The 144,179-nt window shown below is 44.5% G+C and overlaps 3 protein-coding genes across 6 annotated transcripts in view; all 3 read left to right on the top strand.

The window, feature by feature from the left end:
• The first annotated feature begins 24,525 nt into the window (after nucleotides 1–24,525).
• hcfc1b (host cell factor C1b) lies at nucleotides 24,526–89,707 on the top strand. Of its 4 annotated transcripts, none has more exons than XM_045206998.1 (29): nucleotides 24,526–24,690; nucleotides 26,203–26,402; nucleotides 28,146–28,294; nucleotides 28,519–28,679; nucleotides 35,314–35,522; nucleotides 43,606–43,690; nucleotides 43,895–44,001; nucleotides 49,381–49,560; nucleotides 49,861–50,178; nucleotides 50,366–50,418; nucleotides 57,227–57,403; nucleotides 57,644–57,868; nucleotides 58,286–58,345; nucleotides 58,703–58,813; nucleotides 62,638–62,839; nucleotides 63,119–63,252; nucleotides 67,782–67,920; nucleotides 68,242–68,378; nucleotides 69,018–70,383; nucleotides 70,937–71,088; nucleotides 73,010–73,195; nucleotides 76,200–76,395; nucleotides 77,978–78,159; nucleotides 81,071–81,448; nucleotides 81,797–81,934; nucleotides 84,741–84,926; nucleotides 86,294–86,600; nucleotides 87,451–87,514; nucleotides 87,983–89,707. In XM_045206998.1, the coding sequence occupies exons 2-29, from the start codon at nucleotides 26,225–26,227 to the stop codon at nucleotides 88,020–88,022; spliced, it is 5,820 nt and encodes a 1,939-aa protein (XP_045062933.1). In that variant the 5' UTR covers nucleotides 24,526–24,690; nucleotides 26,203–26,224; the 3' UTR covers nucleotides 88,023–89,707. The 4 variants fall into 4 exon arrangements, with proteins under 4 accessions (XP_045062933.1, XP_045062932.1, XP_045062930.1 ...); XM_045206997.1 differs by having other exon boundaries at nucleotides 50,366–50,517; nucleotides 81,086–81,448; XM_045206995.1 differs by having other exon boundaries at nucleotides 50,366–50,517.
• A 10,104-nt stretch (nucleotides 89,708–99,811) lies between these two features.
• On the top strand, nucleotides 99,812–113,437 carry cdk20 (cyclin-dependent kinase 20). Its single transcript, XM_041845020.2, has 8 exons — nucleotides 99,812–100,133; nucleotides 100,289–100,402; nucleotides 100,570–100,758; nucleotides 100,880–101,001; nucleotides 103,337–103,399; nucleotides 107,070–107,193; nucleotides 112,216–112,371; nucleotides 112,663–113,437. The coding sequence occupies exons 1-8, from the start codon at nucleotides 100,059–100,061 to the stop codon at nucleotides 112,849–112,851; spliced, it is 1,032 nt and encodes a 343-aa protein (XP_041700954.2). The 5' UTR covers nucleotides 99,812–100,058; the 3' UTR covers nucleotides 112,852–113,437.
• A 9,562-nt stretch (nucleotides 113,438–122,999) lies between these two features.
• Nucleotides 123,000–144,179, top strand: part of LOC123481788 — a 25,837-nt gene continuing 4,657 nt past the window's right edge. Inside the window, exons 1-6 of the mRNA XM_045206793.1 lie at nucleotides 123,000–123,268; nucleotides 123,844–124,369; nucleotides 131,389–131,631; nucleotides 131,723–131,854; nucleotides 138,166–138,309; nucleotides 140,875–141,032. Of these exons, the coding sequence (XP_045062728.1) occupies nucleotides 123,886–124,369; nucleotides 131,389–131,631; nucleotides 131,723–131,854; nucleotides 138,166–138,309; nucleotides 140,875–141,032 (1,161 nt within the window). The 5' untranslated portion in view covers nucleotides 123,000–123,268; nucleotides 123,844–123,885. The remainder of the gene's footprint in view (nucleotides 123,269–123,843; nucleotides 124,370–131,388; nucleotides 131,632–131,722; nucleotides 131,855–138,165; nucleotides 138,310–140,874; nucleotides 141,033–144,179) is intronic.

The following is a 144,179-nucleotide window of genomic DNA, read 5'->3' as shown; positions in this document are numbered from 1 at the left end:
TGTTGCACACATATCCAGATGATGCTATGTACCATTTTGCGCAATAACACCGTAGGGGTGATTGAGGCGTTACAGGGTCTGAGGATCAGGGCCATGCACAGACCTTCAAATGTTTTATTTTCATAATTCATATCTCGAAATTCATAACATACCAAATGCCTCTAGCAAACATTTTAACATTTTGAGCATAAACACTTCGGAGTCTGGATGGGCATGTGGTGGTCGGGGAGCGAGGGCCCCGCTGATGACTTTACCAGCCATTTAAGTCAGTGGCGAACATGGCAGAAGAAATGCCGCAAAAAAAAAAGTTTTGACTAATTCAACTCGCCATAGTTGGCTCTCTTGCCACTGCACTATGCACTGCCACTAGCTATAGCTAACGGTAGTATCGCGGTAGTAATGTGGTAGTAATGTGGTAGTAACGTGGTAGTAATGTGGTAGTAACGTGGTAGTAATGTGGTAGTAACGTGGTAGTCTACATTACTATTTTCCACAGCGGTAGTAACGTGGTAGTCTACATTACTATTTTCCACAGCGGTAGTAACGTGGTAGTAGTGTGGTAGTAACATGGTAGTCTACATTACTGTTTTCCACAGCGGTAGTAATGTGGTAGTAATGTGGTAGTAACGTGGTAGTCTACATTACTATTTTCCACAGCGGTAGTAACGCGGTAGTCTACATTACTATTTCCCACAGCGGTAGTAACGTGGTAGTCTACATTACTATTTTCCACAGCGGTAGTAACGTGGTAGTCTACATTACTATTTTCCACAGCGGTAGTGACGTGGTAGTCTACATTACTATTTTCCACAGCGGTAGTAACGTGGTAGTCTACATTACTATTTTCCACAGCGGTAGTAACGTGGTAGTCTACATTACTATTTTCCACAGCGGTAGTAACGTGGTAGTCTACATTACTATTTTCCACAGCGGTAGTATCGTGGTAGTCTACATTACTATTTTCCACAGCGGTAGTAACGTGGTAGTCTACATTACTATTTTCCACAGCGGTAGTAACGTGGTAGTCTACATTACTATTTTCCACAGCGTTGCTGGTCCCAACACTTCTCTCCTTCTAGTTCTCCTGATTTGTCACGTCGGTTTATCTGTGTTAACCTGATTGTAATGTTCATGCTATGCAACATTAGTTTCCACCTGAACGGTTACAGCCTGAATGGGTCTAGCAAGTTTCATGGCACATAACCTGTTATGGTGAAAGTAATGGCAATCTGCACTCGTTACTTCATCAAACTGGAGTGCCAAGGTGAAACAGTAGGTGGCGGTCTAGGTAGCTACAGGATGTTCACACAACTCTACTTTGCTCATGTTTTGGTTAATGTTGTACTTCATCTTCTGTTTTTTTCAGGATCTACGTGAAGGAGTGTGAGCTGGAGGGGTGAACCATAAGTAAAAATACACTGTACGCTACTGTAGGTTAGTCTCCCGAGTGGCGCAGTGGTCTAAGGCACTGCATCGCAGTGCTAACTGTGCCACTAGAGATCCTGGTTCGAATCCAGGCTCTGTCGCAGCCGGCCGCGACCGGGAGACTCATGGGCGGCGCACAATTGGCCCAGTGTCGTCCAGGGTAGGGGAGGGAATGGCCGGCAGGGATGTAGCTCAGTTGATAGAGCATGGCGTTTGCAACGCCAGGGTTGTGGGTTCGTTTCCCACGGGGGGCCAGTATATATTTAAAAAAATAGGTATTCACTAACTAAGTCGCTCTGGATAAGAGCGTCTGCTAAATGACTAAAATGTAAATGTTATCTTGACATTCTACCGTCTTGACATTCCACTGTAGGTTATCTTGACATTATACTGTAGGTTATCTTGACATTCTACTGTAGGTTATCTTTATATTTATTGCTGTGCTGTACTTGGCTAATAAAGTTTCCCTTTTCTCTGAGAGCAACAACACCATCTATTTCCTGTGCTTCACCGGCACATTCATGTCAGTGGGAAGATATACATGTTAGAAAGGTGCAAGTATTCCATAGAAATGTACTGTAATTGGCATAATACCTTTTACAGGCCTTTACATGTAGTATGTTTGACGCTGAAGGCTTCCGGGGCTGCCACTCCATCACCTCACCGGAGTCGGGGGCTGCCACTCCATCACCTCACCGGAGTCAGGGGCTGCCACTCCATCCCCCCACCGGAGTCAGGGGCTGCCACTCCATCCCCCCACCGGAGTCAGGGGCTGCCACTCCATCCCCCCACCGGAGTCAGGGGCTGCCACTCCATCCCCCCACCGGAGTCAGGGGCTGCCACTCCATCCCCCACCGGAGTCAGGGGCTGCCACTCCATCCCCCCACCGGAGTCAGGGGCTGCCACTCCATCCCCCCACCGGAGTCAGGGGCTGCCACTCCATTACCCCACCGGAGTCAGGGGCTGCCACTCCATCACCCCACCGGAGTCAGGGGCTGCCACTCCATCCCCCCACCGGAGTAACAATACCCCATAATGACAAAAAAAAAAAAAAACTTTTATATAAGTATTCAGACCCTTTGCTACGAGACTTGAAATTGAGCTCAGGTTAATCCTGTTTCCATTGATCATCCTTGAGATGTTTCTATAACTTGATTGGTGTCCACCTGTGGTAAATTCAATTGATTGGACATGATTTGGAAAGTCACACACCTGTCTATATAAGGTCCCACAGTTGACAGTGCATTTCTGAGCAAAAACCAAGCCATGAGGTCGAAGGAATTGCCCGTAGAGCTCCGAGACAGGATTGTGTCGAGGCACAGATCCGGGGAAGGGTACCAAAAAATGTCTGCAGCATTGAAGGTCCCCAAGAACACAGTTGCCTCCATCAGTCTTAAATGGAAGAAGTTTGGAACCACCAAGACTCTTCCTAGAGCTGAAATATTTACTACACAACAAACATAAGATAAAAAACAAAAGATTGATAAAAACCAAATGACTAAAAAGCTCCCTGAGGAAAAGCAAAGCTAAAAAGGTGTGTTTTTAAGATCTCTTTTAAATATGTCCACAGTTTCAGCCCCCCTCAGGTTCTCTGGCAGGCTATTCCAGAGGCTGGGGGTATAGTAACTAAAGGCTGCCTCTCCATGCCTCTTGGTCCTAGGCTTTGGGATAGTTAAAAGGCCAGTGCCAGAGGACCTGAGGGACCTACTGGGTACATAACTTAAAAGCATGTCTGACATGTATTGGGTGCACAATCGTGGATTGATTTAAAAACCAATAGAATAATCATTAAAATTAATTCTAAAACTCACAGCCAGCCAGTGCAGAGACCTTAAAACCGGTGTAATGTGTACTCTCTTTCCGGTCGTAGTCAGTACCCGTGCTGCAGCATTCTGGGTGTTTTCCAGTTGACCAATGGCTTTCTTGGGTAGACCAGACAGGACAGCATTACAGTAGTCAAGCCTGCTTGTAATAAAAGCATGGATGAGTCTCTCTGTATCAGCCTGAGAGAGAAACGGCCGCTCCTTGGCAATGTTCCTCAGGTGGTAAAAAGCTGTTTTGGTCACATTCTTAATGTGTGATTCGAAATTTAGTTCAGAATCTAAAATAACAACCAGGTTTTTTACCTGGTGTTTTATCTTTGTTGCCCGTGAATTAAAATGTGCGTCCAGATTCTCTCTCTGTGCTTTGGCTCCAATAATAAGTACCTTGTGTTGATTTAGCTGGAGGATAGTGTGAGCCATCCAAGTATTTAAATCACTAATACAGTCTAATAATCTATCCGTGGAGCTAAAATCCTCTGGTGACACAGAAGTTGTGTATCGTCTGCGTAGCAGAGCAGTGAAAATCAATGCTGTGCTTTCTGATAACGCTGCCAAGGCGTAATATATATATATATATATATATATATATATTGTGACGTCACGAGAGGCTACACAGCTTTCAGCGGGATTGCTCAAGTAGTGCAAGGAGACAAGGTTCAAACAAAACAAGGATTTTATTATAGGTCTTGGGAAATTAACGAAAATATAACAAAATTCTGTTCTCTTGTGGCTCTTTAAGGGTTAACAGTTCAGGGATGTCTCTTCCACATCCAAAATCATAATCCTCACTCGCTCAGATAACTTTTCCCCAGCCTTACTGTAGTCCACGTTGCAGCTAGTGGCCAACCCAGCAAAAAGTCCTTCCAAATGTCTCTCACGTATTTCCACAGGTGCATATATCCAAAGGTGAGTATTTCCCAAAGGTAAGTATCTCCAAATCCTTATATTCCTCATGGAAGTGGACGTGCAGCACTCTTGTCCTCCAGAGAGCCCAGGTTGGAGACTGTGTCTCTTCCCTTCCCAAACCTTCAGCTCATCAGCTCCTCATTTGTTTCAGCTGCGTGGGAAGATTGGCCATAGAGGGGTGGAGTTCCCGACCATACCAGCAGATGGAGCCATAGCTGTCTGGGTTTGCAGCCACCTCAGGGGGATGTAACGTCCCTCCAGGACACAGCCTCTCGTGACATCACAATATATATATATACAGTGGGGAGAACAAGTATTTGATACACTGCCGATTTTGCAGGTTTTCCTACTTACAAAGCATGTAGAGGTCTGTAATTTTTATCATAGGTACACTTCAACTGTGAGAGACTGAATCTAAAACAAAAATCAAGAAAATCACATTGTATGATTTTTAAGTAATTAATTTGCATTTTATTGCATGACATAAGTATTTGATACATCAGAAAAGCAGAACTTAATATTTGGTACAGAAACCTTTGTTTGCAATTACAGAGATCATACGTTTCCTGTAGGTTTTGACCAGGTTTGCACACACTGCAGCAGGGATTTTGGCCCACTCCTCCATACAGACCTTCTCCAGATCCTTCAGGTTTCGGGGCTGTCGCTGGGCAATACGGACTTTCAGCTCCCCTCCAAAGATTTTCTATTGGGTTCAGGTCTGGAGACTGGCTAGGCCACTCCAGGACCTTGAGATGCTTCTTACGGAGCCACTCCTTAGTTGCCCTGGCTGTGTGTTTCGGGTCGTTGTCATGCTGGAAGACCCAGCCACGACCCATCTTCAATGCTCTTACTGAGGGAAGGAGGTTGTTGGCCAAGATCTCGCGATACATGGCCCCATCCATCCTCCCCTCAATACGGTGCAGTCGTCCTGTCCCCTTTGCAGAAAAGCATCCCCAAAGAATGATGTTTCCACCTCCATGCTTCACGGTTGGGATGGTGTTCTTGGGGTTGTACTCATCCTTCTTCTTCCTCCAAACACGGCGAGTGGAGTTTAGACCAAAAAGCTCTATTTTTGTCTCATCAGACCACATGACCTTCTCTCATTCCTCCTCTGGATCATCCAGATGGTCATTGGCAAACTTCAGATGGGCCTGGACATGCGCTGGCTTGAGCAGGGGGACCTTGCGTGCGCTGCAGGATTTTTTATCCATGACGGCGTAGTGTGTTACTAATGGTTTTCTATGAGACTGTGGTCCCAGCTCTCTTCAGGTCATTGACCAGGTCCTGCCGTGTAGTTCTGGGCTGATCCCTCACCTTCCTCATGATCATTGATGCCCCACGAGGTGAGATCTTGCATGGAGCCCCAGACCGAGGGTGATTCTGTCATCTTGAACTTCTTACATTCAAAATTGAGCCAACAGTTGTTGCCTTCTCACCAAGCTGCTTGCCTATTGTCCTGTAGCCCATCCCAGCCTTGTGCAGGTCTACAATTTTATCCCCTGATGTCCTTACACAGCTCTCTGGTCTTGGCCATTGTGGAGAGGTTGGAGTCTGTTTGATTGAGTGTGTGGACAGGTGTCTTTTATACAGGTAACGAGTTCAAACAGGTGCAGTTAATACAGGCAATGAGTGGAGAACAGGAGGGCTTCTTAAAGAAAAACTAACAGGTCTATGAGAGCCGGAATTCTTACTGGTTGGTAGGTGATCAAATACTTATGTCATGCAATAAAATGCAAATTAATTACTTAAAAATCATACAATATGATTTTCTTGATTTTTGTTTTCGATTCCGTCTCTCACAGTTGAAGTGTACTTATGATAAAAATTACAGACCTCTACATGCTTTGTAAGTAGGAAAACCTGCAAAATCGGCAGTGTATCAAATACTTGTTCTCCCCACTGTATGTATATATATACACTGCTCAAAAAAATAAAGGGAACACTTAAACAACACATTGTAACTCCAAGTCAATCACACTTCTGTGAAATCAAACTGTCCACTTAGGAAGCAACACTGATTGCCAATAAATTTCACATGCTGTTGTGCAAATGGAATAGACAACAGGTGGAAATTATAGGCAATTAGCAAGACACCCCCAATAAAGGACTGGTTTTGCAGGTGGTGACCACAGACCACTTCTCAGTTCCTATGCTTCCTGGCTGATGTTTTGGTCACTTTTGAATGCTGGCAGTGCTTTCACTCTAGTGGTAGCATGAGACAGAGTCTACAACCCACAAAAGTGGCTCAGGTAGTGCAGCTCATCCAGGATGGCACATCAATGTGAGCTGTGGCAAGAAGGTTTGCTGTGTCTGTCAGAGTAGTGTCAAGAGAATGGAGGCGCTACCAGGAGACAGGCCAGTACATTAGGAGACGTGGAGGAGGCCGTAGGAGGGCAACAAACCAGCAGCAGGACTGCTACCTCCGCCTTTGTGCAAGGAGGAGCACTGCCAGAGCCCTGCAAAATGACCTCCAGCAGGCCACAAATGTGCATGTGTCTGCTCAAATGGTCAGAAACAGACTCCATGAGGGCCCGACGTCCACAGGTGGGGGTTGTGCTTACAGCCCAACACCGTGCAGGACGTTTGGCATTTTCCAGAGAATGCCAAGATTGGCAAATTCGCCACTGGCGCCCTGTGCTCTTCACAGATGAAAGCAGGTTCACACTGAGCACATGTGACAGACGTGACAGAGTCTGGAGACGCCGTGGAGAACGTTCTGCTGCCTGCAACATCCTCCAGCATGACCGGTTTGGCGGTGGGTCAGTCAAGGTGCGGGGTGGCATTTCTTTGGGGGGCCGCACAGCCCTCCATGTGCTCGCCAGAGGTAGCCTGACTGCCATTAGGTACCGAGATGAGATCCTCAGACCCCTTGTGAGACCATATGCTAGTGCGGTTGGCCCTGGGTTCCTCCTAATGCAAGACAATGCTAGACCTCATGTGGCTGGAGTGTGTCAGCAGTTCCTGCAAGAGGAAGGCATTGATGCTATGGACTGGCCCGCCCGTTCCCCAGACCTGAATCCAATTGAGCACATCTGGGACATCATGTCTCGCTCCATCCACCAACGCCACGTTGCACCACAGACTGTCCAGGAGTTGGCGGATGCTTTAGTCCAGGTCTGGGAGGAGATCCCTCAGGAGACCATCAGCCACCTCATCAGGAGCATGCCCAGGCGTTGTAGGGAGGTCATACAGGCACATGGAGGCCACACACACTACTGAGCCTCTTTTTGACTTGTTTTAAGGACATTACATCAAAGTTGGATCAGCCTGTAGTGTGGTTTTCCACTTTAATTTTGAGGGTGACTCCAAATCCAGACATCCATGGGTTGATAAATTTGATTTCCATTGATAATTTTTGTGTGACTTTGTTGTCAGCACATTAAACTATGTAAAGAAAAAGGTATTTAATAAGATTATTTCATTCATTCAGATCTAGGATGTGTTATTTTAGTGTTCCCTTTATTTTTTTGAGCAGTGTATATATATATATATATATGTATATATAAACTGAACAGTACCGGACCCAAAATCGAACCTTGTGGAACGCCACATGAGAAATGTATTTTCTCTGAGTTATGTTCACCAAGGGTGACAAAAAACTCTCGACCGGTTAAATAGGTCCTAAACCAATTTAGAACTGGACCGGAGAGGCCAACCCACCTCTCCAGTCTGTCCAGAAGGACATCATGGTCAACAGAGGCCAACCCACCTCTCCAGTCTGTCCAGAAGGACATCATGGTCAACAGAGGCCAACCACCTCTCCAGTCTGTCCAGAAGGACATCATGGTCAACAGAGGACAACCACCTCTCCAGTCTGTCCAGAAGGACATCATGGTCAACAGAGGCCAACCCACCTCTCCAGTCTGTCCAGAAGGACATCATGGTCAACAGAGGCCAACCCACCTCTCCAGTCTGTCCAGAAGGACATCATGGTCAACAGAGGCCAACCACCTCTCCAGTCTGTCCAGAAGGACATCATGGTCAACAGAGGACAACCCACCTCTCCATTCTGTCCAGAAGGACATCATGGTCAACAGAGGCCAACCCACCTCTCCAGTCTGTCCAGAAGGACATCATGGTCAACAGAGGCCAACCCACCTCTCCAGTCTGTCCAGAAGGACATCATGGTCAACAGAGGCCAACCCACCTCTCCAGTCTGTCCAGAAGGACATCATGGTCAACAGAGGCCAACCACCTCTCCAGTCTGTCCAGAAGGACATCATGGTCAACAGAGGCCAACCACCTCTCCAGTCTGTCCAGAAGGACATCATGGTCAACAGAGGCCAACCCACCTCTCCAGTCTGTCCAGAAGGACATCATGGTCAACAGAGGTCAACCCACCTCTCCAGTCTGTCCAGAAGGACATCATGGTCAACAGAGGCCAACCCACCTCTCCAGTCTGTCCAGAAGGACATCATGGTCAACAGAGGCCAACCACCTCTCCAGTCTGTCCAGAAGGACATCATGGTCAACAGAGGCCAACCCACCTCTCCAGTCTGTCCAGAAGGACATCATGGTCAACAGAGGCCAACCCACCTCTCCAGTCTGTCCAGAAGGACATCATGGTCAACAGAGGCCAACCCACCTCTCCAGTCTGTCCAGAAGGACATCATGGTCAACAGAGGCCAACCACCTCTCCAGTCTGTCCAGAAGGACATCATGGTCAACAGAGGTCAACCCACCTCTCCAGTCTGTCCAGAAGGACATCATGGTCAACAGAGGTCAACCCACCTCTCCAGTCTGTCCAGAAGGACATCATGGTCAACAGAGGCCAACCCACCTCTCCAGTCTGTCCAGAAGGACATCATGGTCAACAGAGGACAACCCACCTCTCCAGTCTGTCCAGAAGGACATCATGGTCAACAGAGGCCAACCACCTCTCCAGTCTGTCCAGAAGGACATCATGGTCAACAGAGGCCAACCACCTCTCCAGTCTGTCCAGAAGGACATCCTGGTCAACAGAGGCCAACCACCTCTCCAGTCTGTCCAGAAGGACATCATGGTCAACAGAGGCCAACCCACCTCTCCAGTCTGTCCAGAAGGACATCATGGTCAACAGAGGCCAACCACCTCTCCAGTCTGTCCAGAAGGACATCATGGTCAACAGAGGCCAACCCACCTCTCCAGTCTGTCCAGAAGGACATCATGGTCAACAGAGGACAACCACCTCTCCAGTCTGTCCAGAAGGACATCATGGTCAACAGAGGCCAACCACCTCTCCAGTCTGTCCAGAAGGACATCATGGTCAACAGTGTCGAATACAGCACTTAAATCTAAGAGTACACAAGGACAGAGAGCTGTTTGGCTCTAAGATCATTTACCACTTTAACTAAGGCTGTCTCTGTACTTTGGTGTGCACGAAAACCATATTGGAATTTTCAAAAATACAGTTGGCACTTAACAAATGTTTAAATACCAATTTCTCCAGAATTTTGCTTAAAAAAGGAAGGTTGGAGATTGGCTGAAAATTGCTAAGAGATGAAGAATCTAGATGACTTTTCTTCAGAAGGGGTTTCACCATAGCTGTTTTTAGTGCAGTGGGGAAAGTGCCTCTGAACAGGGAGTGATAAACAATAGCTTGCACTTCTTCAGATATGCAATTAAAAACTGTTTTGAAGAAGGTGGTGGGGATAGGATCTAGAAGGCAGGTAGAAGGCTTGAGTTGTGATATCCCTTTCCTGAGCATGGCAGTTTCAACCAGGGAAAATAAATCCATAGTGCCTTTGCGTGGTAGGCTAGGGGCACATATCATCAAACTTCTCATCAGGTCTCGCTTGACTGATACCCAGCCTAATGTTGGTTATCTTATCTCTGAAATATGCCACAAACTCATCACATTTAGATGTGGAGGAAAGTTCAGGGGGTAGGATTTATCAGGCCTTCAATGGTTGAGAAGAGCACTCTGATTATTCTGATTAATAATGATCAACTTAGAAAAATGAGCGTCTGGCATTTCTAATTGCCTAGTTATATCTGCGAAGTTGCTCTCTCAGAATATCATAATGGACCTGCAACTTTGACTTTCTCCACCTCCGCTCTGCCTTTCTGGAATTTCTCTTTAATTGATTACTTTCCTTTCTCATTTAAGCGGCTCTCCGTTTGGATGTGGCCTTTTTTAACTTTACTGGAGCACTTTACTATGGCATCAACGGTTGCCCTTCTTTTGCTATTGAAGTTATCAACTAAATCATAACAAGAGGAAGGCAGAATAGGTGACGGAGTATTGTTCATACACTCAATAAAATCTGTAGCAAATTCAGAGGTAAGACAGCGTTTCTTAATAATGCGTTCAGTATTACCCTGTGTTGCTATGGGCAACAAGGTAGTAAAAAATCCACAGTGGTGATCAGATAAAGCAACATCAACAATAGAGGATATGTCAATAGAAAGCCCCTTGGTAATAACCAGGTCCAGAGTATGGCCGTAGAGGATATGTCAACAGAAAGCCCCTTGGTAATAACCAGGTCCAGAGTTTGGCTGTGGTTATGGGTGGGCCCAGTAACATGTTGGATAAAGTCCATAGAGCTCAAAAGATTCATAAATTCAATGGCCTTGGAGTCAGTCTCTTTGTCAACATGAATATTAAAATCGCCCAACACAATGATTTTTTCTCAATGACTATTGTGGCTGTTGTGGCCTGCACGCAGCCGGCATCTCAGCAGCCCTCTTCTCATTGTGATAGGGAGTTCAATGGTGAGGCATATATCTGTACCTGGGGCAAAGACTTTCTGTTTTCCTGTGGCAAAAGTTCAAGATATCACCAGATTGCTTCCCGAGGCTGTGAGTGGCACCAGGGGGTAGATACTGTCATGGTTCATGTGGGGCGGCAGGTAGCTTAGTGGTTAAGAGCGTTGTGCCAGTAACCAAAAGGTTGCTGGTTCTAATCCCTGAGCCGACTAGGTGAAAAATCTGTCGATGTGCCCTTGAGCAAGGCACTTAACCCTAATTGCTCCTGTAAGTCGCTTTGGATAAGAGTGCCTGCTAAATGACTAAAATGTAAAAATGGGTCAAATGACATTATGAAGTTCATCCAAGGATGAACCAGACTTGTGGAGGTCTACAATTTTTTTTCTGAGGTCTTGGCTGATTTCTTTTGATTTTCCCATGATGTCAAGCAAAGATGCACTGAGTTTGAAGGTAGGCCTTGAAATACATCCACAGGTACACCTCCAATTGACTCAAATGATGTCAATTAGCCTATCAGAAGCTTCTAAAGCCATAATTTTCTGGAATTTTCCAAGCTGTTTAAAGGCACAGTCAACTTAGTGTATGTAAACTTCTGACCCACTGGAATTGTGATACAGTGAATTATAAGTGAAATAATCTGTCTGTTAACAATTGTTGGAAAAATTACTTGTGTCATGCACAAAGTAGATGTCCTAACCGACTTGCCAAAACTAAAGTTTGTTAACGAGAAATTTGTGGAGTGGTTGAAAAAAGAGTTTGAATGACTCCAACCTAAGTGTATGTAAACTTCCGACTTCAACTGTATGTAGACAGAGTTACTGTATGTATACAGAGTTACTGTATTTAGACAGTTACTGTATGTAGACAGTTACTGTACGTAGACGGAGAGACTTACTGTATTTAGACAGAGAGAGTTACTTTATGTAGACAGAGTTACTGTATAATGCAGAATGTATGCACACATGACTGTAAGTCGCTTTGGATAAAAGTGTCTGCTAAATGGCATATTATATTATATATTATTATAATATTTCATATTATAATTTTTTTATACATTTCCTAAAAAAATCTAGAAACCTGTTCTTGCTTTTTCATTATGGGGTATTGTGTGTAGATTGATGAGGGGGGGGAAAACAATTGAATCCATTTTAGAATAAGGCTGTAACGTATTCAAATGTGAGAAAAGACAAGGGGTCTGAAAACTTTCCGAATGCACTGTATGTAGACAGAGAGAGTTTTTGAGACAGTTCTGTCGACAGGGAGAGTTATTGAAACAGTTCTGTCGACAGGGAGAGTTTTTGAAACAGTTCTGTCTACAGGGAGAAAGGAGGACATGATAAGGCTTGAACCCCGATTATGTGTTAGTGTCTACCTGTGTGTGCGTGTGTGTGTGTGTGTGTGTGCGCGTGCGCGTGCGCGTGTGCGTGCGTGTGTGTGCGACCCTCCCTCGGGCCAGTGCTGCCCTCTGCTGGCCACAGCGTGTCGGTGTGTTGCTGGGATCATCCAGAGCTATCCAATTCCTCCACTCCTCTCTTCAGCTCATACTTGGAAACATCAAGAGGTAGGCTGCTCACTCACTGAGTCATTCTTAATATCAAGAATAGTTGACGGCCATATTAAGCCTGCATCTCAACTTGACGGCCATATTAAGAAATTCATGAAAAGAAATGAGCACATGGGGACAGATCTACAGCAGATGCTCTTACATTTGAACAATAAAAATTGGCACAATAAATACCTGAAGTTTGCATTGATCCTTGGTGAGGAGGCCCTCTCTATTGAGAAATCCCACTGGAACCATCCACCTTCTTCCTCCTTTTTCTAACGTCCTGCTAGACGAGCACCTGGAGCCGGGGGGGACTTTGGCCTGGCCCGGTTCTGCTGTAGCTCCATTATCTCCAGTAGCAGGTCTGCCGTCGGAACGGTGGTATACATGAAGACAGTGAGGGGGGACACAGGAATACCTACCTGAGGAATACCTCTAAACAGGAGAGTTGGGAGGAGCCGTCGGCACCTTCAGCTTTGGAGTGGTAGTAGGAGAGCCCACACTATACTACTATACTATACTATACTATACTACTATACTACTATACTACTATACTATACTACTCTAATGGACTATACTACTGTACTATACTACTCTAATGTACTATACTACTGGACTATACTACTATACTGTACTATACTACTGTACTATACTACTCTACTGGACTACTATACTGTACTATACTACTGGACTATACTACTGTACTATACTATACTACTATACTGGACTATACTACTGGACTATACTACTGGACTATACTACTGGACTATACTACTGTACTATACTACTATACTATACTACTCTACTGGACTATACTACTGGACTATACTACTGGACTATACTACTCTACTGGACTATACTACTGGACTATACTACTCTACTGGACTATACTACTGTACTATACTACTCTACTATACTATACTACTATACTGGACTATACTACTGCACTTTACTGGACTATACTACTGGACTATACTACTGGACTATACTACTATACTGGACTATACTACCGGACTATACTACTATACTGTACTATACTACTGTACTATACTACTCTACTGGACTACTATACTGTACTATACTACTGGACTATACTACTGTACTATACTATGCTACTATACTGGACTATACTACTGGACTATACTACTGGACTATGCTACTCTACTGGACTATACTACTGGACTATACTACTGGACTATACTATACTACTGTACTATACTACTGTACTATACTACTGTACTATTGTACTGTACTATACTAATGTGCTATAGTACTATACTGTACTATACTACTGTACTATACTACTCTACTGTACAATACTACTGTACTATACTACTATACTGTACTATACTACTGCACTATACTACTGGACTATACTGCTGCACTATACTACTATACTGTACTCTACTACTATACTGTACTGCTATGCTATACTATAGTATACTACTATAATGTACTATACTACTGCACAATACTAATGTACTATACTATACTACTCTACTGTACTATACTACTGTACTGTTATACTATAGTATACTACTATAATGTACTATACTACTGCACTATACTACTGTACTATACTACTCTACTGTACTATACTATACTATACTATACTAAAATGTAAATGTAAAAATATACTACTGTACTACTCTACTGTACTATACTAATGTACTATGCTGTATAACTGTACTCATACTACTGTACCATACTACTATATCAAATCAAATCAAGTTTTATTGGTCATATACACATATTTAGCAGATGTTATTGCCGGTGTAGCAAAATGCTTGTGTTTCTAGCTCCAACAGTGCAGTTATATCTAACAATTCACAACAATACACACATCTAAAAGTAAAATAATGGAATTAAGAAATATTTCAATTTTAGGACGAGCAATGTCGGAGTGGCATTGACTAAAATACAGTAGAATAGAATACAGTATATACATATGAGATGAGTAAAGCAAAAATATGTAAACATATTAAAGTGACTAGTGTTACATTATTAAAGTGGCCAGTGATTCCATGTCTATGTACAGTACCAGTCAAACGTTTGGACACACCTACTCATTCAAGGGTTTTTCTTTATTTTTTTACTATTTTCTACATTGTTGAATAATACTGAAGACATCAAAACTATGAAATGACACATGGAATCATGTAGTAACCAAAAAAGTGTGGAAGCCGCCTAGTGATGGCTGTTTAACAGTCTGATGGCCTTGAGGTAGAAGCTGTTTTTCAGTCTCTCGGTCGCAGCTTTGATGCACCGGTACTGACCTCGCCTTCTGGATGATAGTGGGGTGAACAGGCAGTGGCTTGGGTGGTTGACGTCATTGATGATCTTTTTGGCCTTCCTGTGACATCGGGTGCTGTAGGTGTCCTGGAGGGCGGGTAGTGTGCCCCCGGTAATGCGTTGGGCAGACCGCACCACCCTCTGGAGAGCCTTGCGGTTGCGGGCGGTGCAGTTGCCGTACCAGGCGGTGATACAGCCCGACAGGATTCTCTCTATTGTGATCTGTAAAAGTTTGTCAGGGTTTTAGGTGCCAAGCCAAATTTCTTCAGCCTCCTGAGGTTGAAGAGGCGCTGTTGTGCCTTCTTCACCACACTGTCTGCGTGGGTGGACCATTTCAGATCGTCAGTGATGTGTACGCCGAGGAACTTGAAGCTTTCCACTTCTCCACTGCGGTCCCGTCAATGTGGATAGGGGCGTGCTCCCTCTGCTGTTTCCTGAAGTCCACGATCAGTTCCTTTGTTTTGTTGACGTTGAGTGAGAGGTTCTTTTCCTGGCACCACACTCCCAGAGCCCTCATCTCCTCCTCCCTGTAGGCTGTCTCGTCATTGTTGGTAATCAAGCCTACTACTGTTGTGTCGACTGCAAACTTGATGATTGAGTTGGAGGCGTGCGTGGCCACGCAGTCATGGGTGAACAGGGAGTACAGGAGGGGGCTGACCACGCACCCTTGTGGGGCCCCTGTGTTGAGGATCAGCAACGTGGAGGTGTTGTTTCCTACCTTCACCACCTGGGAGCGGCCCGTCAGGAAGTCCAGGACCCAGTTGCACAGGGCGGGGTTCAGACCCAAAGCTTGGAGGGTACTCTGGTGTTGAATGCTGAGCTATAGTCAATGAACAGCATTCTTACATAGGTATTCCTCTTGTCCAGATGGGATAGGGCAGTGTGCAGTGTGATGGCGATTGCATCGTCTGTGGATCTATTGGGGCGGTAAGCAAATTGAAGTGGGTCTAGGGTGTCAGGTAAGGTAGAGGTGATATGTTCCTTAACTAGCCTCTCAAAGCTCTTCATGATGACAGAAGTGAGTGCTACGGGGTGATAGTCATTTAGTTCAGTTACCTTTGCTTTCTTGGGTACAGGAACAATGGTGGACATTTTGAAGCAAGTGGGGACAGCAGACTGGGATAGGGAGATATTGAATATGTCCGTAAACACACCAGCCAGCTGGTCTGCACATGCTCTGAGGACGCGGCTAGGGATGCCATCTGAGCCGGCAGCCTTGCGACGGTTAACACACTTAAATGTCTTACTCACGTCGGCCACGGAGAAGGGGAGCCCACAGTCCTTGGTAGCGTGTCGCGTCGGTGGCACTGTGTTATCCTCAAAGCGGGTGAAGAAGGTGTTTAGCTTGTCCGGAAGCAAGACGTCAGTGTCCCCGATGTGGTTTTCCCTTTGTAATCCGTGATTGTCTGTAGACCCTGCCACGTATGTCTCGTGTCTGAGCCGTTGAATTGCGACACCACTTTGTCTCTGTACTGACGTTCTGCCTGTTTGATTGCCTTACGGAGGGAATAACTGCACTGTTTGTATTCTGCCATAGTCCCAGTCACCTTGCCGTGGTTAAATGCGGTGGTTCGCGCTTTCAGATTTGCGCGAATGCTGCCATCTATCCACGGTCTCTGGTTAGGGTAGGTTTTAATAGTCACAGTGGGGACAACATCTCCTATACACTTCCTGATGAACTCAGTCACCGTATCTGTGTATTCGTTTATGTTATTCTCAGAGGCTACCCGGAACATATCCCAGTCCGTGTGATCAAAACAATCTTAAAGTATGGATTCCGATTGGTCAGACCAGCGTTGAATAGTCCTTAGCACGGGTACCTCCTGTTTGAATTTCTGCCTATAGGAAGGCAGGAGCAAAATGAAGTCGTGATCAGATTTGCCGAAGGGAGGGCGGGGGAGGGCCTTGTAGGCATTTTGTAAAGCTGAGTAGCAGTGGTCCAATGTTTTCTCAGAGCGAATGCTACAGTCAATGTGTTGGTAGCGTCTTCCTCAGATTTGTTTTGTTAAAATCCCCAGCTACAACAAATGCGGCCTCAGGATATGTGGTTTCCAGTTTGCATAAAATCCAGTGTAGTTATTTGAGGGCCGTCGTGGTATCTGCTTGAGGGGGGAATATACACGGCTGTGACTATAACCGAAGAGAATTCTCTTGGGAGGTAATATGGTCGGCATTTGATTGTGAGGTATTCTAGGTCGGGTGAACAAAAGGACTTGAGTTTCTGTATGTTATCACAATCACACCATGAGTAGTTAATCATGAAACATACACCACCGCCTTTCTTCTTCCCGGAGAGTTCTTTATTCCTGTCTGCGCGATGTACTGAGAACCCAGCTGGCTGAATGGACGGAGACAGTATATCCAGAGAGAGCCATGATTATGTGAAACAGAGTATGTTACAATCCTTGATGTCTCTCTGGAAGGAGATCCTCGCCCTGAGCTTGTCTACTTTATTATCCAGAGACTGAACATTAGCGAGTAATATATTCGGAATCGGTGGATGATGTGCGCGCCTCCTGAGTTGGACTAGAAGTCCCCTCCAAATACCTCTTCTCCACCGGCAGTGTTTTGGATCAGCCTCTGGAAGCAGTTCAATTGCCTTGGGGGGTACGAACAAAGGATCCAATTCGGTAAAGTCGTCTTCCTTGTCGTAATGCTGGTGAGTTACTGCCGCTCTGATATCCAAAAGTTATTTCCGGCTGTATGTAATAAATAAATAAAATTCTGTCCTAATAATGTAAGAAATAACACACATAGAAAAAAATATACTGCAAAGTTGCTTTGGAGCTAGAAGCAGAGCTGCCCTATCTGTCAGCGCCATTTTGTCCAGAAGCAAGACGTCTATACTATACTACTATACTATACTACTATACATACTACTGTGATATACTATACTATCATACTATGCTGTGCAATGCTATACTACACTACTATACTACTGTACTATACCGTACAATACTATACTACTGTACTATACCATACGAATGTGCTATACTATAATACTATACTGTGCAATACTATACTAATGTACTATAATACTGTACTATACTACTGTACTATACTCTACTATACTACTATACTCCGTTTATTAGGTACACCACCCCGTTCACGAAAATGGTTTGCTCCTACAGACAGTGAGTCACGTGGCCATGGCTTTCAATATAAAGCAGGCAGACAGGCATCGAGGCATTCAGTTACTGTTTGATTGAACATTAGAATGGCCAAAACGTTTTACCTGCAGGTGTCTCTGAAGGAGAATTTGATAAAGTGATGCTCCTTTCCCTGCATCTGTCAATTCCAAGCTGCACCCCTTGCTTCATAAACAATTTGACAACTTAGAATATTGTCACTCATCAGACTATTGTCCATTTAATCTTGTCTTTAGGCTAACTGTTATTTAGTGCTCAGCAATTAGTGGTTTTGTCACGGTTCTCTAAGACCGAACCCAGAAGCAGACCAGGACAAGGTGAGTTGAACGAATGAGAGTGTTTATTTACAGATAAAAGATGCAGAATAGTCCAGGAGACGGAGCGGGTGGCGGAGATGAGTAGGTGGTGGTGAAGTGGCAGATGAACTGATGGTACGGCAGGGGTTGGGTGAAGGTTCCGGGAGAATGACTGTAGACAGAACAAACGGAGGTAAGTACAAGGCAGGTCAACAAGGTGCAAAAAAACAACAAAACTAACGCTAGTACTCAGAGGCTGATACGCTGGCAAAACATACTGTTAATGGCTAACGATCCGGCAGGGAATGGATGTCAGGTCAGAGCTTATGAAGGGGTGATGATCAGGACCAGGTGTGCCGAAGCTGATGAGAAGCAGGTGCGGGTAATCGAGAGATCACCCGCCTAGCAACGTCGCCCGGCAACCGGACAGGGTGCGTTCAGGCACCTTCGGGAAACAGGAGATACAGAGCAGAAAAACGGCAACACAGGCAGGAACAGACTCAGGACGCAGGGTTCATGACAGGTTTTTGAGGTCGGTTAGATTTCGGTTAGATTATTAAAAAATTATCACGATTTTCCGTTTTTATTAGAATTATTATTTTTGGGACATTAAATGCACTATGCATTCTGTGGGTTGAATGCTGTAACAACACAGAATAAAACAGTTAATAAAAGTCCCATGATGGTAGTGACTGACCATTACTGCTGATCACTTATTAACCATCATTTATTCACATTACTTTAATAAAATATTTCAGCTGTGTATATTACAATTGTTTTATTTGATGACTTTATTATTTCATTCCAAGTCATCATCATTATTTCATTCCAAGTCATTCTGCCTATGCTGTCTGACAAAATCACTATTTTAGTAGTTCTTCAAAGCAAACAAGGCAGACTTTTATGACTGCTGAATACCAACTATCAATCACTTAGAAGATCATGTATTTCCAGGTAGAGATAAACCCTCGCGATGCAACAGCTGCTCTCTATATCGCCTCACGGTCGCGCGTTCTTCTGTCTCTTCCGTAGCAGGCGTAAAAGAAACACAGACCGGACAAGTCGATGCGCAATGGATTATGGTCATTGTAGTTAATTACTATGTAGAATATTGGCCTCTTGGAAACTACATCGCACAGTTCAGGCTGGCTCTGATTTATCTCTAGAGAAACTACAACTCCCAACTACATCGCAATGTGCGCATTGAGCCCACAGAAGAAGAAAAAAAACGAATGAAATGGAATTCAAATAATTGAACCAACGTCAGTCAATTAGTTGTTTAAAAACCAAAAAATAACCACAATTTCAGTTAATTGCTCAACACTACTCTTATTATGTGTGAAATTAGTTTAGGTATAGTTTGGATGGGCCGGCTGACTGGCATCGTTCGCTTCCTCTCCTCATCAACTTGGATAGAGTCAAGAATATGTTTTGCATTATTCTGAAGGCCTACTGCAACACGCAGCAGGTTTTCGTTTTCTCTTACAGTAAATGCGATTAGTAATAGAGTTTTAGTAAATAAAACGGTCCCGTCACAGATAATCTTTAAAAAAGTAAAACGTTAAAGAGAACGATATCTTCCCGAAAGCCACACAGTCAAATGATTTGCTATAAACATGAGTGCCCAACGCTGATAAATACAAACTCATCATTACACTGTTGTTCTAAATTAAATCAATCAACGTCCTACAGCGCATTGTCTTCGCGGGTTAAGTTGTGAATAGGTATTGGGGAAAAAACGGGGAAAAATAATTCAGTATTTTTGACACTGAAATACTGAATTCCTAGCGGACGATTCCTACCCCCCCAAAAAGCAAATGTCTTTCCCAGACTTTTCCCAATGGTTGTATTCTACATTGTTCATGTGTCAGAATTTTTAAATCCCAAACAGAAAACTATTTAGATCCTTTTCCCCCGACTGATTAGTTGCCTTACTTCCGACAAAAAAACAAACACTCGCATCTTTCATAGCGAGCTAGCAAGAGACGGAGAGAGAGGGGTACAGAATAGGCTGATCAGCCACCAGGCAGACAGAGTCAGAACCACGCACTAAGCCTATCTATCAGCAATCAAAAGACATGGCACAATGGGACATGCTTCACATCCCAGTGCAAACCAGGGTTGCGGTCAATTCCAGTCAATTCAAAAAGTAAACCAAATTCCAAATGGGATTTCAGTGTACTCCATAAATTGACTGGAATTGAAATGGATTGACGCCAACCCTGGTTGCACTGGGATGTGAAGCATGTCCCATTGTGCCATGACTCCTAGGTGTTCCAGGTGCTTCAAGACATCCCTCCTCCTCCTTCTCCACCTCCACCTTCCGTCTTCACCCCTCTCACCCGTTCTCTGTCCTCCCTCCCTCCTCCTCCTCCCATCTTCACCCCTCCTCCACCCTTCCTCACCCGTTCTCCCTCCCTCCTCCACCTCCACCTACTCCACCTTCACCCCTCCTCCACCCTGCCTCACCCGTTCTTTGTCCTCCCTCCCTCCTCCTCCTCCACCTTCCATCTTCACCCCTCCTCCACCCTGCCTCACCCGTTCTCTGTCCTCCCTCCCTCCTCCACCTTCCGTCTTCACCCCTCCTCCACCCTGCCTCACCCGTTCTCTGTCCTCCCTCCCTCCACCTCCTCCACCTTCCGTCTTCACCCCTCCTCCACCCTTCCTCACCCGTTCTCTGTCCTCCCTCCCTCCTCCTCCTCCTCCACCTTCCGTCTTCACCCCTCCTCCACCCTTCCTCACCCGTTCTCTGTCCTCCCTCCCTCCTCCTCCTCCACCTTCCATCTTCACCCCTCCTCCACCCTTCCTCACCCGTTCTCCCTCCCTCCTCCACCTTCCGTCTTCACCCCTCCTCCACCCTTCCTCACCCGTTCTTTGTCCTCCCTCCCTCCTCCTCCACCTTCCATCTTCACCCCTCCTCCACCCTTCCTCACCCGTTCTCTGTCCTCCCTCCCTCCTCCTCCTCCTCCACCTTCCGTCTTCACCCCTCCTCCACCCTGCCTCACCCGTTCTCTGTCCTCCCTCCCTCCTCCACCTTCCGTCTTCACCCCTCCTCCACCCTGCCTCACCCGTTCTCTGTCCTCCCTCCCTCCTCCTCCTCCACCTCCTCCACCTTCCGTCTTCACCCCTCCTCCACCCTGCCTCACCCGTTCTCTGTCCTCCCTCCCTCCTCCTCCTCCTCCACCTTCCGTCTTCACCCCTCCTCCACCCTGCCTCACCCGTTCTCTGTCCTCCCTCCCTCCTCCTCCTCCTCCTCCACCTTCCGTCTTCACCCCTCCTCCACCCTGCCTCACCCGTTATCTGTCCTCCCTCCCTCCTCCTCCTCCTCCTCCACCTTCCGTCTTCACCCCTCCTCCACCCTGCCTCACCCCTCCTCCTCATTCCTTGGTCCATGTAAATCAGATGAGAGCCAAGGTTACTTCCAGTACTGTGCTCCTCCCTCCCAGCTCCCCCATAATGACACGAGATCAGACCTCCATGCCGTGTGTTGGGGCCTCTGGGACCCAGACCTCCTTGCCTTATAATAATAATAATATAATAATATGCCATTTAGCAGACGCTTTTATCCAAAGCGACTTACAGTCATGTGTGCATACATTTTTACATATGGGTGGTCCCGGGGATCGAACCCACTACCCTGGCGTTACAAGCGCCATGCTCTACCAATTGAGCTACAGTCACTAGTCTGGGTCCTAGTGGTGGGGCATCTGGGACCCAGACCTCCTTGCCGTGTGGTGGGGCCTCTGGGACAGTTTTGGTTGGTCTTCACTAGCCAGTTGGCTACGCTCCAGTTCACTGTGCCATGCATCAGGTAAGAACAGATGTCTCAGAGCTCAGGGTCAGGGTGTACAGCTCAACTCCATGAGGGCTGCAGTCAGGATGATTTCAGTTTCATTCGTTCAGTGCCCCCCCCGGAGAGGACAAACGTCTTGGTTGTGTTCATTTGCCACAGAATAGAAGAAAAGCGGAGTGAAACAGGGAGAGACTGGACATGTCCAATAAGAAACACTCATTTTTCTCTGTTTCAAAACATTTTGTTATGATGTGCTTTTCAGAGATATGTCCAATAACCCTGGTATCCCAGGTATAAACCAGTCACCGATATATAAATGACCACAACTAACATTCCTCGAAACCTAGAGTTGTGCACCTCTGCTCTAAATCCAACCATGTTTCCACTGGTGAACAGATCGACTTTGTCCTACCTTACCAGTTACCTAACATAGTCACTCTCTCTGGAATAACCCTGCCAGGCTTGCCCTCTCTGGAATAACCCTGCCAGGCTTGCCCTCTCTGGAATAACCCTGCCAGGCTTGCCCTCTCTGGAATAACCCTGCCAGGTTTGCCCAGCCATGGAGTAGTTGTTAACGCGTGCAAAGAGCGTTTCCTCCACAAGATGGTGCTCTATGAGGAAGTCAGAATACAGACTGGCAAGCTGCTTTCATCTGATGATCTTTGTAAACTGCTCTTTAATTTCACAATTTGAACTTGTATATAACTGTAATAACGGTATTATTGTTCAATGGCATGATGAAAAAAAGAAAAAAATGTTTGCATTTAAGTAGTTGTTGGTTTTCATTGATCTTTCAGATGCTGAGATGAACCCACCAAGCAGAGGACCAGAGGAGAGCGATGAGCTTTACCTTTCATGAGAGGCCAGTGAGAAGCAGAGGACCAGAGGAGAGCGATGAGCTTAACTACCTTTCAGGAGAGGCCAGTGAGAAGCAGAGGACCAGAGGAGAGCGATGAGTTTGACTACCTTTCATGAGAGGCCAGTGAGAGTCAAGCCAACACATCCAGACAGACTTAAACTCATAGCTAACAACCTAGCCTGTGGGGGTTTGACAGAAATCATAATACTTATTCTATTGTTTTATGTGTGTAGAAATTGTCAAAAAATGTATTATAATAATTAAAAGTAAAACTAGCTTACCGGCCCGGTACACACTGCAATACATACGGACACACAGAGTTGTTTGTGTGTCATATACTGGCCAACAGTACATTTAGGCTGTTATGTAAGTCAGTTTGGGAAGAGCAAAGTAAATGTTTAGTAACAAACAAACAGGATAGGAGTATATTCCATTTAATTTAAAATACTGAAGCATGCAGTTGGGAATCAGTGAAATGTATTCAACACCAAATCCAGTCATTTCTTGCAAGGTTTCACACATCACTGGTTTTTTTTTCTTCAAATATTTTTAAAGGTATTTTCTGACTTTATTGAACAAATAGAGAGAGAGTGGATGACAGTAGCGAAAGATGTAGAGAAAAGTTGTGTCAAAGGGCAGTAGGCTGGATTTGAACCTATGTCGACTCCATAGACGTGGGCCGGGGGCAACGGCTTAGACCGCTAGACCAGGGTTTCCCAAACTCGGTCCTGGGGCCTGGGTCCGGCACGTTTAGTTTTTTGCCCTAGCACTACACAGCTGATTCAAATAACCAACTCATCGTCAAGCTTTGATTATTTGAATCAGCTGTGTAGTGCTAGGGCAAAAAACACAATGTGCATCCGGGGGGGCCAGGACTGAGTTTGGGGAAACCCTGCCCTAGGCCACAACACACCACTAGTTCTCAACACCAAATCATTGTTTACAATTTGTATAACATCCTTTTTTTAGTATTCACAATGTATCTTTTAGATAATTCAGAAAGTGTATGATTTGTATTTTTACAATGTATGTCAAGGTTTTTATGAAATATGACAGTTACACATAACCTAAGAGTTACATTTTTATAAAACTATCATTTATGATTAGAAAGTCTACTGAACATGTATAGCCTGCTCCAGTTAACGAAGTAGTTATTTTGCTATTAATGTGAATTTTTGTCTGTCATGAGTAATTTTGTTATCAAGAGTAATTAAATTGTTATACTTTATTTTAATTAAAACATGTCCCACAATGTACTTGATCATGTTTTGGGTACAGGCCTTCAGCTATCCTAGGGTCCTGACAACTGACACTCAGTGGAGTCATTTTCTACTATCAAACTAGGGCAGTAGTCACCTAATTATATGTCTGAGTGAGTGACACTTGGCTCATGCCATTTAGTGTCCTGCCTACCATCGCCACCTGTAATAAGATTTTCCCTCAATTTGCTGCATTGGTGTCAGCAGCAGTGGGATAATGGCTGTGTCACTGTTGCATTGTGATTTTTTTCACACAATAATATGGCTACATAGCCTACTTTACATTAGCATGCAGTTTGCCAGAATGACAATCCATGAGGCCATTGTCTGTCATTCGTTTATCCAGTTTCAGTGGTGTTATCAAACTTGTCTTTGAATGAGCAATATCTATATGAATTTTCATTTAGAAGCTTAACACCAACCATTCTGCAGCAGGAAATAAGTGAGAGTTGGTGACAGGGTCCACTGTGCTCGCCATCTCTCTCCACTATGGGTTTATGGAAAGTGGTGTTTGAGGCGGATGAGAAAATGGCGGCTTCCTGGGCGGCATGAGAACATGTAGCTTTTTCTCATTTTTAACTTAGAATTATCCCGGGTTCAAATTCTTAAATTGAGTCCCGCTCTCGAGACTTTTGATTAAAGTTACATCTTACGAGTAAGTATAATGTGCTAATGATAACGCGACTAACTTTTTTCGCGTTTTATTGTGACGGCTAACGGTATCTCCGCCATTTTTCTTGAGGGAAGCTAGCTAGCTAACTTGCTAGCAAGGCTAATACGAAAATAACTGTTATTGATATGAATGCTTCAATGAAAGACGTTAATAAAGTAAAACTTAATTTCATTAAATGATTATATCACGTTAGGATTTACTAAGGTTCTTCATTTATAACTACCTTTAGTTAATTGGTCAAGAAGGATATTAGTAAGTTAAACGTTAGCTGTAGCTTCTAAGCTGGAAGCTAACATTAGCGAGCTAAGAAGTTAGCTCTTGTTAGCACATTTGCTATTTAGCTTAGCCATTTAGCTATCTGGTTTGTATTGGAATGTCTTGTAAAATCAGGCAGTAACGTTATTTTGAATGTTGAAATTTGCAGCATCCGCTAACGTTAGCTAGCTCACTAGCAAATATGCTACACTAATGCGTTAGCTGAGCTAGCGCTTTTTTTCTTTTTCTTTTTTTACAACATCTACTGTAGCTATTTAAGTATGTCAAAATGGCGACACCCAGAACAGAAAGGCATGACATTTTTTTGTCTGTTAGCTAGCTTGCTACCATCACAGTGCAACAAAACAGAACACCAATAAACATTGCCTGGCTGTAAAGCTACAATTACATATGACAATTGGAGGTTTACTGAAGGAAACAAGTTGAGAAATATGCGGAATAACGTTCGATATTCATTTCTGCTCATGATGAAGCATGAAAATCAACTGCAATAGTATTTCTCCAGGGACAATAATGTCCAACCATAATATGGTTTGCAAATTTTAATCGGTATTCGCTACACTAATTACTCTAAAGGTATCTGAAACGATTTAGTTAGCAAGCCAGGTTCACCGCCTAATTTGTCTCTGCCATTTTTTTAGTCAGGCTGTTTTCTGGGTGGTTTGTTTAGTTTGTTAGCTACAAGATGGCGGCACCCATCGAATCGCACCGCCTTGCTTCAGTGGAAATATAACTGCAACCAAGAAAATTAATGCGTCAATTTTGAAGAGATGCACAAAAAAATTGTCTGCGAGTTCCACAATTTTGATGGCTGTGCATTCATGATGTTCCGGATCTACGTTTCATATTTTCTGCTAAGTGTCTAGCTAGCTAAAATTGCGGCTCCCATTGATTTTTTTTGGTGCTTCTTCTTGGCTAAATAAGCTTGAAAGCTAGCAACCACAGCCTGGACATATTTATATTCTCTATACAATTATCTACAAGTGGTCTTGACCTGGTAACAACGCATACAAATCTTAATTCTATATTTTCTGAGTGCCGTATTTTAGTAGGACGCGGTTTTTAATCCTGTTAGTTTAGCGTTAACGTTAGCCAGCTAGCTTGTTGTCAGTTAGCTGGCTAGTCCTAACAGAAGCTAACTAGTTAGCTTAGCATTGTTGTGCATTAGCAATTTAGCTATATTGGAAAGCATTTCAATTTGGATTTTTTCCCTCAAAGAGAGACTGAATCTACCGGCACCATGGCATCTGGGACCTCTGGCTCAGTTCTGCAGCCACGGTGGAAGCGGGTGTTGGGTTGGTCCGGCCCTGTCCCTCGGCCCCGACACGGACATCGTGCAGTTGCAATCAAAGAATTGATGGTCGTTTTCGGGGGAGGCAATGAAGGAATTGTGGATGAGCTGCACGTTTATAACACAGGTAACGTTAATATTTATTGTTCCGTGCTTTCTGCATACATTCAGTATTGTTCATCAACGATTGAGATGCTATGGTAGCTAGCTAACCTTTTTAGCAAGTGGATACGAACTTGCCCTTCGGCTAATTTGTGCTAGTTAACCATTTCTTGGACTGTAGCGCTAACTAGCAAAATTATTTCACCAAGTAGTTATTGCTTTATCCGCTTATGCATGGGTTGTTCAACACAGTAAATTAGTAATGTACCTCGGTGGTTGTGACAGTGGGTATGTGGTTGAAGTGTTGTGCAAGGCGCCAGTGTTGACGTATCGTGAAATTTAATGGGACCGGTAGCTAGTTAGATGGACTACCAGCTGAGCTGGGAACCTCTTTGGCAAAGCGGAACTCGCCCAGTGGAGATTGGAGGGAACATACAAAGAGAAATGGCGGGTTAATAGAAAACAACGACGTCATAATATCAACAAAGCTCGGGAATTGCATATTAAACTGGGATCTAAATCGATGATTAATCCATGTTCTGCGTTTTTAATAAGCATGTGTTTGTGAAAGGCCACACGGTGAAATGGGCATATCAAAGAGTTGGCCAACAACAAAGACGCAGCCCATTCACGAGCATCACTTTATTTAGTGGTGCAGCATCAGGAATGACTTTCCATATTGGCAAATCTGATAGTCTATTTCATTAATTGAAATCACTGGAATTCTAATAGGCTGTGGCTTTTGACAATTGTTAGTTAAGCAGGTTATTACCAGTGCTTGACTTGGACTAAAATAGGTGCTGTGCTGGTACTGTTTATATTTAGGTGCAGGAACTCTGCAATACTTTTGAGCTAGTATTCTATAAGGTGCCGTACTCAAGCAGTAGAACTAGTGTTGTCACGATACCAACATTTTACTAATGATAAGATAACACGGGCGGCAGGTAGCTTAGTGGTTAAGAGCGTTGTGCCAGTAACCGAAAGGTCGCTGGTTCTAATCCCCAGAGCCGACTAGGTGAAGAATCTGTCGATGTGCCCTTGAGCAAGGCACTTAACCCTAATTGCTCATGTAAGTCGCTCTGGATAAGAGCGTCTGCTAAATGACTAAAATGTAAATGTAATAACAGGCCAAGTATCACGATACCACAGGGAAGATTCAGTGGCTTATTGTCCTGTTCGCCCCCGTCCCCCGGACACATGTTCCCGTTTTCTAAACATTTATGCGCGTGCGCTACACAATAACCTGTCACTGATATTCGCAGTTGCTCATACAGAATTTGCAAAGGCCTACCTGTGATTTGTGCTGGAGGAATAGGCGGAAGGAATATACATGCACGAGAACAGGATAGGGAGAGAAGCAGGTGAGTGATGACTGGTAGGGGATGTGCTAGCGGATTACAGCTGCCACACGTGATAATGCGTATGAAAGTGAAGTGGACATTATTGGACTGGTGCATACAAGAGGCTAGTGGCTGTTGCTTCAATTCAACAGAGTTTATAAACAAAAAACGGACTTTATAAACATTTTATAACAGGCGCCGGCGGGTTCTTTAGATCGGTAGGGCCGAAAAATGTGGTGGTATCATATGAAACATTTACTATGGTATTCTAAAATGTTGGCGTCATGACATTTTTAGGTAGCGGTATACCGTGCAACACTAAGTAGAAGCTTTGATTAGCCGGTCTGCCCAGGTCCAAGCGCTGCTTATTACTAAAGTAACTTCAGTACCTAGCGGGGTTTATAATCCATGAATTCGATGTGTTTCAGCGACCAACCAGTGGTTCATTCCTGCTGTCCGTGGTGACATCCCGCCTGGCTGTGCTGCGTATGGGTTTGTGTGTGATGGCACCAGGCTGCTGGTGTTCGGGGGGATGGTGGAGTATGGTAAATACAGCAACGATCTGTATGAACTGCAGGTAAGTGCTCAAGCCCACAGAATAAATCACTCTGACCGTTATATAGTGGGATTTGGGGTGTAAACACTGTGTACTAATTTCCATCCTCAATTTAAACCATAACACATTTTCCTTGTCATTTCTATGTTTTGCGTAAGATATTCTTGAATAGGTGTAGGCTAATCAGAGATCTTAGCTCTGTAGCCGCAACTAAGCTTGTTAGTGAGTCGTCGTTTTCTCCCCAGGCCAGTCGCTGGGAGTGGAAGCGTCTGAAGCCCAAGTCTCCTAAGAACGGCCCTCCTCCCTGTCCCCGCCTGGGACACAGCTTCTCCCTGGTAGGGAACAAATGCTTCCTGTTCGGAGGACTGGCTAACGACAGTGAGGACCCCAAGAACAACATCCCCAGGTATGCTTCATCAATATATATTATCCACCAAGAACAACACCCCCAGGTATGCTTCAATATATATTATCCACCAAGAACAACACCCCCAGGTATGCTTCAATATATATTATCCACCAAGAACAACACCCCCGGGTATGCTTCATCAATATATATTATCCACCAAGAACAACGCCCCCAGGTATGGTTCAATATATATATTATCCACCAAGAACAACACCCCCGGGTATGCTTCATCAATATATATTATCCACCAAGAACAACACCCCCAGGTATGCTTCAATATATATTATCCACCAAGAACAACACCCCCGGGTATGCTTCATCAATATATATTATCCACCAAGAACAACGCCCCCAGGTATGCTTCATCAATATATATTATCCACCAAGAACAACGCCCCCAGGTATGCTTCATCAATATATATTATCTACCAAGAACAACACTCCCAGGTATGCTTCATCAATATATATTATCTACCAAGAACAACACCCCAGGTATGCTTCATCAATATATATTATCCACCAAGAACAACACCCCCAGGTATGCTTCATCAATATATATTATCCACCAAGAACAACACTCCCAGGTATGTAGGTACTGCGTAGCCAACAGTGCATTCGGAAAGTATTCAGACCCCTCAACTCTTTCCACATTTTGTTACTTCACAGACTTTTTAGAAAATTGTTTTCCCCCCCTCTTCAATATACACACAATACCCTATAATGACAAAGCAAAAACAGGTTTTTACAATGTATTTTTTTTTTTTAAAGACTCTTTACTGAGCACTTTGTTGAAGCACCTTTGGCAGCGATTACAGCCTTGAGTCTTCTTGGGTATGACGCTACAAGCTTGGCACACCTGTATTTCGGGAGTTTCTCCCATTCTTCTCTGCAGATCCTCTCAAACTATTTCAGGTTGGATGGGGAGCGTCACTGCACAGCTATTTTCAGGTCTCTCCAGAGATATTCGATCGGGATCAAGTCCGGGCTATGGCTGGGCCACTCAAGGACATTCAGAGACTTGTCCCGAAGGCACTCCTGCGTTGTCTTGGCTGTGTGCTTGGGGTCGTTGTCCTGATGGAAGGTGAACCTTTGCCCCAGTTTGAGGTCCTGAGCGCTCTGGAGCAGGTTTTCATCAAGGATCTCTCTGTACTTTGCTCTGTTCATCTTTCCCTCGACCCTGACTAGTCTCCCAGTCCCTGCCACTGAAAAACATCCCCACAGCATGCTTCACCGACGAGATGGTGCCAGGTTTCCTCCAGATGTGATGCTTGGCATTCAGGCCAAAGAGTTAAATCTTGGTTTCATCAGACCAGATAATCTTGTTTCTCATGGTCTGATTATCCTTTAGGTGCCTTTTACTGAGGAGTGGATTCCGTATGGCCAGTCTACCATAAAGGCCTGATTGGTGGAGTGCTGCAGAGATGGTTGGCCTTGTGGAAGGTTCTCCCATTTCCACAGAGTCTGGAGCTCTGTCAGAGTGACCATCGGGTTCTTGGTCACCTCCCTGACCAAGGCCCTTCTCCCCCGATTAGTCAGTTTGGCCGGGCGGCCAGCTCTAGGAAGAGTTTTGGTGGTTCCAAACTTCAACAATTTAAGAATGATGGAGGCCACTTAGTTCTTGGGGACCTTCAATGCTACAGACATTTTTTGGTACCCTTCCCCAGATCTGTGCCTCGACACAATCCTGTCCTGGAGCTCTACGGACAATTCCTTCGACCTCATGGCTTGGTTTTTGGTCTGAATGCATTGTCAACTGTGGGACCTTAGTAACAGACAGGTGTGTGCCTTTCCAAATCATGTCCAATCAATTGAATTTACCACAGGTGTACTCCAATCAAGTTGTAGAAACAGCTCAAGGATGATCAATGGAAACAGGATGCACCTGAGCTCAATTTCGAGTCTCATAGCAAAGGGTCTGAATACTTATGTAAATAACGTATTTCTGTTTTTTCTTCAACGAATTGGATGCAAAAGATTTACGGCTCTTCCCGGACCTGGCCCAAACCCCCATCATTCGCATGAAGAGGAGACGCCGATACAAGGGGTGCAGACCCGGGTGTTTAGTGAGAATTTGTTGGCGAGTGGATAATCCTCCTTTACCATCCGGCCTGCTGGCAAAAGTGCATTCACTGGAGAATAAACTGGATGAGCTCCGTTCCAGACTATCCTACCAACGGGACATTAATAACTGTAATATCTTATGTTTCACCGAGTTGTGGCTGAATGAGGACATGGATAATATGCAGTTGGCTGGGTTTTCCGTGCATCGGCAAGACAACAGTAACCTCCGGTAAGACGTGGTGGTCTGTGTCTAGGGCTGTTACGGTGACCGTATTACCGCCACACCGGCGGTCACGAGTCATGAAGGCAGTCAAATTCCACGTGACCGTTTAGTCATGGTAGTTAGGCTTCTCCAAGCTCTGATGCTGCTGATGGTCATTAGTAGCCTACCAAACTTGCTAACTGCCTGGTACTCAGCACTCTATTGTCCCGCTAATCACTCTGACGTCAATGCAAATCTAATCAAACACTTCACGAGAGCTCATGTTGCGCAACATTTCTATAGTCTATGCAATTGCGTGAGAAAAGAGTGATGGCCTCTACTAAAAAGAGGAGGATCCCATCAGCTTTCTATAGGCTAGGCCTACTATATTTATTTCTCTACTTTCCTAATATTAAGCACATTTTCACCATAAAAATGCACCTTTTATAATAAAAGCGTTACATGCATAATTGCTTTTGCGGTCACTTTTGATCATGGTGTCTTCCCACTAATGGAACATTCAAACGTGTATAGCCTACTACCATGTGTGCATTGCTGATCTTATAATGTGAAGAAATAGCCTAATAGTTTATCAACATTTTTAAGCTAAACGTTCTGATCTGTTGCGTCAGCCTCATTGCGTAAAAAATGTTTTTTGATGCTAGTGGTTGTATTAATTTGGGATCTATCGCATCCCACAACTGTCCCAGACTATGTTTGGAATATTTATTTCTCGCACAGAATAGAAGAGGTCATCTTTTGTACTATGGGGGATAGTAGATTGACATAGGCTAGTAAGCCTTCTCTTGTTGGCTGACAAAGTGGACAGTTCTTCCAATATCTTCGATATGCACCTCGGAATTGGATAAGGACGTGCGCAGTTGCGTCCCCGATGTGTCTATCTTCACTTGTAGCCTGTGAGAAAGACCCGATCGCGTGATGGAGAGGTGATTCGGAGCACTCGGGGAGAAGAGCACAACGGACACTGGCCGCAAAAGGCATGGATTTTCTTTAGGCGTTATCAAGTGCTTGTCAAATTGTGAATGAGAGACTGATGTAGTGTGTACAGCCTGCACAAAAAAACAAAGCAGAGCTCTTTCTTTCTTTCGCCTTTCAAGCGACTTTTTTCAAATCATCATTAGTCACATCATGCAGCCTTACAATGTATTAAAAATAAAAACGTATAGCCCGTATGTTGAACAACTTAAGTTACATTAATAACTCTAAATTAAGCAAATAGGAGTACCTATTTCTTTGGTAACCGCTCAACACAGAATAGCCGGCTGACTAAATGTCTTGACTGTCACAGCTCTGTGTGTCTGTTTGTCAACAACAGCCGGTGTGCAATCTCTAATATTAAGGAAGTCTCTAAGTTTTGCTACACACATAAGTTGTAGACCACACTATTTACCAAGAGAGTTTTCATGTATATTTTTCGTAGCCGTCTATTTACCACCACAAACCGATGCAGGCACTAAGACTGCACTCAATTAACTGTATACGGCCATAAGCAAACGAGTGCTCACCCAGAAGTGGCGCTCCTAGTGGCCGGGGACTTTAATGCAGGAGAGCTTAAATGCGGTTTTCCTCATTTCTACCAGCATGTTACATGTGCAACCAGAGGAAAAAAATCTCTAGACCATTTTACTTCACACACAGAGAGGTGTACAAAGCTCTCCCTCGCCCTCCATTTGGCAAATCTGACCATAATTCTATCCTCCTGATTCCTGCTTGCAAGCAAAAACTCAAGCAGGAAGCACCAGAGATTTGCTCAATACGGAAGTGGTCTGATGATGTGAATGCTAAGCTACAGGACTGTTTTGTTAGCACAGTCTGGACTATATTCCGGGATTCATCCGATGGCATTGAGGTGGATACCAGTCACCGGCTTCATCAATAAGTGCATCGACGATGTCGTCCCCACAGTGACCGTAGGTACATATCCCAACCAGAAGCCATGGATTACAGGTAGGGCTGTCCCCGACAAAAAAATAAATCTTGGCCGACCGAAAGTCGTCTGTTCTTTCGACCAATGGATTAGTAGATTTTTTGTTGTTGTGTTTTTCCAAATATGCGTTTTAATAAAATCAACTATATGTGCGAATCTTGTCTGATGCTTACTGTTTGATGTAATAAGACACAAATGACTTGAGGGGAGCCAGAGATCTAGATAACCAGAATTTAAAAAACGTAACCTGATCCTGCTGTCTTTCGCAGATTCTGCCGTTACTCTCCTAAAGTTACCGGTATGAGGAATCTGCAACCTTTCTCATGTGGAATGCCAATTTATCGTACTATTTCTACCGATCTGCGTGCCAGTTACGGTTTTTATATGCACGTTTTTGTGGAACAGTTTTTTATTTATAATAACGTCTTCATATCTCAATAAGTCATGTGGTGTATCAAAATTCGATCCAAATCTAAATGAAAATAATACAAACCTGAAAAGTAACTTCTGTTGCCATTGCCAACGATGTAAAAATAGCCTACATAAAGCCATCAAATAAAAAACATTGCAGCCTTGCAGGTAGAAAATATCCTGATTAAAAAAAAAAATACTATCCTATAAATCACATTGTCTACGCATGGCTTGTCTGCAACGAACTTGAAACATTGTATCAACTATTAACTTGGGTCAGGCACAAAACTTGCACTAGCGAACTTGAAACATTGTATAAACTATTTGGTCCGGCCTGAAGCTTGCGCTAGCCAACTTGCAACATTGTATAAAATATTCTGGGCCTTCAGCTGTGTGATCATGCTCTCCGTAGCCGATGTGAATAAGACCTTTTTAAACAGGTCAACATTCACAAGGCCGCAGGGCCAGATGGACATTTTCAACCTCTCCCTGACTGACTCTGTAATACCTATATGTTTCAAGCAGACCACCATAGTCCCTGTGCCCAAGAACGCCAAAGTAACCTGTCTAAATGACTATCGCCCCGTAGCACTCTATTCTGTAGCCATGAAATGCTTTGAAATGCTGGTCATGGCTCACATCAACACCATCATCCCAGACCCACTACAATTCGCATACCACCCCAACAGATCCACAGATGAGGAAATCTCTATTGCACGCCACACTGCCCTTTTCCACCTGGACTAAAAGAACACCTATGTGAGAATGCTGTTCGTTGTCTACAGCTCAGCGTTCAACACCATAGTGCCCACAAAGCTCATCACTAAGCTCAGGACCCTGGGACTAAACACCTCCCTCTGCAACTGGATCCTGGACTTCCTGACGGGCCGCCCCCAGGTCGTGAGGATAGGCAACAACACATCTGCCACGCTGATCCTCAACACGGGGGCCCCTCAGGGGTGCGTGCTCAGTCCCCTCCTGTACTCCCTGTTCACCCACAACTGATTGGCCAAGCACAACTCCAGCACCATCATTACGTTTGCTGACGACAACGGTGGTATGCCTGATCACCGACAGGGAGGAGGTCAGAGACCTGGCAGTGTGGTGCCAGGACAACAACCTCTCTCTCAACGTGAGCAAGGCGAGCTGATTGTGGACTACAGGAAAGTGAGGGGCGAGCCCCCATTCACATCGACGGGGCTGTAGTGTTCGAGAGCTTCAAGAGCTTCAAGTTTCCGTCCACATCACCAACAAATTACCATGATCCAAACCCACCAAGACCGTCTTGAAGAGGGCACGACAACACCTTTTCCCCCTCAGGAGACTGAAAAGATTTGGCATGGGTCCTCAGATCCTCAAAAAGTTCTACAGCTGCACCATCGAGAGCATCCTAACTGGTTGCATCATTGCTTGGTATGGACACTGCTCGGCATCCATTCACAAGGCGATAGAGGGTAGTGCGTACCGCCCAGTACATCCAGGACCTCTATACCAGGCGGTGTCAGAGGAAGGTGTGTTCTCTCTGCTACAGCACGGCAGGCGGTACCGGAGCGCCAAGTCTAAGTCCAAAATGCTCCTTAACAGCTTCTACCCCCAAGCCATAACACTCCTGAACAGCTAATCATGGCCACCCGGACTATTTACATTGTCCCCCTTTTCTATACCGCTGCTACTCTGTTTATTATCTATGCATAGTCACTTTACCCCTACCTACATGTACAAATTACCTCAATTACCTGTACCCCTGCACATTGACTTGGTACCGGTACCCCCTATGTATAGCCTCGTTATTGTTATTTTTGTTGTTGTTTATAATAATAATCTTACTTGTAGTTTATTTTTTTATTTAGTTAATTTTAAATATTTTTTAGCAGTTATTTTCATACTTTAAAAAAAGATTCTGCATTGTTGGTAAAGGGCTCGTAAGTAAACATTTCACCTGTTGTGATTTGATTTTGAATGTAAGGGACAGAATAAGACTAACATCATTACCCATAATGCTCTCCCAGATACCTGAATGATCTGTATACGTTGGAGCTGCGTGCCGGCTCCAGTGTGGTGGGCTGGGACATCCCCGTCACCTACGGGGTGCTGCCCCCGCCCAGAGAGAGCCACACTGCCGTGGTCTACACAGAGAAGACCTCCAAGAAGTCCCGTCTGGTCATCTATGGGGGTATGAGCGGCTGTCGACTGGGAGATTTGTGGGTCCTAGATATAGGTGAGTTATTGGTCGATTTCCTGCCGTCTAGAAGATCAAATCAAGTTCATTTGTCATATGCATAGGATACACGTGGTGTACGTGGTACAATTAAATGCTTACTTGCAGGTTGCATTCAGGGTTTTTTCTCTATCAAAAGGGAGCTTAGGTGGTAGGTGTGTCAATGGGCACACAGCTGGATTTTAGAGAACATTTCAGATGACCCCATCTTGGCGGTGTAGAGAACCTTTGGAATATTTAAGCCACTTTCCTGCAATTCTACACATTTCTCCATGGAGCTGAGAGATTGTTTCAGTTTTAAAGGTAATGTTTCAGTTTTAAAGGTAATTTCCTGCGATTTTTACAGTGCCTTCAGAAGGTATTCATATCCCTGGACTTATTCCCCATTGTGCTTTGTTAACGTCTGAATTCAAAATGAATTCAATTGATATTCACTTCTCAACCATACACACACAACATCCCATAATGACAAAGTGATAACATGTTTTTAGAAATGTTTGCACATTTTTTGAAAATGAAATACAGTCATATCTAATTTACGTAAGTGTTCACACCCTTGAGTCAGTACGTTGTAGAAGCACCTTTGGCGGCGATTGCGGCTTTGAGTCGTCTTGGGTATGTCTGTATCAGCTTTGCACATCTGGATTTGTGGATTTTCTCCCATTTTTAAACAGCCATTTTGTTTTTATCGGTGAACAAATCATAAAATTCCACGTCAATTCACAATGCAGAATAATGGTCCTGTTACGCATGTATGATTGCTAGGGCTAGGCAATAAAGTTAATAGAACTACACTATAATAATAATAATAATATGCCATTTAGCAGACGCTTCTTACAGTCATGTGCGCATACATTTTTACGTATGGGTGGTCCCGGGGATCGAACCCACTACCCTGGCGTTACAAGCGCCGTGCTCTACCAGCTGAGCTACAAAGAACCACTACAGTAACGTGTCGATAGTGACAATTAATAGCTTTTAAGACAATAAAAATAAAAAAAAAGTGCTGCATCTGTACCTAATTTAGACAGAATTCTGCTCTGGCATATAATGTTCTGTTGTTTCCCTGACAACAATAAGCATTGCCGATTTGATGTGCTGCTGTGTTTTTAATGGTAGTGTTGGTAAGTCAAGGAGAGAGGGGTCTGCACGCAGGAGCTCGAGATTATTTGATTGACAGTTCTGGTCGCCTAGTGATGGACGTTAGTCCCGCTTCAGAAGCAGGGTTCCTTTACAGACTAGTAAAATGCCGTTCAGATCTCCAGAGAAGGTTTGGTGTTGGCATTTTAAAAAGCCTTGGTGTAGCCAAACAGATAAATATGCCGTAGCCCAGGCGCTTTCAAGGGGCCCAATTATATTATTTGTATCGTGTTCTAGGTTTATGAAATGTTCATCTTTCCCTTTTCAAGACGATTTGATGCGTATCTAGATACATGGGCTCCTATACAATACAGGAACGATTCAGTTGGTAGAGCGTGGCGCTTGCAACGCCAGGGTTGTGGGTTCGTTTCCCACGGGGGGCCGGTATGAAAAATGTATGCACTCACTTAACTGTAAGTCGCTCTGGATAAGAGCGTCTGCTAAATGACTAAAATGTAAAATTAGAGAAAAAATGTGTTACATAAACACATTGATTTTCCATGCTATACTGAACAAAAATATAAACGCAACATGCAACAATTTCAAAGATTTTACTGAGTTAAAATTCATAGAAGGAAATCAGTCAATTGAAAGAAAAAAAAACGAATTAGGCCTTAATCTATGGATTTCACATGACTGGGCAGGGGCACAGCCATGGGTGGGCCTGGGAGGGCATAGGCCCACCCACTGGGGAGCCAGGTCCTGTGTAATGATCATGCTGTTTTAATCAGCTTCTTGATATGCCACACCTGTCAGGTGGATGGATCATCTTGGCAAAGGGGAAATGCTCAGTAACGGGGGATGTAAGCCAATTTTAGCATAAAATGTGAGAAATAATATTTTTGTGCGTATGGAACATTTTCTGGGATCTTTTATTTCAGCTCATGAAACATGGGACCAACTCTTTACATGTTGCATTTATATTTTTGTTCAGTATAAATAAAAATCGGCTGCTGATGGGCATCTTAGCTGGATCTGTCTGAGCTGACAAGTGTAAATGATGTACAGTGCCTTCAGAAAGTATTCACACCCCTTGACTTTTTTCCCACGTATTGTTGTTACAGCCTGAATTTAAAATGGATGAAATTGAGATATTTTTTTGTCACTGGCCTACACACAATAACCCATAACGTCAAAGTGGAATTATGTTTTTAGACATTTTTTACAAAATTAATTAAAAATGAAAAGCTGAAATGTCTTGAGTAAATAAGTATTCAACCCCTTTGTTATGGCAAGCCTAAATAAGAAGTTAATTACACTTTTGATTTTAGTATTGAGGGTGTTTTGATAGACAAAGATACAGGCTTCCTTCCTAACTCAGTTGCTGGAGAGGAAGGAAACAGCTCAGGGATTTCACCATGAGGCCAATGGTGACTTTAAAACAGTTAAACAGAGAATAATGGCTGTGATTGGAGGAAACTGAGGATGGATCATCAACATTGTAGTTACTTCGCAATACTAACCAAATTGACAGAGTGAAAAGAAGGAAGCCTGTACAGAATATAAATATGTGAAAACATGCATCCTGTTGCAACTAGCAAGTTTTTTCTTTTGGGGGGGGTAAAAATAAACGGAATTGAGCTAAGCACATGCAAAATCCTAGAGGGAAAACCTGGTTGTCTGTTTTCCAACAGACACTGGGAGACAAATTCACCTTTCAGCAGGACAATAACCTAAAACAGAAGGCCAAATGTACACTGGAGTTGATTTTCAACATTGCAGAACCAATTTTATTTGTAACATTTACCATTTTTATTTAGAAAATAAAGACCAATGGCATGGACTAAATTATTGGCCAAGATAACTACCAACAAATGCTTCTTGTAGCCATCGATGAACTTGCTGCACCTTTCTACTGGCAATTTGGCCCACTCTTCAGAAGCAAACTGCTCTAATTCTTCAATGTTTGTGGGGTGCCCTCCACCAACTGCTGTTTTAACTCTCAACATAGGTTATGGATTGGATTCAGATCTGGACTTCTCACTGGGCAGTCCATCATTTCCAGAACAGTCCAGCGTTTATTTAGTCCACAAGTTTTTTTATGTGTTTGGGGTTGTTGTCCTACTGGAAGACAACTGGAAGACCCACAACTTTCAAGAGACAGTTTTTGGACACTGGGTTGAACGTTGCACTCCAAAACACCTTGATAATCTGATTTCATGATGTCTTGCACATATTCAAGGCCACCAGAGGCAGCAAAGCAGCCCCACAGCATTATCGGTAGGGAGGGTGTTCATTTTCTTTGAACGCTTCAATTGGTCATTGGTAAACATAGGAAGAACCCACTGCTGAAGGAGACACAAGAAATCCTGATTGAACCTCTCAAAAACCTGCCTAAATCCTGGGGTTCTGTGCACCAATGAAAACAAAATTAGAGCTCTTTGGCAATACGTCAGCACGGTGTTCACTTACAACCAAAGGAAACAATCAATGAAAAGAACACCCTCCCTACAATCAAAGATGGGGGAGGTTTGATAAAGCTGTGGGGTTACTTTGCTGCCTCTGGGGGGTCTTGAACATGCACAAGGCATCATGAAACCAGCAGGTTATCAGGTGTTTTGCAGTCCAATGTTCATCCCAGTTTCCAAAAACTGGGTCTCCGTTGAAGGTTGTGGGTCTTCGAGCAGGACAATGAAACCAAACACATCAAAAAAATCACACTGGAATGGTTAAGACGAGATGCTGGACTGTTCTGGAATGTTCTGGAATGGCCAGCGACGAGTCCAGGTCTGAATCCCATCCAAAACCTATGGCGAGATCTGACAACAGCAGTTGGTGGAGGGCATCCCTCCGATATTGAAGAATGCGAGCGGTTTGCTGCTGAAAGTAGAAAGGTGAGCATTACTTGCTCTTTGGGGTTTTAGGCTGGGTTTCTGTATAAGTACTTTGTGACATCTGCTGATGTAAAAAGGGCTTTTATAAAATAAATTGATTGGGTAAGCCCCAAGAAGCGTTTGTCTGCCGTTATCGTGGCCAAAGGCTGTGCACCCATGTACTAGCTCGGGGGTGCCAATACTTTTGTCTATGCCATTTGTCTCTATTTTCTAAATTTAAAATTGTAAACTTAAGTTTAGAAAAAAATAAAATCCAATGTGTGGTGACCAAAAGTTGTTTTAAATTTCAATTTTTTTTTTTTAAGGAATTATTTAGGAAAAGTGCAAGGGTGCCAATATATTTAGCCTCCCCCTCCTCTCTCTCCCTCTCACTGCTCTTTCTATTCTCATTTAATGGTGCCGGATGAGATGGCTGCCGTTTTACGGCCGACTAACCAATTGTGCTATTGTGTGTTTTTTTCACGTTATTTGTAATTTATTCTGTAAATAATGTTTCTGCCACAGTCTCTTATGATCAAAAAGAGCATCTGGATATCAGGACAGCGATTACTCACCTTGTATTGGACAAAGATGTTTTTCTTCAACGAGTCAGACGCGAAGGATATTCTAAAGACACCCGACAAGGCCCAAATCCCTGTCATTCACATGAGAAAGAGACTGAGGTATCGTGAACGTAGGTCGGGCTGCCTTGTAAGGATCCGACGGCGAGTGGGTAATCTGCCTCTTCCATCTACCATCAGTCCTATTAGCCAACGTACAATCATTGGAAAACAAAATAGATGACCTACGATCACGGATATCCTACCAACGGGACATAAGAAAACTGTAATATCTTATGTTTCACCGAGTCGTGGCTGAACGACGACATGGATAACATACAGCTGGCGGGATATACGCTACATCGGCAGGATAGAACGGCTGACTCCGGTAAGATAAGGGGTGGCGGTCTGTGTATATTTGTAAACAACAGCTGGTGCACGAAATCTAATATTAAGGAAGTCTCGAGGTTTTGCTCGCGTGAGGTAGAGCATCTCATGATAAGCTGTAGACCACACTATTTACCAAGAGTTTTCATCTATATTTTTCGTAGCTGTCTATTTACCCCCACAAACCGATGCTGGCACTAAGACTGCACTCAATGAGCTGTATAAGGCCGTAAGCAAACAGGAAAACGCTCATCCAGAGGCAGTGCTCCTAGTGGCTGGGGACTTTAATGCAGGGACACTTAAATCAGTTTTACCTAATTTCTACGAGCATGTTAAATGTGCAACCAGAGGAGAGAGAGACTCTAGACCACCTTTACGCCACACACAGATACGCGTACAAAGCTCTCCCTCGCCCTCCATTTGGCAAATCTGACCATAATTCTATCCTCCTGATTCCTGCTTATAAGCAAAAACTAAAAAAGGAAGCACCAGTGACTCTGTTAATAAGGAAGTAGTCAGATGACGCAGATGCTAAGCTACAGGACTGTTTTGCAAGCACAGACTGGAATATGTTCCGGGATTCTTCCGATGGCATTGAGGAGTACACCACATCAGTCACTGGCTTCATCAATAAGTGCACTGATGATGTTGTCCCCACAGTGACCGTACATACATACCCCAAACAGAAGCCATGGATTACAGGCAACATCCGCACTGAGCTAAAGGGTAGAGCTGCCGCTTTCAAGGAGCGGGACTCTAACCCGGACGTTTATAAGAAATCCCGCTATGCCCTCCAACGAACCATCAAACAGTCAAAGAGTCAATACAGGACTAAGATTGAATCGTACTACACCGGCTCCGATGCTCGTCGGATGTGGCAGGGCTTGAAAACTATTACAGACTACAAAGGGAAGCACAGCCGCGAGCTGCCCAGTGATACGAGCCTACCAGACGAGCTAAATCACTTCTATGCTCGCTTCGAGGCAAGCAACACTGAAGCATGCATGAAAGCATCAGCTGTTCCGGATAACTGTGATCACGCTCTCCGTAGCTGATGTGAGTAAGACTTTTAAGCAGGTCAACATTCACAAGGCCGCAGGGCCAGACGGATTACCAGGACGCGTACTCCGAGCATGCGCTGACCAACTGGCAAGTGTCTTCACCGACATTTTCAACATGACTGAGTCTGTAATACCAACATGTTTCAAGCAGACCACCATAGTCCCTGTGCCCAAGAACACTAAGACAACCTGCCTAAATGACCCACGACCCGTAGCACTCATGTCTGTAGCCATGAAGTGCTTTGAAAGGCTGGTCATGGCTCACATCAACACCATTATCCCAGAAACCCTAGACCCACTCCAATTTGCATACCGCCCCAACAGATCCACAGATGATGCAATCTCTATTGCACTCCACACTGCCCTTTCCCACCTGGACAAGAGGAACACCTATGTGAGAATGCTATTCATTGACTACAGCTCAGCGTTCAACACCATAGTGCCCTCAAAGCTCATCACTAAGCTAAGGACCCTGGGACTGAACAACTCCCTCTGCAACTGGATCCTGGACTTCCTGATGGGCCGCCCCCAGGTGGCAAGGGTAGTTAACAACACATCTGCCAGGCTGATCCTCAACACGGGGGCCCCTCAGGGATGCATGCTCAGTCAGCCTATAGGGAGGAGGTCAGAGACCTGGCCGTTGTGGTGCCAGGATAACAACCTCTCCCTCAACGTGATCAAGACAAAGGAGATGATTGTGGACTACAGGGGGAAAAAATACAACTGGGCACGCCCTCATTCTCATCGACGGGGCTGTAGTAGAACAGGTTGAGAGCTTCAAGTTCCTTGGTGTCCACATCACCAACAAACTATCATGGTCCAAACACACCAAGACAGTTGTGAAGAGGGCACGACAAAGCCTATTCTCCCTCAGGAGACTGAAAAGATTTGGCATGGGGTCCTCAGATCCTCAAAGTTGTACAGCTGCACCATCGAGAGCATCCTGACTGGTTGCATCACTGCCTGGTATGGCAACTGCTCGGCATCCGACCGCAAGGCACTACAGAGGGTAGTGCGTACGGCCCAGTACATCACTGGGGCCAAGCTTCCTGCCATCCAAGACCTCTGTACCAGGCGGTGTCAGAGGAAGGCCCTAAAAATTGTCAAAGACTCCAGCCACCCTAGTCGTAGACTGTTCTCTCTGCTACCGCACGGCAAGCCATACCGGAGCGCCAAGTCTAGGTCCAAAAGGCTTCTTAACAGCTTCTACCCCCAAGCCATAAGACTCCTGAACAGCTAATCATGGCTACCCAGACTATTTGCATTGTCCCCCCCACCCCACCCCCTCTTTTACGCTGCTGCTACTCTCTGTTTATTATCTATGCATATTCACTTTAACTCTACCCACATGTACATATTACCTCAATTACCTCGACTAACCTGTGCCCCCGCACGTTGACTCTGTACCGGTACCCCCTGTATATAGCCTGTATATTGACTCTGTACCTGTACCCCCTGTATATAGCCTGTATATTGACTCTGTACCGGTACCCCCCTGTATATAGCCTGTATATTGACTCTGTACCGGTACCCCCTGTATATAGCCTGTATATTGACTCTGTACCGGTACCCCCTGTATATAGCCTGTATATTGACTCTGTACCGGTACCCCCTGTATATAGCCTGTATATTGACTCTGTACCGGTACCCCCTGTATATAGCCTGTATATTGACTCTGTACCGGTACACCCCTGTATATAGCCTTTATATTGACTCTGTACTGGTACCCCCTGTATATAGCCTGTATATTGACTCTGTGCAGGTACCCCCTGAATATAGCCTGTATATTGACTCTGTACCGGTACCCCCTGAATATAGCCTGTATATTGACTCTGTCTGTACCTCGACTAACCTGTGCCCCGCACGTTGACTCTGTACCGGTACCCCCCTGTATATAGTCTCCCTGCTGTTATTTTATTTTACTGCTGATTTTTTTATTTGTATTTTTTATTCATCCATTTTTTTACTTCAATGGTATTTTTCTTATTGTTTTAATGGAAATCCGATAGAAAATGGCTGTTTAAACGTTAAGATTCCCTCCCCCCCATTTATCATATCCCTACTACTTAGTAAAGTGGACTTTAGAGCAGGACCTTGAGTAGTCCTTGTGTTTCCTCTGCAGACACCTTGACGTGGAATAAGCCGTCTATCAACGGTACAGCTCCTCTTCCCCGCAGTCTCCATTCTGCCACAACCATCACCAACAAGTGAGTTAACCCAATTACTTTAACTTGAGCAACACATTCCTCTTTCAGGTAGAGGGACTTTTTCTGTTGTGACTTTAGCTTTTCATACCCTGAACCGTCAAGTAACTGGATGTGTGTACGTTACTTCTGAGCTGGTGGCCTGGTGCATGGTTTGTCTGTCAGTATCTCACCTGTCTCCCTCCTCAACCGTCTGTCCTGTAACAGGATGTACGTGTTCGGAGGCTGGGTTCCCCTGGTAATGGATGACGTCAAAGTAGCGACACACGAGAAGGAGTGGAAGTGCACTAACACACTGGCCTGTCTCAACCTAGGTATGTCACTCTGATCAACTCACTGGTCTGTCTGTATGTCAGTCTGACCAACTCACTGGTCTGTCTGTATGTCAGTCTGACCAACTCACTGGTCTGTCTCAACCTAGGTATGTCAGTCTGACCAACTCACTGGTCTGTCTGTATGTCAGTCTGACCAACTCACTGGTCTGTCTCAACCTAGGTATGTCAGTCTGACCAACTCACTGGTCTGTCTGTATGTCACTCTGACCAACTCACTGGTCTGTCTGTATGTCAGTCTGACCAACTCACGGGCCTGTCTGTATGTCAGTCTGACCAACTCACTGGTCTGTCTGTATGTCAGTCTGACCAACTCACTGGTCTGTCTGTATGTCAGTCTGACCAACTCACTGGTCTGTCTGTATGTCAGTCTGACCAACTCACGGGTCTGTCTGTATGTCAGTCTGACCAACTCACTGGTCTGTCTGTATGTCAGTCTGACCAACTCACTGGTCTGTCTGTATGTCAGTCTGACCAACTCACGGGCCTGTCTGTATGTCAGTCTGACCAACTCACTGGTCTGTCTGTATGTCAGTCTGACCAACTCACTGGTCTGTCTGTATGTCAGTCTGACCAACTCACGGGCCTGTCTGTATGTCAGTCTGACCAACTCACTGGTCTGTCTGTATGTCAGTCTGACCAACTCACGGGCCTGTCTGTATGTCAGTCTGACCAACTCACTGGTCTGTCTGTATGTCAGTCTGACCAACTCACTGGTCTGTCTGTATGTCAGTCTGACCAACTCACTGGTCTGTCTGTATGTCAGTCTGACCAACTCACGGGTCTGTCTGTATGTCAGTCTGACCAACTCACTGGTCTGTCTGTATGTCAGTCTGACCAACTCACGGGTCTGTCTGTATGTCAGTCTGACCAACTCACTGGTCTGTCTGTATGTCAGTCTGACCAACTCACGGGTCTGTCTGTATGTCAGTCTGACCAACTCACTGGTCTGTCTGTATGTCAGTCTGACCAACTCACTGGTCTGTCTCACGTATGTCAGTCTGACCAACTCACTGGTCTGTCTGTATGTCAGTCTGACCAACTCACGGGCCTGTCTGTATGTCAGTCTGACCAACTCACGGGTCTGTCTGTATGTCAGTCTGACCAACTCACTGGTCTGTCTGTATGTCAGTCTGACCAACTCACGGGCCTGTCTGTATGTCAGTCTGACCAACTCACTGGTCTGTCTGTATGTCAGTCTGACCAACTCACGGGCCTGTCTGTATGTCAGTCTGACCAACTCACTGGTCTGTCTGTATGTCAGTCTGACCAACTCACTGGTCTGTCTGTATGTCAGTCTGACCAACTCACGGGCCTGTCTGTATGTCAGTCTGACCAACTCACTGGTCTGTCTGTATGTCAGTCTGACCAACTCACTGGTCTGTCTGTATGTCAGTCTGACCAACTCACGGGTCTGTCTGTATGTCAGTCTGACCAACTCACTGGTCTGTCTGTATGTCAGTCTGACCAACTCACGGGCCTGTCTGTATGTCAGTCTGACCAACTCACGGGCCTGTCTGTATGTCAGTCTGACCAACTCACGGGTCTGTCTGTATGTCACTCTGACCAACTCACTGGTCTGTCTGTATGTCAGTCTGACCAACTCACTGGTCTGTCTGTATGTCAGTCTGACCAACTCACGGGCCTGTCTGTATGTCAGTCTGACCAACTCACGGGCCTGTCTGTATGTCAGTCTGACCAACTCACTGCTCTGTCTGTATGTCAGTCTGACCAACTCACTGGTCTGTCTGTATGTCAGTCTGACCAACTCACTGGTCTGTCTGTATGTCAGTCTGACCAACTCACGGGCCTGTCTGTATGTCAGTCTGACCAACTCACGGGCCTGTCTGTATGTCAGTCTGACCAACTCACGGGCCTGTCTGTATGTCAGTCTGACCAACTCACGGGCCTGTCTGTATGTCAGTCTGACCAACTCACTGCTCTGTCTGTATGTCAGTCTGACCAACTCACTGGTCTGTCTGTATGTCAGTCTGACCAACTCACTGGTCTGTCTGTATGTCAGTCTGACCAACTCACTGGTCTGTCTGTATGTCAGTCTGACCAACTCACTGGTCTGTCTGTATGTCAGTCTGACCAACTCACGGGCCTGTCTGTATGTCAGTCTGACCAACTCACGGGTCTGTCTGTATGTCAGTCTGACCAACTCACGGGCCTGTCTGTTGTCAGTCTGACCAACTCACTGGTCTGTCTGTATGTCCAGTCTGACCAACTCACGGGCCTGTCTGTATGTCAGTCTGACCAACTCACTGGTCTGTCTGTATGTCAGTCTGACCAACTCACGGGCCTGTCTGTATGTCAGTCTGACCAACTCACTGGTCTGTCTGTATGTCAGTCTGACCAACTCACGGGCCTGTCTGTATGTCAGTCTGACCAACTCACGGGCCTGTCTGTATGTCAGTCTGACCAACTCACGGGCCTGTCTGTATGTCAGTCTGACCAACTCACGGGTCTGTCTGTATGTCAGTCTGACCAACTCACTGGTCTGTCTGTATGTCAGTCTGACCAACTCACTGGTCTGTCTGTATGTCAGTCTGACCAACTCACGGGCCTGTCTGTATGTCAGTCTGACCAACTCACGGGCCTGTCTGTATGTCAGTCTGACCAACTCACGGGCCTGTCTGTATGTCAGTCTGACCAACTCACTGGCCTGTCTGTATGTCAGTCTGACCAACTCACGGGCCTGTCTGTATGTCAGTCTGACCAACTCACGGGTCTGTCTGTATGTCAGTCTGACCAACTCACTGGTCTGTCTGTATGTCAGTCTGACCAACTCACGGGCCTGTCTGTATGTCAGTCTGACCAACTCACGGGCCTGTCTGTATGTCAGTCTGACCAACTCACGGGTCTGTCTGTATGTCACTCTGACCAACTCACTGGTCTGTCTGTATGTCAGTCTGACCAACTCACTGGTCTGTCTGTATGTCAGTCTGACCAACTCACGGGCCTGTCTGTATGTCAGTCTGACCAACTCACGGGCCTGTCTGTATGTCAGTCTGACCAACTCACGGGCCTGTCTGTATGTCAGTCTGACCAACTCACGGGTCTGTCTGTATGTCACTCTGACCAACTCACGGGTCTGTCTGTATGTCAGTCTGACCAACTCACGGGCCTGTCTGTATGTCAGTCTGACCAACTCACGGGCCTGTCTGTATGTCAGTCTGACCAACTCACGGGTCTGTCTGTATGTCACTCTGACCAACTCACGGGTCTGTCTGTATGTCAGTCTGACCAACTCACTGGCCTGTCTGTATGTCAGTCTGACCAACTCACTGGTCTGTCTGTATGTCAGTCTGACCAACTCACTGGTCTGTCTGTATGTCAGTCTGACCAACTCACTGGTCTGTCTGTATGTCAGTCTGACCAACTCACTGGTCTGTCTGTATGTCAGTCTGACCAACTCACTGGTCTGTCTGTATGTCAGTCTGACCAACTCACTGGTCTGTCTGTATGTCAGTCTGACCAACTCACGGGTCTGTCTGTATGTCAGTCTGACCAACTCACTGGTCTGTCTGTATGTCAGTCTGACCAACTCACTGGTCTGTCTGTATGTCAGTCTGACCAACTCACTGGTCTGTCTGTATGTCAGTCTGACCAACTCACGGGCCTGTCTGTATGTCAGTCTGACCAACTCACTGGTCTGTCTGTATGTCAGTCTGACCAACTCACGGGCCTGTCTGTATGTCAGTCTGACCAACTCACGGGTCTGTCTGTATGTCAGTCTGACCAACTCACTGGTCTGTCTGTATGTCAGTCTGACCAACTCACTGGTCTGTCTGTATGTCAGTCTGACCAACTCACGGGTCTGTCTGTATGTCAGTCTGACCAACTCACTGGTCTGTCTGTATGTCAGTCTGACCAACTCACTGGTCTGTCTGTATGTCAGTCTGACCAACTCACTGGTCTGTCTGTATGTCAGTCTGACCAACTCACGGGCCTGTCTGTATGTCAGTCTGTGTAGTTCTACATACTTTTGTGCTGCTGAATCGTTTTGGAACGGGTCGTATTCAACACTCCGTCGTACTGTTTGCATAGTGTGTAGAGCCCTTTAGCTAAAATGGCCTACAAATTACAATATTTGGTGCTCGATGTTTATGAAACGTTGACCACGAAAACATTCAGTAATGGATCACAAAAATGTAAAAAATCTCTGAACAAAAAACTGAAATGACAGACAGAAACACGTCTCCGCTACAATTGACCTCTCAATTTAGTAATGTGAAATGCTACCTCCCCTCAGTCCCGACTGTTTCCATGGACAATAACATTGTATTGACCTTGGTATGTCTGACCAATCAACTGTTTGGAATTTTATCCTTCATGGGGAAAGGGATTCTTGTTTTGCTAGCTAATCGCTTATTTTGTTTCTCCATGGTTAGAAAATCATATAAAACGTTCATTTAAATTGAGCATGTAGTAACCATGCACATTTCTGTAAATATAAATAAAACTCATATTAAAGCTGTGTAATGTGAAATGGTGCCCCAGGGACTAGGCTTAGCCGGTATCCAGATTGACATACCTTCATACCGACCTTGTGCCATACCGGGATATTCTGTAATACCGGAACTGAACAAGGGCCGCTGTTTTCAAACCCCATTTAATACTCTGTAATCCGAAGGTTAGCAGTGCTAACAAGTACATGTAAAATCACACAGAGAATGCTAACTAAATGCTAACGAGCGCGGCGCGAACATTTTGTACAGTGTCTGACCTGAACTATATAAGTAACTCAAATGCTTCCCGTTTTGCTGCACGCACAAAACCAATCAATATTAGCCAGCAAGGCTCTTGATCCAGGAGGGGATTCTCTGCTGTAACCAAGCCAATGCTTTGATTATGGAAGAAGCTAACCACTTAGCTAGATAGGTAACTAGCTACTACACTGGCAAAACAAATGCACAACTGCAAACCATTTAGCACATTTTAGACAGTTAACTTAAATAGTTATAAGATGTCTAGGTGCCCAACATTTTAGTTGTGAATTCCATCCTGTAATTAGATCACCTGGCACGTGCTGCACAACAGTGATTGTAAACAATGACCATGTGACTAGGGACTACCGTAAGCTTCATAATAAATGTGACAGCTGAAATGAAGAACGCAATGTTCTTTATCTCTTTTTAACGTATTACACAAGTTGACTTCAGGTATTTTACTTAAAAAGCAGCTACAAATATCTTTATTTTATTTATATATAACTTAAATGAAATAGTTTCGACGGTATTGGAAAAAACCATCCCGAGGCTTTCCCCAAATACCCCGGTATACCGCCCAAGCCTTCCAGCGACATGATTGGTTTGACTACACCACTGATATCTCTCTCCTCTGTCCCCCTCCTAGACTCGATGGCGTGGGAGTCGGTGCTGATGGACTCTCTGGAAGATAACATCCCCAGGGCCAGGGCCGGACACTGCTCCGTGGCCATCAACTCGCGCCTCTACGTCTGGAGCGGCCGGGACGGGTACCGTAAGGCCTGGAACAACCAGGTGTGCTGTAAGGACCTCTGGTACCTGGAGACAGGTGAGTCCGAGTCCCTTAGTTCACTTAATCAGTCAGTATGACGCTTGTTCAGAAAGATGCTGTTGCTTGTTTCGGTGTGTTAATTGAAAATATCAATAATTTAATTTTGATGTAGAACACTTTAAAGTACAGTGAATCTCGACATGATAACCTCTGAAGTACTTGTGTGTTGGAATTTAACAGTACAAATAAGTTGGGGGTTATACATCGAATCTTTAAGAAATCGAAATGCTTGAACATTTTTAATCAGGTAGTTACTTTTGATTTTGTAAATACTAACTGCTTCTCTGTTCCCCACAGAGAAGCCCCACCCCCCGTCACGGGTGCAGTTGGTGAGAGCCAACACCAGCAGCCTTGAGGTGAGCTGGGGAGCGGTACCTACTTCGGACACCTACCTGCTGCAGCTGCAGAAGTACGATATCCCCCCCGCCTCAGCCACCACCTCCCCTGGTGTCAGCCCCGTGACGTCACTACCGGTCAACTCCCCCAAGAGCCCCGTCACAGCCTCTGCTGCGGCGTCCGCCCAGGGCCACCCTCTCCAGGGCTTAACGCTGGTGCCCTCCCCCACCACCTCCATGCCTGGGAGTCCACTGGCTGCTGCTAACACACGCGGGCCAGGTAACGACTACTGACTGACTCACTCCATTTTATTTTTATTTCTGTAATATTTTAAATGCTCTTTTTTTTTTTTTTTGGCTTAATTCTCAATACTGTTGTTAATTATAATTGTGTCAAAACAAAATCAAAGCGTTTCTTTCCACGTCAGCCACCATCTTAAACAAGGTTTTTATTTTCTCCCCTACAGCTATTCTGAAGGTGGCTGCTCCCCACTCCACCACAGGCACCTCCATCGTCACGGTGAGACAGGCCAACCAGGGCGGGAAATCTCCCGTAACGGTGACATCACTTCCTGCCGGGGTCCGCATGGTGGTGCCGGCCCAGGGCGCACAGGGAACGGTACGAGTAAAGGACGTACGATGGTCCCAAATGGCCCCCTATTTCCTATATAGTGCACTACTTTTTGACTAGGGCCCATAGGGGAATTCACACTACAAATTATCACCCTCATGCACTTAAGGAAATTACGAATATTATGGATGCATTGGAACTAGTGGATATATGGAGGCTTAAATATCCTGATCTAGTGGAATATACACTACCGTTCAAAATTTGGGGTCACTTAGAAATGTCCTTGTTTTCGAAAGAAAAGCAAAAAAATGTGTCCATTTTTAAAATGACATCAATTGATCAGAAATACAGTGTAGACATTGTTAATGTTGTAAATGGCTAATGTAGCTGGAAACGGCTGATATTTAATGGAATATCTACATAGGCGTACAGAGGCCCATTATCAGCAACCATCAGTCCTGTGTTCCAATGGCACGTTGTGTTTGCTAATCCAAGTTTATCATTTTAAAAGGCTAATTGATCATTAGAAAACCCCTTTGCAATTATGTTAGCACAGCTGAAAACTGTTGTGCTGATTAAAGAAGAAATAAAACTGGCCTTCTTGAGACTAGTTGAGTATCTGGAGCATCAGCAATTGTGGATTCGATTACAGGATCAAAATGGCCAGAAACTAATTATGTTCTTCTGTAACTCGTCAGTCTATTCTTGTTCTGAGAAATGAAGGCTATTCCATGCAGGAAATTGCCAAGAGACTGAAGATCTCGTACAAAGCTGTGTACTACTCCCTTCACAGAACAGCGCAAACTGGCTCAAACCTGAATAGAAAGAGGAGTGGGAGGCCCCGGTGCACAACTGAGCAAGAGGACAAATACATTAGTGTCTAGTTTGAGAAACAGACGCCTCACAGGTCCTCAACTGGCAGCTTCATTAAATAGTACCCGCAAAACACCAGTCTCAACGTCAACAGTGAAGAGGCGACTCCGGGATGCTGACCTTCTAGGCAGAGATGCAAAGAAAAAGCCATATCTCAGACTGGCCAATAAAAATAAAAGATTAAAATGGGCAAAAGAACACAGACACTGGACAGAGGAAGATTGGAAAAAAAGTGTTATAGACAGACGAATCGAAGTTTGAGGTGTTCGGATCACAAAGAAGAACATTTGTGAGACGCAGACCAAATGAAAAGATGCTGTAGGAGTGCTTGATGCCATCTGTCAAGCATGTGGAGGCAATGTGATGGTCTGGGGGTGCTTTGGTGGTGGTAAAGTGGGAGATTTGTACAGGGTAAAAGGGATCTTGAAGAAGGAAGGCTATCACTCCATTTTGCAACGCCATGCCATACCCTGTGGATGGCGCTTGATTGGAGCCAATTTCAATTGGAGCCAACAGGACAATGACCCAAAGCACAGCTCCAAACTATGCAATAACTATTTAGGGAAGAAGCAGTCAGCTGATATTCTGTCTATAATGGAGTGGCCAGCACAGTCACCGGATCTCAACCCTATTGAGCTGTTGTGGGAGCAGCTTGACCGTATGGTACGTAAGAAGTGCCCATCAAGCCAATCCAACTTGTGGGAGGTGCTTCAGGAAGCATGGGGAGAAATCTCTTCAGATTACCTCAACAAATTGACAACTAGAATGCCAAAGGTCTGCAAGGCTGTAATTGCTGCAAATGGAGGATTCTTTTGACGAAAGCAAAGTTTGAAGGACACAATTATTATTTCTATTAAAAATCATTATTTCTAACCTTGTCAATGACTACATTTCCAATGCATTTTTGCTATATTTCCTATTCAAACTCATTTCATGTATGTTTTCATGGAAAACAAGGACATTTCTAAGTGACCCCAAACGTTTGAACGGTAGTGAACACGGCGGAGGATCAATCAAGCTGGTCGTCTTGACTACTCTCTTATGTCATTTTCGCTGGCACCAAAAGTTTAAAAAGTGTTGATAGGGGACAGAATGCGGTCGGACTATCAAATAATTGGCATTACACATTACTCTTACAGAATATCCGTGAGGGTATTGGAAATGTGATCAAAGCCTACTGTGACATTGTTTTTTTTTACCAAGACAGAATAATTTAACTGACTTTTTCCTACGTAACGGTACAGCAGATCCTCTTATTGAAATGGACACTTTAAAAGTACCCTTAATACGCAAAGCAAAAACTATTTAGGTCAAGAGTTCATCTTTAAAAAAAGAAAAAAATAGGAACTATATATAATTATAATACATATATAACTATGGAAGGACTAACAGTATAGATGGATGGCAATAATAACTAACCAGAATAAGTAAAGAGGAAAAACAAAAATAAATGGTGGAATTTATTCAAGAAAGATCAAGTGTAATACATTATATAAAATAAAGCGAACTGGATGGAATATGCACCAAATTTATTTTTTGATCTTCAACATAGAAATGCTACCAAAAAGAATTGACTGAAACTTGTTACAAATGACGAGTCACCCATGATTCACATCACAATATTTTGAAAGAGGAAGATAACAATATTTTGAAAGAGGAAGCAAAGGACTTTAAGCATATGTTCTCATTTCATTCTCCTCCATTTCCACTAACTGAAGTTAATGGTAAGGATATTTTCTATTAATAGTGTAAATTTAACAGATATACAGAGACTCAAGTGAAGGCCTATTTACAGAGGAGGAACTTCTAGATGCAATTTAAAGCATCCCCAGGGCTGGATGGCATACCAGTTGAGGGACAGTGCATTCGGAAAAGTATTCAGACCCCTTGACTTCTTCCACATTTTGTAACATTACAGCCTTATTCTAAAATTGATTAAATTGTTGTTGTTTTTTTCTCATCAATCTACACACAATACCCCATAATGACAAAGCAAAAACTGTTTTTTTATTAATTTGAGCAAATAAAAAAAATTACTGAAATATCACATTTACATAAGTATTCAGACCCTCTACTCAGTACTTTGTTGAAGCACCTTTGGCAGCGATTACAGCCTCGAGTCTTTTTGGGTATGACGCTACAAGCTTGGCACACCTGTATTTGGGGAGTTTCTCCCATTCTTCTCTGCAGATCCTCTCAAGCTCTGTCGGGTTGGATGGGGAGCGTCGCTGCACAGCTTTTTTCAGGTCTCTCCAGAGATGTTCGATCGGGTTCAAGTCCGGGCTCTGGTTGGGCCACTCAAGGACATTCAGAGACTTGTCCCGAAGCCACTCCTGCATTGTCTTTGCTGTGTGCTTAGGGTTGTTGTCCTGTTGGAAGGTGAACCTTCGCCTCAGTCTGAGGTCCTGAGCGCTCTGGAGTAGGTTTCCATCAAGGATCTCTCTACTTTGCTCCGTTCATCTTTCCCTTGATCCTGATTTGTCTCCCAGTCCCTGCCGCTGAAAAACATCTCCACAGCATGATGCTGCCACCACCATGCTTCACCGTAGGGATGGTGCCAGGTTTCCTCCAGACGTGACGCTTGGCATTCAGGCCAAAGAGTTCAATCTTAGTTTCATCAGACAAGAAAATCTTGTTTCTCATGGTCTGAGAGTCCTTTAGGTGGCTTTTGGCAAACTCCAAGCGGGCTGTCATGTGCCTTTTACTGAGGAGTGGCTTCCATCTGGCTGATTTGGTGGAGTGCTGCAGAGATGGTTGTCCTTCTGGAAGATTCTCCCATCTCCTCAGATGAACTCTGGAGCTCTGTCAGAGTGACCATTGGATTATTGGCCACCTCCCTGACCAAGGCCCTTCTCCCCCGATTGCTAAGTTTGGTCGGGCAGCCAGCTCTAGGAAGAGTCTTGGTGGTTCCAAACTTCTTCCATTTAAGAATGGTGGAGGCCACTGTGTTCTTGGGGATCTTCAATGCTGCAGACATTTTTCGGTACCCTTCCCCAGATCTGTGCCTCGACACAATCCTGTCTCGGAGCGCTACAGACAATTCCTTTGACATCATGGCTTGGTTTTTGTTCTGACATACACTGTCAACAGTGGGACCTTATATAGGCAGGTGTGTGCCTTTCCAAATCATGTCCAATCAATTGAATTTACCATAGGTGGACTCCGATGAAGTTGTAGAAACATCTCAAGGATGATCAATGGAAACAGGATGCACCTGAGCTCAATTTCGAGTCTCATAGCAAAGGGTCTGAATACTTATGTAAATAAGGTATTTCTGTTTAATGTTTTATACATTTGCAAAAAAATGTAAACCTGTTTTTCGTTCTGTCATTATGGAATATTGTGTGTACATTGCTGAGATGTTTATTTAATCCATTTTAGAATAAGGCTGTAACGTAACAAAATGTGGAAGAAGTCAATGGGTCTGAATACTTTCCGAAGGCACTGGATATCAAATGTTTTTTGATGTACTCAAAGGGACGTTATTAACATGTTTTAACCACTCCTATAAAAACGGTAGACTATCAGATACTCAGCAAGAAGGTCTGATTTCACTATTACTGAAACAGGACCCAGGTGGTAAATATAAAGATCCAGTCAATTAAAATATTGGAGGCACCTTACACTTCAGTGTTGTGATGCAAAAATCCTAGCAAAATGCTTAGAACATATCATTAAAAATATATTATTCATTCTAATCAGACAGGTTTTTTACATGGACGATACATTGGAGATAATGGGTAAGAGCGTTGTGCCAGTAACCGAAAGGTCGCTGGTTCTAATCCCCGAGCCGACTAGGTGAAAAATCTGTCGATGTGCCCTTGAGCAAGGCACTTAACCCTAATTGCTTCTGTAAGTCGCTCTGGATAAGAGCGTCTGCTAAATGACTAAAATGTAAATGTAAATGTAATAATATAAGGCAAGTACTGGAAACAATAGAACACTATGGAAAATCTGGGAAACCAGGCCTGGTATTCATAGCTGACTTTGAAAAGGCCTTTTAGTAAAGTACGACTGGAATTTTATATATAAATGCCTGAACTATTTTAATTTTGGAGAATCTCTTATACAATGGGTTAAAGTTATGTATAGTAACCCCAGGTGTAAAATGGTAAATAATGGCTACTTCTCAGTAAGTATTAAATTGTCAAGAAGAGTAAAACAAGGCTGTCCATTATCGGCATATCTATTTATTATGGCCATCAATGTTAGCTATTAAAAATCAGATCCAACAATGCTATCAAGGGGATTAGAAATCCAGGGCTTAAAAACAAAGGTGTCATTGTACGCTGACGATTCATGTTTTCTTCTAAATCCGACATTTGGATCCCTGCACAGCCTCATAGAGGATCTAGATGATGTTTCTAACCTCTCTGGATTAAAACCGAATTATGATAAGAGCACAACATTAGGTATTGGAACTCTAAAATATACGACTTTTACATTACCGCGTAGTTTACAAATAAAATGGTCCGACGGTGAAGTGGACATACTCGGTATTCATATCCCGAAATAAATAAATAAATGATCTCACTACTATACATTTTTTTTTTATAGAAAATTAGTCAAGTTAGAAAAGATTTTACTACCATGGAAAGGACAACACCTGTCTTTTTGGAAAAAATCACCCTGATTTTAACTCTTTAATCATATCCCAGTTTATTTACTTATGGGCCCTGCTAACACCTATCAATGTTTTTATTATATGAGGCAAAAATATTCTACTTTATTTTGAAAGGCAAGCCAGACGAAATTTTAACCGGCCTATTTATTTTATATAATGAATATGAATTCGGAGGTCAAATATTAAAGCATTGGACCTCTCACTGAAGGCTTTAGTTGTACAAAAACTATACTTAAATCCAAACATTCTATTGGTTGCACGAATATTGTGTCGTTTTGTGTATCAGTTCATAAACCATGTGCCGTGGAATCGGTACATCGAAAATCTCCTCCCAACTATTTTTGCAACCTGTACGGTGCAGCTAAAAATTAAATAAAAAAAAACACTATTTCTCAATTTTCTTTAGCCAATTTTGGTCTTTAGTGCAGGGCCGACAGAAAAGTTCCTTTTCCCTCTTCCACTTGCCTACTCCCTTTTTGAGGTAATGCTGCTTTTTTGTTGTAATTTGACAATTTTGTAAAATGACTAAAATGTAAATGTAATTTTGGATAGAGCAGAGATTTTTGTTAGCTGCATGTGTGCCATAACTCCACCAGTTCTATTTATGATATAATTTATAAAGATGATACCGTTTTTATTTTCGAAGCCCGACCGAGTCATATAGTTGTTGAGCATCACAACTTATTTATACAAAATATCATTGGTTAATTGGTTTGACTTGATTGTGTACACCTGGGGCAATGAACATTCAGCATTTACAAAATGTTCAGATAGAAATGTATTATGTAGATCCAATATGACTGTCAGATTGGAGTAGTATAGGAGATTGTGTGCTCTATTTATAATATTTCTATCTTCAACAGGCAGTTCCAGATACAACCCTGCCATTAGTTGAAGGCAGCCAATCCAATAGTAACATAAAAATGGTCACTTCCTGATATCTGTATTCAAATAGTTTAGTAAAGTAGTCACTTTCTGAGATCTGTATTAAAATAGTTTAAAAAAGTAGTTATTTATTTTTAGATCTGTATTCAGATAGTTGAAGTCACCCTGGAAAATAGTTACTTTCCACAAGTTATCCCCAGGTCTGATTCATGCACAACAAGTTTAGTTCCTTCTCTTACATCGATCCTTCCCTAAACCTACGAGTACCAAAACCTTATGCACTTCGAGATTATTCTTGTAAAAAAAAAAAAAAAAAAAAAGTTATTTATAAATGTACATTTTTCCATATCTGCTTCCTCCCTTTCTCCTTCTCAGCCAATGGGCAGCAGCCCTCAGATGAGTGGCATGGCTGCGCTGGCTGCAGCTGCTGCGGCCACCCAGAAGATCCCGCCCTCCACGGCCACCATGCAGCTACCAGCTGGTGCTACTATGGTCAAGACCGTGGCCATGAGCCCCGGATCACAGACTGTCAAAGTAGCCTCGCCTGTTATGGTAAGAGATCCCTGGACTAACACACACACACCGCATGTAAACCTCTGCTGTTAATTATAAACTATTCTGGTTCACTAGAGCGATTTGTTTATCAAGGCTACACTCCAATATCCACAGTACCTACTTCCTCTCTCTCCTCTGTCTGTCTGTCTGTCTGTCTGTCTGTCTGTCTGTCTGTCTGTCTGTCTGTCTGTCTGTCTGTGTTTCACTCGGGTCTCTCACCCGGTGTCGCCCTCCTAGGTTAGTAACCCAGCCACCCGCATGCTGAAGACCGCTGCGGCTCAGGTGGGCACGTCAGGTGTCGCCACACCCGGAACGCCCACTCGCCCAATCATCACCGTGCACAAGTCTGGCACGGTGACGGTCGCCCAGCAACACCAGGTGGTTACCACGGTAGTGGGAGGAGTCACTAAGACCATCACCCTGGTCAAGAGTCCCCTTACTATGGGGGGAGGCGGAACACTGGTAAGATGATGTTTAGTGGCCTTGGCAGGATCCATAAATTGGCCAGCTAACTTTGATAAAAATTCAGAAATAACTAGATTTTTTGGTTCTACGGTTTGGAATAGTTGTTGTTTGAATCAATTGAATTAATAATACTAATAATAATATATGAAGTAACTTTTATAATTCAGAAATGACTTTCGATTTTCTGGTTTGGTTTTTGGTTAAGCCAAAGCTAAACTTGGAATATGGGTTGTATTTGTTGAATTAATCCCAATTCCCATTTCAAGCATCCTTCCTATAAAAGATGTTTAAATAAATCTGAACTTTGAAGCTAAGCAAGTTATCTGGCTAGCTCATTGAACCCCAGCTTTGTGACATACCCGTACACCTGGTTTAGCAGTGACTCACTGCATCTGTTTTGTGCCCCGTTCTAAGCTGACTGCAGCCAACCAGGGTCAAAACAAACTGATGTCTGGCAAGGACGTACAGAATTGGGTTAGTTAGGATGCATTCTGTTGTCTTTTACATGCATAACAAACAGTCCATTCCCCGATGGGGATCACACACACATACCAAACATGTACTGTATGGAAGTCGCTTTGGATAAAAGCATCTGCTAACCTCCATAAATGAATGAATTAATTGTATTTGTGACAAATGTAAAATACCCACCCATGTATGTTATTATCTGACATTAAATTGGCCTATCTTGATAAAGTCATGTGGAAAGCATCTGCTAAGTAGCATATATTATATTATGTTTATGAATAGACCTATCTTGATAATATAAAGCGTGTGTTGTTTTGACAAGTCTCTCCTCTGTAATCTGACTGTCTCTCCTCTGTCCTCCAGCTGTCCAACTTGTCCAACCTGGGAAAGGTGATGTCAGTGGTCCAGACGAAGCCTGGTCAGACCGGAGCGGTGACGGGACAGGCTGGCTCCAGCCTGCAGCACATCATACAGGTCAGTAGTCTGATCTGGATCAGGGATGGGTGACTCCAGTCCTCTCAGTAGTCTGATCTGGATCAGGGATGGGTGACTCCAGTAGTCTGATCTGGATCGGGGATGGGTAACTCCAGTAGTCTGATCTGGATCAGGGATGGGTAACTCCAGTAGTCTGATCTGGATCAGGGATGGGTAACTCCAGTAGTCTGATCTGGATCAGGGATGGGTAACTCCAGTAGTCTGATCTGGATCAGGGATGGGTAACTCCAGTAGTCTGATCTGGATCAGGGATGGGTAACTCCAGTAGTCTGATCTGGATCAGGGATGGGTAACTCCAGTAGTCTGATCTGGATCAGGGATGGGTAACTCCAGTAGTCTGATCTGGATCAGGGATGGGTAACTCCAGTAGTCTGATCTGGATCAGGGATGGGTAACTCCAGTAGTCTGATCTGGATCAGGGATGGGTAACTCCAGTAGTCTGATCTGGATCAGGGATGGGTAACTCCAGTAGTCTGATCTGGATCAGGGATGGGTAACTCCAGTAGTCTGATCTGGATCAGGGATGGGTAACTCCAGTCCTCTCAGTAGTCTGATCTGGATCAGGGATGGGTAACTCCAGTCCTCTCAGTAGTCTGATCTGGATCAGGGATGGGTAACTCCAGTCCTCTCAGTAGTCTGATCTGGATCAGGGATGGGTAACTCCAGTCCTCTCAGTAGTCTGATCTGGATCAGGGATGGGTGACTCCAGTCCTCTCAGTAGTCTGATCTGGATCAGGGATGGGTAACTCCAGTAGTCTGATCTGGATCAGGGATGGGTAACTCCAGTCCTCTCAGTAGTCTGATCTGGATCAGGGATGGGTGACTCCAGTCCTCTCAGTAGTCTGATCTGGATCAGGGATGGGTGACTCCAGTCCTCTCAGTAGTCTGATCTGGATCAGGGATGGGTAACTCCAGTCCTCTCAGTAGTCTGATCTGGATCAGGGATGGGTAACTCCAGTCCTCTCAGTAGTCTGATCTGGATCAGGGATGGGTAACTCCAGTCCTCTCAGTAGTCTGATCTGGATCAGGGATGGGTAACTCCAGTCCTCTCAGTAGTCTGATCTGGATCAGGGATGGGTGACTCCAGTCCTCTCAGTAGACTGATCTGGATCAGGGATGGGTGACTCCAGTCCTCTCAGTAGTCTGATCTGGATCAGGGATGGGTGACTCCAGTTCTGTGAATGACTAGCACTCTATACCAGGGATGGGTAACTCCCAGTTCTGTGAATGACTAGCACTCTATACCAGGGATGGGTAACTCCAGTTCTGTGAATGACTAGCACTCTATACCAGGGATGGGTAACTCCAGTTCTGTCAATGACTAGCACTCTATACCAGGGATGGGGAACTCCAGTTCTGTGAATGACTAGCACTCTATACCAGGGATGGGTAACTCCCAGTTCTGTGAATGACTAGCACTCTATACCAGGGATGGGTAACTCCAGTTCTGTCAATGACTAGCACTCTATACCAGGGATGGGTAACTCCAGTTCTGTCAATGACTAGCACTCTATACCAGGGATGGGTAACTCCAGTTCTGTCAATGACTAGCACTCTATACCAGGGATGGGTAACTCCCAGTTCTGTGAATGACTAGCACTCTATACCAGGGATGGGTAACTCCAGTCCTCGGGGGCCTGATTTGGGATCTCACTTTTTTCCCCCATCCCTAGCAAACACACCTGATTTTAAACTAATTACATTCCAAACTGAAGACCATGATTAGTTGATTATTGGAGTCAGGTGTGTTTGCAGGCACTGGGGTAAAAGTGTGTCTCCAATTAGGCCCATGAGGAGTTGGACATCCCTGATTTAGGGCTTGTGTCCAGGACCAGTTTTAACATCTGTGGGTATGTTTGAAATGTCTTTAGATCTAGTGGAAAAATCTCTAGACAGCCTAGTCCTAGTCTGTTCTGATGTGCAGGATCAGTCTAGTGTTCTGATGTGCAGGATCAGTCTAGTGTTCTGATGTGCAGGATCAGTCTAGTGTTCTGATGTGCAGGATCAGTCTAGTGTTCTGATGTGCAGGATCAGTCTAGTGTTCTGATGTGCAGGATCAGTCTAGTGTTCTGATGTGCAGGATCAGTCTAGTGTTCTGATGTGCAGGATCAGTCTAGTGTTCTGATGTGCAGGATCAGTCTAGTGTTCTGATGTGCAGGATCAGTCTAGTGTTCTGATGTGTAGGATCAGTCTAGTGTTCTGATGTTGCTTGATCAGTCTAGTATTCTGATGTTGCTTGATCAGTCTAGTGTTCTGATGTGCAGGATCAGTCTAGTGTTCTGATGTGCAGGATCAGTCTAGTGTTCTGATGTGTAGGATCAGTCTAGTGTTCTGATGTTGCAGGATCAGTCTAGTATTCTGATGTGTAGGATCAGTCTAGTGTTCTGATGTTGCTTGATCAGTCTAGTGTTCTGATGTGTAGGATCAGTCTAGTGTTCTGATGTTGCAGGATCAGTCTAGTATTCTGATGTTGCTTGATCAGTCTAGTGTTCTGATGTGCAGGATCAGTCTAGTGTTCTGATGTGCAGGATCAGTCTAGTATTCTGATGTGCAGGATCAGTCTAGTATTCTGATGTGCAGGATCAGTCTAGTATTCTGATGTTGCAGGATCAGTCTAGTGTTCTGATGTGCAGGATCAGTCTAGTATTCTGATGTGCAGGATCAGTCTAGTATTCTGATGTGCAGGATCAGTCTAGTATTCTGATGTTGCTTGATCAGTCTAGTGTTCTGATGTGCAGGATCAGTCTAGTGTTCTGATGTGCAGGATCAGTCTAGTGTTCTGATGTGCAGGATCAGTCTAGTGTTCTGATGTGCAGGATCAGTCTAGTGTTCTGATGTGCAGGATCAGTCTAGTATTCTGATGTTGCAGGATCAGTCTAGTATTCTGATGTGCAGGATCAGTCTAGTATTCTGATGTTGCTTGATCAGTCTAGTATTCTGATGTTGCTTGATCAGTCTAGTATTCTGATGTTGCTTGATCAGTCTAGTATTCTGATGTTGCTTGATCAGTCTATTATTCTGATGTTGCTTGATCAGTCTAGTATTCTGATGTTGCTTGATCAGTCTAGTATTCTGATGTTGCTTGATCAGTCTAGTATTCTGATGTTGCTTGATCAGTCTAGTATTCTGATGTGCAGGATCAGTCTAGTGTTCTGATGTTGCTTGATCAGTCTAGTGTTCTGATGTTGCTTGATCAGTCTAGTATTCTGATGTTGCTTGATCAGTCTAGTATTCTGATGTTGCAGGATCAGTCTAGTATTCTGATGTTGCAGGATCAGTCTAGTATTCTGATGTTGCTTGATCAGTCTAGTATTCTGATGTTGCTTGATCAGTCTAGTATTCTGATGTTGCTTGATCAGTCTAGTATTCTGATGTTGCTTGATCAGTCTAGTATTCTGATGTTGCTTGATCAGTCTAGTATTCTGATGTTGCTTGATCAGTCTAGTATTCTGATGTTGCTTGATCAGTCTAGTATTCTGATGTTGCTTGATCAGTCTAGTATTCTGATGTTGCAGGATCAGTCTAGTATTCTGATGTTGCTTGATCAGTCTAGTATTCTGATGTTGCTTGATCAGTCTAGTATTCTGATGTTGCTTGATCAGTCTAGTATTCTGATGTTGCTTGATCAGTCTAGTGTTCTGATGTTGCTTGATCAGTCTAGTATTCTGATGTTGCTTGATCAGTCTGCCAACGTGCGATATCTTTCTCAAAGGACCATGTTTCATGTTGTACGTCAGCTTCCACCTCTATCTTCACCTCCGACCCCTAACCCTCAACCCCTCCATCTCCTTCCTGTCAACCAGACTAAAGGTCCCCTCCCGGCGGGCACCATCCTGAAGCTGGTGACATCAGCAGACGGGAAGCCCACCACGATCATCACAACGTCCCAGGCTGGGACCGTTGGGGGAAAGCCTACTATCCTGTCTTACAGCGGCATGCCCACCACAACCAAACCTGGCACACACATCATCAAGACCATACCCATGTCTGCCATCGGACAAGCAGGTTAGTTCTGTCTGCTTCCTATATATCAACCAATTAATCCAATCAATCGATCGGCTTATTTATAAAGCCCTTTTTACATTATGTCACAAAATGCTTTACCTTGAAAGCAATTTGTGACAAATATTGTTGTTAAAAAGAGGGCTTTCTAGATAGTTTGATTCATAGATGTCAGCACTACATTTGGGATTTGTAGAATGTTTTCGTAGTGGCCCATTGGTGCAACCAAATCAACCATTTTTAAATGTGTATACATATAACTTGAATCTGTTGTCTGGTCAGGAGTGACAGGAAGTGGTATGAAGTCCCCCATTACCATCATCACCACTAAGATGATGACACCAGGCACCGGGACTCCAGGCAAGATCATCAGCGCTATGCCCAGAGCTGGTGCTGGCCAGCAGGGACTCACACAGGTACACCCAACCCTCTCTAACCTTAACCCTGGTACAATAACACCAAGCAAGATCATCGGCGCTATGCCTAGAGCTGGGGCTGGCCAGCAGGGACTCACACAGGTACACCCAACCCTCTCTAACCTTAACCCTGGTACAATAACACCAAGCAAGATCATCAGCGCTATGCCCAGAGCTGGTGCTGGCCAGCAGGGACTCACACAGGTGTACTGTACAGCCTCTCCCGCTCCAGTCCCTAACCCTAACCTGGGTCAGGTAAAAAGAACGTTGTAAAACGTATGAAAAGCAGGAGGAAACCGTGCTATACATCTCTGTTCTGGCTACAGGCTCCAGTTAGGGCTGGGCAATATGGCCCAAATATAATATCATACATTTGTTTTTTGCCGGTGGTATTTGACAGCATTTTGTTTTTGAATAATAGAAGTTCAAAAAATGCTTTGAGTAAGTTCATGACCCTATGGTGGCAACACATAAATTATAAGTGATTTTCGATGGGTCTTTATCCATTCTGATTTGTTTTATACTGTTCAATAATCCAACTTCAAACAAAAATAACTTTAGGGCATTTTCTACCATTTTCATTTCCACGCTGTGCCACGCAGGGCTGCTATGCCATCTAATTGCAGTCGCTGTACTCATAATATACAGGAGAACTATGGTGAGGATCGCCGTGTTGCAAGCCCAGCTTCAGATGCAATCGTTAGGCAAGGGCAATGTAAGTGTAGGAAAGGATTCTTTATTTAACCAGGTAAGCCAGTTGAGAACAAGTTCTCATTTACAACTGCGACCTGGCCAAGATAAAGCAAAGCAGTGCGATTTAAAAACAACAACACAGAGTTACATATGGGATAAAACAGCGTCTGTGACACCAGTAAGTACAGATAGTAGTATACAGTGCCTTCGGAAAGTATTCAGACCCCTTGATTTTTCCACATTTTGTTACGTTACAGCCTTGTTCTAAAATTTATAAAATTGTTTTTTTCCCCCCTCATCAATCTACACACAATACCCCAAAATGACAAAGCAAAAACAGGTTGTTAGAAATGTTTGCTAATTTATTAAAAATAAATATCACATTTACATAAGTATTCAGACCCTTTACTCCGTACTTTGTTGAAGCAGCGATTACAGCGTCGAGTCTTCTTGAGTATGACACTACAAGCTTGGCACACCTGTATTTGGGGAGTTTCTTCCATTCTTCTCTGCAGATCCTCTCAAGCTCTGTCAGGTTGGATGGGGAGCGTCACTGCACAGCTATTTTCAGGTCTCTCCAGAGATGTTAGATCGGGTTCAAGTCCGGGCTCTGGCTGGGCCACTCAAGGACATTCAGAGACTTCTCCCGAAGCCACTCCTGCGTTGTCTTGGCTGTGTGCTTAGGGTCGTTGTCCTGTTGGAAGGTGACCCTTCGACCCAGTCTGATGTCCTGAGCGCTCTGGAGCAGGTTTTTATCAAGGATCTCTCTGTACTTTTCTCCATCTTTCCCTCAAACCTGACTAGTCTCCCAGACCCTGCCGCTGAAAAACATCTCCACAGCATGATGCTGCCACCACCGTGCTTCACCGTAGGGATGGTGCCAGGTTTCCTCCAGACTTGACGCTTGGCATTCAGGCCAAAGAGTTCAATCTTGGTTTCATCAGACCAGAGAATCTTGTTTCTCATGGTCTGAGAGTCCTTTAGGTGCCTTTTGGCAAACTCAAAGCGGGCTGTCGTGCCTTTTATTGAGGAGTGGCTTCCGTCTGGCCACTCTACCATAAAGGCCTGATTGGTGTAGTGCTGCAGAGATGGTTGTCCTTCTGGAAGGTTCTCCCATCTCCACAGAGGAACTCTGGAGCTCTGTCAGTGACCATCGGTTCTTGGTCACCTCCCTGACCAAGGCCCTTCTACCCCGAATTACTCAGTTTGGCCGGGCAGCCAGCTCTAGGAAGAGTCTTGGTGGTTCCAAACTTCATCCATTTAAGAGTGATGGAGGCCACTGTGTTCTTGGGGACCTTCAATGCTGCAGACATTTTTTTGGTACCCTTCCCCAGATCTGTGCCTCGACACAATCCTGTCTCGGAGCTCTACGGACAATTCCTTCGACCTCATGGCTTGGTTTTTGCTCTGACATGCACTGTCAACAGTGGGACCTGATATAGACAGGTGTGTGCCTTTCCAAATCATGTCCAATCAATTGAATTTACCACAGTTGGACTCCAATGAAGTTGTAGAAACATCTCAAAGATCAATGGGAACAGGATGCACCTGAGCGCAATTTCGAGGATCATAGCAAAGGGTCTGAATCCTTAACGAAATAAGGTATTGCTGTTTTTTATTTTAAATACATTTTCAAAAATGTCTAACATGTTTTCGCTTTTGTCATTATGGGGTTTTGTGTGTAGATTGATGAGGATATTTTTTTTCTTCTTCTATTTTAGAATAAGGCTGTAAAGTAATACTTTCCAAAGATAGTGTAAATCTTTCTTCTGGAAAGAAATGCTGTCGGCATGCTCAACCAGTGTCGCTCATTCAGCCGACAAAACTTTCAACCGGTTCTCCCCATTTAAGCAACGAGTCAGAGGCCGAGCCTTCCCAGGTCTCTCCTCCACCCGTTACGGGGTCTGAGTCAGAGGCCGAGCCTTCTCAGGTCTCTCCTCCACCCGTTACGGGGTCTGAGCCACCGAAGCCTCCCACCATTTAGCTCTGACAAATTGAAAACCGTAGTCATTGGCAACTCCATTACCCGCAATATTAGACTTAGAAATAATTATCTAGCGATCATACACTGTTTACCAGGGGGCAGGGCTACCGATATAAAGGCTAATCTGTAGAGGGTGCTGGCTAAGGCTCAAACTGGCGAGTATAGGGATATTGTTATCCACGTCGGCACCAATGATGTTAGGATGAAACAGTCAGAGTTTATCAAGCGCAACATAGCTTCAGCGTGTAAATTAGCTATAAAGATGTCGGCACTGAGTAATTGCCTCTGGCCTCCTCCCAGTTAGGGGAAGTGATGAGCTCTACAGCATTCTCTCAAAACTCAGTCGCTGGTTGAGAACTGTTTTCTGCCCCTCCCAAAAGATAGAATTTGTCGATAATTGGCCCTCTTTCTGGGACTCACCCACAAACAGGACCAAGCCTGGCCTGCTGAGGAGTGACGGGCACCATCCTAGCTGGAGGGGTGGGCAGCACCTTGAATACATTGTTATTTGATATGACAACGAATGAATAAACCAGGGAGGATAAATTGACGGGTAGGAACCAAAAGTGTTTGTCAGTGTATCCAGGGGACCCTAATTAGATGTTACATTACCTCATGTAGCTAGCTAACATTTTCACGCTTCGCCCATTCCCTTCTGATTTTAGAAGATACCGTTGCACAAACAACATGCTAATCTAGGTCTACACCATCACTGGTACCAGGCTGTGTAAGCTAGCTAAGTTTGCTCTGCATCTTAGTACATTTAGCTAGCTAGTTAACGTTAGCCAGCTTACTAGCGATTAGCATTAGCAGCTAACACAAGTTATTTTAGCCACAACTTCCTAAGAAAAGGCAAACTAGCAGACAGTAGTTTTCAGAGAGTACAAACTAATAGTGTAATTATCATACAAGGCTTATGGAAAGCAGCATTTTTTTTCACCAACATGTTGTCGCATCCATCTGACCGTGCGGAGTGAACAGCAAAAGTGCTCTCCGTGACTCCGTGGTCGAGCGACTGCTTCTGTCCTCAGGAGGCTGAGAAGATTAGGCACCTGCTTGGCATGCGACTGCCAAGGCGCTACAGAGGGTAGTGCGTACGGCCCAGTACATCACTGGAGCCAAGCTTCCTGCCATCCAGGACCTCTATACCAGGCGGTGTTGGTTAACTATTTAACTATCTGCGTTGACCCTTTTTGCGATATCTTTTTTGAGTCACATACACTGCTGCTACTGTTTTTATTATGTCACTTTATCCCTAGTTATATGCACATATCTACCTCAATTACCTCATACCGGGCAGGGCAGGGGACAGGGCAGGGCTTGGTTAGCGGCATGTAGCAGGAGGAAAGGGAGAAAGATGATTCTAGTAGCAAACCGAGTCAACTATAAAAACGTAGATTACACGCACCGGAGTTACGTATCACATTTAACAAAGCAAACATCGAAATGCCGTTATAGAAGGTAAGTAAAAACCCAAACTGGTCCGTGCATCAATACCAGTATATATTAAATACAGTAAACCGTCCAGCCCTGAGTCCATTAGTCAAATATCAAACTGTTGTTCAGGTTAATGTAATAATCAAATTTTTTTTTTTTGAAGTCTCTATGTTCAACCAAAAGCTCCATACATTTTTCTGTTGACTACCTAAATACGTTTGATGTGGGTATATTTCCTATCTTGCTGTATGTATACTTCACCTGTATGTTTCTACCCAGTTGTTTTTATTATAATTATGGTTCTACCAGGTTGTTTTTATAATAATAATTATTATTATTATTAGGATGTTTCTACCAGGTTGTTGTGATTATGGTTCTACCAGGTTGTTGTGATTTATTATGATGTTTCTACCAGGTGGTGCTGAAGGGTGCCCCAGGACAGCCCGGGACTATTTTACGGACCGTCCCCATGGGAGGAGTACGTCTCGTCTCCCCGGTAACTGTTTCCGGTGTCAAACCTAACGTCACCACCCTTGTTGTCAAGGGAACCACAGGTAAGGATGTTCAGGTGACCCTCTGACAATAGCGTTGCTAGACGGCGCTCTAGCTTCTTCCTGGACTGGTTGTGTCCCTAAAGATTCATTTTGTTAGTGACACCATTGAATCATCAACAGTTAGATGCATTGCACCATCATGCTTTAGCTTGTGCTGTTTTGCAGCATCAGTCCCAATAGATTAGCCTGGGTTACCAATCTGTTAGTGCTAACATTCCACTCTTTAACCACGCCTTGTGGAATGTTAGCACAAAACAGGTCTGGATTTCAGGCAACCAATATATACGTAATCGACAATCAGTTACTGTTGTCCCTCTCCAGGTGTGACCACGTTTGGTACGGTGACCGGTACAGTGTCTACGAGCCTGGCAGGTGGAAGTGTTGCCACGGCTACTCCAATCACCACCTTGGGCGCTATGACCACTCTGCCTGGACAGGTCACTGACTCCGCAGCTCAGGTACAGTTTATGTAGACTGCGTTTACACAGGCAGCCCGATTTATTGGAAAAGGATCTGATTGGTCAAAATACCAATTTAGTGGGGGGGGGGATTATCAGAATTGGGCTACCTTTTGTAAAAGCAGTGTCGGTGTCTTATCTGCTTACGTTTCTTAAGTCAGGAAAGGTGTTCCCGTTTTTAACCAGTTTGGTACAGATGCATCCATCCTGTCATGTTGTCGTCATTAATACTTGCAGTGGGTTGACTCCCATTTTTAATTTTCTGCTGTGCTTGTCCTGCTGGTGGCACATGCAGTGATATACGCCTGGGGAGACAGCAAGCTCACTGTGAAAAGCAGACCTTGCAGTGCTTCTCGTATGAACTGTGGCGCTTCTTTTCTGGTCAGACACGCCATTATGAAAACACCTGTAGAAAACATCGTACTTGGAATTATTTCAATTTCATTTAAATATGTTTTATTTATTCAAATATGTATTTTTTTTGGGCAAGATTGAATTGTATTGAAACTTGTTTTATTGACCTCTTCTGTGTGTGTGATGTGTAAGGATTTATTTTCCATATTTAAAAACTGTTTTTATTGACATTCTGTCCTGTGTGTCAACGTTCTATTGACCTCCTGTACTCTTCCTGTCCTCCAGGCGGGAGGTCAGCCCACCCAGGTGACCCTGATCACGACCCCAAGTGGTGTGGATGCTCAGCCTGTCCACGACCTCCCGGTCTCCATCCTGTCCTCCCCCACCTCCGCCGACCCCTCCTCCACCCAGCCTGAGGCAGGCGACCCAGGCACGGTGACCCTGGTCTGCTCGAACCCCCCTTGCGAGACCCACGAGACCGGCACCACCAATACGGCTACCACGGCCTCCGCTAACATGACCGGTAATGGTGGGGTGGAGAGAGTGTGTTCAAACCCGCCGTGCGAAACCCACGAGACCGGCACCACCAATACGGCTACCACGGCCTCCGCTAACATGACCGGTAATGGTGGGGTGGAGAGGGTGTGTTCAAACCCCCCCTGCGAGACCCACGAGACCGGCACCACCAATACTCAAACGATGGCGTCCTCCAACATGGGCCAGGTACAGCAGCTGTGCACAAACCCCCCGTCAGATACAGGCGGCACCAACCCCCCGTCAGAGACCCACGATACAGGCACTACCAACACCCCGACCACAGCCAGCTGCAACATGGGGTCCAACAAGCAACAGCAAGGCTCCAGCGTGACAAACACCACCAGCGGGTCTGATCCCCCGTCCTCGCCGTTCCCCTCCTCCGGAGCCCTCTCCCCCTCGTCTGTCTCCGGGGCCGTGTCTGCGCCGGGGGTGCTGCGACCAGAGACCCTGAGAACAGGGACCACCTACACCTCCACCACCGCCCGCTCTAACATGGGCTCTGATAAGATGGGGATGAGTCTCAGCTCCTCGTCCTCCGACGGCCAGAGCAAGTCGTCCAGCGGTGGAGTCACCTCCCCTGTGTGCTCCAGTCCACGCTGTGAAACACACCAGACAGACACCGCCACGGCCGGAGCTGGAGGCAGCAGCGCCACGCAGGTCTGCTCCAGTCCACCCTGTGAAACACACCAGACTGGCACCACGACTGTCTCGACGCTGGGCAACGGGAAGACTACAGGGACAGCGCAGAGGGTCTGCTCCAACCCACCGTGTGAGACGCATGAGACTGGGACGACCAACACCCCGTCTCAGGCTACGTCCAACCCGGCGGGAACGGGCACGGTCCAGGAAGTCTGCTCCAACCCACCGTGTGAGACGCATGAGACCGGGACGACCAACACCCCGTCTCAGGCTACGTCCAACCTGGCGGGAACGGGCACGGTCCAGGAAGTCTGCTCCAACCCACCGTGTGAGACTCATGAAACGGGAACCACCAACACCCCGTCTCAGGCTACGTCCAACCTGGCGGGAACGGGCACGGTCCAGGAAGTCTGCTCCAACCCACCGTGTGAGACTCATGAAACGGGAACCACCAACACAGCTACTACTGCCACAGGTAAGAACTACTGCTATCTATCCACTGAACATGACGGTGTCTTTAACCCATTCAGATGTTAGGTCTCATCGCTGCTCTCAGAGGCTGTTTATAGGGAGGAAATTTTTTTTTTCTTCGGATACAGAGTAAGTCTGGTCCTAGACTATATAAAGTCTACTCAAAGGTGAATCTCCATAAGGAATAGATTAGGCTTAATCTAGGTCTGGGAAATTGTCCCTTAGGCTGCGTTTACACAGGCCTACACAGCCTGATTCTGATATTTTGCCCAATTGTTGGCAAAAGGCTGATCTGATTGGTCCAAAGATCAGAATTGGTCTGCCTGTATAAACGCAGCCTTAGTGTTTTAAAACCGAAGATTGGGAGTTAAGATGTTAGTAATATTTTCTCCTACCTACATGCAGTATGTTTTAGTCTTAATTTTGGGATGTTTTAGTCTTAATTTTGGGATGTTTTAGTCTTAATTTTGGGATGTTTTAGTCTTCATTTTGGGATGTTTTAGTCTTCATTTTGGGATGTTTTAGTCTTCATTTTGGGATGTCCCTCCTCCCTTCAGCCCAGCCTGGTGACTCGACACAGGGAGACAACGGAACTACGGAGGCTCCCTCGTCGTCCTCGGTAACCACAGAGTCCAGCGCCGTGGTGGCGTCTGGCCGAGCAGTTACCACGGTTACCCAGTCCACACCCACACCTGGACCCTCTGTACCTGTAAGGACCCCACCCACACAAGGCTGCTATAGGGTCAGCTCTCTTGAGGTTGTGGTTAGCGTGCTTGCCTTGCGATAAGGCAACCCTGGTTCAAGCCCCGCAGCCAATCACTGCACTATAGACTGTTGGAGGCGTTTATTTTAGAACATAAGTTTGGATAATATAACTTTTGGCCATTCAACCCTTTATTTCCTTAACCCAACACTTTCTTTCCCTAAACCAACCCTTTATTTCCTTAACCCAACCCTTTATTTCCTTAACCCAACTCTTTATTTCCCTAACCAAACCCTTTCTTTCCCTAACCCAACCCTTTCTCTCCCTAACCCAACCCTTTCTCTCCCTAACCCAACACTTTCTTTCCCTAACCCAACCCTTTCTTTCTTTCCTTAACCCAACCCTTTCTTTCTTTCTTTAACCCAACCCTTTCTTTCTTTCTTTAACCAACCCTTTATTTCCTTAACCAACCCTTTATTTCCTTAACCCAACCCTTTATTTCCCTAACCCAACCCTTTCTTTCCCTAACCCAACCCTTTCTCTCCCTAACCCAACCCTTTCTTTCCCTAACCCAACCCTTTCTTTCTTTTCCTAACCCAACCCTTTCTTTCTTTTCCCTAACCCAACCCTTTCTTTCTTTTCCCTAACCCAACCCTTTCTTTCTTTCCCTAACCCAACCCTTTCTTTCTTTCCTTAACCCAACCCTTCCTTTCTTTCTTTCTTTCTTTCTTTCTTTCTTTCTTTCCCTTAACAACCTTCTCTACCATCTACTTTCTTAACCCGCCCCAACCCTTTCTTTCCCTTAAACCCCTTTCTTTCCTACACGCCCTCACCTCCCCCCACTCACCCTTCAACTTCCCCTGCCTTCTCTTGCCTGCTGCGACCTTCTCAACACGTGCAACCGCTTTCTTACCTGCACCTTTTTTTTCTTCACCCGCTGCACCAACCACCCAGCCCCTTTCTTTTAACGCCAACCAACCGGCCCCGCCCGTCCTCGCGCAACAGCAACAACAACAACAACAGCAACAACAACACAACAACACACACCACAACAACAACCAACAACAACAGCAACAGCAACAACAACAACAGCAACGGCAACGGCAACAGCGGCAACAGCAACAACAGCAACGGCAACAGCAGCGGCAACAGCAGCAACGGCAACGGCAACAACAGCAACGCAACAGCAGCAGCACAACAGCAACAACAGCAACAACAACAACAACATTTCTCTCAACAGCAACAACAACAACACAACCAACACCCAACAACGCAACACAACAGCACACAACAACAAACCAGCAACAACACACAACAACAACAAACAACAGCAACGGCAACGGCAACAACAGCAACAGCAACGAACAGCAACGGCAAGCGGCAGCAACAGCAACGAGCAGCAACGCAACAACCAACAGCAACAACGCAACGCAGCACGCACCGCCCCTTTCTTCTTCTTCTTCTTCTTCTTCTTCTTCTTTCTTTCTTCTTCTTCTTCTTCTTCTTCTTCTTCTTCTTTCTTTCTTTCTTTCTTTCTTTCTTTCTTTCTTTCTTTCTTTCTTTCTTTCTTTCTTTCTTTCTCAACAACAACAACAGCAACACAGCAGCAACAACGGCAACAGCAGACAACACGCAACACAACAACAACCGCAACGGCAGCAACGGCAACGGCAACAACAACAACAGCAACAGCAACAGCAACAGCGAACAACAGCAACAGCACAACACAACAACAACAGCAACAGCAACACACACACACCCAACACACCCACAGCCCTCTTTCTTCTTTCTTTCTTTCTTTCTTTCTTTCTTTCTTTCTTTCTTTCTTTCTTCTTTCTTTCTTTCTTTCTTTCTTTCTTTCTTTCTTCTTTCTTTCTTCTTTCTCTCCCTAACCCAACCCTTTCTCTTTCCTTCTTCCTTCCACCAGGAGATCTCGTCGATGTCTGGGTCGTCTGAGGCGATGGCCGCGGCGTGTATAGAGGGCGAGGAGGCCATGCAGACTGACTCTCTCCCAGAGGGCACCGTGAGGGTTGTGACCCTGGAGGAGGCTGCTGCAGCTGGGATACAGGTCCATGTGGAGGGCATGGAGGAACAGAACCAGGGGGAGCAGGAGGTACATTACAATACATACAGTACCACACATATATACATACAGTACCACACATATGTACACTACCGTTCAAAAGTTTGGGGTCACTTAGAAATGTCCTTGTTTTCCATGAAAACATACATGAAATGAGTTTGAATAGGAAATATGGCAATAGGAAATGTAGTCATTGACAAGGTTAGAAATAATCATTTTTAATTGAAATAATAATTGTGTCCTTCAAACTTTGCTTTCGTCAAATAATCCTCCATTTGCAGCAATTACAGCCTTGCAGACCTTTGGCATTCTCGTTGTCAATTTGTTGAGGTAATCTGAAGAGATTTCACCCCATGCTTCCTGAAGCACCTCCCACAAGTTGGATTGGCTTGATGGGCACTTCTTACGTACCATACGGTCAAGTTGCTCCCACAACAGCTCAATAGGGTTGAGATCCGGTGACTGTGCTGGCCACTCCATTATAGACAGAATACCAGCTGACTGCTTCTTCCCTAAATAGTTCTTGCATAGTTTGGAGCTGTGCTTTGGGTCATTGTCCTGTTGTAGGAGGAAATTGGCTCCAATCAAGCGCCATCCACAGGGTATGGCATGGCGTTGCAAAATGGAGTGATAGCCTTCCTTCTTCAAGATCCCTTTTACCCTGTACAAATCTCCCACTTTACCACCACCAAAGCACCCCCAGACCATCACATTGCCTCTACCATGCGTGACAGATGGCATCAAGCACTCCTCCAGCATCTTTTCATTTGGTCTGTGTCTCACAAATGTTCTTCTTTGTGATCCGAACACCTCAAACTTCGATTCGTCTGTCTATAACACTTTTTTTCCAATCTTCCTCTGTCCAGTGTTCTTTTGCCCATCTTAATCTTTTCTTTCTATTGGCCAGTCTTTTCTTTGCAACTCTGCCTAGAAGGTCAGCATCCCAGAGTCGCCTCTTCACTGTAGACGTTGAGACTGGTGTTTTGCGGGTACAATTTAATGAAGCTGCCAGTTGAGGACCTGTGAGGCGTCTGTTTCTCAAACTAGACACTAATGTATTTGTCCTCTTGCTCAGTTGTGCACCGGGGCCTCCCACTCCTCTTTCTATTCTGGTTAGAGCCAGTTTGCGCTGTTCTGTGAAGGGAGTAGTACACAGCGTTGTACGAGATCTTCAGTTTCTTGGCAATTTCTCACATGGAATAGCCTTCATTTCTCAGAACAAGAATAGACTGACGAGTCACAGAAGAACATAATTTGTTTCTGGCCATTTTGCGCCTGTAATCGAACCAGCTACAATAGCCATTTACAACATTAACAGTGTCTACACTGTATTTCTGATCAATTTTATGTTCTTTTAATGGACAAAAAAATTGCTTTTCTTTTGAAAACAAGGACATTTCTAAGTGACCCCAAACTTTTGAACGGTAGTGTATGTGTTGTACTGTATCTTCACTACTGTTCAAAAGTTTGGGGTCACTTAGAAATGTCCTTGTTTTTGAAAGAAAAGCAAAAAAATTTGTCCATTAAAATAACATCAAATTGATCAGAAGTAGTGTAGACATTGTTAATGTTGTAAATAGCTATTGTAGCTGGAAACGGCTGATTTTTAATGGAATATCTACATAGGCGTACAGAGGCCCATTATCAGCAACCATCAGTCCTGTGTTCCAATGGCACATTGTGTTTGCTAATCCAAGTTTATCATTTTAAAAGGCTAATTGATCATTAGAAAACCCATTTGCAATTATGAAAACTGTTCTGCTGATTCAAGAAGCAATAAAACTGTCGTTCTTGAGACTAGTTGAGTATCTGGAGCATCAGCAATTGTGGGTTCGATTACAGGCTCAAAATGGCCAGAAACAAAGAACTTTCTTCTGAAACTCGTCAGTCTATTCTTGTTCTGAGAAATGAAGGCTATTCCATGTGAGAAATTGTCAAGAGACTGAAGATCTCGTACAAAGCTGTGTACTACTCCCTTCACAGAACAGCGCAAACTGGCTCTAACCAGAATAGAAAGAGGAGTGGGAGGCCTCGGTGCACAACTGAGCAAGAGGACAAATACATTAGTGTCTAGTTTGAGAAACAGACGCCTCACAGGTCCTCAACTGGCAGCTTCATTAAAAAGTACCCGCAAAACACCAGTCTCAACGTCAACAGTGAAGAGGCGACTCTGGGATGCTGACCTTCTAGGCAGAGTTGCAAAGAAAAAGCCATATCTCAGACTGGCCAATAAAAATAAAAGATTAAGATGGGCAAAAGAACACAGACACTGGACAAAGGAAGATTGGAAAAAAGTGTTATTGACAGTCTAATCGAAGTTTGAGGTGTTCGGATCACAAAGAAGAACATTTGTGAGACACAGACCAAATGAAAAGATGCTGGAGGAGTGCTTGATGCCATCTGTCACGCATGTGGAGGCAATGTGATGGTCTGGGGGTGCTTTGGTGGTGGTAAAGTGGGAGATTTGTACAGGGTAAAAGGGATCTTGAAGAAGGAAGGCTATCACTCCATTTTGCAACGCCATGCCATATCCTGTGGACGGCGCTTGATTGGAGCCAATTTCCTCCTACAACAGGACAATGACCCAAATCACAGCTCCAAACTATGCAAGAACTATTTAGAGAAGAAGCAGTCAGCTGATATTCTGTCTATAATGGAGTGGCCAGCACAGTCACCGGATCTCAACCCTATTGAGCTGTTGTGGGAGCAACTTGACCGTATGGTACGTAAGAAGTGCCCATCAAGCCAATCCAACTTGTGGGAGGTGCTTCAGGAAGCATGGGGTGAAATCTCTTCAGATTACCTCATCAAATTGAAAACTAGAATGCCAAAAGGTCTGCAAGGCTGTAATTGCTGCAAATGGAGGATTCTTTGACGAAAGCAAAGTTTGAAGGACACAATTATATTATTTAAATTAAAAATCATTATTTCTAACCTTGTCAGTGTACACACAGAACCACACATGAACGACTGCATTGTGTGCTAACAAACATCTTTTCAGTAACATTTAATTAAAGTTTTGTTTGTCTCTTAGGGCCTGCCTGCGGAGCTGATGTCTGAAGGTGACGCGGGGGACAACCAGACCCTGATGGTGACGGGTTTAACCCCCGAGGAGCTGGCTGTTACCGCTGCAGCCGAGGAGGCAGCACAGCACGCTGCTACGGAGGAGGCTAACGCCCAGGCCATGGCCATACAGGCTGTGCTGCAGGCCGCACAGCACGCTGTCATGTGTGAGTACACACACACACACACACACACACAGACAGGTCCTGGTCATACAGTAGATGGACACAACAGGAACTGGGTTACAGCTGTAGGTGTATTGTGATATGGCATCACCTGCTGTTCCACATATTTCAGAAATTCTAAAACGTATCTTTTATTTTGGATCCCAATTATCTGACGCCATGACAACAATAGCACAACTGATTTTACCTAATTAACAGCATGCTAGCTGATTAGTTGACTAGTTGGAACTGATGTGGTTCTCCAAGGACTGGTTTAAGATGGTTGGAACTGATGTGGTTCTCCAAGGACTGGTTTAAGATGGTTGGAACTGATGTGGTTCTCCAAGGACTGGTTTAAGATGGTTGGAACTGATGTGGTTCTCCAAGGACTGGTTTAAGATGGTTGGAAATGATGTGGTTCTCCAAGGACTGGTTTAAGATGGTTGGAACTGATGTGGTTCTCCAAGGACTGGTTTAAGATGGTTGGAACTGATGTGGTTCTCCAAGGACTGGTTTAAGATGGTTGGAACTGATGTGGTTCTCCAAGGACTGGTTTAAGATGGTTGGAACTGATGTGGTTCTCCAAGGACTGGTTTAAGATGGATGGAACTGATGTGGTTTTTAAATTCCTTATATAATTTGTGTTTTATGCGTGCTGTACATTTATATAACGGACTAGACGGCTAGTGTGGGGCGGCAGGTAGCTTAGTGGTTAAGAGCGTTGTGCCAGTAACCGAAAGGTCGCTGGTTCTAATCCCCAAGCCGACTAGGTGAAAAATCTGTCGATGTGCCCTAGAGCAAGGCACTTAACCCTAATTGCTCCTGTAAGTCGCTCTGGATAAGAGCGTCTGCTAAATGACTAAAATGTATGTGAATGTAGTGTAATGGTACTTGGCTTAAATGCTGCTAGCGGCGCAAACTGAAAATTAATTTTCCAGAATCAATGTTCATTTATACTCCCGTTTTAGTAGTGTCTGCTCTGCGCGCAATTTGAGGAGTTGAAACATAAGAATGGTATCGTTAGTAAGTTGAACATCTCTTTATACAGTAAAATAATGTCTCAATGCTTTTCAGTTCCATGTGATTTATTTCTGTTGGACCAAACCTCAAATGCAAATGGCGAGTTGAAACTGCTTGTCAGAGGAATAAGTGATCTCATCTTTGTTGTGTGTGTGTGTAAATTGGAAGGAGCAGCCTACAGTCAGAAGGAGCGAAGGGGATAAATAATAATAATATGCCATTTAGCAGACGCTTTTATCCAAAGCGACTTACAGTCATGCGTGCATACATTTTTGTGTATGGGTGGTCCCGGGGGATCGAACCCACTACCTTGGCGTTACAAGCGCCGTGCTCTACCAGCTGAGCTACAGAGGACCACATTTTTTGGATGATACCAAAAATACTAAATGAGAACAAGCGAACTTTAAAAACTCATAAAAAAGAAAAATAACACTTGATTCTTGCAATACAGGCATTTGGAATGTCGCGCAAAAACATACATTTAAATTAATAGATATGTCACCCAGCCCTAGTTAGTAGTCTAGTAGATTGTAACGAGTCTCACCCCCCCCACCCCCTCCTCCAGATGAAGGAGACAGTGGCCAGGAGGGCCAGCATCAGACCACCAACATCCCCATTGTGTTGACTCAGGCTGAGCTGGCAGCCCTGGTTCTACAACAACAACAGCTGCAGCAGGCTCAGGCCCAGGCTCAGGCTCAGGCCCAGGCCCAGGCCCAGGCCCAGGCAGCAGCCGCACAGCGCAACCAGGTCAGTCCACTGTTGTTTTGCTTCTCTTCCGTCAGTCTGTCTTGTCTCACTCTGTTCATTTATTTTTCGTATTTGTAGGGATGTGCATCTTTCCCTTTTCAAGATGATTTGATACGTATCTAGATACGCGGGCTCCAATTCGGTACAGGATCCATACGTATCTAGGTACATGGACTCTGATACCATACAGGAAACATACGTTTTAATTTGAAACGATTCAGAGCGATTTTGTTTGATTAGAGGAACGATTTGATTTGATTTAAAGTTTGTTGCATAAACACATTCATTTTCCATTCTAAATTAAAATCTGCTGCTGAGGGAACTCATGAGCTGGGCCTCTCTGAACTGGATCTCTCTGAACTGGATCTCTCTGAACTGGATCTCTCTGAGCTGGATCTGTCTGAACTGGATCTCTCTGAGCTGGATCTGTCTGAACTGGATCTCTCTGAGCTGGATCTGTCTGAACTGGATCTCTCTGAGCTGGATCTCTCTGAACTGGATCTCTCTGAGCTGGATCTCTCTGAACTGGATCTCTCTGAGCTGGATCTCTCTGAGCTGGATCTGTCTGAGCTGGATCTCTCTGAGCTGGATCTCTCTGAGCTGGATCTGTCTGAGCTGGATCTCTCTGAACTGGATCTGTCTGAGCTGGATCTCTCTGAGCTGGGCCTGTTTAAACTGGGCATCTCTGAGCTGACTGACTGTGTGTGTGTAAACAATGTATAAGGTGTATGTAGGAATCTACCACCTCACTATCAGTTAGGGGGGAAACTGGGTATCTACCACCTCACTATCAGTTAGGGGGGAAACTGGGAATCTACCACCTCACTATCAGTTAGGGGGGAAACTGGGAATCTACCACCCCACTATCAGTTAGGGGGGAAACTGGGAATCTACCACCTCACTATCAGTTAGGGGGGAAACTGGGAATCTACCACCTCACTATCAGTTAGGGGGGAAACTGGGAATCTGATTCCAGCGGCTGACCCAAAACATCGCCGGTGGAAGAGAGGCACTCGGAGCAGCCTGCTGGTTCATCTTAGGAGCACACCACCCACCGCTTCCAAGTATTCTACTCGCTAATGTTCAGTCTCTGGATAACAAAGTCGACGAGCTCAGGGCAAGGATTTATTTCCAGAGAGACATCAGGGCCTGTAACATACTTTGTTTCACGGAAACATGGCTCTCTTGGGATATTCTGTCGAAATTGGTCGAACCAGATGGGTTCCCAGTTCATCGCGCAGACAGAAATGAATATCTCTCCGGGAAGCAGAAGGGCGAAGGTGTTTGTTTCATGATTAACGACTCGTGGTGTAATTGTAGTAACATACAGGAACTCAAGTCCTTTTGTTCACCCGACCCAGAATACATCACAATCAAATGCCGACCGTATTATCTCTCAAGATAATATTTTCTTAGGTTATTGTCACGGCCGCGTATATCCTCCCTCAAGCCGATACCACGACGGCCCTCAAATAACTTCACTGGACTTTATGCAAACTGGAAACAATATGTAAATGTACTTGTTAGATATTACTGCACTGTCGGAGCTAGAAACACTTTGCTACACCCGCAATAACATCTGCTAAACACGTGTATGTGACAAATAAAATTTGATTTGCTTAACCTACAGGAGCGAGTCACCGCTTTGATGTTTGACGTTTGCAGAGAACGACAGGGTGTTGTCCAGGGTCACACCAAGGTTCTCTGCACTCCGTAGAGTTGTCAACCGTGATGGAGAGGTCTTGGAGTAGGCTGTCCTAGAAGCTGTGTCAACAAAATACTTTTTCTGTGCGCTATTTCTGCACAGGTTGCATTTAAAAGAGCCCCTGGGTTTGTGGTCTAGCCAAGTCTTTTGAGAGTCACCAGGAAGGTAGCTGTCATTTATGGTAGCTTTATGAAGACTTGGCGTACTAGCGTATCACTTTGGATGATTCCCCAACTCTTTTTAATGATTATTTTAATGCTTCAGAGCTTTGTAACAAAGTACACTCTCTGGTGCGTCACGAGGCGCTCCCCATTCGCAAACAAGTTCTCTCTGTCAAGTCGTCCGGCCCTTCGACTGCATCGTTCAGGACCTGAGCCCTATAGCCCCGGTTCAAGAAGCGATTCTCCAATTCGGCAGATTAGAAACTGCTGTAGTCCGTTTCCTGATGGCAAATTCTGCGGACTCTTTGGAATGTTCTCTCTTAGCCTTTTTTGGGTGGAAGCTGTCTGCCCTCAGAATGTTATCCCATCTATAGGCTTCCTAAATATGTATTTGTGCAAACAACCTTTGTCGTCTTTACTGATATCAAGGTCCAAAAAAAATGAATGTTATCCTTGCTGTACTCCATAGTTAGTTTTGATGTTAGGGTTAATGCTGTTAAGGTATTGGTGGAAGGAAATAAATTAATCTTCTGAGCCAGACCAGAACAGTCAAACATCAATATAGCGTCTCCACCATATAATCTGGTCAAATAACCGTTTTTTGTTTTGTTTTTTTGAAGGATCCAAAATGAAGTCATTTTCCCATTTACCTAAGTACAAACCCGTGTAAGAAGGGCTGTAGCAAGCTCCCAGTTTCATGCTTAGTTTGACGCTGAAGGAGAGGACGCATTTGTCACAAAATATGAGTTTTTTGGAAGATGGAAATAAAGTAACTTTGGATGGAAAATAATGTGAACCGGCAATTCGTAACGTTTTAATTGATTTCCTGACCGATGCATGCTACATTTTGGTTTGGTGTCCCGCGGACCAATGCACTCATATGTTAAACATTATAACCGGGGGACCGATGCGTATCGGTGAATCGTTACAGATGACTCTATAAATGTATTGTTTTTGGCTTGCTCTCTTTTTTATTCTTGGATTTAGCTTTAAGTATGCACTTTGAACTGAATTGTTTTGTAAGAAATGTGCTAAATAAATGAAGTTTTATTTGACCCAGCCCACCGAGGGCCTGGCCCCAGCAGACAGCCTGAACGACCCAGCGTCGGAGAGCAACGGGCAGGAGCTGGCTGCTGCAGTGACCCAGGCTGCGGCCCAGCTAGCCCCAACATGCACCATGGTGGTGGCCAGCCCGGCTAAGACTCAGCCAATGGTGGTGGCCAGCCCGGCTAAGACTCAGCCCATGATTGTGGCCAGCCCGGCTAAGACTCAGCCCATGGTTGTGGCCAGCCCGGCTAAGACTCAGCCTATGATTGTGGCCAGCCCGGCTAAGACTCAACCCATGATTGTGGCCAGCCCGGCTAAGATGCAGGCAGCTGCTACCCTGGCAGAGGTGGCTAACGGCATAGAGTCTGCTGCAGGGGTGAGTGGACTGGACTGTGTCAGAATGTCTGTCTGTCTGTCTGTCGACCAGTCAATCATGATTTGCCTCTTGATACTGTAAAATAATTAGTTTTCTTAATATTTACTGTCTGAATAAGTATAATATTTTATTGTCAATATAGAATTATTACAGTCCACATATTATTTTTTTAACCCTATTTCCAGACAGATGTTAAAGGATGCTTATTATATTGTCTTCTAATACTCCCATATTATATTGTCTTCTAATACTCCCATATTATATTGTCTTCTAATACTCCCATATTATATTGTCTTCTAATACTCCCATATTATATTGTCTTCTAATACTCCCATATTGTTTATTTAGAGGCAAGGAGCTCCTCCTGTGGTGGCCAAAGCCCCGGTGAAGAAAGAAAACCAGTGGTTTGACGTTGGCATCGTCAAGGTGACCAACACCGTGGTCACACACTACTACTTGCCCACTGACGACCAGGCCACTGTCGATGTAAGACACACCACACACACACACACACACACACACACTACCTGCTGACGACCAGGCCACTGTCGATGTAAGACTCTAAAGGCTTCAGTTCGGCTGCCGTGTGTGCTTGCATACTCCCTTAAAAGTACCTTCGCTTGAAAATGTTTGAAAAAATATATAATAATGCATTGGGTTTTATATAGCGCTTTTCTAGGGCTCTTTCACGTGCTGGCTCATCCTCATTGGAGGAAAACATCCAAGGTCACTCTCTTCTGACCTTCTCATCCAATGTTTTGAGGAGGTCGAGAAGAGAGCGTGTGAAGAATCAATTCTTTGTAGTGCTTTAATGTATACCACTTAGCATACTCTTCGATCCTAAGCGCCTTACAGTACAGTAAGTGCATACATTTTTATTATGGGTATGTGGTCCCTGCTGGGAAAAACTAAAAGTATTCGCCCCAGCGATGCTTTACAATAAGGTAAAGATCAAGCAAATGAAATACGTAGGTAAATAAAGATTACTTTTTTTTTTTATTACTAGATGGCGCCGACGGACATGGTCGCCCTGTTTCCAACTTTTCAGTAGTTTTATTTTTTTCGTCTCACATTATTTGAACGTTTTTTTTATTTTTATTATTACCGGAAATAACTTTGGGATATTAGATCGTCAGTCACTCGCCAGAAATTCAAGTCGAAATTCCACCTTCGAGCTAGGTCCTTTGTTTAAACTTCCTGCTCTATTCATCCCGGGGGCTGCTCCAAAATACCGACACCGGAGAAGGCGGTCCACCGCTTCTGAGTATATTATTCGCTAACGTTCAGTCCCTGGACAATAAAGTAGACGAGCTCAGGGCGAGGATCTCCTTCCAGAGAGACATCAGGGACTGTAACATATTCTGTTTTACGGAATCATGGCTCTCTCTGGATATGTTGTCCCTGTCCAGTCAGCCAGCGGGGTTCTCTGTGCGTCGCGCGGGACAGGAAGAAGGAACTCTCAGAGAAAAATAATGGTGTAGGGGTTTGTTTTATGATTCATAATAATTGTGGTAACGTACAGGAACTCAAGTCCTTTTGTTCTCCCAATATGGAATACCTCGCCTTCAAATGCCTCCCGAGAAAATGTTCTTCAGTCATCGTCACTGCCATGTACGTTCCCGCCCAAACCGACAGCGCGACGGCTCTCCGGGAACTACGCTGGACTATGTGCAAACAGGAAAACGCATATCCTGAGGCCGCATTTATTGTAGCTTGGGACTTTAATAAAGGAAATCTGAGGAAAACGGTACCGAATTTCTATCAACACATCTCCTGTACTTATTAGGCTTGTCACGATACAAACAAAAATATCAGTGGCCCAGCATCCTGTTCGCCCTGTCCCCCAGACGCTTGTTCAGATTTTCTAAACGTTCTCCAAAAACCTGTCACTGAAATGCACACTTCTACTCAATACAACACATTTGAATTTGACTTCACACTGTTCAGTGTATAATAGAATGCTGCGTAGAATGGTTGATTTGCTCATATTTGCAAAGGCCAGGCCTGCCTGTGGTTTGGCTGGAGGAATGTGAGGAAGGAATGTGCACCAGTGGAGGCTGCTGAAGGGAGGACGGCTCATAATAATGGCTGGAACGACGCAAAATTGAATGGCATCAACGTATAGAAACCATGTATGTGATGCAATTAACCACGAGCCCGTTCTCCCCAACCTCCTGTGATATACGTGCATAATGATCTGCTTGTCGTTGTGTCAGTAAGGGGAAATAACACTGCATGAAACCTTTACTCTTCCTTTGACACACACACACACACACACACACACTCTCCCTCCCTTCCTTACACACTGTCTCCCTCACTCTCATAAACACACACACTCCCTCCCTTCCTTACACACTGTCTCCCTCACTCTCATAAACACACACTCTCCCTCCCTCCCTTCCTTACACACTGTCTCCCTCACTCTCATAAACACACACACACCACTCTCTCTCACACAAACACACACACACACACACACACACACACACACACGCACACGCACACTGCTCCCAACTTTTAAAACGTTAGGCACCCAACAGATTTTAAGGAGCACCAGAAATAAATGGATGTTTGATGGAGTTTAGTCTTCCATTAGGTCTGTATGAATCCTACCTCTGAATCACATCCCCTGGGCCAATCAGATGAGCCCCTACTGTCACGTTACCAGGATGTTAGCTAGCTAGGTAACATGACTGAACAACGTTGTTTGTTTATCAAACCAATAATTAGCCACCCGGGATTTGTTTAAAAATGGCCCGCGACATAGTTTGTGAAATGATATAAAATATCCACACGCTGGTTGAGAGAATGCCAAGAGTGTGCAAAGCTGTCATCAAGGCAAAGGGTGGCTATTTGAAGAACCTTGAAGAATTTTGATTTGTTTAACACTTTTTTGGTTACTACATGATTCCATATGTGTTATTTCGTAGTTTTGATGTCTTCACTATTTTTCTACAATGTAGAAATAAAGAAAAACCCTTGAATGAGTAGGTGTCCAAACTTTTGACTGGTATTGGGTAATAAATAAATATACATACATACATACATACATACATACATACATACATACATACATACATACATACATACACAATGCTTGTTCTGGTATTTCTTTTGGATTATGTGTGTATTGTTTTGTATAGCTGGGTATTACTGTACTGTTGGAACTAGAAACACAAGCGTTTAGCTGCACCCTATGAAAACATCTGCAAATCTGTTTAAGCGACCAATAGATTTATAGATTAATTTTATCTCGTTGTTGTGTGTGGCTGAACTTGTCTCGTTGTTGTAGGATGACTCTGGGGCGATCCCAGACTACAGTCAGATGAAGAAGATGGACCTCCAGCCAGGGACGGCCTATAAGTTCAGAGTGGCCGGGATCAACACCTGTGGCCGGGGGAACTTCTCAGAGGTCTCAGCCTTCAAGACCTGTCTACCAGGCTTCCCCGGAGCTCCCTGTGCTATCAAGATCAGCAAGGTAACACATTTTAATTTTTGCCACAGATGTCAAGTTGTCAAGGGAGCGTGCAATTGGCATGCTGACTGCAGGAATGTCCACCAGAGCTGTTGCCAGAGAATAGAATATTAATTTATCTGCCATAAGCTGCCTCCAACGTCGTTTTAGAGAATTTGGCAGTACGTCCATCCGGCCTCACAACCGCAGACCACGTGTAACCACGTCAGCCCAGGACCTCCACATCCGGCTTCGTCACCTGCGGGATCATCTGAGACGAGACAGCTGATGAAACTGTGGGTTTGCACAACCGAATAATTTCTGCACAAACTGTCAGAAACCGTCTCAGGGAAGCTCATCTGCGTGCTCGTCGTCCTTACCAGGGTCTTCACCTGACTGCAGTTTGGCGTCGTAATCGACTTCAGTGGGCAAATGCTCACCTTTGATGGCCACTGGCACGCTGGAGAAGTGTGCTCTTCACGGATGAGTCCCGGTTTCAACTGTACCGGGCAGATGGCAGACAGCGTGTACGGCGTCGTGTGGGCGAGTGGTTTGCTGATGTCAACGTTGTGAACAGAGTGCCCCATGGTGGCGGTGGGGTTATGGTATGGGCAGGCATAAGCTACAGACAACGAACACAATTCCATTTTATCGATGGCATTTTGAATGCACAGAGATTCCGTGACGAGGTCCTGAGGCCCATTGTCGTGCCATTCATCCGCCGCCATCACCTCATGTTTCAGCATGATACTGCACAGCCCCATGTCGCAAGGATCTGTACACAATTCCTGTAAGCTGAAAATGTCCCATGGCCTGCATACTCACCAGACATGTCACCCATTGAGCATGTTTGGGATGCTCTGGATCGACGTGTAGGACAGCGTGTTCCAGTTCCCGCCAATATCCAGCAACTTCACACAGCCATTGAAGAGGAGTGGGACAACATTCCACAGGCCACAATCAACAGCCTGATCAACTCTATGCGAAGGAGATGTGTCGCGCTGCATGAGGCAAATGGTGACCAACAGATGCAAATCTGTATTCCCAGTCATGTGAAATCCATAGATTAGGGCCTAATTAATTTTTATGAACTGTAACTCAGTAAAATTGTTGAAATTGTTGCATGCTGCGTTGATATTTTTGTTCAGTGTATTTATTTAACCAGGAAGTCGGTTAAGAACAAGTTTTTGAACATCCTTTACCCAGGGAGCGTTATTTAATGTTTCATGCATGTTTTTATTTCGCCATGTTTCTATGAATTTGTGTTCATAGCTCAGAACACACCATGTCAGAAAACGCTTTGTTACATTGTCTAGTTTCTGTCTCACTGGAGTTTGTCTAAAGTTCCCCCCCCCCCTCTCCCACGCCACCCCTATCCTCTCTCCCCTCAGAGCCCAGACGGAGCCCACCTGACCTGGGAGCCTCCGTCGGTAACGTCTGGTAAGATCATTGAGTACTCCGTGTACCTGGCCATCCAGAGCACCCAGAGCGGAGAGCAGGCCAAGCCCAGCACCACCACCCCAGCCCAGCTGGCCTTCATGCGGGTGTTCTGCGGGCCAAACCCCTCCTGCCTGGTGCAGTCGTCCAGCCTCTCCAACGCACACATAGACTACACCACCAAGCCTGCCATCATCTTCCGCATCGCAGCCCGCAACGAGAAGGGTTACGGCCCTGCCACGCAGGTCAGGTGGCTCCAAGGTACGTTGCGCTATGTTACGCTAGGCCTAGCTTTCCTCAGCGGCTCTATTGTTACAACTGTTGTGGACTTTGTGTAGTTGTGCTGCTCTTAGTGAAGCAGGGCTCATTGATCTCAAAAAGGAATTCCCTGTAGAAATACATATAAATGAAGGTTCAAAGAAGAAAATAAAAGGTTGATGTTCTATTATACCAGTAGGGTTATTTGTAATTTACATTTTTACATTTTAGTCATTTAGCAGACGCTCTTATCCAGAGCGACTTAACAGTTAGTGAGTGCATATATTTTTATATTTTATACTGGAATCGAACCCACAACCCTGGCGTTGCAAACGCCATGCTCTACCAACTGAGCTACATCCCCTGCCGGCCATTCCCTTCCCTACCCTGGACGACGCTGGGCCAATTGTGCGCCGCCCCATGGGTCTCCCGGTCGCGGCCGGCTACGACAGACCCTGGATTCGAACCAGGATCTCTAGTGGCACAGCTGGCACTGCGATGCAGCGCCTTAGACCACTGCGCCACTCGGGAGGTCCCTTGGGCCACATCCCAACCTGACTTGTGTTGACCTTGATATATTGAAATGAAGATTGTTAGTTGTTTCTTTTGTATGAACACAATCATAACTGTAATACTAAACTTTCCCAAAAAACGGAGGGCAACGAGATACACCGAAGGATGGCGGAAACCGATGCTCTTTTTATTTAAAAAGGCTAACGTGTTTGCCACCGTAGTCTTTGACTAAGCTTTACTTTTCAGTTTTTAAAGCGTCTTTGAGATTCTCATTGTAACGAAAAGTGCTATTTCAAATAAATATATCATTCCAATCCCGTGTTATCTTCTCTCCCTGTAGAGATAGGTAAAGATGGTGTTGCGGCGAAGCCCACTGCCAAGAGACCAGGCTCCTCGCCTGACATGTGAGTACTGTTCATCCTCTTATCCACATTAAATAATAGTTATTTAACTGTACATTCCTAAAAATGCTATGAATTTATTCGGGAAATACAAAACTATTTGAACAAAGTACTTCAGTAGTGGGTTGTGATCAAGCCAGTCCCACCCCTCTGTCATAATTCTTAACTTCACTTAATTCCACTCAAAAAACAATATTTTGGTATTTGTTTAATTAGTCCGGTGTTGATGCAGTCCCAAAACGTTTTGCATGTCAGCAATAAAGTTTTCAAGATATTGAACTTTCAAAACACAGAAATGCAGCCGGTATAATTAATTTTGCATCATGTGCTCTCTGCTCGGCCCTCGGCATAACTCTCGACTTGGCTCTCTGCTCGGCCCTCGGGCATAACTTCTAACTCTCTCTCATGACTCTTAACTCTGCAGCCCCATCGATGTTCATCTGTTGAATCACGTTTTCTCTCCTCCTTTAGGAAAGCTGCTGGTCCAAAGAAGGCCAGATCAGACCAGTAAGGGGTTTCCTTCCTCTCCCCTTGTTGTCCATGATGACTATGACTGAACTGAATACAACACCTTCCTACTGAATACAACATCCCAGCCCTCACCAAGACCCCTCACCCAACTATCTACAGTATCCCAGCCTCAACCTCAGCCCCAACCTGGACCCAGACCAGCCCCCCAACCACCCATCATTCACAAAATAGCCACAAGAAAAATCCAGATGAAAATCATCCCAGAGCCCTGCCCTCATCCCTGGAGGTTGTGGTGCCATGGACACCTTATTTAAACCTCTTCTTCTTTATCTGATTATTATTGGTGTTTTCTTCTTATGTTAAAATGGTTGAAAGCACATAATTACATTTTCTTGCTTTTTTTTTTTTTTCTTTGATATGATTTTCTGTGAAATCAAAAAATACAAAAAAAACTGTTAAAAGTCCGCTTTAACTGTAGTTGCTTGTTAGTTCTTTTAGTTTCTGTACCATGCTTTTCCCCTCCCCGGTCGATTGGTCACATTTAGAAGGATCAGATGGTTGCAATAGGAGACGATTGGAACAGAAGAACACAGCATCACGTTGTCATGGGGAGGAAAACACACCAATGGAAAACAGACAGCACTTGGGGATGACCAGTGTTTTCCATTCAAGGGGAATCATCATCATCATCATCATCAACCGATCAAGACTCCATATTTGCCCTGGCTTTCGTCTTGCTTTGTGACGTCACTGTGTTCATGCGTACTTATGTCACGGGGGGGGGGGCGAGTAAAGGAAACGAGAGTTTCATTTCGAGTAAAGAAGTGTGTTTTGATGTAGCTTTGGGATTCTCATCCTCTAGTTGACCATCTACTCTGATTTTCCTTTTTCATTGGAGGATGTGTGGACACTGACTGACTGCCAGCCAGGGTGAAACAGTACCATTTTTTTTTTTTTTTTCTATGACCCTATTCGACGGGTAATTTGACAAGTTATTTCAGAATTGGTGGTGTAACGAACCGTTAAATAATGAGCTCTTTTTGTACTTGCTCTTGCTGCGAAAAGATGAACAACAGAACGTAAGATTTGACAGAAAGAAAGAGGAGAGGGTTTGTTTTTGTTTTACTTTGTCATTTTTTTATTATTAAAGGAATTGATTTGCAGAAGAAGGAAAAAAAGAATCTTATTTTCACCTTTCCTCGTCTCAACCTGTTGATAGTCCATAGAATTCGTTGGTTGATATCTATGGAATTTAGAAGGTTCTTTTTCCAAGCCTTGTATTTAGAGTTCTGAGAAGAAACTGGGATATTTTCTGCCCCCAAATGTGGAGAAACTGTTGATATTGATAACCATTGACATTACTTTTGGTGTATTATTATTATTATTATTATTCTTTGCTTTACATATGTTTAGGTATGCAAGTGTGTGTAATGTGACAAATGTTTTCCATGTAGTTGGCATGCATGTCTTTTTGAACAGAGCATTTTTATTTACCTAGCGGTGGGATATGTTGGTTATGAAGAAGAATGATTGAATGGTGCAGCAGCGGCCAGGGTTTGAGCTCAAGTTGTAAATTAGTTCCTTCCTTCACGTAGCAAGTAAAGTCAAAAAAAAAAAAAAAATGCCTTTTTATATAATTATCTGTATCAAAAATGTTTTTACATGTTTGTCATCTCGGTTGCTTTTTGTCTTGATATATAAAAAAAAAAAAAATGAAAACGGAAATGTCTCGTCTCCCTGCTCAATAATGTCTCGTCTCCCTGCTCAATAATGTCTCGTCTCCCTGCTCAATAATGTCTCGTCTCCCTGCTCAATAATGTCTCGTCTCCCTGCTCAATAATGTCTCGTCTCCCTGCTCAATAATGTCTCATCTCCCTGCTCAGTAATGTCTCGTCTCCCTGCTCAATAATGTCTCGTCTCCCTGCTCAGTAATGTCTCGTCTCCCTGCTCAATAATGTCTCGTCTCCCTGCTCAATAATGTCTCGTCTCCCTGCTCAATAATGTCTCGTCTCCCTGCTCAATAATGTCTCGTCTCCCTGCTCAATAATGTCTCGTCTCCCTGCTCAATAATGTCTCGTGCGTTATCAATTTAACCTCTTGACTATATAGTAGACCAGCCAAACTGGTTTTGCCTGTTTAAAGGCTGGTCAAACCGTGACGAGGTGATACAAAGTTAGGACGGATGTCACACAAAATTCTGATTTAAGGACATTTTCAAGGGATTATGCTTTAAGACATGCAAAATATACAGAAATTGTTGTTCAGCTACAGTTGTTGTCTGTGGTGCCACCAAGAACCTCTCCGAAAACTGCGGGAGACCCCACTGAACCAGGAGAACTTTACCTCGTAACAATCTGACTTTGTGGGCCGGAGATATAGAAAATGTAATGTCATTTTTAAGCGGTAACATGTATAAGCAGCCAAGTAGGATAGTCACAGGTTCTGAACAAATTCAATGAGCAAACTTATACTAACAGACTATTTAATCATACATACTTAGACTATGGAATAAACCATTTATAGTTGCTTTTGGCATAATTATTAAAGCCATGCATATACCCAACTTGTTCCATCATTTTGGTCAAACTTGGACATTAGCAAACAAAAATAATTTTCTCAGACAGTGTATGTACCCAGAGACACTTCTGGAAAGTAAGCACTTTACCATGTGAGGATCGGACATCCTGGGACAGAGATATTGGGACTAAGGGGTTTAAGTGTAACTAACATCCGAATGTATACTTAAATACACATACTTGGAAAATGACAACATGACAGTGAATTGGAGATTTGCTGTTAATGACAAATACGTGGACTTTCTAATCCATTAGAGGCTGTCTGTGTTGAGCTATTCAAATGACTTTTCAAGGGGAATTCAGCCACCATTTAAAGTTTGTCATGAAAAAAAAACACTTCACCCAAGACAAATCTGTTATTCTATACTGAAGGAAAATATAAACACAACATATAAAGTAAAATAAAATATCCCCGAAATGTTCCATAAGCACAAGAAACGTATTTCTCTCAAATTGTGTGCACAACTTTGTTTACATCCCTTTCAGTGAGCATTTCTCATTTGCCAAGATAATCCATCCACCTGATAGGTGTGGCATATCAAGAAGCTGATTAAACAGCATGATCATTACACAGGTGCACCTTGTGCTGTGTACAATAAGGCCACTCTAAAATGTGCAGTTATGTCACTCAACACAATGCCACAGATGTCTCAAGTTTAGAGGGAGCGTGCAATTGGCATGCTGACTGCAGGAATGTCCACCAGAGCTGTTGCTAGAAAATTGAATGTTCACTTCTCTACCATAAGCCGCTGCCAACGTCATTTTAGAGAATTTGGCAGTACGTCCAACCGGCCTCACAACCGCAAGTCTACATGATGAGATTATTGTGGATAAGACCAATAACATTTGTATTTGTCAAATGGCAGTCAAGCATCGATCAACAGAATAATAGGATAAAGTAATCCTTCTACCCCCAAAAAAAAAAAAAAAAGTGTAAAGTGGTTATCCCACTGGCTATAGGGTGAATGCACCAATTTGTAAGTCGCTCTGGATAAGAGTGTCTGCTAAATGACGTAAATGTGCCCTTGAGCAAGGTACTTAACCCTAATTGCTCCTGTAAGTCGCTCTGGATAAGAGCGCCTGCTAAATGACTAAAATGTAAATGTAATAAGACCCTCGATATTTATTGTAAAGGAGCATTAAGATCACTATGTACTTTCACCACCCTGTGAAGTTCATCGTAACTTATTTCATCTGTAGCCTAACAAACTGCATGGTTTCCTGAGTTCTAGTGGGAGGGACCACCCGCCATATCATCGAGTGATGAACAGTCATTGGTCTTTTATAATCAGATCACATTGTGACGTCACAATGTGGGCCAAAATTTCCATCCCACCTGAACAGGCTGAAATTCCAGGATTTTCTTTTCAAACAGCTCTTACACAAAAAGGGCATTATCATCACGTTCACAATTTCACAGTATTATTTTGACCTCATAGTAGTGCCGGGATGATACCAGTAACTGCACTTCCCCTTTAAACATTTTTAGACTTTGCCAGACTGACTGTCTGACTGACTGAGCTACCATAATACCCATGTCTTGTCCAGAAACAACCCCTACCCCCCTACTATCCAGAGTCTAGACACTTGTGGAGATCTGAGAGGGATTGGTGGGTGGTGACTTGGTGAGGGCTCCACCTTTAACCTCTGATAGGCTTGGTGGAATTTTGGGAGGTATTGCTTACGCCCGTCTAAATCTCTCAGATCTAGGGGTAGGGGATAGGGGTTGCTTCTGGACAGGACCCCACAACCCTCCGGGTGTGTGGTGGACCTACAACACAACTCGAGGCATTGGTTGGATGTTTCATTCCCATTGCTATACAAACACACGGATTTGCACAGGTGTAAGCTGGACACACCCACAGCACCTTATCAGGCTGATCAGACAGGTCTGGGTAGCTGGAGACCTGCTGTAAACAGTGGAAATATAAACTAGCTAGGGGCATATCTCTAGCCTAGCAATATTTACTGCTGTTTGGCTGTATGGCACCATTGAATAAGATGACCAATGGTTAGTTAGGTAGCTAAGATATATCAGTCAGCTAACCATTTACAGTAACAGCAGTTCATTAATAAAGTCAATACACACAATCTTATGCAGAAATGTAGAAAACGTACTTTATCTTGGCACTGTGGTACGGTGTGGGCAGCTATTAATCGATTAATGAATAGATAATTGATTAATATATTCATAGAATGAAGTTAGAAGGGTGAACTCCTACTTCTAACGGACAGGAAGTGTTGGCTGTGCACTTAACCAATGACAGGCATTCCACATTTAACTCCACCCACATGTGAAAATCGAAATATTACGTTTTTTTGTTGTATATGCAAAAACGGAAACAAGCACATTTTTTGTTTTTTCTATTTCTATTCAAAAACAAATTTTTAAAAAACGTTCCCGATTGCTCCATTTTAACTCGGGAAAACAAATGATCAAAACTTACACGGACCGTAATCTTACCTCAGGAATCTTGACATAATGTTGTCCACCACAAAGGCTAATTATCTTGTCCGCCACAACAACATAGACATTAAAATGTTCTGTCAATTCTCCAGATCAACATTCATCCGTTCACTGTGCAGTATCACACCCGCTCTTTATCACTTGACCGTCATTCAGAAAATCCTTTCCTGGATCAGCTGATGTTGCACAATATTGTTCCCACATAACTACACAGCTGGACATTAAATTCGCATCAAACAACTATTATGCATCATTATTGAAGAACCCCGTTAATGACAGCGTTTTTTTGTTTGATTCATCTTGTTAATGTTGCTCTTTCTGTTAGAAGCATTTTGTTTTTGCAATCCATACATTTTGGATATGTGTCCATTGAAAACTGTTTTCACACCGTAACATAGGGAGATACCAAATGTTACTTCCGAGTTTTCCATACAAAAAAAGAGGGTAACTCTTCATTTTAAGGAGTCCTTATTACAGTGTAATTACACTGTAACAAGTATTGCAGTTAATTTTAATAACTCATAGTTACACTGTAATAACAATATGTAACTGGTGGTAATTGCAGTCTGTAATTACAGGGGGGGTGTAACAACGAATGCTTGCTACAAGTGGGCAAGTTTCCACTACATTCACCAATTTAGCGTTCAATTTCTTCTCAGCTGTATCCGGTTCAGTAATAACTATCACAAGGTTGGAATCTCTTGTGGAGAGATGCGCTGGGAGCTCAACGGGCTCTAATTATCTACCCGTGAATGCAAACTCTTCAAAATGTCCACTCGATGTTGTTGCTAGCACTGGCCCCCCAGAAAATGTGTAACCATCTGGGTTAACTTGGTTGAGTTTACAGAAACAGATCTAACTGACTAGGGTCTACCATATACGGGTGTCATCTCAGATGATAATCATTAAAAATATATATTTATAATGAATGTGTACGTTACCAATTATGACAACCTGAACCATCCGAATTTAAGAGGATAGACCCACAAGTACGCCACAGATTACATATAATATCTGCATAAGTGCAATGTAATTACTAGGTGTTAAACGGGATTTAGCTAGTGAAAAGGATGTGTGTCTTGGGGGTTACTTAGCTGTAATAACGTGTGCTCATACAGTACATTACCCATCCTGACAACCTGGCCCTAATTTTAAAGCTTTTGGAAGAAAGTAAATAAACACACTAGTACACCACAGAGGACATGTAATATCAGTATAAATACAACGTAATTAATAGGTGTTACACAGAATTTAGCTAGTTAAAATTAAGTGTATTTCTATGTAATTACTTATTACCAAGTGAAAATACCTAAAAAAAAAGATGAGCTTGTACTTTAGTCAACTTTATTGTAACGTGTAAAAAGACATTACATTTCTCACAAAATAATAAGGATTTTTATTGTTAATTAATTAGATTAGATTAAACAAAGATACAGGCCTACTCAATAACATAAATCTGTAGCCTACAGAACGATGAGTAGCCTAGAGATCATAGCCTAGATCAACTCCAGTCCTGGAGTATCTCCAACAGTACACATGTTTGTTGTCGCCCCTGACAAACACACCTGGGCTTGATGATTAGTTGAAAAATTAAATCAGGTGTGTTTGTCAGGGGCTTTAATAAGAGTGGGTACTTTTGTGGGTACTCGAGGACTGGGTGTTGGAAAACACTGGCATAGGTAGATCATTTAGAAAAACGTGATTGTCTTTTTCGTTGCTTTTTAACACAATGGAAATTGACAACTGTCTTTATCTATTTATTTATTGTAAACATTTCCTCATCCAGGAGTCTGAGACCTTGTAGGAATCTGTGAAGAAGAAGAATATATGACACTTACCCCTAGTTATCATCATCATGATTTCTATAGTTTAGGCACATAGCTAGACCTACCTAGCTACCTAGCTAGTTGGTGTGTTATCCCACTAGCAATAATAGTGCTTGCTAACACTAAGTTAGCTAGTGTTTAGCTACCTTGAAAAGGAACTAACGCTACTCATAATGTGTTGACACAAGTAGCTAGCTAGATAGCTAACATTAACATGCTGGGTGTGTCATATTATACCCACATTTTACCCAAGGTTCAGGGAAGATAAGACCATCGAGCCCAGCTAAGGTAAGCTAGCTAGTTAGCTAGCTAGTAGCGACCATAGCATAATAGACAGGTTTAGCTAGCTAGCTAGTCAAGGTTAGTTAATCCCCCAAAACTCAACACATTGCATGGAAAGTCTATTTTGTAGATCAGGGCTCTCCAACCCTGTTCCTGGAGTGCTACCGTCCTGTAGGTTTTTACTCCTACCCTAATCTAGTACACCCGACTCTAATAATTAGCTGGTTGATAAGCTGAATCAGGTTAGTTACAACTGGGGTTGGATTCAAAGCCTAAAAGAGGGTAGCGCTCCAGGAACAGGGTTGGATAGCCCTGCTGTAGATGGTAACTAGCTAGCTAGCCTAGTTGGTAGGTCAAACAAAAATGCTAATGTCGTATATGAAGATTATGACTTTGTTAATGTTTTTAAGTGGAATCTGAGAGGAGGTTTATTTGGCAGAAAGAGAGCCGGTTTTAGTGTGACGCCACATACAAAATACAGGAAGTGTGTGTTGTAGACAGGGGATTGGACAGTAGAGGGAGCCACCCATATCTTGGGAAGATTATATATACTGGGTAAAAAGGAAGAAGAGGTTAGAGCGGCCATTGCAATCTGGGACGCCGTTCTCCGGGTGATCTTGACACCTGTAAACTCATGCTGAAATCTTGTGATATGAATAAAACTTATGATCAAGGTTCAGTATGAGCGGACTCCTTTGTTTGACAGCAATAATTGCCAGCATTGACTCGATACTACACTAGCTAACGTTTTCTAGCTAGCTACAGTTAGCTAGCTAGCCAACACTTGGCAAGCTAGCAAACTCTAGCTAGCTAGCTAACTACCTATGCTAAATTGTCCAGCAGAATTCATTTATTCAAAAAAGCTAAACAAATTGCATGGAAAACGTACTTTCTCGACCCAGACCTGTGACATTAAATGAGAATTCTGGATCCGGACCTGCTTGGGTCCCGGGTATTCGGGTACAGGTGGATCTGTGAAGACCTCTACCCTGTGGCACCCTTCTATCGACCTCAGCCACCTGAAGAAAGAACAGCAAGAGCTGGTGAAGAACTGTACGAAGAGTCTGCAGCCTGGAGCCACGTAGAGATGGAGACATCGGGTGTATCCCCAGTCTACAGCCTGGAGCCACGTAGAGATGGAGACATCGGGTGTATCCCCAGTCTGCAGCCTGGAGCCACGTGGAGATGGAGACATCGGGTGTATCCCCAGTCTGCAGCCTGGAGCCACGTGGAGATGGAGACATCGGGTGTATCCCCAGTCTGCAGCCTGGAGCCACGTGGAGATGGAGACATCGGGTGTATCCCCAGTCTGCAGCCTGGAGCCACGTGGAGATGGAGACATCGGGTGTATCCCCAGTCTGCAGCCTGGAGCCACGTGGAGATGGAGACATCGGGTGTATCCCCAGTCTGCAGCCTGGAGCCACGTGGAGATGGAGACATCGGGTGTATCCCCAGTCTGCAGCCTGGAGCCACGTGGAGATGGAGACATCGGGTGTATCCCCAGTCTGCAGCCTGGAGCCACGTGGAGATGGAGACATCGGGTGTATCCCCAGTCTGCAGCCTGGAGCCACGTAGAGATGGAGACATCGGGTGTATCCCCAGTCTGCAGCCTGGAGCCACGTAGAGATGGAGACATCGGGTGTATCCCCAGTCTGCAGCCTGGAGCCACGTAGAGATGGAGACATCGGGTGTATCCCCAGTCTGCAGCCTGGAGCCACGTAGAGATGGAGACATCGGGTGTATCCCCAGTCTGCAGCCTGGAGCCACGTAGAGATGGAGACATCGGGTGTATCCCCAGTCTGCAGATGGCCATCAAGCTCCTGCTGCTGAGAGGGTGGATCGTCCATATCCCTCTGCGCCTGCTGTGTGTGTCTGTCATATAGACGGGACCCCTACAACTGTGCATCAACTACAGGGCTATTTAATCAGAAGACCGCCATCTCACTGCCTTCATCACACCGTGGGGACTCATCGTGGGTGAGGATCCCCTTTGTGCCGACGAATGCTCCTGCAGCATTCAAAAGGGGGCATGGAGGAGATGCTGGACTCAATGCGCGAAGATGTATCCCTCAACCTGGATGACGTTCTCTGCTACGCCAAGTCCTTTGAAGATCATGTGGAGGGAATGCGGAGAGTTCTGAGAGCGCTACAACGCCACGGGGCGAAGCTGAGACCAAGTGTGAGCTGTTCAGGCGGGAGGTCAGATACGATTAGCAGATGGAATCAGGATCGACCCGAAAGACCTGGAGGGAGTCCGAGCCCTGAGAGATCAAACCCCCAACACCATCAGAGGTTTTCACAAAATGCTGGGATTCCTAAGCTACTATCAGAGCTACATCCAGCTGAACCACGTTAATAACTACTCCCAGTGAAAGGTCACACAGCAGAAGTGTCAGCTGCCAAGCCATGCAAAGAGAAGGGGAATGGTGCCCAGTTGCCATCCAGAACTCCAGTGAGATGGACGGAGGAACACCAGACTAATCCTGGCCTATCCCGACTTTGACCGAATCAAATCAAATTGTATTTGTCACATGGGCCGAATACAGGTGTAGACCTTACCATGAAATGCTTAGTTACAAGCCCTTAACCAACAATGCAGTTCAAGAAATAGAGTTAAGAAAATATTTACTAAATCAAATAAAGTAAAAAAATAAAAAAAAAAGTAACACAATAAAATAACAATAATGAGGCTATATATGTAAGGGATCGGGGGTTGGCTGGGTCTAGACAGAGTCTGACACTTCCCCGATCTACAGAGAGGGGGAGTCATCAGACTCGATCTGGTTCACCTGAGTTCTGAGCACACCTGTCCGTAATTAGGGTAGGATAAAAGGTGTGCTCAGAAGCTCAGTCGGCGCGAGGTATTGTTCCATTGTGACTTGCTAAGCGTTTTGTTGAGAGAGAGAGAGAGAGAGAGAGAGAGAGAGAGAGAGAGAGAGAGAGAGAGAGAGAGAGAGAGAGAGAGAGAGAGAGAGAGAGAGAGAGAGAGAGAGAGAGAGAGAGAGAGAGAGAGAGAGAGAGAGAGAGAGAGAGAGAGAGAGAGAGAGAGAGAGAGAGAGAGATTGTTGTTTTTCATTACCCGTGTATCCGACCTGTGCCTTGTTGTTTGACTCCCCGTATTGCTTAATCCTCTGCTTGTCTACCCCAGTGATTACCGTCCTCTGATCCTGTGCCTGTGCCCTCGACTACGACTAAGCCCGCTCCATTGGTACCTCTGCCTGTCTATGCCTGGCCCGGTTTTGACCACAGCCCGCCCGACCACGATTAAGCTATTCCCTTGTCTGTACTCTAATAAAGCATCGCTATTCTGCGATTGGCTCTTACCACTCTGTCCGAGTATTCATTACAATATACAGGGGGTACCGGTACCAAGTCAATGTGCGGGGGTACAAGTTAGTTGAGGTAATTTGTACATGTAGGTAGGGGTAAAGTGACTATGCATAGATTTGTGCAAAGCAATGATGATGGCACGTGTTTCCTTGCAGGTAACCATGGTTAACAGAGGAAGAACAATTTCAAGCACCACCCTCCTTTTAAAGCTTCCAGTCTGTTATTCTAACTCAATCAGCATGACAGAGTGATCTCCAGCCTTGTCCTCGTCAACACTCTCACCTGTGTTAACGAGAGAATCACTGACATGATGGCAGCTGGTCCTTTTGTGGCAGGGCTGAAATGCAGTGGAAATGTTTTTGGGGGATAAAGTTCATTTTCATGGCAAAGAGGGACTTTGCAATTAATTGCAATTCATCTGATCACTCTTCATAACATTCTGGAGTATATGCAAATTGCCATCATAAAAACTGAGTAAGCAGACTTTGTGAAAATTTATATTTGTGTCATTCTCAAAACGTTTGACCACGACTGTAGTGTCAAATTGCAAAAATCTCTGAAGCTGGAGACACTTATCTCCCTCACTAACTTTAAGCATCAGTTGTCAGAGCACCTTACCGATCACTGCATCTGTACACAGCCCATCTGAAATTAGCCCGCCCAACTACCTCATCCCTATATTGTTATTTATTTTGCTCATTTGTACCCCAGTATCTCTATTTGCACATCATCTCTTGCACATCTATCATTCCAGTGTTAATACTAATTGTAATTATTTTGCACTATAGCCTATTTTATTGCCTTACCTCCATAACTTGCTAAATTTGCACACACTGTATATATATTTTCTGTTGTATTTTTTTTGACTTTGTTTTGTTTTACCCCATATGTAACTCTGTGTTGTTGTTTTTATCGCACTGCTTTGCTTTATCTTGGCCAGGTCGCAGTTGTAAATGAGAACTTGTTCTCAACTGGTTTACCTGGTTAAATAAAGGTGAAATAAAAAAAAATAAAAAAAAATAGTGTATCAATATATACACACTGTACACCACAGGAGGCTGCTGGGGGGGAGGACGACTCATAATAATGTCCAGAATGATTTAAATGGAAGGGCATCAAACACCTGGAAACCATGTGTTAGATGAATTCCACTCCAGTCATTACAACGAGCCAGTTCTCCCCAATTAAGGCGCCACCAACCTCCTGTAACCGTACACACAATGAAATGAGTACAAGCAAATGTTTTCCATCTGGTAAAAGCTACTGCACTGATGCCGATACAACACCGCCCTCTGTCTTCCGCAGCATGCCATTGCAGGCTGCCATTATGGTCACGTGATGACAACACTGTAGTCAACGTAAACAGTCAGCTAGCGTTTTTGCTAGGGAGCAAACTGTTCTTTGCGTTTGATAGCTAGTTTACTGTATTACCGCGTTATTACACGAATTAACACGATTTAATGAGATGTACCAGAACTTCGTAGATGTTTCTCTCTTAACGATTGCATTTGGTTGAAGAAGCCAGCTTTACCAACAAGAGAGCTTAGCTATCTAGCTAACGTTGGCTAACGTTAACTGTCTTGTGTAACGTTACCATGGACCAATACAGTATTTTGGGTAGAATAGGAGAAGGAGCCCATGGCATTGTTTTCAAAGCAAAACATATCGAGGTATGGATAAAAATCAGTTTCTTTGACTTAACTCAGCTAGCTAACTAGATGTCTACTGTAGATTGCTAGCTCTTCTTTGGCTCGCAGACAGTCAAGCCATCATCAGTAAATAGGAACTTCTCAACTTATGTTACCGTCTTTTCTCTGTCGTTTAGACTGGAGAGACTGTGGCTCTGAAGAAAGTAGCTCTGAGAAAGCTGGAGGATGGGATCCCCAACCAAGCCCTCAGAGAGATCAAGGCTTTACAGGAGATTGAAGACAACCAATACGTGAGTTATCGATATATAGCCTAAACCCCTCAGAATGTTGCCCAAGTTCAATTGTATGATAGCACATGCACCCCCTCACATTTAGCAAGCCACCGCTAATCCGTGAGGTTGTACTACACGGCTACTCACGAGAAACACTTTCTTTCCATCCCCGTGTGTTGTCGTAGGTGGTGAAGCTAAAGGATGTGTTCCCCCACGGTACAGGGTTCGTCCTGGTGTTTGAGTACATGCTCTCCGACCTCTCCGAGGTCATCAGGAACTCCCAGAGGCCTCTCACCGAGTCACATGTCAAAGGTTACATGATGATGCTGCTCAAAGGGGTTGCCTTCTGCCACGAGAACTCCATCATGCACAGAGTGAGTGTTGACGCACAATGTCACGTCACTCCCGTTCTTATAAACACACACACATACACATTACTGTGTGTTGTTCCCTGGTTATACGCTATAATAAGGCGCTGTGTTTGTCTCTCTGCAGGATCTGAAACCAGCCAACCTGCTCATCAGCTCTACAGGTCATCTGAAGATAGCAGACTTTGGCCTGGCCAGACTCTTCAACAACAATGGAGAGCGCCTCTACAGTCACCAGGTGGCCACCAGGTACACTACATACCATAGAAACCAGACCGCTTCTACAGTCACCAGGTGGCCACCAGGTACACTACATACCATAGAAACCAGACCGCCTCTACAGTCACCAGGTGGCCACCAGGTACACTACATACCATAGAAACCAGACCGCCTCTACCGTCACCAGGTGGCCACCAGGTACACTACATACCATAGAAACCAGACCGCCTGTACAGTCACCAGGTGGCCACCAGGTACACTACATACCATAGAAACCAGACCGCCTCTACAGTCACCAGGTGGCCACCAGGTACACTACATACCATAGAAACCAGACCGCCTCTACAGTCACCAGGTGGCCACCAGGTATACTACATTCCATAGAAACCAGACCGCCTCTACAGTCACCAGGTGGCCACCAGGTACACTACATACCATAGAAACCAGACCGCCTCTACAGTCACCAGGTGGCCACCAGGTACACTACATACCATAGAAACCAGACCGCCTCTACAGTCACCAGGTGGCCACCAGGTACACTACATACCATAGAAACCAGACCGCCTCTACAGTCACCAGGTGGCCACCAGGTACACTACATACCATAGAAACCAGACCGCCTCTACAGTCACCAGGTGGCCACCAGGTACACTACATACCATAGAAACCAGACCGCCTCTACAGTCACCAGGTGGCCACCAGGTACACTACATACCATAGAAACCAGACCGCATCTACCGTCACCAGGTGGCCACCAGGTACACTACATACCATAGAAACCTGACCGCCTCTACAGTCACCAGGTGGAAACCAGGTACACTACATACCATAGAAACCAGACCGCCTCTACAGTCACCAGGTGGAAACCAGGTACACTACATACCATAGAAACCAGACCGCCTCTACAGTCACCAGGTGGCCACCAGGTACACTACATACCATAGAAACCAGACCGCCTCTACAGTCACCAGGTGGCCACCAGGTACACTACATACCATAGAAACCAGACCGCCTCTACAGTCACCAGGTGGCCACCAGGTACACTACATACCATAGAAACCAGACCGCCTCTACAGTCACCAGGTGGCCACCAGGTACACTACATACCATAGAAACCAGACCGCCTCTACAGTCACCAGGTGGCCACCAGGTAAACTACATACCATAGAAACCAGACCGCCTCTACAGTCACCAGGTGGCCACCAGGTACACTACATACCATAGAAACCAGACCGCCTCTACAGTCACCAGGTGGCCACCAGGTACACTACATACCATAGAAACCAGACCGCCTCTACAGTCACCAGGTGGCCACCAGGTACACTACATACCATAGAAACCAGACCGCCTCTACAGTCACCAGGTGGCCACCAGGTACACTACATACCATAGAAACCAGACCGCCTCTACAGTCACCAGGTGGCCACCAGGTACACTACATACCATAGAAACCAGACCGCCTCTACAGTCACCAGGTGGCCACCAGGTACACTACATACCATAGAAACCAGACCACCTCTACAGTCACCAGGTGGCCACCAGGTACACTACATACCATAGAAACCAGACCGCCTCTACAGTCACCAGGTGGCCACCAGGTACACTACATACCATAGAAACCAGACCGCCTCTACAGTCACCAGGTGGCCACCAGGTACACTACGTACCATAGAAACCAGTTTGCCTGATTCACTGCAGGCTTTTCATGGGCTGTGATCTTTTTTTTCTCCACTAATTGGTCTTATGACCAATAACATCGGTACTTTTCACATCAGATCTTTTTCAGAGCTGATCTGATTGGTCAAAAGAAAAATGAGAGTGAAAATCAGAATTGTGCTGCCTGTGTAAACATTTACATTTACGTCATTTAGCAGACGCTCTTATCCAGAGCGACTTACAGTTAGTGCATACATTATTTTTTTTATTTTTTTCATACTGGCCCCCCGTGGGAATCGAACCCACAACCCTGGCGTTGCAAACGCCATGCTCTACCAACTGAGCTACCTCCCTGCCGACCATTCCCTCCCCTACCCTGGACGACGCTGGGCCAATTGTGCGCCGCCCCATGGGTCTCCCGGTCGCGGCCGGCTACAGCAGAGCCTGGATTCGAACCAGGATCTCTAGTGGCACAGCTAGCACTGCGATGCAGTGCCTTAGACCACTGCGCCACTCGGGAGGTCGCAGCCACGATGTCTTAGCTGAGGGAATCATTACTTACTTACTTAGGTCCAGCCCTTTTTGGGGAGCATAGGCCACCAACGACTCCCCTTCCATCGCACTCTGTTCAGAGCGGTCTTCTCCAGCTCGTCCACCCCTTGGGTATTAATAAGAAACAATAATGATCATGTTCTGTATATGTTTTCAGGTGGTATCGAGCACCAGAACTGCTTTATGGGGCAAGGAAATACGACGAAGGTGTAGATCTCTGGTAAGACGATTCCATTTCTCATGTCACTGATTGATTGATTAATTAATTGATTAATTAAATCTATCAAAAAAAATATTAATTGATTTGATGCTTGCTTTGATATCATATCCTGTAATAACAGTTCAGTGAGAGTGCATAAAGAGAGAGCTCGGAAAATCAGCCATTTCTTATCATCTACTGTATATACAGTTGAAGTCGGAAGTTTACATACACTTAGGTTGGAGTCATTAAAACTCGTTTTTCAACCACTCCACAAATTTCTCGTTAACAAACTATAGTTTTGGCAAGTCGGTTAGGACATCTACTTTGTGCATGACACAAGTAATTTTTCCAACAATTGTTTACAGGCAGATTATTTCACTTATAATTCACTGTATCTCAATTCCAGTGGGTCAGAAGTTTACATACACTAAGTTGACTGTGCCTTTAAACAGCTTGGAAAATTCCAGAAAATGATGTCATGGCTTTAGAAGCTTCTGATAGGCTAACTGACATCATTTGAGTCAATTGGAGGTGTACCTGTGGATGTATTTCAAAGCCTACCTTCAAACTCAGTGCCTCTTTGCTTGACATCATGGGAAAATCAAAAGAAATCAGCCAAGACCTCAGAAAAAAGAATTGTAGACCTCCACAAGTCTGGTTCATCCTTGGGAGCAATTTCCAAATGCCTGAAGGTACCACGTTCATCTGTACAAACAATAGTAGTCAAGTATAAACACCATGGGACCACGCAGCCGTCATACCGCTCAGGAAGAAGACACGTTCTGTCTCCTAGAGATTAACGTACTTTGTTGCGAAAAGTGCAAATCAATCCCAGAACAACAGCAAAGGACCTTGTGAAGATGCTGGAGGAAACAGGTACAAATGTATCTATATCTACAGTTAAATGAGTCCTATATCGACATAACCTGAAAGGCTGCTCAGCAAGGAAGAAGCCACTGCTCCAAAACCACCATAAAAAAGCCAGACTACGGTTTGCAACTGCACATGGGGACAAAGATCGTACTTTTTGGGGAAATGTCCTCTGGTCTGATGAAACAAAAATAGAACTGTTTGGCCATAATGACCATCGTTATGTTTGGAGGAAAAAGGGGGACGCTTGCAAGCCGAAGAACACCATCCCAACCGTGAAGCACGGGGGTGGCAGCATCATGCTGTGGGGGTGCTTTGCTGCAGGAGGGACTGGTGCACTTCACAAAATAGATGGCATCATGAGGAAGGAAAATGACGTGGATATATTGAAGCAATATCTCAAGACATCACTCAGGAAGGTAAAGCTTGGTCGCAAATGGGTCTTCCAAATGGACAATGACCCCAAGCATACTTCCAAAGTTGTGGCAAAATGGCTTAAGGACAACAAAATCAAGGTATTGGAGTGGCCATCACAAAGCCCTGACCTCAATCTTATAGAAAATGTGTGGGCAGAACTGAAAAAGCGTATGCGAGCAAGGAGGCCTACAAACCTGACTCAGTTACACCAGCTCTGTCAGGAGGAATGGGCCAAAATTCACCCAACTTATTGTGGGAAGCTTGTTGAAGGCTACCCAAAACGTTTGACCCAAGTTAAACAATTTAAATGCAATGCTACCAAATACTAATTAAGTGTACAGTCGTGGTCAAACGTTTTGAGAATGACACAAGTATAGGTCTTCACAAAGTTTGCTGCTTCAGTGTTATGAGATATTTTTGTCAGATGTTACTATGGTATACTGAAGTATAATTACAAGCATTCCATAAGTGTCAAAGGCTTTTATATTTATGCAAAGAGTCAATATTTGCAGTGTTGACCCTTCTTTTTCAAGACCTCTGCAATCCGCCCTGGCATGCTGTCAATTAACTTCTGGGCCACATCCTGACTGATGGCAGCCCATTCTTGCATAATCAATGCTTGGAGTTTGTCAGAATTTGTGGGTTTTTGTTTGTCCACCCGCCTCTTGAGGATCGACCACAAGTTCTCAATGGGATTAAGGTCTGGAGAGTTTCCTGGCCATGGACCCAACATTTTGATGTTTTGTTCCCCGAGCCACTTAGTTATCACTTTTGCCTTATGGCAAGGTGCTCCATCATGCTGGAAAAGGCATTGTTCGTCACCAAACTGTTCTTGGATGGTTGGGAGAAGTTGCTCTCGGAGGATGTGTTGGTACCATTCTTTATTCATGGCTGTGTTCTTAGGCAAAATTGTGAGTGAGCCCACTCTCTTGGCTGAGAAGCAACCCCACACATGAATGGTCTCAGGATGCTTTACTGTTGGCATGACACAGGACTGATGGTAGCGCTCACCTGGTCTTCTCCGGACAAGCTTTGTTCCGGATGCCCCAAACAATCGGAAAGGGGATTCATCAGAGAAAATGACTTTACCCCAGTCCTCAGCAGTCCAATCCCTGTACCTTTTGCAGAATATCAGTCTGTCCCTGATGTTTTTCCTGGAGAGAAGTGGCTTCCTCGCTGCCCTTCTTGACACCAGGCCATCCTCCAAAAGTATTCGCCTCACTGTGCGTGCAGATGCACTCACACCTGCCTGCTGCCATTCCTGAGCAAGCTCTGCACTGGTGGTGCCCCGATCCCGCAGCTGAATCAACTTTAGGAGACGGTCCTGGCACTTGCTGGACTTTCTTGGGCGCCCTGACTCCTTCTTCACAACAATTGAACCTCTCTCCTTGAAGTTCTTGATGATCCGATAAATGGTTGATTTAGGTGCAATCTTACTAGCAGCAATATCCTTGCCTGTGAAGCCCTTTTTGTGCAAAGCAATGATGATGGCACATGTTTCCTTGCAGGTAAACATGGTTAACAATTTCAAGCACCACCCTCCTTTTAAAGCTTCCAGTCTGTTATTCTAACTCAATCAGCCTGACAGAGTGATCTCCAGCCTTATCCTCGTCAACACTCTCACCTGGGTTAACGAGAGAATCACTGACATGATGTCAGCTTGTTTTTGGGGGATTAAGTTCATTTTCATGGCAAAGAGGGACTTCTGACCCACTGGGAAAAGCTGAAATAAATCATTCTCGCTACGATTATTCTGACATTTCACATTCTTAAAATAAAGTGGTGATCCTAACTGACCTAAGACAGGGAATATTTACTAGGATTAAATGTCAGGAATTGTCAAAAACTGAGTTTAAATGTATTTGGCTAAGGTGTATGTAAACTTCCGACTTCAACTGTAACAGTAGATCAGATGGCAGTAATGATAATGGTTTTTCCTGTAGATCAGATGGCAGTAATGATGAGGGTTTTCCAGTAGATCAGATGGCAGTAATGATGAGGGTTTTTTCCTGTAGATCAGATGGCAGTAATGATAAGGGTTTTCCTGGTTGCCGTTCCACTAAAGACAAATCAAATGATGTCTCTATTCGGCTGCGTTTACACACTATTCTGATATTATTATTTATTGTTTTGACCAATCAGAGCTGCTCTGAAAAGGGTCTGATGTGAAAAGATCTGATGTGATTGGTCAAAAGATTAATTAGTGAAAAAAAAGATCAGAATTGGGCTGCCTGTGTAAACAGAGACTTCTAGTCTGTGGATATATGTGGTCTAAAGGTGATGATATCTGTTGGTTTAGCTGCTTTCACCTACCTGATGCTTAACCCCAATCCTCTTCTGTATGTGCTGTGCATCCACAGGGCAGTGGGGTGTATCTAACCCCAGTCTTTTCTGTCCACAGGGCAGTGGGGTGTATCTTTGGAGAACTTCTGAATAGCTCCCCTCTGTTCCCTGGAGAGAATGACATTGAACAGCTGTGCTGTGTTCTCAGAGTCCTGGGGACACCCAACCAGCGCATGTGGCCGGTGAGCCTGCTCTCTGTCCATCTGTCCAACTGTCCATACACACAATATGAGGGATATTCTACTGAATATTCGGTAGCAGTGGTGGAAAAAGTACTCAAAAGTCATACTTGAGTAAAAGTAAAGATACCTTAATAGAAAATGACTCAAGTAAATGTGAAAGTCACCCATTAAAATACTACTTGAATAAAAGTATTTGGTTTTAAATATACTTAAGTATCAAAAGTAAATGGAATTGCAAAAATATACTTAAGTATCAAAAGTGAAAGTATTAATAATTTCAAAATCCTTGTATTATAAGAATCCCGCTATGCCCTCCGACGAACCATCAAACAGGCAAAGAGTCAATACAGGACTAAGATTGAATCGTACTACACCGGCTCTGACGCTCGTCGGACGTGGCAGGGCTTGCAAACTATTACAGACTACAAAGGGAAGCACAGCCACGAGCTGCCCAGTGACTTCAAGACGAGCTAAACCACTTCTATGCTCGCTTCGAGGCAAGCAACACTGAAGCATGCATGAGAGCACCAGCTGTTCCGGATGACTATGTGATCACACTCTCCGTAGCCAATGTGAGTAAGACTTTTAAGCAGGTCAACATTCACGGATTACCAGGACGTGTACTCCGAGCATGTGCTGACCAACTGGCAAGTGTCTTCACTGACATTTTCAACATGTCCCTGACTGAGTCTGTAATACCAACATGTTTCAAGCAGACCACAATAGTCCCCGTGCCCAAGGACTCTAAGATAACCTGCCTAAATGACTACCAACCCGTAGCACTCACGTCTGTAGCCATGAAGTGCTTTGAAAGGCTGGTCATGGCTCACATCAACACCATTATCCCAGAAACCCTAGACCCACTCCAATTTGCATACTGCCCCAACAGATCCACAGATGATGCAATCTCTATTGCACTCCACACTGCCCTTTCCCACCTGGACAAGAGGAACACCTACGTGAGAATGCTATTCATTGACTACAGCTCAGCATTCAACACCATAGTGTCCTCAAAGCTCATCACTAAGCTAAGGATCCTGGGACTAAACGCCTCCCTCTGCAACTGGATCCTGGACTTCCTGACGGGCCGCCCCCCAGGTGGTAAGGGTAGGTAACAACACATCTGCCACACTAATCCTCAACACGGGGGCCCAGTCATCCTGACTGGTTGCATCACCGCCTGGTATGGCAACTGCTCTGCCTCCGACTGCAAGGCACTACAGAGGGTAGTGCGTACGGCCCAGTACATCACTGTGGCCAAGCTTCCTGCCATCCAGGACCTCTATACCAGGCGGTGTCATAGGAAGGCCCTCAAAATTGTCAAAGACTCCAGCCACCCTAGTCATAGACTGTTCTCTCTGCTACCGCACGGCAAGCGGTACCGAAGTGCCAAGTCTAGGTCCAAAAGACTTCTCAACAGCTTCTACCCCCAAGCCATAAGACTCCTGAACAGCTAATCATGGCTACCCAGACTATTTGCACTGCCCCCCACCCCATCCTTTTTACGCTGCTGCTACTCTGTTAAGTATTTATGCATAGTCACTTTAACTCTACCCACATGTACATATTACCTCAACTACCTCAACTAGCCGGTGCCCCCGCACATTGACTCTGCACCGGTACCCCCCTGTATATAGCCTCCATACTGTTATTTTATTTTACTTCTGCTCTTTTTTTCTCAACACTTTTTTGTTGTTGTTTTATTTTACTTTTTTATAAAAAATAAATGCACTGTTGGTTAAGGGCTGTAAGTAAGCATTTCACTGTAATGTCTGCACCTGTTGTATTCAGCGCATGTGGCCAATACAATTTGATTTGATTTGATTTATTATGCAAACCAGACAGCACAATTTTATTTTCTTTAAAAAAAAATATGGATAGCCAGGGGCACACTAAAATGCTCATACATTAATTTACAAACAAAGCATTTGTGTTTAGTGAGTCCGCCAGATCAGAGGCAGTAGGGATGACCAGGGATGTTCTCTTGATAAGTGTGTGAATTGGACAATTTTCCTGTCCTGCTAAGCATTCAAAATGTAACTAGTACTTTTGGGTGTCAGGGAAAATGTATGGCGTAAAAAGTACGTTATTTTCTTTAGGAATGTAGTGAAGTAAAAGTTGTCAAAAATATAAATAGTAAAGTAAAGTACAGATACCAGAAAACTACTGAAGTAGTACTTTAAAGTATTTTTACTTAAGTACTTTAGTAGTACTTTGAAGTACTTTACACCACTGTTCGATAGTAGTTATAAAAATGGGTTAACTGTCTGTCAATCAAAACAAACGTATTGTCTTAATGTTACTCTGTGCATTCTGCATCATTCAGTCCAGTCAACTGCGAGCATTCTGAATGAAATGAAATCAATTATTGAATTTAATTGAAGGAGCTTGTGTGATTCTAGGACATTCATTGTCTGTGTCTGTCTCTTTGTCAATTCAGTTCAATTCAATTTAAGGGCTTTATTGGCATGGGAAACGTATGTTAACATTGCCAAAGCAAGTGAAGTAGATAGTAAACAAAAGTGAAATAAACAATATAAATATTAACAGTAAACATTACACTCAGAAGTTTCAAAAGAATAAAGACATTTCAAATGTCATATTATGTATATATACAGTGTTGTAACAATGTGCAAATAGTTAAAGTACAAAAGGGGAAATAAATAAATATAAATATGGGTTGTATTTACAATGGTGTTTGTTCATCACTGGTTGCCCTTTTCTTGTGGCAACAGGTCACAAATCTTGCTGCTGTGATGGCACACTGTGGTATTTCACCCAGTAGATATGGGAGTTTATCAAAATTGGGTTTGTTTTAAAATCCTTTGTGGATCGCTGTAATCTGAGGGAAATATGTGTCTCTAATATGGTCATACATTTGGCAGGAGGTTAGGAAGTGCAGCTCAGTTTCGACCTAATTTTGTGGGCAGTGTGCACATAGCCTGTCTTCTCTTGAGAGCCAGGTCTGCCTACGGCGGCCTTTCTCAATAGCAAGGCTATGCTCACTGAGTCTGTACATAGTCAAAGCTTTCCTTAATTTTGGGTCAGTCACAGTGGTCCGGTATTCTGCCACTGTGTACTCTCTGTTTGGGGCCAAATAGCATTCTAGTTTGCTCTGTTTTTTTGTTAATTCTTTCCAATGTGTCAAGTAATTATCTTTTTGTTTTCTCATGATTTGGTTGGGTCTAATTGTGTTGTTGTTCTGGGGCTCTGTGGGGTCTGTTTGTGTTTGTGAACAGAGCCCCAGGACCAGCTTGCTGAGGGGACGCTCTAGGTTCATCTCTCTGTAGGTGATGGCTTTGTTATGGAAGGTTTGGGAATCAGCTCTTTTCTGGATTTTGATCATTAGCGGGGTTTGGCCTAATTCTGCTCTGCATGCAAGGCTATGCTCACTGAGTCTTTTTTTAATTTTTTTATTTCACCTTTATTTAACCAGGTAAGCCAGTTGAGAACAGGTTCTCATTTACAACTGCGACCTGGCCAAGATAAAGCAAAGCAGTGCAATAAAAACAACACAGAGTTACATATGGGGTAAAAAACTGTCTGTACATAGTCAAAGCTTTCCTTAAGTTTGGGTCAGTCACAGTGGTCCGGTATTCTGCCACTGTGTACTCTCTGTTTGGGGCCAAATAGCATTCTAGTTTGTGCTGTTTTTACAATGTGTCACGTAATTATCTGTTAGTTTTGTCATGATTTGGTTGGGTCTAATTGTGTTGTTGTCCTGGGGCTCTGTGGGGTCTGTTTGTGTTTGTGAACAGAGCCCCAGGACCAGCTTGCTGAGGGGACGCTCTAGGTTCATCTCTCTGTAGGTGATGGCTTTGTTATGGAAGGTTTGGGAATCGCTTCCTTTTAAGTGGTTATAGAATTTAACGGCTCTTTTCTGGATTTGGATTATTAGCGGGTATCGGCCTAATTCTGCTCTGCATGCATTATTTTGTGTTTTATATTGTACACGTAGGATGTTTTTGTAGAATTCTACATGCAGAGTCTCAATTAGGTGTTTGTCCCATTTTGTGAATTCTTGGTTGGTGAGCGGACCCCAGACCTCACAACCATAAAGGGCAATGGGTTCTATAACTGATTCAAGTATTTTTAGCCAGATCCTAATTGGTATGTCAAATGTAATGTTCCTTTTGATGGCATAGAAGGCTCTTCTTGCCTTGTCTCTCAGATCGTTCACAGCTTTGTGGAAGTTACCTGTGGCGCTGATGTTTAGGCCGAGGTATGTATAGTTTTTTTTTATGTGTTCTCCAGGGCAACGGTGTCTACATGGACTTAAAGGAAGGGAAGCTAAGGTACACAATAGTAGGTTTTGGTAGACAGAAGGTGCTCTTTGCTAAAAGGGGTCAGTTGCTTATCGTAAAGAAAGGAGGTCCAAGGCTCTTCGTATAATTCATTAAAATGCCTTTGCTGACATCTAGTGGACATTTGGCTCTAATGCCCTCATCTGTGTTTGGACTGCTGTGGTCCATGTTCACTGTGATCTGGTGTCCTATACAATAGACGGCTCTCCTACTCTTAACACTTTGCCCGGTCATATTCAAGGTTAGAACAACTTTTCTCGGAGTTCTGATGCTTTTAGCCTTGAGTTGCATATTTGATAACATATCTACAGTATTTCACTTTTTTTAAGTGTTATAGTATTGCTTACTAGGTGTTGTCCAATGAATGATGTAACCACTCCCTCTTCAAATCAGGGTTGATTAAAAAGAGGACATTGTATTGTCATATCTTTGTACTCCCTGACGAAGGCCATGGATCTTTTTTTAGAACTCCTTTATTTTGTCTTATTTTTGTCTCACTGAGATTTACTGTCAGGGCCCAGGTCTGACAGAATCTGTGCAGAAGATCTAGGTGCTGCTGTAGGCCCTCCTTGGTTGGTGACAGAAGCACCAGATCATCAGCGAACAGTAGACATTTGACTTCAGATTCTAGTAGGGTGAGGCCGGGTGCTGCAGACTGTTCTAGTGCCCCTCGCCAATTCATGTCTCTCTCTCTCTCTCTCTCTCTCTCTCTCCGCAGGAGATCACAGAGCTGCCTGACTACAATAAGATCACCTTTAAGGAGAACCCTGCCATCCCTCTAGAGGAGATAGTCCCTGATACCTCGCCTCTGGCTGTGGACCTGCTCAACAAGTTCCTGGTCTACCCCTCTAAACAGAGGATCAGTGCCAGACAGGTCAGAAACCGTTATAGAATAACAGAATATAACTTCCCAAAAGCTGTATAGAAATGAAGCTTTTTGTTTGCGTTGATAGATAAAAAAAATACCTATACTTCAAAATGAAAGTTTTGAAAGTTGAAAGCCAAAATGAGAGCCTGGTCATTTCAGATCTGTTTGTGCTGTCTTGCCGACTCCTATAGTCCATGTCTAGTTCCAAAGATCTGGGATGACCAGGCTAGAAATGAGAGGTTAGAACAGAAGTTAAGTCTGTCTCACACCCCCCCCCCCCCCCCTCCCCTCCCCCAGGCCCTGCTCCATCCCTATTTCTTCTCTGAGCCCCTGCCAGCCCACCACTCGGAGCTGCCTATCCCCCAGCATGGAGGGAAACATTCCCGTCAGCGACTCCAGCCTCCTGTAGAGTTCTCTGTAGATCTGCCCCTCTCAGAGAACCTGGTGGACCCTGCTCTGGTCCAGGGACACGCCTGGTGTCTGTGACTGACTGGCCTCCATGCTTTTCATAGCCTGGGTGGGAGTAGCACTATGTTTGACCGTCAGAGCCTGATGTTACCTGCTCTGGTCCAGGGACACGCCTGGTGTCTGTGTCTGTTCTTCATGTTCGTCCTAGCCTGCTTAAACCAGGGGTGTATTCACTAGAAACCAAACGGGACCAAACGGAATTTGTCCAATAGAAACCTTTGTTCTCGTTGCAAATAATTTTCCCGTTGCAAAACGTTTCGCAACGGTGTACGACTAATGAATACAACCCAGAATGTAGCCTGATGTATCCTGCCCCGGTCCAACGACACGCCTGGTGTCTATGACTGACTGTTCATCCTAGCCTGAGTCCAGATCTGTTTGTGCTGTTTTGCCAACAGAATTTGCTGTCATTGTTATGGGCGTGGAGTTGGCAAGACAGCACAAACAGATCTCGGACTCAGGTTATGTTAATTGCACCATATAATATTTATATTGGTATTTACATTATCTTTGTACATAAGATGCGGCAGGTAGCTCAGTGGTTAAGAGCGTTGTGCCAGTAACCGAAAGGTAGCTGGTTCTAATCCCAGAGCCGACTAGGTGAAAAATCTGTCTTTGCCCTTGAGCAAGGCACTTAACCCTAATTGCTCATGTAAGTCGCTCTGGATAAGAGCGTCTGCTAAATGACTAAAATGTAAATGTGATGTGAAAGCCATGTGGTTTTCTTCATCAGTGTGTTCATGTTGCGCTGTGTGAGACAGTACTGCCAGCCTGGCTGCCTCTTGCTGCTCATTGATACACTTGTTATCAGAGTTCAGCGGACATCCCTCCCTATAGCTGTCTGTCCGTCCATCCACCCCTACTCCCTACAAACCCATCTGAAGACTCATGTCCTCTCTAAAGCTCTCTCCATTGTCCCTCCCTATAGCTCCATCCATCCACCCCTACTCCCTACAAACCCAACTGTAGCTCCCTATTCCTCCTTGTTCCCTGTCTCTGCCTGTACAACGTAGAGGCCTTCAACAAGTCTCCCTATTCCTCCTTGTTCCCTGTCTCTGCCTGTACAACGTAGAGGCCTTCAGCAAGTCTCCCTATTCCTCCTTGTTCCCTGTCTCTGCCTGTACAACGTAGAGGCCTTCAACAAGTCTCCCTATTCCTCCTTGTTCCCTGTCTCTGCCTGTACAACGTAGAGGCCTTCAACAAGTCTCCCTATTCCTCCTTGTTCCCTGTCTCTGCCTGTACAACGTAGAGGCCTTCAGCAAGTCTCCCTCCATTTTGGCCTGCAGGATAGTGTGCCACTAATCCTCCATTTTGGCCTGCAGGATAGTGTGCCACTAATCCTCCATTTTGGCCTGCAGGATAGTGTGCCACTCAGCCAGCCTGGCATTGTTCAAAAGCTATAAAGGAAACTCTGCTGATATCTCTCTATAGCATGCAAAGGCAGACAGCTTGGTCTGGTCTAGGTGCTATTTATAGAACTATACTGGTTATCTTTCATTGTCATGACTTTCACATATTGCTATTTTGACAATGAGACTTTGGCCTCTTAATGGATATTCCTGTACTGTAGTATGCAAAGAAACATGCTTCTATAAATGTGGTCTCTAAATACATTTTACATTTTTAGTCATTTAGCAGACGGTCTTATCCAGAGCGACTTACAGTCAGTGTAAAAGATGAGTGTACATCGATGTGATTGATACAGGTGGATTGAACTGCTATGAAGTACTTTGCAATGCTTTATCCTATAGAATGATTTGTTAAATTGGTATCCACCTCATTTTCGAATGTTGCTATTGGCACCGCAAACAAACGGAATCGATGGATCCGACTTCCGCTTTACCTCCATATGCGTTGGCACAGTAAATGATTCGAAGGAGTCCATTTATAGAGCATCAAAGTACAGTAAACAGGTGTAGCGATAAACTATAGGGCTACCTAGCCTAACTATAAAACGTCTGTGAGCATCCACAGTAGAGGAACGTTGATCATTCTATAGTCCTACACCTGCCAATCAACTGATTAACGCATCCTAGGCTACTATTAATGAATTGGTAACAGGACAATTCAGTGCTTTCAGTGGGTTTTTATTTGTCTTGGTGACAACAGCAAATAATAAGCTACTTCAATGTACAAAAAAATAATATAGTAACTCGTATTTAAATGGAACAATTCAACAACAAACGCCATTTGGCCTGCTCATCTTTTACAGCACGTCAACATTGCCTCGTTGCTTAAGTGGTTTGCAAGTCATTTCAATTTTTTCACTGTGCTCATTTCCTCAGTCTGTCCAGTGCAACTATTTGCAATGCATCAGTGCAACGATGTTATATAACCAGCCGAAAGGGATCACACCAATACACTTTCTCTCCTCAACTTTCCCAACAGTTAATTTGGGTAATGCTGTAGGCCTGTTTTACATGCAGTAATTAGCAAGAGCAAGCCTGGTTCTTTCCCTGAAATAAGCTATTAGGCCTAGTATCAAAAATGGATCAGAATGTCCTGTAGCATTTGTAGCCTGTAGCATTTGTAGCCTGTAGCTTTTCCTGGGATTTGACGAGAAGAAGAATGGCCTATTGCGGAGAGGCTTGCATAACCTATAGCCTGTTGCGCACTGGAACAGCTGGAAGAAAGAGGCTAGTGATGTTAGGACTATTGGGCTAAATATTTACCTGTCAAAGTGCAAGAAAGAAAAGTTAACAGATTACGAAACGGCAGATCTGTGCGTTCCTCCAAGGTCCCCGGGCACGCAAAGCTCCACTATTGATTAGGCCTGCGTTTTTAGACAAGAAAATGATTCTACTTGGGCTACAGCAGCACAGTGCAATGAGGAATGTATTATTGTTATCAAGTGAGTACACAATTATATTGTCTTGAGGCTGTGCAGTGATGTAGGCTCATTTGAATAACCTCTCAAACGTCCTGTTTTTGTTTTAAGGCAACTGCATTGCCTACAGCAAGAGCGAGCGTGCGTCTCTCCTCCAGTAGGCTATTAGGAAAGAAAATGTCAAAATAACTGTCCAACAAGCTTTGTAGTCTGGCCCGAGGCTGCGGAGAGACCAAGTGCGTAATTGCGCAACAGAACAATGGAGACAGATGCTTGAAATGTTGCACATAGGCTAAATTAGAAACGTATGCGTATTAGTCCATAATTCATCAACTCAATGTTAGGCTCAATACTTCAGTGAATATATCCAGTCAGTTTTACACAGCGAAAGAAAGAAAAGCTTAATCAGATAACTAAATCATAGGTAGCATACTGAGTGCCCTCCCTCCCAGTCCCCGGGCACGCAGCTCGAAAAGCGACCCTAATTGTTTCAGATTTATAGGGACAGGAAATGTATCCTACCCAAGCTACAACAACCCAATGTAATGAATAATGCTGTTAATGCAGGGATTTCTAGTGGTGTGCATATGAATTATGATAATGCGGGAGCGCAGGAGGAAGTTGTCTCCAATAAGTTCCCCGTTTTTTTTGGCTTCTGTGTTTTTAAAAGCGTTCGAAAATGAGGTGGGGTCGTTCTGTGTTCAGCAGTTTTTTGTCGTAGCAATAATTACTTTGAAAGTGGCTGGACATACAGTACTATGTTATTTTAGTTCAAGTTCAACCCCCCCCCCCCCTCCCTCCTGGCCACCTTTTCTAATTTCCCTGGAAGCTAAATAAACAAAGGAGACAACAGGGGACGATATCCGCTCAGTCGGTACACTTTGGTTAACAAATGACCTGTATAGTTCCAGCCCTATAGTCGCACTATAGAAAAGCCGTATTTCTCTGTGTGATTGCAGAATGTGTTATGTTTTGCATCACTGCTCCCCCACTCCACTGTTTTGGGTTTACCGTTTAAGATGAACGCTTTTCTTTCAATTGTTTTATTGTCTGAGTTCAGAAAATGGTTTTTTATTGGGAATCAATCACCAAGTGTCTTATGAATGTTTACCAATAAGAAATATACATTTGGATCACATGTTCTTGCTGTACTTTTTTTATTTTTTTATTTTTTTTACTCTGACTATAGTGTTGCTAGATTAGTATACCATCAACACGACACTTTTTAAGGATAAAACAAAACAAGGGAACGGTGTTATAGTCAGTGGATCAGTGTATAGCATAGGTTGCTGGTTGCACCTTAACTGGGGAGGAAGGCTCATAGTAATGGCTGGAATGGAAATTCATGGAATTGTATCAAACATACATGTGGTTGATACCTTCCCATTCACTCCACTCCAGCCTTGTTATAAAGCAGTCTTCCCCTCAGCAGCCTCCTGTTGTGAATAGCTAAGACACATAGGCTGTAGGACAATAACATTTGTTTTGATACTATGTTCAAATCATGTTCTACTATTAGTGATACTTGTAATACAGTGTTGTGGTAACAGGAAGATGTGGTTGGTTCCCCTGAGAAGTCTGACTTGGTTCCCCTGAGAAGTCTGACTTGGTTCCCCTGAGAAGTCTGACTTGGTTCCCCTGAGAAGTCTGACTTGGTTCCCCTGAGAAATCTGACTTGGTTCCCCTGAGAAGTCTGACTTGGCTCTCCTGAGAAGTCTGACTTGGTTCCCCTGAGAAGTCTGACTTGGTTCCCCTGAGAAGTCTGACTTGGTTCTCCTGAGAAGTCTGACTTGGTTCCCCTGAGAAGTCTGACTTGGTTCCCCTGAGAAGTCTGACTTGGTTCCCCTGAGAAGTCTGACTTGGTTCCCCTGAGAAGTCTGACTTGGTTCCCCTGAGAAGTCTGACTTCTATTTAATCTAAACCTATCATATTATTGTCAGCTACAACACAATCTCACACTCAATTTGTGCAAATATGTGCCAAAAAGTATTTCAGCAGATTTCGTGCGTTTTTGTGTGGCTTAATTTGTGTGAAAATACAAAATTTCTGTGTGTCTTCATTCGTAGGAAAATACAAATTTTTGTGCGACAATCTTTTGGAACGATCTTTTGAAAGTTATTGGAGCAATGCATTTTGGGCAATAGTGTTCCACACTGCTAGTCCCATGTTTATTTATATATATTTTAAAAACGCGTTAACAACCCAATATTGTTAATCAACCAGTTTGTCACCGAAATACTAGTAAAATAATAGTAGCCTTAGGTTTTTTTAAATGTGTATTTAATGCCAATGCTGTTTTCTATGCTTGTTTTCGCTTAATACTTTGGGATACTGGTGCTATTTCGGATTTTATGAAGGTTGCCAGATTGGAGTAAAAAGCTGTATTCGTCTGTTTTTTTTGTGTGGTATCGATTTAAGGTATTTGATTGGGGAATGGGGATATATTTTCATGATGGGAAATTAATTCATCAATAAATGTGGGGAAACAGAAGACCTGCAAAAAAAATTATAATGTTTGGTTTAAATTCCCCAGGTGCATCTGCATGGTATTTGCAATTATAACGAGTCTGTACTATGATCAATCAAGCCATATCAATGCAGTTAAACAGGGTTAATGTAAAATAATGAATTATGTCGGCTTACACTAATGACACGTCCAAGGCCGTTTCAGAGGCCTACTAGGCTGTCATGGCAACGGCCATTAGAGCACACTTTGCCCTGGTCAGAGTCCCTGTTGCAGCTTTCACTTTCTCCCGCTACATCGGTGGCAGCGTTGGGATCACGTCCAGCTCACGTCTAGTTAATGTGATCTAGTGTTGGGAAGCGTTCTGTTTTTCAACGTTGTGTTGGGTGTAATTACGTTGATATATCTAGTGAACAATGGGATGGATGTAGGATTTCCTACGGCCTAGAAGCGAGGCCTTTCCCAGTCATGAAGGACGAAGCTAGGCCCCTCTTGGTTCTCACTGACTGACCTCAAGATACACTACCGTTCAAAAGTTTGGGGTCACTTAGAAATATGAGGGGAATTGAAACCAGGTGTGTGTAATAAACAAGACAAAACAAATGGAATGATGAGATGAGGAGCGGCAGTGGCTAGAAGGCCGGTGACGACGAACGCCGAAGCCTGCCGGAACAACGAGAGGAGGCAGCTACGGAGGAAGTGGTGACAGTCTGACATACACTACCGTTCAAAAGTTTGGGGTCACTTAGAAATGTCCTTGTTTTCGAAAGAAAAGCAACTTTTTTTGTCCATTAAAATAACATCAAATGGATCAGAAAAACTGTGTAGACATTGTTAATGTTGTAAATGGCTACTGTAGCTGGAAACTGCTGATTTTTTAAATTGAATATCTACATAGATGTACAGAGGCCCATTATCAGCAACCATCAGTCCTGTGTTCCAATGGCACGTTGTGTTTGCTAATCCAAATGTATCATTTTAAAAGGCTAATTGATCATTAGAAAACCCTTTTGCAACTATTGTTAGCACAGCTGAAAACTGTTGTGCTGATTAAAGAAGCAATACAACTGGCCTTCTTGAGACTAGTTGAGTATCTGGAGCATCAGCAATTGTGGGTTCGATTACAGGCTCAAAATGGCCAGAAACAAATAACTTTCTTCTGAAACTCATCAGTCTATTCTTGTTCTGAGAAATGAAGGCTATTCCATGCGAGAAATTGCTAAGAAACTGAAGATCTCGTACAACGCTGTGTACTACTTCCTTCACAGAACAGCGCAAACTGGCTCTAACCAGAATAGAAAGAGGAGTGGGAGGCCCCGGTGCACAACTGAGCAAGAGGACAAATACATTAGAGTGTCTAGTTTGAGAAACCGAAGCCTCACAGGTCCTCAACTGGCAGCTTCATTAAATAGTACCCGTAAAAAACACCAGTCTCAACGTCAACAGTGAAGAGGCGACTCCGGGATGCTGACCTTCTAGGCAGAGTTGCAAAGAAAAATCCATATCTCAGACTGGCCAATAAAAAGAAAAGATTAAGATGGGCAGTCTGAGATATGGCTTTTTCTTTGCAGCTCTGCCTAGAAGGTCAGCATCCCGGAGTAGCCTACTTTTGCCTACACTAAAAAAGGCTACAAGTGCACCAGTATCCCAAAGTATTAAACGAAAACAAGCTTAGAAAACAGTATAGGCGTTAATAAAAAACTAAACAACGTAAGGCTGCTATTATATTATAATTATTTAGGTGACAAGCTGTTTGATTAACAATATTGAGTTGTTAACACGTTTGTTTTTTATATAAATAAATGTGGGACACAAGAAAAGTCAGTTTAGAACACCATTGTCCATCATGCATTGCTCTAATAACTTTCTAGAGATTGTTCCGAAGTTTGCCCCCCCAAAAAATGTGTATTTTCCTATGAATGAAGTCGCACAAAAATGTGTGTATTTTCGAAAAATGCTTGTACTTTTTGTACATATTTGCACGAATTGAGTGTGAGATTGTGTTGTCTGTTACCAAACTAGTCACCCTGAGGAATCTACAGAGTTTTGGGTGCTACATTTTGACATTTAAATAATTTAGCAGATGCTATTATCCAGAGCAACTTACAGGAGAAATTAGGGTTAAGTGCCTTGCTCAAGGGCACATTGACAGGTTTTTCACCTTGTCGGCTTGGGGATTCCAAGACCATCATTAAGTTTGCCGACGACACACCGGTGGTAGGCCTGATCACCGACAACGATGAGACAGCCTATAGGGAGGAGATCAGAGACTTGACAGTGTGGTGCCAGGACAATAATCTCTCCCTCAATTACATAAAAAAAATGTACATTTACGTCATTTAGCAGACGCTTTATCCAGAGCGACTTACAAATTGGTGCATTCACCTTATAGCCAATGGGATAACCACTTTAAATTTTTTTTTTTGGTGGGGTGGGGTAAGGGGGTAGAAGGGATTACTTTATCCTATCCCAGGTGTTCCCTTAAAGAGGTGGGGTTTCAAATGTCTCCGGAAGGTGGTGAGTGACTCCGCTGTCCTGGCGTCGTGAGGGAGCTTGTTCCACCATTGGGGTGCCAGAGCAGCGAACAGCTTTGACTGGGCTGAGCGGGAACTGTGCTTCAGCAGAGGTAGGGGGGCCCAGCATGCCAGAGGTGGATGAACGCAATGCCCTCGTTTGGGTGTAGGGACTGATCAGAGCCTGAAGGTACGGAGGTGCCGTTCCCCTCACAGCTCCGTAGGCAAGCACCATGATCTTGTAGCAGATGCGAGCTTCAACTGGAAGCCAGTGTAGTGTGCGGAGGAGCGGGGGTGACGTGAGAGAACTTGGGAAGGTTGAACACCAGACGGGCTGCAGCATTCTGGATGAGTTGTAGGGGTTTAATGGCACAGGCAGGGAGCCCAGCCAACAGCGAGTTGCAGTAATCCAGACGGGAGATGACAAGTGCCTGGATTAGGACCTGTGCCGCTTCCTGTGTAAGAAAGGGTCGTACTCTCCGAATGTTGTAGAGCATGAACCTACAGGATCGGGTCACCGCCTTGATGTTAGTGGAGAACGACAGGGTGTTGTCCAGGGTCACGCCAAGGCTCTTCGCACTCTGGGAGGAGGACACAACAGAGTTGTCAACCGTGATGGCGATATCATGGAACGGGCAGTCCTTCCATGGGAGGAAGAGCAGCTCCGTCTTGCCGAGGTTCAGCTTGAGGTGGTGATCCGTCATCCACACTGATATGTCTGCCAGAAATGCAGAGATGCGATTCGCCACCTGGTTATCAGAAGGGGGAAAGGAGAAGATTAGTTGTGTGTCGTCTGCGTGTGATCAAGACAAAGGAGATGATCTTGGACTTCAGGAAAAGGAGGGCCGATCACGCCCCCATTCTCATCGACTGGGCTGTAGTGGAGCAGGTTGAGAGCTTCAAGTTCCTTGGTGTCCACATCACCAACAAACTATCATGGTCCAAACACACCAAGACAGTCGTGAAGAGGGAACGACAAAGCCTGTTCCCCCTCAGGAGACTGAAAAGATTTGGCATGGGTCCTCAGATCCTCATAAAGTTTTACAGCTGCACCATCGAGAGCATCCTGACTGGTTGCATCACCGCCTGGTATGGCAACTGCTCGGCATCCGACCGCAAGGCGGTACAGAGGGTAGTGCGTACGGCCCAGTACATCACTGGGACCAAGCTTCCTGCCATCCAGGACCTCTATACCAGGCGGTGTCAGAGAAAGGCCCTTAAAATTGTCAAAGACTCCAGCCACCCTAGTCACAGACTGTTCTCTCTGCTACCGCGCGGTACCGGAGCGCCAAGTCTAGGTCCAAAATGGCTACCTGGACTATTTGCTTTGACCACCCCCCCCCCTTTTTTTACGCTGCTACTCGCTGTTTATTATCTATGCATAGTCACTTTACCCCTACCTACATGTACATATTACCTCAATTACCTCGACTAACCTGTACCCCCACACATTGACTCAGTACCGGTACCCCCTGTATATAGCCTCATTATTACCTCGACTAACCTGTACCCCCACAAATATTTTCTTAACTCTTATTTTTCTTAACTGCATTGTTGGTTAAGGGCTTGTAATTAAGCATCTCACGGTAAGGTCTACACCTGTTGTATTTGGTGCATGTGACAAATAACATTTTGATTTGATTTGATTCGAACCAGCGACATTTTGGTTACAGGCCCGACGCTCTTAACTGCTAGGCTACCTGCTGAATGACTGGCGGGTAAACGGGGGAGAGAGAATAAACAGGGGGAGAGAGAATAAACAGGGGGAGAGAGAATAAACGGGGGAGAGAGAATTAACAGGGGGAGAGAGAATAAACGGGGGAGAGAGAATTAACAGGGGGAGAGAGAATTAACAGGGGGAGAGAGAATAAACAGGGGGAGAGAGAATTAACAGGGGGAGAGAGAATAAACAGGGGGAGAGAGAATAAACAGGGGAGAGAGAATTAACAGGGGGAGAGAGAATAAACAGGGGGAGAGAGAATTAACAGGGGGAGAGAGAATTAACAGGGGGAGAGAGAATTAACAGGGGGAGAGAGAATAAACAGGGGGAGAGAGAATAAACAGGGGGAGAGAGAATTAACAGGTATTTTATAGCCAGTAGTAGCTGCAGCTCTCACACTCCTGACTACAATGTGGTCCTCTGTAGCTCAGCTGGTAGAGCACGGCGCTTGTACCGCCAAGGTAGTGGGTTCGATCCCCGGGACCACCCATACAAAAAAAATGTATGCACGCATGACTGTAAGTCGCTTTGGATAAAAGCGTCTGCTAAATGGCTTATTATTATTATTATTACACACACACACACACACACACACACACACACACACACACACACACACACACACACACACACACACACACACACACACACACACACACACACACACACACACACAGAGACACACACACACACACACACACACTCACACACCCCAAAGCCCTCCCACATACAGTTCGTCCCCTCCCTCCCTTCCTCCCCCTAACCCAGGCACCAGACAGACACACCCTGCCAACCACATCTGCTTCCACTTCATCTGACTGACACCTCAGCCTCAGCCTTAACCAACCCTCCTGTTGATACTCACCTGTTCCAGGTGAACTCTCTCTCTCTCTACTATACCTGAAGATTCGGTGAGTAACATTTTGTTGATTTACATTTTATTATAACTTTAATTTAATTAATTAAATGTAGTAACCACTATAAAAATGTATAAATTTTTTACAAATGAAAATAATGTGACTTTTTTTTTGTAATGATTTTCCCATTTAGTGGCTGATATTTCATTTAGATTCATGATTTTGTCAATGAAGTATTATCTGCAAACAAGTTCTTAGTCTTTGTCCAACATCATAGTATCAATGTCATTTCACAAGTATACTTCATTCTCGGTTGTTTAAATACCTTTATGTACAACTTATTTGGTTTGTAATGTCAGAATTTACTGACCTGCTTTATTTTACTTTGCCATGTCATAATTGATTGGCATACAGTACCGTACTATCACAATCTGTCTACTAATCGTGAGATCCTCTTTAACATTACATTTTAACTGGTTAGTTCTGTAGCTCTGTAACAATGTAGTCAGTTGTAATACACAGTCTCTCTCTATAGGATTCCTACAGTAAAATTGAATAGAATTGTATGTTGTGTAGTTACAGAGAGGTCCATTACTGTTGTTATTCCAGTGTTCTCCACACTGATGCAGGGTTCTACAGCTGGATGTCCTCTCCAGCGCCCTCCTGAAGACATGTCCAGCTTCATTACAGAGACCAGTGTAGCCTCTCTTGAGTCTCTCCAGTACCACAGGCCTAAATCCAGTTCAGACTCCCTCCAGAACCATGGGGATGAGGCCAGTCCAGACTCCCTCCAGAACCATGGGGATGAGGCCAGTCCAGACTCCCTCCAGAACCATGGGGATGAGGCCAGTCCAGACTCCCTCCAGAACCATGGGGATGAGGCCAGTCCAGACTCCCTCCAGAACCATGGGGATGAGGCCAGTCCAGACTCCCTCCAGAACCATGGGGATGAGGCCAGTCCAGACTCCCTCCAGAACCATGGGGATGAGGCCAGTCCAGACTCCCTCCAGAACCATGGGGATGAGGCCAGTCTCGCCTCTCCAGACTCCCTGCACCAGCCATACCACTCAGCTGTCTCTGGGTTTGCCAGCATGCCTTCCTGCATCTCCGGCACCAGCCGAAGTCGGCTTGAACCCTCGTACAGACAGAGCCCAGGTCAGTATTTTAGTTTTGTTGATTTATTACCTTTATTTGTCCTGCTAGAGGTATACTTTACAGTGGAAAGTATTCAGACCCCTTCCCCTTTTCCAAATTTTGTTACGTTACAGCCTTACTCTAAAATTGATTCAAAAAAAAAAATCCTCATCAATCCACACACGATACCCCATAATGACAAAGCTAAACAGTTTTTTTTGACATTTTTGCACATTTATTAAAAAATAAAAACATAAGTATTCAGACCCTTTTGCTATGAGACACGAAATTGAGCCCAGGTGCATCCTGTTTCCATTGATCATCCTTGAGATGTTTCATCAACTTGATTGTAGTCTACCTGTGGTAAATTCAATTGATTGGACATCATTTAAAAAGGCACACACCTGTCTATATAAGGTCCCACAGTTGACAATGCATGTCAGAGCAAAAACCAAGCCATGAGGTTGAAGGAATTGTCAGAAGAGCTCAGAGACAGGATTGTGTCGAGGCACAGATCTGGGGAAGGGTACCAAAACATTTCTGCAGCATTGAAGGTCCCCAAGAACACAGTGGCCTCCATCATTCTTAAATGGAAGAAGTTTGGAACCACCAAGACTCTTCCTAGAGCTGGTCGCCCGGCCAAACTGAGCAATCGTTGGAGAAGGGCCTTGGTCAGGAAGGTGACCAAGAACCCGATAGTCACTCTGACAGAGCTCCAGAGTTTATCTGTGGAGATGTGAGAACCTTCCAGAAGGACAACCATCTCTAGAGCACTCCACCAATCACCAGACGGAAGCCACTCCTCAGTAAAAGGCACATGACAGCCCGCTTGGAGTTTGCCAAAAGGCACCTAAAGGACTCTCAGACCATGAGAAACAAGATTCTCTGGTCTGATAAAACCAAGATTGAACTCTTTGGCCTGAATGCCAAGCCTCACGTCTGGAGGAAACCTGGCACCATCCCTACGGTGAAGCATGGTGGTAGGCAGCATCATGCTGTGGGGATGTTATTCAGCGGCAGGGACTAGGAGACTAGTCAGGATCGAGGGAAAGATGAACGGAGCAAAGTACAGAGAGATCCTTGATGAAAACCTGCTCCAGAGCACTCAGGACATCAGACTGGGGCAAAGGTTCACCTTCCAACAGGACAACAACCCTAAGCACACAGCCAAGACAACACAGGAGTGGCTTCGGGACAAGTCACTGAATGTCCTTGAGTGGCCCTGCCAGAGCCCGGACTTGAACCAGATCGAACATCTCAATCAAATCAAATCATCAAATTTATTGGTCACACGCAATACAACAGGTGCAGACATTGCAGGAAATGCTTACTACGGCCCTTAACCAACAGTGCATTTATTTTAAACAAAGAAAGTAACAAAAACAACAACAAAAAAAGTGTTGAGAAAAAAGAGCAATAAAATAAATGACAGTAACTACAGACAGTAGGAGAGAACATTTTCAGTCTCTGGAGAGACCTGAAAATAGCTGTGCAGTGACGCTCCCCATCCAACCTGACAGAGCTTGAGAGGATCTGCAGAGAAGAATGGGAGAAACTCCCCAAATACAGATGTGCCAAGCTTGTAGCATCATACCCAAGAAGACTTGAGGCTGTAATCTCTGCCAAAGGTGCTTCAACAAAGTACTGAATAAAGGGTCTTAATACTTATGTAAATTTGATATTTTATTTTTGTGCAAACATTTTTAAAAACCTGTTTTTGCTTTGTCATTATGGGGTATTGTGTGTAGATTGATGAGGGAATAAATACAAAAATTAGTCTGTAACTTAACAAAATGTGGAAAAAGTTAAGGGGTCTGAATACTTTCAGAATGCACTGTAAATACAGAAGTATGTGGACACCCCTTCAAATTGGTGGATTCGGCTATTTCAGCCACACCCGTTGCTGACAGGTGTATAAAATTGAGCACACAGCCATGCAATCTCCATAGACAAACATTGTCAGTAGAATGGCCTTACTGTAGAGCTCAGTGTCTTTCAACGTGGCACCTTTCCAACAAGTCAGTTCGTCAAATTTCTGCCCTGCTAGAGCTGCCCCGGTCAACTGTAAGTGCTGTTATTGTGAAGTGGAAACGTCTAGGTGCAACAATGGCTCAGCCGCGAAGTGGGAGGCCACACAAGCTCACAGAACGGGACCGCCGAGTGCTGAAGAGTGTAGCACGTAAATATCATCTGTCCTTGGTTGCAACACTCACTGCCGAGTTCCGAACTGCCTCTAGAAGCAACGTCAGCACAATAACTGTTCGTCGGGAGCTTCATGAAATGGGTTTCCATGGCCGAGCAGCCGCACACAAGCCTAAGATCACCATGCGCAATCCCAAACGTCGGCTGGAGTGGTGTAAAGCTTGTGCCATTGGACTCTGGAGCAGTGGAAACGCATTCTCTTGAGTGATGAATCACGCTTCACCATCTGGCGGTCCGACTGACGAATCTGGGTTTGGCGGACGCTAGGAGAACGCTACCTGCCCCAATTCATAGCGCCAACTGTAAAGTTTTGTGGAGGAGGAATAATGGTCTGAAGCTGTTTTTCATGGTTCGGGCTAGGCCCCTTAGAAATCTTAACGCTACAGCATACAATTATATTCTAGACGATTCTGTGCTTCCAACTTTGTGCCAACAGTTTGGGGAAGGCCCTTTCCTATTTCTGCATGACAATGCCCCCGTGCACAAAGCGAGGTCCGTACAGAAATGGTTTGTCGAGATCGGTTTGGAAGAACTTGACTGGCCTGCGCAGAGCCCTTACCTCAACCCCATCGAAAACCTTTGGGATGAATTGGAACGCTGACTGCGAGCCAGGCCTCACTAATGCTCTTGTGGCTGAATGGAAGCAAGTCCCCGCAGCAATTTTCCAACATCTAGTGGGAAGCCTTCCCAGAAGAGTGGAGGCTTTTATAGCAGTAAAGGGGGGACCAACTCAATATTAATGTCCATCATTTTGAAATGAGATGTTCGACGAGCAGGAGTCCACATACTTTTGGTCATGTAGTGTATATGGCTAAGATGTAATCAATAGTGACTTTCAGGATAGCGCCTCCAGTTTGTTTACCGATGGCGACGTCTTTTGGGAGTCTTTTTTTGGTGCAGTCTGGACCGGCCTTGATTTCAACGTCTGGTCCGGACCGGCCTATGTTTGGCCCAAACATAGACGTCTATAATTCCTTCAGATTTCGTCCGGTCCATAGAGATCTATGTTTCACAAGTTTTGACAGCACAGTACAATAGAGCACAGCAGAGTTCAGTAACGTCAAGAAAAGTAAAGTATAGTGTACTTATTGTACATGACTTTACTCTACTGTACTCTACTGAACTAAACTCTACTGTACTCTACTGAATTAAACTCTAATGTACTCTACTGAACTAAACTATAATGTACTCTACTGAACTAAACTATAATGTACTCTACTGAACTAAATTATACTGTACTCTACTGTACTCTACTGAATTAAACTCTAATGTACTCTACTGAATTAAACTGTACTGTACTCTACTGAACTAAACTCTACTGAACTCTACTGAATTAAACTCTACTGTACTCTACTGAACTAAACTCTACTGAACTAAACTATAATGTACTCTACTGAACTAAACTATAATGTACTCTACTGAATTAAACTGTACTGTACTCTACTGAATTAAACTCTAATGTACTCTACTGAACTAAACTCTACTGAACTAAACTATAATGTACTTATTTATTACTCTACTGAACTAAACTATAATGTACTCTACTGAATTAAACTAAACTGTACTGTACAGTCCTGTAGTGTACTAAACTGTTCCGAACTGTACTGTGATGTTGAAACTTGTGAAACATAGCCTAGACATCTATGATTCCTTTAGATTTGGATCTGGTCTGCACCCGACCAAATTTGTACTTGTTTGGGGGCGGAGGTCCTTAGAATAATACCCAGCATGCGTTTGGGGGCGGAGGTCCTTAGAATAATACCCAGCATGCGTTTGGGGGCGGAGGTCCTTAGAATAATACCCAGCATGCGTTTGGGGGCGGAGGTCCTTAGAATAATACCCAGCATGCGTTTGGGGGCGGAGGTCCTTAGAATAATACCCAGCATGCGTTTGGGGGCGGAGGTCCTTAGAATAATACCCAGCATGCGTTTGGGGCGGAGGTCCTTAGAATAATACCCAGCATGCCTTAGAATAATACCCAGCATGCGTTTGGGGCGGAGGTCCTTAGAATAATACCCAGCATGCGTTTGGGGCGGAGGTCCTTAGAATAATACCCAGCATGCGTTTGGGGGCGGAGGTCCTTAGAATAATACCCAGCATGCGTTTGGGGGCGGAGGTCCTTAGAATAATACCCAGCATGCGTTTGGGGGCGGAGGTCCTTAGAATAATACCCAGCATGCGTTTGGGGCGGAGGTCCTTAGAATAATACCCAGCATGCCTTAGAATAATACCCAGCATGCGTTTGCAAGTATTTGTTTTACATCACATTTAGGTCATTCAGCAGATGCTCTTATCCAGTGCGTGAAAAGTATTTGCCCCCTTTCGGATTTTCTAAATGTTTTGCATATTTTTGATACTGAACGTTATCAGATCTTCAACAAAAACCTAATATTAGATAAAGGGAACCTGCGTTTACAAATAACAAAAAATAATGGATACTTATTTTATTTAATTAACAAAGTTATGCAACACCCAATTGGCCTGTGTGAAAAACATGGGTCCCATTATAACTGGCGAAAACCAAACACTGCATTCCACGGTAAGAACCTCATACCAACGGTCAAGCATGGTGGTGGTGTGATGGTTTGGGGATGCTTTGCTGCCTCAGGACCTGGACGACTTGCCTTAATAAAACTGTTTTAAATATTTTGATAAAAGCTAACATTTTTACATTTATTGTCATTTAGCAGACGCTCTTATCCAGAGGCGACTTACATGAGCAATTAGGGTTAAGTGCCTTGCTCAAGGGCACATCGACAGATTTTTCACCCTAGTCGGCTCGGGATTAGAACCAGCGACCTTTCGGTTACTGGCACAACGCTCTTAACCACTAAGCTACCTGCCGCCCCATAAGTGCATGTGAGAGATACGAGCAATGGGCTAATACATATTCTGTTGCAATCTTTGGTTTGGCTCATCTTTGATAAATGAAGAGGCTTGAAAACATTTTTTATTGTGATATAATGCTTACTTCTTTGAGAATGTTTTTCAATGTCCAGAAAATATGTATTTTCGATGTCAGTACAGAAAGCCGTCTTTTCACATTTCATTCAGCACCTGAAATGCACCTGATTTCAACGTCTGGAAAATACATTTTGTCTCAACTACCCCTGGATCATTGAACTTGCACTGAATTCGCCTTGTCTCTGAAATGATGAAACTATTCCTACAGTGAGGAAAAAGTATTTGATCCCTGCTGATTTTGTACGTTTGCCCACTGACAAAGAAATGATTAGTCTATAATTTTAATGGTAGGTTTATTTGAACAGTGAGAGACAGAATAACAACAACAAAATCCAGAAATACGCATGTCAAAAATGTTATTAATTGATTTGCATTTTAATGAGGGAAATAAGTATTTGACCCCTCTGCAAAATATGACTTAGTACTTGTGTGGCAAAACCTTTGTTGGCAATCACAGAGGTCAGACGTTTCTAGTAATTGGCCACCAGGTTTGCACACATCTCAGGAGGGATTTTGTTCCACTCCTCTTTGCAGATCTTCTCCAAGTCATTAAGGTTTCGAGGCTGACGTTTGGCAACTCGAACCTTCAGCTCCCTCCACAGATTTCCTATGGGATTAAGGTCTGGAGACTGGCTAGGCCACTCCAGGACCTTAATGTGCTTCTTCTTGAGCCACTCCTTTGTTGCCTTGGCCATGTGTTTTGGGTCATTGTCATGCTGGAATACCCATCCACGACCCATTTTCAATGCCCTAGCTGAGGGAAGGAGGTTCTCACCCAAGATTTGATGGTACATAGCCCCGTCCATCGTCCCTTTGATGTGTTGAAGTTGTCCTGTCCCCAGAAAAACACCCCAAAGCATAATGTTTCCACCTCCATGTTTGACGGTGGGGATGGTGTTCTTGGGGTCATAGGCAGCATTCCTCCTCCTCCAAACACGGCGAGTTGAGTTGATGCCAAAGAGCTCGATTTTGGTCTCATCTGACCACAACACTTTCACCCAGTTCTCCTCTGAATCATTCAGATGTTCATTGGCAAACTTCAGACGGGCATGTATATGTGCTTTCTTGAGCAGGGGGACCTTGTGGGCGCTGCAGGATTTCAGTCCTTCACGGCGTAGTGTGTTACCAATTGTTTTCTTGGTGACTATGGTCCCAGCTGCCTTGAGATCATTGACAAGATCCTCCTGTGTAGTTCTGGGCTGATTCCTCACCGTTCTCGTCATCATTGCAACTCCACGAGGTGAGATCTTGCATGGAGCCCCAGGCCGAGGGAGATTGACAGTTATTTTGTGTTTCTTCCATTTGCGAATAATCGCACCAACTGTTGTCACCTTCTCACCAAGCTGCTTGGCAATCGTCTTATAGCCCATTCCAGCCTTGTGTAAGTCTACAATCTTGTCCCTGACATCCTTGGAGAGCTCTTTGGTCTTGGCCATGGTGGAGTTTGGAATCTGATTGATTGATTGCTTCTGTGGACAGGTGTCTTTTATACAGGTAACAAACTGAGATTAGGAGCACTCCTTTAAGAGTGTGCTCCTAATCTCAGCTCGTTACCTGTATAAAAGACACCTGGGAGCCAGAAATCTTTCTGATTGAGAAGGGGTCAAATACTTATTTCCCTCATTAAAATGCAAATCAATTTATAAAATTTTTGACATGCGTCTTTTCTGGATTTTTTTGTTGTTATTCTGTATCTCACTGTTCAAATAAACCTACCATTAAAATTATAGACTGATCATTTCTTTGTCAGTGGGCAAACGTACAAAATCAGCAGGGGATCAAATACTTTTTTCCCCTCACTGTAAATTAGCCTTACACCAGCTACTCAGAGACTAACAGTTCCTCCCTTTTTGTGTTGTGTTCCAGTTCACCAGGTGGACTCGCGTCATCCTCCCACGTCAACAGTAGTGTCCAGTGGTTGGAGCAGGGGGCTTCTGGGGGCCAGCCTCTCAACTCCTCCTCCTGCTCCTTCACCACCACCAAGTCCCCTCTACACCCCCACACCTCCTCCTCCTTCTCCTCTCTGACCATCCCCAGGACCGGGCACCACTCCCCTGGGCACGACTGTCAGGACAGTCCCAGGCTCCAGGAGAGGCTGAGTCCCAGTGATGACGGATGTAGCAGTAGTTTTCTCACCCTCATCTCTGCACCAGGGGATGGGTACCCACACTCTGGCCAGGCCTACGGTCACTCCTTGGGCTTCCACAGCAACCCCCTGGGGGTCAGGACAGGACTACAGCTCAGCCTCTCTCTACTCCTCCCCCTGGGGCTGTCATCTACCCTTCCTCCTACTGCTATTCCCCAAACTACTCAACTACAAGATCAACCTCTCTCCTCCAGGTGAGATGACAACAAGTTCAAACATGGTTACATTTCATTTCAAATTTCGGTAGTGTTCTAGGAATGTTCTCCAACTGATTCGACATTGGGAATGTTCTCAAATAGTTCAGAGAACGTTGAGAAACAGTTGGTAGAGCATGGGCGCTTGCAACGCCAGGGTTGTGGGTTCTCATCATTTTCAGAAATCGCTGATCTTCACTCCTCCAAATCCCCCAATTCTCTTCCATCATTACAAAACAGCTTTCTCGCTTCTGTCATCATTTCTCCTATTTGCTTCTGCTCATAGCCTTCAGAAACCAACAAGGTCACATGTGGCACACTCTTCTCAATCTCCAATTCTTTATCCAGATAATCGTCTGTGTTTATCTTCATAGCTGCTCCTTGTGGTCCTAAAATTATGCAACATGAGCTGAGTTGAACTTTCTTTAGTTGATGACTCAACCATTCCTCTGAGTTCAATTCGGCAGCATTCTTGAAATACTTGAGCTGAATTGAAATGGATATTCCAGAAGCCTCGCATCTGGCATATTTCCCCCCTTAAATTTCTTCCATATCTTAGCCTGCTTCAAAAATCTTCACTGAGATTTCCAATCCAGAATACTATAGACTAATCCCTCTCTGTCATCATCAACAATTGGTAAACCTTTTCCTTTGGCACTTCTACCAGATAGCCGTCTGGTGTACATCTTATTGGTACAGTTCAACTTCCACAATGCATCTCTTCCCAACAACGCAATAGGTGTATGTTCTGATACCAGTATGGGTATTGTAATTTTCTCATTTTCATAGCAGAGCTCAATTGGTTCCTTAAGAGTAATCAACTGTTTTACTCCCTCAAATCCCTATTCTAATTAGTTGATTTGACATAGTGAGATGTGTAACCTCTTCAGGCTGAACACAGATGAAAGCCGTTCCGCTATCCATCATCACTTCCCATAGTCCGTTGTTTATTTTCACCTCAATTGTTGGATCTTTTTCCCCTAACTGGTGCTACCAGCTGACACCCCCCTTTCGGATCTTCTAGGCACCCCTAGAATCCTTGCTCCTTGCCCCTATAAGGGTCCACCTGTCCTCCAGATGATCTTCACTTGCTCCTGTATCTTCCTCTGAAATTCCCTCTTGTGTTTCCTTCTGGCCCATTACACTCACAGGCAAAGTCACCAACCTGTCCACAATCATAACACACTTCTGAAGATTGCTGGAAGTATGACTTAAATCTTCCTCCTCTTCCTAAGCCTTCTCATCCTCTTCCTCTCCAATTCTGTGCCTGTCCAGAAACTGGCTATGGATATGAAACAACTGGTACCGCTATTGGTGGCTGGTACAATTGCATTTGATCTGGTTCAGTTGAAGCTGTGGCAGTGATTGTTGATTTGGTGCACACTGATTCTTCATAACCAAAGCTTTTCTTTCTCCTTCTTATTCTCCCCCAGTTGTATTTCATTAAGTTTTCTGAGAGTTTCTTGGTCCTGTTCTTTCTGGTTGTGTTCCTTTTTCCTGTACAGATCAACTTGATGGACTATATGATCTCTATAGACACCTTTTGTCATGCTTCCAAGTCCAACCACCTCTGCCAGTTTGCTCCTTACTGGTGAGGGCAGTCCCATCTGCAGCAGCTCAGTGCAGGCAGGAGTGGCACATTTGCTCTACGTAACTCTAAACTCATAAAATCCCACGCATGCGTAGTTCATTCACCAGTGCGATTTCAGAGTGGAGGGAGCTCTCAAGCAGCTCTCTCCCAGCCTAAACAACAGAAAGTAAACAGACCAGCTGTTGCTCCGTTCTTTTCCCCCCATAGACAAACAGTAACACTTAACAGAACTCACAAACCAACACAAAACATAGAACACAAATCCTACTCTCTTCCACACACACATACATACAGTTTAAGAGGCTTATTTCCGTTCCTACGGACCTCTAAGCATGCTACTACCATCGCGACATTTTTTCCTTTGTTCCTACATTTCTGCTACCTTGAGTTTGCAGAAATTCAATGAGCGGTTACATCAAACATATACTTCGTCAACTATAAGTCGAGCGGTAACTTGCAACTGAATGTATATACCACAACCCCAGTCCCTGGGACTGACCTAAACCCACCTAATGCGCTTTTAGGATTTTCGGCCCATCCTAATGATCGCCTCGTTGGAGGGCTTAACATAGATCCGCGATGTTCTAATTTGTATACATTTTTCCTTAGTTCCTGGCCTTTCCTTCATTGTATTCTTTTTGAATTTTATTCAAGCAAAAATATCCCTATAGACACTCCCCCCTGTTTGCGTTGTTTACCAGCGCAAACAAATTTAGAAATTTAGAACGGACTCTTATCCCACAGCAAATGACAGCAAAGCACACACGCAAGTTCTTAACGGTGCATTCATTCAACGCACACACACAGACACACAAACTAACCAGTGCCCAAAAGTAGTGAGAAAACTCACCCTTATCTGCCGGACTCTGGAGCGAGAGTCAGCTCGGGCGCCCATGAATGGAACGCTGAGAAAAGACGCAACCACGACCAATACCTCGTCGCCATTATTGTAGTGTCGAGAAAACTATGCTAAATATGCTGTGAGAACAAGGAAATCCGCTGACACTGTCCTCGATTATAATTATTTATTACATTTGAAGATCTCAGCGCCAATTTACAGATATCTGCAGACATCTGGAGAATAACCTGACCCAAACTCTAAATATGTTATTCTCCCCGTCCTTTGTTTTAACTGTGGTATTTATATCCTATGCCCTATGTAACATAATATGGGTGTTTTCCCCCTACATACTTCCTCTGCTTTAGGGTGCCCCTATAGAACTACTCTCCAGATGCTCCCTTAAGCTGAGTCAACATCCTCCAAGACCATTAGCAAAGTCATAAATTGTCCAGATACCACACAAACAGAATGCATGTTTTGGAAAAATGTGTATTCTGTACAGGCTTCCGTCTTTTCACTATGTCAATTAGGTTAGTATTGTGGAGTAACTACAATGTTGATCCATCCCTCAGTTCTCTCCCATCACAGCCATTAAACTCTGTAATTAATATTGGCCTCACAACGAAATCCCTGAGCTGTTTCCTTCCTCTCCGAAACTGAGCTAGGAAGGACCCTGTATCTTTGTAGTGACTGGGTGTATTGATACACCATCCAAAGGGTAATTAATAACTTCACCATGCTCAAAGGGATATTTAATGTCTTTTTTTATTTTCTTTAAAAAAATCTACCAATATGTGTCCTTTGTGAAGTATTGGAAAACCTCCCTGGTCTTTGTGGTTAAATCTGTGTTTGAAATTCACTAGTCGACTGAGGGACAAATTATTGTATGGGGTACAGAGATGAGGTAGTCATTTAAAAATCATGTTAAATACTATTTTTTTTGCACACAGAGCCCATGCAATTTATTATGTGACTTGTTAAGCAAATGTTTACTCCTGAACTTATTTAGGCTTGCCATAATAAAGGGGTGGAATAAATATTCACTCAAAACATTTCAGCTTTTCATTTTTAATTAATTTGGAAACATTTGGAAAAATACAATTCCACTTTGACATTATGGGATATTGTGTGTAGGTCATTGACCAAAAATCTAAATTTAATCCATTTAAAATTCAGGCTGTAACACAACAAATGTGGAATAAGTCAAGGGGTGTGAATACTTTCTGAACGCACTGTACGTCCTGAGACTAAACCACACAATGTATAGACGACAGCAGGGTGCACATGCAAAAACTAGGCTTCCGATTATTTTATGTCAAAGAAATTACAGTGCTTTCGGAAAGTATTCAGACCCCTTTACTTTTTTCATATTTTGTTAGGTTACGGCCTTATTCTAAAATGTATTACATTGATTTTTCCCCCTCATCAATCTACACACAATACCCCATCATGAAAAAGCAAAAACAGCTTTTTTAGAAATTTCTGCAAATTTTTTTCTTCTGAAATATCACATTTACATAAGTATTCAGACCCTTTACTCAGTACTTTGTTGAAGCACCTTTGGCAGCGATTACAGCCTCGAGTCTTCTTGGGAATGATGCTACAAGCTTGGCACACCTGTATTTGGGGAGTTTCTCCCATTCTTCTCTGAAGATCCTCTCAAGCTCTGTCAGGTTGGATGGGAGCATCGCTGCACAGCTATTTTCAGGTCTCACCAGAGATATTTGATCCGGGCTCTGGCTGGGCCACTCAAGGACATTCAGAGACTTGTCCCAAAGCCACTCCTGCGTTGTCTTGGCTGTGTGCTTAGGGTCGTTGTCCTGTTGGAAGGTGACCCTTCGCTCCAGTCTGAGGTCCTGAGTGTTCTGGAGCAGGTTGTTGTCAAGGATCTCTCTGTACTTTGCTCCGTTCATCTTTCCCTCGATCCTGACTAGTCTCCCTGCCGCTGAAAAACATCCCCACAGCACGATGCTGCCACCACCATGCTTCACCGTAGGTATGGTGCCAGGTTTTCTCCAGACGTGGCGCTTGGCATTTATGCCAAGAGTTCAATCTCTCTTTCATCAAACAAGAGAGTCTTGTTTCTCATGGTCTGAGAGTCCTTTAGGTGCCTTTTGGCAAACTCCAAGCAGGCTGTCATGTGCCTTTTACTGAGGAGTGGCTTCCGTCTGGCTTCCGTCTGGCCTGATTAGTGGAGTGCTGTAGAGATGGTTGTCCTTCTGGAAGGTTCTCCCATCTTCACAGAGGAACTCCGGAGCTCTGTCAGAGTGACCATCGGGTTGTTGGTCACCTCCCTGACCAAAGCCCTTCTCCCCCGATTGCTTCTTTCATTCAAGAATGATGGAGGCCACTGTGTTTTTGTTTTTGGGGACCTTCAATGCTGCAGAAATGTTTTGGTACCCTTCCCCAGATCTGTGCCTCGACACAATCCTGTCTCGGAGCTCTACGGGCAATTCCTTCAACCTTATGGCTTGGTTTTGCTCAGAAATGCACTGTCAACTGTGGGACCTTATATAGACAGGTGTGTGCCTTTCCAAATCATGTCCAATCAATTGAATTTTCTACAGGTGGACACCAATCAAGTTGTAGAAACATCTCAAGGATGATCAATAGAAACAGGATGCACCTAAGCTATTTCTTATTACTTTGCCAAAAAAAACTGTTTTTGCATTGTCATTATGGGTTACTGTGTGTAGATTGTTGAGTAAAAAAATAAATGTAATCCATTTTAGAACAAGGCTGTAACGTAACAAAATGTTGAGAAAGTCAAGGGGATAGAATACTTTCTGAAAGCGCTGTATGTAAAGCTGACGGGTGCTCTCCCTGTCCCTGTCCCTGTCCCTGTCCCTCTCCCTCTCCCTCTCCTCTCTCCTGTCCCTGTCCCTCTCCCTGTCCTGTCCCTCTCCTGTCCCTGTCCCTGTCCCTCTCCCTCTCCCTCTCCCTCTCCCTGTCCCTGTCCCTCTCCCTGTCCCTTGTCCCTCTCCCTGTCCTGTCCCTCTCCCTGTCCCTGTCCTGTCCCTCTCCCTGTCCCTGTCCCTCTCCCTCTCCCTGTCCCTGTCCCTCTCCCTGTCCCTCTCCCTTGTCCCTGTCATGTCCCTGTCCCTGTCCCTGTCCCTGTCCCTGTCCCTCTCCCTGTCCCTGTCCCTGTCCCTCTCCCTCTCCTCTCTCCCTCTCCCTGTCCCTGTCCCTGTCCCTGTCCCTGTCCCTCTCCCTCTCCCTCTCCCTCTCCCTGTCCCTGTCCCTCTCCCTCTCCCTCTCCCTGTCCCTGTCCCTCTCCCTGTCCCTGTCCCTCTCCCTCTCCCTGTCCCTGTCCCTGTCCCTGTCCTGTCCCTCTCCCTGTCCCTGTCCCTGTCCCTGTCCCTGTCCCTGTCCCTGTCCCTCTCCCTCTCCCTCTCCCTCTCTCCTCTCCCTCTCTCCTGTCCCTGTCCTGTCCCTGTCCCTGTCCCTGTCCCTCTCCTGTCCCTGTCCCTCTCCTCTCCCTCTCCCTCTCCCTCTCCCTGTCCCTGTCCCTGTACCTGTCCCTGTCCCTCTCCCTCTCCCTGTCCCTGTCCCTGTCCCTCTCCTCTCCCTGTCCCTGTCCCTGTCCCTGTCCATGTCCCTCTCCCTGTCCCTGTCCCTGTCCCTGTCCCTCTCCCTGTCCCTCTCCCTGTCCCTGTCCCTCTCCCTTGTCCCTGTCCCTGTCCCTGTCCCTGTCCCTGTCCTCTCTCCTCTCCCTGTCCCTGTCCCTGTCCCTCTCCCTGTCCCTCTCCCTGTCCCTCTCCCTGTCCCTCTCCCTCTCTCCTGTCCCTGTCCCTCTCCCTCTCCCTCTCCCTGTCCCTGTCCCTGTCCCTGTCCCTCTCCCTCTCCCTCTCCCTGTCCCTCTCCCTGTCCCTGTCCCAGAGGCCCGTGAGTGTTTGAACTGTGGTGCGACCGCCACCCCTCTGTGGCATCGTGACGGGACAGGACACTACCTCTGTAACGCCTGTGGCCTCTACCACAAGACGAACAGCCAGAACAGACCCTCATCAGACCCAAAAGAGACCGGTATGTTAATGATTATTTAGACTGACTGGTATGTTATTTATTATTTAGACTGACTGGTGCAGTGGGGAAAAAAGTATTTAGTCAGCCACCAATTGTGCAAGTTCTCCCACTTAAAAAGATGAGAGAGGCCTGTAATTTTCGTCATAGGTACACGTCAACTATGACAGACAAAATGAGACAATTTTTTTCCAGAAAATCACATTGTAGGATTTTTATGAATTTATTTGCATATTATGGTGGAAAATAAGTATTTGGTCAATAACAAAAGTTTCTCAATACTTTGTTATATACCCTTTGTTGGTAATGACACAGGTCAAACGTTTTCTGTAAGTCTTCAAGGTTTTCACACACTGTTGCTGGTATTTTGGCCCATTCCTCCATGCAGATCTCCTCTAGAGCAGTGATGTTTTGGGGCTGTCGCTGGGCAACACAGACTTTCAACTCCCTCCAAAGATTTTCTATGGGGTTGAGATCTGGAGACTGGCTAGGCCACTCCAGGAACTTGAAATGCTTCTTCTACGAAGCCACTCCTTCGTTGCCGGGCGGTGTGTTTGGGATCATTGTCATGCTGAAAGACCCAGCCACGTTTCATCTTCAATGCCCTTGCTGATGGAAGGAGGTTTTCACTCAAAATCTCACGATACATGGCCCCATTCATTCTTTCCTTTACACGGATCAGTCGTCCTGGTCCCTTTGCAGAAAAACAGCCCCAAAGCATGATGTTTCCACCCCCATGCTTCACAGTAGGTATGGTGTTCTTTGGATGCAACTCAGCATTCTTTGTCCTCCAAACACGACCGAGTTGAGTTTTTACCAAAAAGTTATATTTTGGTTTCATCTGACCATATGACATTCTCCCAATCCTCTTCTGGATCATCCAAATGCACTCTAGCAAACTTCAGACGGGCCTGGACATGTACTGGCTTAAGCAGGGGGACACGTCTGGCACTGCAGGATTTGAGTCCCTGGCGGCGTAGTGTGTTACTGATGGTAGGCTTTGTTACTTTGGTCCCAGCTCTCTGCAGGTCATTCACTAGGTCCCCTGTGTGGTTCTGGGATTTTCGAGGGAGATTATCAGTGGTCTTGTATGTCTTCCATTTCCTAATAATTGCTCCCACAGTTAATTTCTTCAAACCAAGCTGCTTACCTATTGCAGATTCAGTCTTCCCAGCCTGGTGCAGGTCTACAATTTTGTTTCTGGTGTCCTTTGACAGCTCTTTGGTCTTGGCCATAGTGGAGTTTGGAGTGTGACTGTTTGAGGTTGTGGACAGGTGTCTTTTATACTGATAACAAGTTCAAACAGGTGCCATTAATACAGGTAACGAGTGGAGGACAGAGCCTCTTAAAGGAGAAGTTACAGGTCTGTGAGAGCCAGAAATCTTGCTTGTTTGTAGGTGACCAAATACTTATTTTCCACCATAATTGCAAATAAATTCATTAAAAATCCTACAATGTGATTTTCTGGATTATTTTTTCTCAATTTGTCTGTCATAGTTGACGTGTAGAGGAGGAAGGCCCTCAAAATTGTCAAAGACTCCAGCCACCCTAGTCATAGACTGTTCTCTCTGCTACCGCACGGCAAGCGGTACCGGAGTGCCAAGTCTAGGTCCAAAAGACTTCTCAACAGCTTCTACCCCCAAGCCATAAGACTCCTGAACAGCTAATCATGGCTACCCAGACTATTTGCACTGCCCCCCACCCCATCCTTTTTACGCTGCTGCTACTCTGTTAAGTATTTATGCATAGTCACTTTAACTCTACCCACATGTACATATTACCTCAACTACCTCAACTAGCCGGGTGCCCCCGCACATTGACTATGCAACGGTACCCCCCCTGTATATATAGCCTCCCTACTGTCACTTTATTTTACTGTATATATAGCCTCCTACTGTCACTTTATTTTACTTCTGCTCTTTTTTTCTCAACACTTTTTTGTTGTTGTTTTATTCTTACTTTTTTTGTTTAAAATAAATGCACTGTTGGTTAAGGGCTGTAAGTAAGCATTTCACTGTAATGTCTGCACCTGTTGTATTCGGCGCATGTGACCAATAAAATTTGATTTGATTTGATTTGTACCTATGATGAAAATTACAGGCCTCTCATCTTTTTAAGTGGGAGAACTTGCACAATTGGTGGCTGACTAAATACTTTTTTCCCCCCACTGTATGTTATTGATTATTTAGACTGACTGGTATGTTATTGATTATTCTGACTGGTATGTTATTTATTATATAGATTTACAGTCATGCTGTGAATTTCCTTCTTAGACTTCTCATATTTATTTCTCCAAGACAATACATCTTTCCTCCTCTCCTCTCCTCTCCTCTCCTCTCCCTCCTCTCCTCTCCTCTCTCTCGCCTCGCCTCGCCTCGCCTCTCCTCTCCCTCTCCTCTCCTCTCCTCTCCTCTCCTCTCTCTCCTCTCCTCTCTCTCCTCTCCTCTCCTCTCCTCTCCTCTCCTCTCCTCTCTCTCCTCTCCTCTCTCTCTCCTCTCCTCTCTCCTCTCCTCTGTCCTACCACTATCTAACACAGTGTATTCGCTGCTCCACCTGTGATTTCTAAAGTTAAACACATCTCTGTTGCTCCCCCCATGCAGATCGTCAGTAAGCGTGCATGGACAAACTGCGCCAACTGCCACACCAGTACCACCACTCTGTGGAGACGCAGCGCCAGCGGAGAGCCAGTCTGTAACGCCTGTGGACTCTACTACAAACTACACAACGTAAGAACTACTCTCACTACTCAGCATCACGGCTTCTCATTCCATTAGACTGCATAACGGCTTCTCATTCCATTAGACTGCGTAACGGCTTCTCATTCCATTAGACTGCGTAACGGCTTCTCATTCCATTAGACTGCGTAACGGCTTCTCATTCCATTAGACTGCATAACGGCTTCTCATTCCATTAGACTGCGTAACGGCTTCTCATTCCATTAGACTGCGTAACGGCTTCTCATTCCATTAGACTGCATAACGGCTTCTCATTCCATTAGACTGCATAACGGCTTCTCATTCCATTAGACTGCATATACGGCTTCTCATTCCAATTAGACTGCATAACGGCTTCTCATTCCAATTAGACTGCATAACGGCTTCTCATTCCATTAGACTGCATAACGGCTTCTCATTCCATTAGACTGCATAACGGCTTCTCATTCCATTAGACTGCATAACGGCTTCTCATTCCATTAGACTGCATACACGACTTCTCATTCCATTAGACTGCATAACGACTTCTCATTCCATTAGACTGCATAACGGCTTCTCATTCCATTAGACTGCATAACGGCTTCTAATTCCATTAGACTGCATAACGGCTTCTCATTCCATTAGACTGCATAACGGCTTCTCATTCCATTAGACTGCATAACGGCTTCTCATTCCATTAGACTGCATATCGGCTTCTCATTCCATTAGACTGCATATCGACTTCTCATTCCATTAGACTGCATAACGGCTTCTCATTCCATTAGACTGCATAACGGCTTCTCATTCCATTAGACTGCATAACGGCTTCTCATTCCATTAGACTGCGTAACGGCTTCTCATTCCATTAGACTGCATGTGACTTCTCATTCCATTAGACTGCAATACGGCTTCTCATTCCATTAGACTGCGTAACGGCTTCTCATTCCATTAGACTGCGTAACGGCTTCTCATTCCATTAGACTGCGTAACGGCTTCTCATTCCATTAGACTGCGTGCAGCTTCTCATTCCATTAGACTGCATAACGGCTTCTCATTCCATTAGACTGCATAACGGCTTCTCATTCCATTAGACTGCATAACGGCTTCTCATTCCATTAGACTGCATAACGGCTTCTCATTCCATTAGACTGCATAACGGCTTCTCATTCCATTAGACTGCATATGACTTCTCATTCCATTAGACTGCATAACGGCTTCTCATTCCATTAGACTGCTTACGGCTTCTCATTCCATTAGACTGCTTAACGGCTTCTCATTCCATTAGACTGCGTAAAGCTTCTCATTCCATTAGACTGCGTAACGACTTCTCATTCCATTAGACTGCATAACGGCTTCTCATTCCATTAGACTGCATAACGGCTTCTCATTCCATTAGACTGCATAACGGCTTCTCATTCCAATTAGACTGCATAACGGCTTCTCATTCCAATTAGACTGCATAACGGCTTCTCATTCCATTAGACTGCATAACGGCTTCTCATTCCATTAGACTGCATAACGGCTTCTCATTCCATTAGACTGCATAACGCTTCTCATTCCATTAGACTGCATAACGGCTTCTCATTCCATTAGACTGCATAACGGCTTCTCATTCCATTAGACTGCATAACGGCTTCTCATTCCATTAGACTGCATAACGGCTTCTCATTCCATTAGACTGCATAACGGCTTCTCATTCCATTAGACTGCATAACGGCTTCTCATTCCATTAGACTGCATAACGGCTTCTCATTCCATTAGACTGCATAATGGCTTCTCATTCCATTAGACTGCATAACGACTTCTCATTCCATTAGACTGCATAACGGCTTCTCATTCCATTAGACTGCATAACGACTTCTCATTCCATTAGACTGCATAACGGCTTCTCATTCCATTAGACTGCATAACTTCTCATTCCATTAGACTGCATAACGGCTTCTCATTCCATTAGACTGCATAACGGCTTCTCATTCCATTAGACTGCATAACGGCTTCTCATTCCATTAGACTGCATAACGGCTTCTCATTCCATTAGACTGCGTATGGCTTCTCATTTCCATTAGACTGCGTAACGGCTTCTCATTCCATTAGACTGCGTAACGGCTTCTCATTCCATTAGACTGCGTAACGGCTTCTCATTCCATTAGACTGCGTGACTTCTCATTCCATTAGACTGCATGTACGGCTTCTCATTCCATTAGACTGCGTGAACTTCTCATTCCATTAGACTGCGTAACGGCTTCTCATTCCATTAGACTGCGTAACGGCTTCTCATTCCATTAGACTGCATAACGGCTTCTCATTCCATTAGACTGCATAACGGCTTCTCATTCCATTAGACTGCATAACGGCTTCTCATTCCATTAGACTGCGAACGGCTTCTCATTCCATTAGACTGCTGCTTCATTAGAGCACGGCTTCTCATTCCATTAGACTGCGTAACGGCTTCTCATTCCATTAGACTGCCTCACGGCTTCTCATTCCATTAGACTGCGTAACGGCTTCTCATTCCATTAGACTGCGTAACGGCTTCTCATTCCATTAGACTGCGTAACGGCTTCTCATTCCATTAGACTGCGTAACGGCTTCTCATTCCATTAGACTGCGTGACGCTTCTCATTCCATTAGACTGCGTGCAGGGCTTCTCATTCCATTAGACTGCGTGACGGCTTCTCATTCCATTAGACTGCATAACAGCTTCTCATTCCATTAGACTGCATAACGGCTTCTCATTCCATTAGACTGCATAACGGCTTCTCATTCCATTAGACTGCATAACGGCTTCTCATTCCATTAGACTGCGTCGGCTTCTCATTCCATTAGACTGCTTAACGGCTTCTCATTCCATTAGACTGCGTATCGGCTTCTCATTCCATTAGACTGCATGCGGCTTCTCATTCCATTAGACTGCGTATCGGCTTCTCATTCCATTAGACTGCATAACGGCTTCTCATTCCATTAGACTGCATAACGGCTTCTCATTCCATTAGACTGCGTAACGCTTCTCATTCCATTAGACTGCATAACGCTTCTCATTCCATTAGACTGCATAACGGCTTCTCATTCCATTAGACTGCATAACGGCTTCTCATTCCATTAGACTGCTAACGGCTTCTCATTCCATTAGACTGCGTGCGACTTCTCATTCCATTAGACTGCGTACGACTTCTCATTCCA

The sequence above is a fragment of the Coregonus clupeaformis genome, chromosome 24 (assembly GCF_020615455.1).
Source record: "Coregonus clupeaformis isolate EN_2021a chromosome 24, ASM2061545v1, whole genome shotgun sequence".
NCBI classification, from domain to species: Eukaryota; Metazoa; Chordata; class Actinopteri; order Salmoniformes; family Salmonidae; genus Coregonus; species Coregonus clupeaformis.
Note: the sequence above shows the minus strand (reverse complement) of the source record. Positions and strands in the feature narration are given on the sequence as shown.

Coding starts and splice junctions, on each gene's coding strand:
- cdk20 (XM_041845020.2), top strand. CDS start 100,059: ATGGACCAATACAGTATTTTGGGTAGAATAGGAGAAGGAGCCCATGGC. Junction 100,403..100,569: donor AGATTGAAGACAACCAATAC/GTGAGTTATCGA, acceptor GTGTTGTCGTAG/GTGGTGAAGCTAAAGGATGT. Junction 103,400..107,069: donor GACGAAGGTGTAGATCTCTG/GTAAGACGATTC, acceptor TTCTGTCCACAG/GGCAGTGGGGTGTATCTTTG.
- hcfc1b (XM_045206995.1), top strand. CDS start 26,225: ATGGCATCTGGGACCTCTGGCTCAGTTCTGCAGCCACGGTGGAAGCGG. Junction 50,518..57,226: donor CCCAGGGCGCACAGGGAACG/GTACGAGTAAAG, acceptor TCTCCTTCTCAG/CCAATGGGCAGCAGCCCTCA. Junction 58,814..62,637: donor GCCTGCAGCACATCATACAG/GTCAGTAGTCTG, acceptor CCTGTCAACCAG/ACTAAAGGTCCCCTCCCGGC.